General features: G+C 51.4%; 1 protein-coding gene across 2 annotated transcripts; it reads left to right on the top strand.

Moving 5' to 3' along the window:
* Positions 1–9,520: 9,520 nt before the first annotated feature.
* Positions 9,521–74,788, top strand: Mgat5b (alpha-1,6-mannosylglycoprotein 6-beta-N-acetylglucosaminyltransferase B). Of its 2 annotated transcripts, XM_038328255.1 has the most exons (18): positions 9,521–9,588; positions 12,999–13,111; positions 22,416–22,563; positions 34,463–34,578; positions 35,084–35,157; positions 36,063–36,233; positions 36,800–36,964; positions 37,675–37,844; positions 53,523–53,654; positions 54,925–55,058; positions 59,458–59,588; positions 60,344–60,349; positions 65,584–65,739; positions 67,047–67,193; positions 67,328–67,444; positions 72,887–72,961; positions 74,007–74,263; positions 74,590–74,788. In XM_038328255.1, exons 1-18 carry the CDS (start codon positions 9,521–9,523, stop codon positions 74,786–74,788), a joined length of 2,379 nt encoding a protein of 792 aa, XP_038184183.1. The 2 variants fall into 2 exon arrangements, with proteins under 2 accessions (XP_038184183.1, XP_038184184.1); XM_038328256.1 differs by lacking the exon at positions 60,344–60,349.
* Positions 74,789–130,317: the final 55,529 nt, after the last annotated feature.

Raw genomic sequence — 130,317 nt, 5'->3', positions numbered from 1 at the left:
ACACACACACACAGCTGCTACCTTCTCTCCCCTGCCTCCCCCCTCCCTCTCTCTCTCTCTCTCTCTCTCTCTCTCTCTCTCTCTCTCACACACACACACACACACACACACACACACACACACACTCATGTAAGCACACATACACAGCTGCTATCTTCTCTCCCCTGCCCCCCCCCACACACTCATGTAAGCACACACACGCAGCTGCTACCTTTCCAACAGAACTGCCGAGGTACAGCAGCTCTGTTCTCAGCTCCCACAAGCTGTGCAGCAGAATGGCTCTCTGGCATAAATAAAAATAAACCCCAGACGCTGCTTTTCAATCGGAGGATTAGCCTAAATGTTGCGAAACAGAAAGCATGAAATATGCATTGGAGAAGCGGCCCTCCCCGATTGGTGGCCTCCTGCGTAGCTCTGGGCTCAGGGTGTGGGGCTGGTTTTCCCGCCTGGCACGGCTGATGATTTGTGTGCGGTGTCGGTAAATGCTGTTATGACATTATTAATGTTCCGCACTCCAGCAAAGGACAATGGCCTATTGCCTCGTAATGTGCTGTCTGCTGCTGCATCGTGAGCACACGAAATGGGGATTTCAAACACGGTGAAGTGCTTGTTTCTTCCTGTCCCAGGTCTATGAGCCAGCCGCAGAGGCTTCTTGAAGCCTGGGGCAGGCGGGGTGGGGGGGTGGGAGTCAAGACTGATGGCCAAGGGGCCCTGAAGGAGCCCTTGGGGGAGGGGGCAGAAAGCTCCAGGGAACAGTTTACCCTTCTGCTCCCAGATCAAAGCCAGTGCTCCCCTTCCTTCCTGGGCAAGTAGCGGGGGTGGGGGGGTCCACATTTCTGGGCTTGATCTCAGGAAGCTGGGCTTGCTGAGCAGGTGGGACACAGACCCCATTCTGCCCCTGGAGAAGACACTCACAGAAAGCGGGCTGGCCATCAAGTGGCTTTTACTGGCCTTGCATGGCATTCTAAAAATATTGAGCCTACATTTTTAAATTATGCAACTTCACAGTAGAAGCTCAGATTTTTGGCTTCGTTTGAAGTCAGTAGCTGGGCCCGTGGCTGTGCAAAGTAGTGATTGCCTGTATAGTCCGCAGGGCACGCAGGCCCTCGGCCACCTCTAGCCACTCTGTCCTGTTTGATGAGGTCCTTGTGAAGGGCTGATCAGTGTCTGTTACAGTGGCATGTGCTACAGAAAAACAAATCACAACCTGGTTTAGAAAGAGCGTCTGTGCAGATGTCCTTAGATATAATGATGTCATCCCTGATCAGAGTGGGTACCACACACTAGGACAGGTGTCCTCGCACAAAGGGAACTTCGGTCATAGAAAGACATCATTCAGGTCACATGAAGACAGAGGAGAGTGGCGTAATGCAGCCGCGAGACCAGAAACAGCACACACCGTAGCAGCCACTAGCGTGCATCCGGGCAAGGGCTGGGACAGCGTCTCCATCAGAGCTCCCACAAGGACCCAGCCCCTCTGATAGCTCCAGTTCAGACTCCAGGCTTCCGGAGTCCAGAGGGTGTGTGGAAACTGTTCTTCCCACAGTGGTAGGCTATGGTAACCCAGGAAACCACTTCAGTGGTTTTACCCATTGAGTTCAAGACCCTGGGCGGGGGGCCTCCCTCACGCCCTAACCTTTTCCAGGGCTCCTCCTTCCCCTTCTTCAGCTGAGGAGCTCACTGCCACTCAGGCCGGCTGCTGGCTCTGGGTTTCTCCTGGCAGCTCCTGCAGAGGACACTAGGGAGAGGGAGGGGCTGCAGTAAGCTTAGCCAGCTCTCCCACAAACTCAGGCCGGGAATTCTCACAGGCCTGACACTCATCCTTAGATAGACCCTCCAGCAGGCCTGTCTCAGTTTCTACTACATGCTCCAAAATGGCTTATACTCCCTAGTAACATTTTTAAAAAGAAGACAGCATGGTGGTGCAACCTTTAATCCCCAGCACGCAGGCGGATCTCTGTGTGTTCGAGGTCAGCCTGGCCTACCTGGTGAATTTCAGGATAGCTAGAACTATAGAGAGACCTCTCTCTCTCTCTCTCTCTCTCTCTCTCTCTCTCTCTCTCTCTCTAATATATATGATGGGTGTGGTATTTTAGGGCTGTAATTCCAGTACCCAGGGGAGATAGTAGAGGCAGGAGGATCAGGAATTTAGAGTCAGCCCCAATATATTGCCAGTTTGAGGCTGGCCTGGCCTGGGTGTGGTGGTTTAAATGAGAATGGCCTCCATGGGCTCACATGTCTCCACGCTAGGTCTCCAGGTAGCGAACTGTTTGGAAAGGAGTAGGAAGTGCGGGCTCGTTGGAGGTGTGTCACTCACTGGGGGTGAGCTCCGAGGATTCAAGAGCACTGGCCAGGTCTGGTGTCTCCCTCTCTCCGACTGCAGCCTGCTTGCAGATCAGGGTGTAAAGCTCTTAGCTCCTTCTCCAGCACCATGCCCGCCTGTGGGTCACCATGCCCCCTGCCGAGGAGATGATAATGGACTAAACCTCTGAAACTGTAAGCCAGCCCCCAATTAAATCTTATAAATTGCTTGGGTCAAGGTTTCTCTTCTTAGCAATAGAACGGTAACAAAGACATTGGGCTACATGAGACCCTGCCTCAAAACAAAACAGTAAGAAAAAACCCAGATGAGGCTGGGCAGTGGTGGCGCACGCCTTCAATCCCAGCACTTGAGGGGCAGAGACAGGCGGATCTCTGGGTTTGAGGCCAACCTGGTCTACAAGAGCGAATTCCAAGACAGCCGGTGTTGTTATACAGAAAAAGCCTGTCTCAAAAAAAAAAAAAAAAAAAAAAAAACCCACCACAACAACAAAAACAAATAAAACCCAAAACCCCAGATGAGCCCCCAGTGTGATGTCAAGGACTTACTTAGAATAAGGTTTCTGTTTTGCTAAACCCCACAGTTGAGTCTGCTGTGGCCCAGGGGTGTTGACTCCGGTCCCCATGGCAAGGTTCTAGTTTAAGCATTGAGAGACAGGGACCCAAGTGCTGTAGTTTATCTGGAGCTGACCCAAGAACATTGACTGAAGAATGACAGATGACACAGGGCACAGAAGGCAGCCATTCCCCAGGCACAGGGCACCACAGAACAATGGTCCCCTCAGCAACCAGAGCAGTCTCATCAGGAGCTGTGGGGAAACGTGGCTCAGAATCACACCTCCTGCTGCAGGGTTTTTCTGGGGCACGGCAGCCTTTTCCCAGCACATCTTCCTGTCTCCACCCTCAGACAGAGTCGCAGGGGTGCATCGGTAGCCTGCATTTTAGTGTTTAGAGGTGAATGTGGAGAAGATCCGGGCAGACTACAGCAGACGGGAACAACGGCATGCAGCATGCATATCTACGGGCTCCATTCTCACAGCAACCTTGTGAGACCAGCGCTATAAATAGCCTGATTCACAGTGGGGGAACTGAGGCACAGGGCTGCTGCGTTCAAGTCTGCATAATACAAGATAGATAATTTCTGTCCTAACGTGTCCAGCAAAGGGGACATGCGCACTGAACTGGAATGGCTAGGCTGACAATAGGGAGGCTTCAAAGGAGCAGGTGGCCGGGCAGTCTGTCACATCAAATATCCCTTGCTCTTCTTCCTCTGCCTCTCTGCTGCCTCTGAGCCTGCTGCTCAACGGCAGAGGGGGCAATCCCTCTGCTACCTGTAGGGACAGATCCAACAGAGCCAGGTCCAGAGGAAGTGGGGAGCTACCTCTTTTTGAGAGCGTCTCATATAGCTTAGGCTGGACTCAAATTCACTATGTAGCCAAGGCTACATCTGAATTCTGGATCCGTCTACATCGACCTCCCAAGTGCCGGGATGCCGGACGTACATCATCACACCTAGCTTGGCGTGTCCTTTTCCACCTTGTCAATCCTGGTTGAGGGAAGGCCACCTCCCTAGATGGTACAGTGCAGTCATTCCTGCTAGGGAGATCCTGGTCGCTGTCCTAGGTAGGTATGAACAAGCAGTGGAGAAACCCCTTGAGCTTGGGGGGGAGAGGGGAAGCAGGGTGCCGGGTCAAAAAAGACATTCTTTTTGTTTTTGTTATTATTACATTATTTATTTATTTGGTATTTTTCCAGACAGAGTTTCACTGTATAACAGTCCTGGTTGTCCTGGAACTTTCTCTATAGTCTAGTGGAACTTATAGAGAGCCACCTGTTGTGAACTATTACTTTAACTAGGCCAAAATGTGTTATATTTGTTTCTGCTGCCTTTGGGTTTTTTTTTTGTTTGTTTGTTTGTTTTTTTGGTTTTTCGAGACAGGGTTTCCCTGGTAGTTTCTAGAGCCTGTCCTGGAACTAGCTCTTGTAGACCACGCCTGCCTCTGCCTCCCGAGTGCTGGGATTAAAGGCGTGTGCCACCACCGCCCGGCTTCTGCTGCCTTTGTTAACGAAGGAAAGATGGGTTACACTTACCTTGATTAAATAAAATTAACCTGGGCTCAGAGAGGCGGGATTAACAACTCGTTGACAGGAAGTAGCAGGGAGGAGCTTAGCCTGGGTTATTTTTAGTTGGGGTGGTGTGGAAGATTCCGGGGACTCCACAAAGAGAAAAAGTTGCCAGTTCTTATTCTAACTCTCTGAGCTTGTAGGTTTTCACCCCAGACTTGGAATCTCAATTTTTATTAGAATGATAGAGATTTAGTTAAACTACCCTTTATCATCATCAGCAGTTTCCCCCAGAGCCTTTGAGGGGGGGCTGGAGAAGAATTCCTCCCCCCAGGCTATGGAGTTTGTGGCCAGGCCCCTAGCAATTTAGAGACAATTACTGTAAGGAAGGTAAAGCAGCAGCATCTGCCCTAAGACACTCGAGGAAATGCTCAACAGCCTTAGTCATCAGAGAAATGCAAATCAAAACAACTCTGAGATTCTATCTTACACCCGTAAGAACGGCCAAGATCTGAGCAGCTAGGCTGTCAATTCCAGCGAGTCTGTCCACTGTCTGGAGATCTTCAGTTTAGATGGAAGGCAGTTTCGTTCAATGGTCAGCACTTGGTAATTGAAGCAAATTGCGGATGGATGTTGTTCTGTGCCCATCTGTCTTTTGTCTTCTTTGGAGGAAGTAGAATGCTGTTGCTAGGAACCAACCTGTCTCTTTTGTTATGAAATTTTTTTTAATAATTAAGCATTTAAATGCCACCATATTCCCCAGATCTCTGGGCAGTTGAGGGCTGCTTATCAGGTGTAACTACAGTATAGAATCTGCCTGGAGAGCTGGGTCTGAGCTGGACTGTACTGGCTCTTAACGGGTAAGATTTACACTCGTAAAAAGACAGAAAGAAGAAAAAACTGCTTGCAATAGAAGGTTAACGGCAGAACTGACAATAGGAGAGAGAACTGCTCAGGTCAAGGTAGGCTTTTCTTCCTACAGATTTCTTAGCCCACAGGATATTTTGGAGCCTGGCAGGTCCTGTGCTAAACAGCAAAAAGCAAATATGACCTTCAGTGACCATGAAGGACCCTAAGGAGTAGCTCTAGGTGCCAACCAAGTAAGTTTTTCAATCAAAAACTCCTCAAGTAAAATTTTATCCTTCTCAAAGATCTCTGATGCAGTTTGACAGCTGAGAGGTTTTGTCAGTTTAAAAGGACAACCTCACTAAACAAATTTCAACAAAATACAAATTATTAAGGTGTATACCTACAAGTTATAAAGGTGTGAGGACAAATACACACTATAAAATTTCTCTCTCATGCTGCTTTTCATAGCCTTAAAAATACTTTTAATTGTACAGAAACATCTGTCACAGTCGTTCTGACATAAACATGCTACTGTTTAGACACTGTATATTTCTAAAACTTATGTGTTCACAAACCCAAAGAATTCTTGTAAGTTCCAGGGAGTCGAACTGAAAAATCCACCTTAAACAGGTCAGATATACCCTTCTCAATTCCCTGGTCCTAAAAATTTTTCCCCCTAAACTTTTCTTCATTCTCTGTTCTGTCAATACCTTAAACAGGTGTAAGAGACACCAGACATTTCCATACCACAAACACTGGACAGGAGCAAAGAGACCAGCTACCCCAAGATGTGATCAGCACTCATCTTTCTCGGGTTCCTGTACAAGACAATGCCCACAAATAAGCAGGAAGCAGTCTTCAGAATCTGTTGTCCCAATTCCTTTAACCTGTTGTGCCTAACCTCCCACCTTTTTATAATAAAAAAAAGATGGGAATGTAAAAAAAATGGCCAAGATCAAAAACACTAATGACAACCTTTGCTGGAGAGGTTGTGAGGTAAAGGGAACACGCCTGCATTGCTGGTGGGAGTGCAAGCTGGTACAGCCCTTTTGGATGTCAGTGTGGTGATTTCTCAGAAAGTTAGGAAACAACCTTCCTCAAGACCCAATAATACCACTTTTTGGTATATATCCAAAGGATGCTCAATTGTGCCACAAGGACATGTGCTCAACTATGTTCATAGCAGCATTATTTGTCATAGCCAGAACCTGGAAACAACTTAAATGCCCCTCAACTGAAGAATGGATAAGAAAAATGTGGTATATTTACACAATAGAGTACTATTCAGCAGAAAAAAAATATCGACATCTTGAATTTTACAGGCAAATGGATGGAGCTAGAAAACATCATTCTGAGTGAGGTACCCAGACCCAGAAAGACAATTATCATATGTACTCACTCATAAGTGTTTTTAAGCATAAAGCAAAGAAAACCAGCCTACAAATCACAATCTCAGAGAACCTAGACAACAATGAGGACCCTAAGAGAGACATACATAGATATAATCTACATGGGAAGTAGAAAAAGACAAAATCTCCTGAGTAAATTATGAGCATGGGGACCTTGGGAGAGGGTTGAAGGGGAAGGGAGAGGCAGGGAGGAGTGCAGAGAAAAATGTAGAGCTCAATAAAAATCAAAAAAACAAACAAAAAACCAACCCAAACCTGTATCCTCCTGCCTCTGCCTCCCGAGTGCTGGGATTGAAGGCGTGCACCACCACTGCCCAGCACGTTTTGCTCATGTGCATGTGTACGGGCACAAGCATGCCATGACGCAGGAAGGTCAGATGAGAACTTGAGGGAGTCAGTTCTTTCTTTCTACCGCGTGGGTCCTGAGGATGGAACTCCGGTCATCAGGCTTGGTGGCAGATGCCTTCACCTGCAGAGCCACCTCCTGGGACCCCATTCAGATTCTTGACCTTGAAGAGCAAGTGGAGCCTGCGTGGCTTCTAGAGCGCACTCAAGCTGGATTGGCACTACCCAAGACCAGACCTCTACCATGTGCAGACATGACACCCTTGGGCACTGAGTACAAAGATGGTCTGTGAGGGGCACCTCCTCCCGAGCTCAGGAGAAAGCCCTGTGCCCTGGTGAGTTTTTTTTAATTTTTAATTTTTATTTATTTATTTTTTGATACAAGCTAGAGTTTTCTGGGTGAGGAAATGCCTATTGGCAAGCCTGTGGCATTTTCTTGATTAATAATATAGGTGGGTCCAACCCACTGTGATGGGGTCACCCCTGGGCAGATCCTGCGGTATAGAAAGCAGACCGAGCAAGCCTTGGAGAGCAAGCCAGTGAGCAACACTCCCCCAAGGCCTCGACTTCAGTTCCTGCCTCCAGGTTCCTCTTTTGAGGTTCTGCCCTGAATTCTCTTTGTGGGAGACAGTGATGTGAAAGTGTCAACCAAATAAAGCCTTTACTCCCAATGTGGTGTCTATCACAACGACAGAAACCTAGTTAGGGAACGCTGGTTCTCCTCCGTCTCAATTTAGTTCCATCCAACCGCGTGTCATCCCCAGCCAGGCTGCAGCCTGCCCTGCCCCTCTGGGAGCCTTTTCTCACCAGTGGTGACTCATGCTGCCTGCTTTTTCTGCTTCTTCACCAGCGTTCACCTGTCCCCGAGTCCCATTATCTCATTGCCTCACTCCCCACCAATGTGAAAACGAGTGATAAATTGGTGTTGGCGGTTGATGTGTTACCTCAGCTAGGTAACACATTTACATCCAACAAGGGCAAGCTGACCCGCATCTCGCGAAAAAGAGGCATGGTGGGAGGAAGTTTGGGCACACCAGCAGGCTGGCTAAGGAAATGTTTGAGGGCAGTGGGTCTCTGCTAGGCCTCTAAATCATGCCTCTTCTGGGTGCCTCCAGCTGCTACAAGCTTGGGTGTCATTCCCGGCTGTCAAGGCGAAAGCCACATCCACGCTAAGGAATAAAGTGACCGGTCAGGAGGTTAGACCGTAAATGAACCTGTCGTTAAGCCCGATAACCTGAGTTTGAGCCCTAGAATCCATCACAGATAAATTCAGGGAGGGTGTACACAGGGCTCAACAATGCTAAAATCCAAGTCTGTGGATTTGGGAGTTGAAAGGGCCTCGGTGAGCTTTTTGGTCACTAGTTGTACAGTTAGTAGAAAGTCCCGTTAACGCCAGCCCTTCACTATTACTCACTTGATAAAGAGTGTCCGAGGCTAGACCCCAAGCACACAGCTGACGATCCGATCTGGCTCCCGACATGAATGCCACAGACCCAGCTTATTATAGACCAGTGAGAAGTGGGAGGACTAGGGGAGCTTCTGAGGGTGGGTGGGTGTTACTGAGAGAATCAGCGGTACAGAAGCTCTTGGGGGTGGCTCGTGTCTAGCAGGACCCATAGCGGTCCCCTCTCCGCGTCCATCTTCCCTACGCTTTGCAGTTACCGGAGCTGCCTTGGCTCTCTGAGCTGCTGGATTCCCTAGGAAGTTACATGGCCTCGGGAGAGGCGCAGGGCCACGCACGGCCGGCGGCTCCCCCAACTCGCATCCCCCTCTTCCGCGCACAGCCCCGGGAGGGTGCGCGGTAGGACCGTGGCCACGAGGTGGCACCCACGCGCCGAGGAAGCGCGAGGCCGCTCCCGGGCCGCCTCCTCATTGGGAACAATGCGGCGCCTCCGGCTGTAGCGCCGCGCGGGACCCCGGAGCCCGGAGCCCGGAGCGCTGGCGGCCGAGAGAGGGAACGAGCTGGCGAGCAGGCGAGGGCAGACGTGAGCGCAGCCGTCCCTCCCCCGGAGCCATGGGCGCGGCGGGGCGCGCGGTTGCAGAGCGACGCGGCCGGGAGGTGCGGGGGGCGGGGGCGCGGGCCTGGGGCCGCCTCTAGCCCGCTCCGAGGGCGCGGGCCCCGGGGATGAGGGCGCCCGCCGCGGGAAGCCCGTCTGCGCGCCGCGGCGCCGTACCGCCCAGCCAGCGAGCCTGAGCAAGGCAGACGCGCGGCCGGCGATTTGGGGGCGCGCCGCTTCGCCGTCCCCAAAATGTGAAGCTGGGAGGGCGGAGACGCAGAGACCGCCCGGCCGGGAGCCCTCGCCGAACCCCCCTGCCCTACGCGTCCAGGCCGCGCCGTCACCCCCCCTCATCCGACCCCGCCGCGGCTGCAAAGCAGTGAAGCCACCGCGCCCCGCGCGCTCTGCGCGCCCTCGGCGCTGCGACCCCCTGGCTTCGGCCCGCAGCGGCTTCGCGTTTCCCGAGGCGGCCGGAACCGGGCCCAGGACGGTGCGTCCGGCCTCGCCCGCGGCTTCTCGCCCAGACAAGTTTGAACAATGATCACAGTCAACCCCGATGGGAAGATAATGGTCAGAAGATGCCTGGTCACCCTGAGACCCTTTCGGTAAAGTTCTCGACTGGTTGGCACTGGGAGGTCAAGACCTCCCCAATGGGGTGGATGGTGGAGCTGGGCGAGGTCCGTCCCTGCTGGAGTTGCAAGTCCAGGTGGCCGAGGAGGTTCACGAGTCGATTCTCGATGAGGACCATGGGAATGGGGAAAGAGATGGAGATGGGGTTGTGTGTGTGTGTGTGTGTGTGTGTGTGTGTGTGTGCGCGCGCGCGTGCGGGGGGGGATGCAAGTCTGGACCTGTCTTGAGTTGATCAAGATTGGGGAGATATAGGCATGGAGAGGTCAAAAATGGAGTCAGAAAACACCAAAATCAAGGAGGTCCTAGGCTCCAAAGTGGTCCTAGCCAGCAACTCTCTTTCCTGCCCCAACATCGGTCCTACCTGAGCTGCGAAGTTATTGTGGGGTGCCTCCTAGGCACCCCTGGTGTCCCGCCTGTCGCCTTCTAGGTCGACCCGCCCATCCTTTCTGCTTAGTCCATCCCCCTTTTCCCGCCCTTGTTGCTTTCCCATCCTTCTGGTTGGGTACGAGCCTGTGCCTGACAGGAGAATCCCCAAGATTGTGGCGAGGGCCCCTTCTGCTGGGGACTTCGCTCCCAAATGCGGGCTCCAACCGACTAGACAGGCGAGGCAGGAACGTGGAGCAATGACTTAGTTAGATACGTCTCCCTTTCCCCTACCATGGACAGTCCTAGCCAGATATGGGCGCAGTTTGTGAGGAACTCACTAGGACCTGTTGGTCCTCTGAAGGGACCCTGCTTCCTTCTCCCAGACTCCAGCAGAGCTAGGCCCGCAGGCCAGGCAGGGCAGAGGGTGGGGTGTGTGTGTGTGTGTGTGTGGTGTTTGTGTGTTGGGTGAGGGGAGAGTGCTGGAGGGAGAGGTGGACACCGTGGGATGGGGCTAGGCCACAGGTGGAGTCTGGTCATAAACCTTGAGACGTGCACAGGCTTTCTTCCTGGGCTCTGGACTGATCCCCGGTGCTTCCACACAGCCTTCTGTGCCCAGCTGGATTGGAGGTGGGGAGACATGGCCCACCTGGCTGCTCCATCAGCATGTTGGGCTGGCTTGGGGCTGAGATGGTAACCACTGGAGACAGTTGTCTGTGTGTCTATGTAAATGCAAAGGCCTGTAGAATTAGAGAGCTGCCAAGGCTGGCTTTCAGAGTGTTATTTGGAGAATGTCTCAGAAATCCCTGGCCTAAGGTGCCCTGGGGGAACCAGGTCACCAAGCAGGTGTCTCTGGAAAGACTCTGTCTCCTCCAGGGAGATCCTGGGCTCTGCCCTGCTGGGCATCATGAGAGGGTTCTTGCTGGTCTCAAATCCCAAGTCAGCTTTGTAGCTGGCAGGAAGCCCAGCTTCTGAAGGTTCCTGGTGTGATTCTAGTGTGAAGGTGGCAGGCGGCTGTCTCCAGCACCACGGACAGCGCCCTCACCCTTAAGCTAGGTTTCCCTCTGAGTGTCTTTACCTGAAGGCGGATTCCCGGTGCAGTCGCAACCCCCTTCCGGCCCTGCAACTTCACCTCCTGGTCTGCCTAAGATGGTAGGGACCCACAGCTAACCAGTCTCCTCCAGGTCTCCTGAGATCTTTAGATTAGAGACCAGGGGCAACCCACTGATTAAATCATCCTAACTTGATTTATCCTTAAAGGACGTCTGGGGATGTGGTTAGAGCAGAGCTCTGGGGAGAGAATGCCCCTGAGATGTCACTTGGATGGATATATGAATGGATGAGACCATTGAGCACACTATAAATGACCACCAACTACTTTTGGGGGACCCTGGGCCCCAGCTGTGGTAACTGGTACAGAAAGAAAGGCTAAGGCTGTAGATTAAGGCTTCAAAGCCCAGGCAGAAGGTGTAGACAGCTTTCTCATGGCAAGCATCCTATCTCCAGCCCTAAATACAATCCCATGGCTGAGAGAGAGACTGGAGCTAGGAAAGTCCTGTTTGTTCTCAGGATGGAAAGAGAGTAGTGCGGACCCCACGAGATATCCCCGGGTGTGCTCTGAACACCATTCTGGCTTTAGAGGGACTCAGGGAGGTCCCCCTGAAGTAAGGGAAGTGTGCCCTGTGCCACCTCTCCTATTATAGTTCATCATGCTCTCCCCACAAAGTCAGGAACATGGCTGCCCCTGTAGAAGCTACTGGGACCTCCAAGTATAGGTCCTTCCCCCCTCGCTGACTCCAACTCTAACTATTTCCTTTAAATATGAACTCAGAATTTGTTGTTTCTTCTTTTCTTTTACAATTATGTGTTTCCTTTAATGGGCCAAATTTTAATTAAAGACTCCACTGACAGTTTAAAATAATGGGGATTAAAATGTATAAAGCAAGCCTTACAGAAAGACACGCACAGGCACCAGGGTTGGAGACAGAGTGGAGGTGGGGCAGGTGGAAGCATCTGGCATGACTTTTGGTCTTCTTGGTCATCCTGGCCCTGTATCAGGTGGGGACAGGGAGCCCCTCCCTCTGACCTGGGGGAAGGGAGGGTCTCCTTTCAGCTCTGCCAGCTCTATGAGTCCTCTGATGAATTTGGGGTCTCAAGCCTCCTCTGCCTCTGCCATCCCCCAGCTCAGCCCTGTTTGTGCCCAGCATGGAGCGCTGGGTCTTGCTGAGCTTGAGGCAAGGACTCTGAGCCTCGACTCCTGCTGTCTTTTGGGTTACTCCAGTGTCTGGCACCTCTTAGATAATGAGTATGTATTGGAAGAATGAATGATGTCATGTTTTGGCCTGCTCTTCCTCCCTGCATGACTGCGGGCACATTTGTGTGACACTCCATGCCTGGGTGAGAAGATGGCCTGACTCACGGTGCTGCAGGTTGACAAGCCAGTGTGGGCATGACTGATAGAGAAGTATGTGTGTAGAGTGGGCACAGTGGGGGCGGAGGGGATGTGCCCTGCCGTGAGATATTACCACCCAAGAGTGATGGGGATGTGTGGCACCCTATGATGACACAGATAAGTGAGCTCGTGACAGATGGTGGAGGCCGTGTACACAGTGCCGAGTGTGGCCCAGGTGATTGAGGCTGGTCCCTTTTCAGATCCCTTCCTGTATGAACATTCTTTTTGTTTATGTTTTTTTTCTTCTCCATGTGCTCAGTTTCTTTGTCCTACTGAGGTGGGAGCCTCCTGGGCCTGGGATCTCCACCCTCAGCTCTGGTTCTTCCCTGAGTGCCCAAGCTCCCTTCTCTCAGTTACTGCTTCTTTGTTGTCTTGAGAGCTCATTTAGCTGATGGTGGACTGGAACTTGCCATGTAGCTGAGGATGACCTTGAACTCCTGAGCCTACTGCAACTACTTCACCTAGCCCATCCACTCATGCTTCAAGCACTTCTATGCCTTTCCTAGCAGGAGTCGGGTACTGGATTGCTGGTGTGCTCTGCTGACCCACCTTGTTCCACTCTCCCCACAGGCTTTTTGTCCTGGGCATCGGCTTCTTCACTCTCTGCTTCCTGATGACGTCTTTGGGGGGCCAGTTCTCTGCCCGGCGCCTGGGGGACTCGCCCTTCACCATCCGCACAGAAGGTATCTGGAGGGCAAGGAGAACCAACAAGAAGTCAGAGGGGAGATACCTCTGAGCTCAGCCCCTATAGCAGGCTTTCGGGGACCCTGGCTTCTGAATATGTAGATGTGTAAGGAGAGGGGCTGAGCCTGCAGTGCAACGTGCATGCTGCTTGGGCCCTGGCGCTGTCAGTGCTACGGGGATTCTCAGGCCTAGAAGGGGGGTCTCCCAGGTGTCAGAAGGGACCCCGTGTCATTTCTTTTCTTGGAGTGCCTGGGATGGTGTCTTTGAATACACCTGTCTCTTTGAGACTCATGTTTAGTAGGTGTGGTTTTCTGGCCTGCCAGCCTACTCCCAAATAACCACACAGAGACTTCTTAATTATAAATGCTACTAACTGGCTCTTACAACTTAACCCATATTTCTTATCTATGCTCTGCCACCTGGCAGTACCTTTTTTTAGCATGGCCTGATCATCTGCTTCCTCTGCATTTGGCTTGAGACCTCCCCCTCTGTGACTCTGCCCTTTTTCTTCCCCACATTCACAAGTCCCCCCAACCTCTATCTGCCTAGCTATTGGCCATTTATCCCTTTATTAAACCAAAGAGAACAAATACAATATACCAAAAGGTTGGTCCACAATGCATGTTCTGTGCCTTTGACCCCAGCAGAGCTGCGGTGGATACAGGCCTGCAAAGGGCTCATATGGTTCCTGTCTGAGCACTTGTGATATTGGTCTCACCTGGTCCTTCTCTGTCCCTGACCTGCACGATGCTGGCTAGGTGTGGAATGGAGATGCAGAATGTGGGCTTCTGGGACCAGACAGCTGGAGTCTGCATCCCTAGTTACTAGCTGTGTAGTGTTGCTGAGTTCTTAAGTCACAGGGAAGAGGAGAGAGGGGTTGAGGGAGTAAAGACCCTCTCAGGTGCCGGATTGATCGGGCTGGTGAGCAGAACCTCCCTGGCTCTGTGCTGCCATCACACAGCTTGAAGGTGACTAGTCCTTGGCCCTGCCCCTCCTCCTTCCACCACTCAGGGCTGCTGGGAGTGAGTAGATAAATAGATAAATGCCTGGGTTCTGCACAGAGCGCCACAGGGCCTCCTTGGGTCAGTAGTAGGAAGGAGGAGCATGGCGTGGTGCGGGGACTGAGGCAAGTGGGGCTCCTGGGGCTGTCGGTGTTGTGAGGAGCTTTCCGCCTGTCTAGAGAGTCTCTTGGAAATCACCTCCTCAAGCTTCTGGTTCCCGGCGATGAGCACTGTAGGCATCCTGAGTGGCGCGTGTTGTCAGCTCAAGTGGGCTCTGAGTGGCGCTTATTGTGCCATCTGGTAGCCATCCTCCAGCTTGTTCCTTGGCTTAGCACGAGGCTTTAAACTCGCAAACGCTCTCAGAAGGCCGCTCACACTTATCACCATCAGCCGTTCCAGTCAAGTATGGCACCCTGTCTCCGGCTTCCAGGGACCCCCTCAATATGTGAGCCTCGGCCCCCTTCTGGCAAGCAGGGTAGGTTACTGCCTCCCCAGGGTGGCCATGAGCCTGTGTTATAAGATGCTTGGGGAGGGGGTCCCGTGCAGTGATTGTGGGGTGAATTTTCCACGCACACGTAGTGTGCATGCTGTGTATGGGAGGGTGCTCCAGGGACGGGTGCTTAGGGGAACAAGGGGACCAAGGAGGTGTGTGGGTCTCCACACAGGAGATGCTTACGGGTTGAGGTTGGAGAAGGGGTGGCAGTGTGGAGGCTGGCTGGGAAGGAGACATAGGGGATAGATGGTTGGGGGCTCAGCCCTGAGAAGGAGGCTTTGGTTCCCTGGGGATGTCCTTAGAAGTTGGTATATCTGTCTGGGCTTCCAGAACCTAGACCCTCAGCAAGTTAGGAATCTGATGGGTGAGAATAAAGACGTTTCAGGAATGGGCTTTGTGCCTGGGCTCTGGTTCTGCTGCCCAGCCTGAAGGGCTGGAACCCAAGACAACAACACCATCTCATGGCCCCTGCCCTGCCCTGCCCTGCCCTGCCCTGTCCCGGCAGGGCTTTGGGAGGGGTCTGTCTCAAGCCCTAGATCTCGTACCAGGGAAGGGAGAGACCCTGCAGGTTACTCTTGAAGTTACACGTGTGTGTGCACGTGCACGTGCACGTGTGTGAGTGTGTGCACCTGCAGGTGCTTCACATTTCTGAAGTCTCGTAGACACAGAGCACATCCACAGTTTATGCAGCTGGACCCAGGAGCGGCACATTCAGCTTCTGGAACACTCATCATTGCTACTTCTAGTTTTTATAGTCCCTGGTGCGGCTGTGGGAGGCCCCTCCTCTGGGCCAGTTTACACTTCAGGACAATCAAGTGGTCTAGTTTGGGGGTGCAGTGTGAAACATCTCCTTCTGAGATTTGGACAAAAGTCGCTCGAATGGGGATTACTTGGAGAAGGTGGGACTTCTGGTTTGGTGAGGGAAGCACCTTTGGTGCCTCTCAGGTAGCAAGGTTCCAGCCTAGTTCCTCCTTTCCCTCCTCCTAAGAGGGTCCTTGCTTTCTCCCCCTAGAGTCAGACCTGAGCAGGTTACCTTGCAGATAAGAGCATGAGCTTCTCTAGGGAGCGTACAGGCTGGAGGTCCTGGCTCAGCTGCTTGTGTCTGCCCTCAGACGATCCCTCGTGTCCTGGTTCTGCTGAACCACGCAGGTCCCAGGATAGAGTAAATGGAGGGTCCTCCACGTTCTGGGGGTGGCTCTTGGAGACTAGACATGGATTTGGGGAGGCCGGAGTGACAGGTGGAAGAAGAGCTCCATTCGGCCTCCTGGGGCCTGCCCTGGTCTCTGCAGCCCAGAGCCCATACACCACGGCCTCAGCTGGACCTGCAGTGGCTGTCCAATACAGGAACCAACATATGCTCATTTTCCCAGCTGTCCAGACACCTAGTGTCAGTGTCTGCAAGTACCAGGGAGGGCTCTATTCTCTGGCAGCTGGGGGCTTGATCCAGGTAAAAGGGAGAAATGGGGACCCTAGAGAATGGGAGAAACAGCCACAGAGAGGGTGTCTGGGGAAGAGATAGAATAGTTGGCCTCAGGGGGTAATAAAAACACCGTCTCTCAATGTGGGGTCTATTCATATCTGCAGTATCCCAGCCTTCCTTATTTATATGGAAATCAGAGGGGAGCATCTATTAGCTCCCAGACTTACTGCTGGGGCCTCATAGTAAGTTCATTTCGATTCAGTCAGAGCCAAGAATGGGAAGTGACTCAGGGGAAGATGTGTCAGCTTGCTTTGCTGATAGTCCTGGGGCCAGTGGTGGCATCTGAGAGTGTGTCTCTTGGGGAGGGCTTGCCTCCTGGCCCGCTCCCCTCTTGGGCACCTATGTCTGGCTTTATCCTTAGGTATCTCTTCAGCAAAAACACAAGCTTCTCAGGCAGGGTGAAGCCATACCTTAGGGCTTTTACAAGAAGAGAGGGCAACTCCTGAACCCTGGGAACAGGGGAGCAATCTTACTGTCTTGGTTTAAGAACAGGAGAATGCCACAAGAGCTATCCAAACTGGGTCTGTCTCCTCAGCCAAAGCCATCATGAAACCTGGGCAGTGGCCTCTTGCTTGTCCCTACATCCCCTGGTTTTGGGGTCACACCTCCTGCTGACCCCTTATTAATTCCTGCAGTGAGGAGTAGACTCTGACCCCCAAATGCCTTCAGAGATTCTTGTGTGGGGGTGACCTACATTTCTCTGTTCATCTCTTCCTCTGATTTCTTGCTTCAGCAAAGGAACCAGCTCACGTCTCCTCTCCTCACTCCTCCAGCTTTCTGATCCTGTCTTGCTGGGAAGGGCACCCTGTTCTACACACAAAAACCTGTGTGTGTAGCCCGTCGCATGGGGGCAAGGAGAGTGGGTGCTGTGGGACAGGGGCTTCAAACCACTGCCACACACAGCAGACAGATTCAGACTCCTTCAATGGTGGCAGGGAGGCACCCCTCCACCCCCATCCCCCGCCCTGCCACACACACACACACACACACACACACACACTCACACACACACCATGATTTTCCCTGCTGTGTGTTTTCCCTGTGTCCTTTGGCCCTCGACTCTGTCTCTAGACCCCCTCTCTCCAGTCTTCCAGGCTGTTCCGGGAGACTGTCTTCCTGTGTGAGTGCACAGAGTCATTTATCTCTGTCTGCTCAGAGTCCCTGCTGTGCCCAGGCCCACCTAAGGGCCAGGAGGAACAATGTGAAATACTCTTTGAACAGTTCCAATGCCAGCTTTTATGGGATGCATTCCATTCCCCCATTTCTGCTTTCATGAGACCCATCCCTTCCCTTTCTATTTCCTCTCTCTTCCTCCTCCCTGCGTCCTTTCCTGGGACCCTGATTTCTATCAGTACCAAGGAGAAGATAAGAGGCTAGAACTACAAAACTCAACAACTTCAGATCTCCCCCCTCCCCATTTTACCCAAGGGGAAACTGAGGGCAAGAGAAGGAAGTGACCTGTTCCCATTAGGTCGGTGGCAGAGCAGGGCTGGAACCAAGGCTTTGGTTCCTCCTGCAGCCTGCCCCAGGCCCGCGTGTTACTCCCTGACTCCATTAAACTTGGTTTTTCCTCGTGGTCTCCCTGTGGGCCCTCGGCTGTTCTGCAGCCTGGACAGGAGAGCTGGAGCATGGAAGGATCTGTAATGGTGGGTGAAGGCAATGAGGAGGGGCAAGAAAGCCTGGGCAGGGCTAGGGGAGGGGCAGGGGGACTGGAGGGTCTCTCCAGGAAGCAAAGTCAAGACATGGATCTGTTCTGCTGTACTGCTAACCAGGCTGTGGGGGCCCTTCAGGCTTGAGTGCTCTGTCCAGTACATGGCTAAGCAGTCCCCAATTCTAGGGTGATTAGCTGTAGTTGATTTCTTCTTCTTCTTCTTCCTCCTCCTCCTCCTCCATTTCCTCCTCCTCTTCTTCTCCTTCTCCTCTTTCTTCTCCTTTTCCTTCTCCTCCTTCTTCTCCACCTTCTTTTCTTTTTCTTTTTTCTTTTTTGGTTTTTTGAGACAGGGTATCTCTATAGCTTTGGAGCCTATCTTGGAACTAGCTTTTGTAGACCAGGCTGATCTTGAACTCACAGAGATCCACCTGTCCCTGCCTCCCAAGTGCTGGGATTAAAGGCGTGCACCACTACTGCTCGGCTGATTTTTTCTTTTTCATCCTGCTCCTTTGGGGAAGGGACTACCACAGATGAAGCTAAGACCGTGGTCCACCAGATCTACCCAGGAAGCCTGAACAGGCTGTGTGCTACACAACTCAACACCCATCAGGCATCCATGATACAGATGGTACCCCTGGGGTTCTGCAGGGTTGTGCCTGTGTCAAAACTTGTAATCTCCCCTCTCTTGTGAGTTGATGTGATAGTCCCTGCCTTTACTTTCTCTTTGCTGCTCCAAGCACTAGCTGAATGCTGGGCATTGGGCTTAGAGAGGGTGGGTTCAATCAGGAAACAGAGTGATGGCTGCCCTAGTCTCTGTGAGGCTGGGACGGAGGTGCTGCTTCTGTCTTGTTGGAGAGACTAATTGACCGACTCACAGGTTGCGTGTGAGTGCAGGAGAATGGGCACAGTGACGGGGAGACTCAAGGTTGATTATCTGAGGCTGTTGTGAGATTTTCCAGGCTGAGTTGTCTTTAGAGAAACCCACTTGAGGACTGGACATGTAGCTCACTTGCCCAGTATGCCTGAGGCTCTGGGCTCAATCTCTCTCTCTCTCTCTCTCTCTCTCCTCTGAAATAGGTTTTCTCTGGGTAGCCTCAGCTGTCTTGGAACTCACTCTGTAGACCAGGCTGGCCTCAAACTCAGACATCTGCCTGCCTCTGCCTCCTGAGTGCTGGGATTAAAGGCATGAGCCACCACCACTCAGCTTGTGCTCGGTCTCTTAACACTACAAGAAAAAAACCCAAAATGATGGTCACTTTCTTGGCATGGAAAGGCCTTTTGCGTTTTCTCCTACTGAGGGGCAGGAGAAACCATATCCTCCCTCCCAACCCACTCCTTCTCTTCCTCCCTTTGTTTGCCCTGCCCCCGTCTCACGTGACTCCTGGACCATCTCCATTTCCTTCCTCTCCCACTCCTTTGTCCCTTCTCTTTCCACGGGTATCTCTTCAGACCCAGAGGCATGTCTCAAAAGGACACAAGTCCTCTGGCTCTGATGCTTGCTGAGTGACTGTCCTCCGAGCCAAGCAACTGTCGTCTTGTGGAGTTCAGCTGTGTCCCCTTGCAAAAGGATCGCCCCAGCTGGCCTTGTGGACTGTTTTCTTCCTTATGGAGGGCTGACGGGGGGGGGGGGGTCAGGAGCATCCAGCTGCTCCCTGACATCTGTTGTGTGTAACTCTGCCTGGGGGAATGCTAGGGTAGGTAGGGAGAGAAAAGAACGGGGGTGGGGTGGGGGTATCTATGCAGCTCCTGGGAAATCCTCACCCCTGTTGGGTAAAGGCTTTCCAGGGGTGGCCTGTGGGGGAGGAGCACCCACACCCTTGTAGGTAACCTCACCTGTGCTCTGTAAGGAAGCCCAATAAACTTCTTGGCCCCCCAAACCAGAGTAAACTTTGGTAGAGTTGTGCTCCAGTTTGTGATTGGGGGACCTCCAGAGAAAGGGTAGCTATTGTCGTAGCCTCCCTCTGGGAAGGGATTTTAGTCAGTAGTTCCCAGCTGAGGCTGTGAGAGATGCCTCCTGGCTTCTGTGGCCTCCCTCTGACTGCAGGCAGGCTCTGCTGCAGGGGAGCCCAGCCCAAGGGGGTCTGTGTCAGTGTGGGAATCAGGCAGTGTCTGAGCCTGGCAGAAAAAAAAAAACCGAGCAAGAGGGGGGATGATCCTGAATAGCCTGGACAGCCCTGAACAGTGGCAGAGGCGCTGCCGTGCCCCTCTTCCGCTGGTTCATCACCACCTAGCTGCCTCTCTTCCCCCTCCCTCCTCTGCCTCTTGTTCTCAGTGGCTCTTGTTGCCTGTGCACCATGCTGGGCTGCAGGCAGGCCATAGTATCCTTTTCCGAGTCAGGGATGTTGAGACCAAGAACGGAAGGATGATTTCCCCTTAGCCTACAAAGAGGGCTGGTCAGACTCCATTTGTCTCTTCCACAGTACTGCTTGTCCCATGGAGGCCACTGGGGTATTCTGGTACCTTCTTCCTGAGAGACAATTGCTGTTGGCTCCCCTACTCCTCAGCTCTTTGTTTTTTTTTTTTTTTGTTTTTTGTTTTTTGTTTTTTTTCGAGACAGGATTTCTCTGTGGCTTTGGAGCCTGTCCTGGAACTAGCTCTTGTAGACCAGGCTGGTCTTGAACTCACAGAGATCTGCCTGCCTCTGCCTCCCGAGTGCTGGGATTAAAGACGTGCGCCACCACCGCCCGGCTCCCTCCTCAGCTCTTTGTATTCTCATATGTGGGGTCAAACTTGCAACTGCAGCACCTGGGGCAGATGGAAAGTACCAGAATACGACCAGCACCCAGTAACTGATGGTGCATAAATGCCACAGCTGTGTTATGGAAGGTGGGATGACCCAGGACTGCTCCACACCTCTCTCTGGCTTCCCCAGTAGGGGAAGTAGTAGGATTAGCAGTGGGTTCCTTTCTGTCTCTTCTTCACTTCCATACTGGGCTCGCCTTCTCTCAAATCAGTTACCCAAACCTTCACCTTAGCTTTTGGAGAGTCCAACAGTTGGCACCCCTTGTGCAGGTAGCCTGGAAGCATGTGGTTAGCGTCTTACTGGGTTCTGCTTGTTTGCTGAGAACTTGACCCTGGATCTTTGAAGCCGAGCACCTTGTGGCCTGTGTGGCTGGCTGTCTAGAATGTGCAGAGATGCAGGTTGCAAAGGCAGGTGAGAGGAGAAAGATCACAGACCCAAACCATCATGGCCAAATTTACCAAAGCAAGCAATTAAATAATTAAGCTTATTTTTACTTGTGTACACGGACTGCCTCCCCCTAAGGTGGGGTTTGAGAGGAAGACAAGGTTTTTATATCTCAGGGGTAAGGGGTTTCTAAATGGGGAATTTGGTGGACAAAAGAGACAGGCTTACTGGAGCAGAAAGTAAGTCATAACCTCCCGAAACAGACATGGTTGCAAGGTGGGCATAACAGGGTAGTCATAGCAACAGGTGGTCATAGCAAGGTGGCCATAGGTGGTCAAAATATCATTTTGAAACAAAGATGGGGTTGCCAGATGGTTATTATACTTTTTTTAAATATTTATTTATTTTATTATGTATACAATATTCTGTTTGTGTGTCTGCCTGCAGGCTAGAAGAGGGCACCAGACCCCATTACAGATGGTTGTGAGCCACCATGTGGTTGCTGGGAATTGAACTCAGGACCTTTGGAAGAACAGGCAATGCTCTTAACCTCTGAGCCATCTCTCCAGCCCCCGTTATTATACTTTTTGAAACAAAGACATGGTTGCTCTTTCCTGGACCAGGCAGCACAAAATGAACCATTTGTCGTTAAAATTACGGGTGGGGCGTAGCCTGATCCCTAAGCAACAGATTTAATCCTAAGCAGGGATGAGTCTGGTTTGTCTGTACTGTAAGGTGGCTGCTAAGCCTGAGGTGGAGACTGGAAGTTCGTCACTAGGCAGTGAGAGTCTCACACAGGGCAGGCACAGCTGACGGTGGAAGGATAAGAAAGGAGACACCAGGGAAATTTGGGAGTTGTGGGGATCTTAGTGGATGTATCCCACTTTCTCTCAGTTTATTCTTCACAGTCTGCCTGGCGGGGGTGAAGGACTCACCCTGGAGGAACCTGAGGCTCAGGACAAGAACACTGTCATTCAAGGAAAGGGGATGGGAAAGGAGAAGTAGGGCTTCAAGCTGGGCATGGGTGGGACAAGGAATCTCACACTGGACCCCAGAGCACAGGATGACCCACTGTCGGAATCATACAGGAAATAAGCCCAGAGAAGGTTCCAGAACCCCAGGTGTAGGCGGAGGTTGACACCTAAGCCCAGAACCTCAATCAGTGGGTAATGCCATACTTACAGATATCTGACTGGGGAGTCCTTGTTCATGCAAGGCAGGTGCGGTCCAGGCCTTCCCTCCTACAGGGGCCTTCCTGGCTCTCACAGATCCCTGGTGCCCAGAGCACTCCACAGGCTACACCTCGAGTTTCATGGAACAGTCCACAAACCAGAAGCCAGAGAAATGGCAGAAGTCCCTCAGGTTACCCAGCAGGGAGGGGGCAGGTTAGCCCGATAGAATGATCGTCTTCACGAATACGGTAAAGGGGTTCCTCCAGGGTGAATGGGTAGGCGGCACACTCTGCTGACCCCTCCCCTGAGGTGGCCTGGGAAGATGGAGCTAGGGCTGGGAGTGTGACCTCCCCTGACCGTGCCCACATTCTGCCCACAGTGCCAGGTGGCTCCGAATCCCGTGGCGCCCTCCGCAAGATGAGTGACCTGCTGGAGCTGATGGTGAAGCGGATGGACATGCTGGCCAGGCTGGAGAACAGCAGCGAGCTGCACCGCACTGCCAGTGTGGCACACTTAGCTGAAGACAGGTGAGGGGAGGGGACGGGGCAGGACACAGGGTGAGGGGTGGGTGCCCCTGGGCTCCTGGGGGTCCAGCATAGCCTCAAATGTATCTTTAGAGCTCAGCCTAGGTCCCCTTTCTGGTAAACTGGATAAACTTTAAGACTGCAAGACACAGGGCTGGGGAGATGGCTCCGTGTGTAAAAATGCTTGCTGCTCAAGCATGAGGGCTTGAGTTCAAATCCCAGGACCGACATAAAAACCTGGGCATAGGTGTGCACTGTGGGAGACCAGGAGGACCACTGGGCTCCAGCCTAACTCCAGATTCAGTGGGAGGGAGACCCTGTCTCCCGGGAATAAGTGGAGCATGGTAGGACAGGATGCGGGGCTTCTGGCTCTGCCTATGCACACAGCATTCTGGCATTTGAGTCCTCACCCTCTCCCGCCACCCCACAAAAATGTGAGGAAAAAAAACACATCGAGAACACAGCTTCCCCCTCCCACACTCAACAGCCATTAACGTTTTGTCTCATCTGAGGATTGTCTTTTGTCCTTGTTAAATAAAACACTGCAGGTGAAAACTGAAGGGCCCTATTGCTTCTCCCTGGAGACAAGCAGGTGACACTTAGCGCTAAGCTTTCCCATTCTATCTTTTACACACACTTACCATGCTCATTAGGAATGCACAGTGTGTGTGCATGCGCGTGTGTGCATATCCGCGTGTGTGCATGTGTGCATGTGTGTATTGATGAACTCTCTCTCTCTCTCTCTCTCTCTCTCTCTCTCTCTCTCTCTGTGTGTGTGTGTGTGTGTGTGTGTGTGTGTGATGAGCTATCTGGCCCAGGGTGGCCTTGAACCTACAATCTTTCTTCTTCAGCCTACTGAGGGCTGAGGCAAGGGCTGAGTTGTTAGTGGATCACCCATGATTGACATATGAGCAGAGGTTTTTCTGTCCTGCCCGGTCCCACAGCCACTTTTAAATAATCATTCAGAGGCTTACTATTAATTACAAAATATGCTTGACCAAACAGCTCAGGCTTATTACTAACTAGCTCTTACCTTCAGATTAGCCTGTTTCTATTAATTTATGTTCTGCCATATGGCTTTCGCTGTGTTCTAATCTTGTTCCTCTAGCAGCTGACTGGCATCGTCCTGAATCTGCCTTTCTCCTCTCTGTGTCTCCGTTTGTTTTTCCTGCCTAGCTGTATTCTGCCTGGCTATAGGCCAATTCAGCTTTTATTATCAACCAATGAGAGCAACATATAGTCACAGCATACAGAGGGGTTATCCCACGACAGTGAAGTGGGACACAGTGTGCTTCTTTGGATTGGTGTGGCGTTCCTTGCCATTTCCCTTTCCTGTTCTAGATCGCTGGTAATGGGCCACCCCTAAACTGGCCTGGCCAATTGAGTAGATGCCCAGAGCATCCAGATGGACACCATTGGGGTATCCATGATAAGGGGACATTTAACTATCCAACACTGAACATATGGTGTCCTTCTCATGGAATCACCTCTAGCGCAATCACACTTCAACCCAACAAGTACTGCACAGGGTGTGTTAGTCTCTGCAGAGGGGGAAACGGAGGCACAGATATTCAGAAGCAGTCAAAGTTGTACAGCTAGGAGGCACTAGGCCTGACCCCATGGCTTACCTTCAGAACCATGATGTTCACCCCTTATGTGGTCCGCTACGTGTGACTCAGGTTTGGTTTGCTGGTGGCACTGGAGGTTGAATATTTTACTTATTTATCATGTGAGTGTGCACGAATGCAGGCCATGGCACACATGTGGAGGTCAGAGGGCAACTTGTAGGAGTCAGTCAGTTCCCTTCTTCTACCATGTGGGTCTTGGGATCCAACTCTGGTCATTAAACATGTCAGCAGGTGGCTCTACCCATTGAGCTGTCTTTCCCCCTTTGTGGGACTTTCCATATTTGTGGATTTACAAACCAGGCAAAAAAAATCTTTTGTTAGTTTGTGCTCTGTTTTGAGAGCTCTCTCTCTCTCTCTCTCTCTCTCCCTCCCTCCCTCCCTCCCTCCCTCCCTCCTTCCTTATCCCTCTCTCCCTCCTTCCCTCCCCCTTCCCCCCTTCCCGGTCTCATGTAGCCCAGGCAAGCATTAAACTCATTCTGTAGTTAAGGATGACCCTGAACTTCTACGATCCTTCTGCCTCTGCCTCCTGAGTGCTGGGATTAGAGACCTGCACCACAACACCTGGTTTATATGGAGCTGGGGGTGGAACCCAGGGCTTTGTGCATGTACCAGCGGAGCCGCTCCCTGGCCCCTGTGTTCTGGCTCAGAAATGTCTATGTTAACATTACAGTGCTGGAACCAGGGCTTCAGGAAGGCATCCGTGCAGTGCCTGCTACAGAGCTGTGCTCCCAGAGGAAGCTCTTCCCTCCTCCCCCACTGCAGGGAGCTCTGCACCCTTGGTACTGGTTCCCCACTTAGAGCTGATGCCACTTAGAGTTTAGCATCAAATGGAAAAAGGAGAGAGCTGGGTATTGGGACTACCAAGAGCCAAAGTAATGAGCTACATAAAGCCCTGTGTGGGGAGGTTGGCAATACCCCTTAAAGAGCACACGAGATCATCTCAGACACTGGCACAGGCTCCAAAGAATCGGTGGGTGGGTGAGTCAGAGGTGCTCTTCACACAGGTGATGAGGGGGGCAGCCATGAGGAGAGAGTAGAGGTACTGAGTGCAGGGGTGCAAAGGCCCTGGGGTTGGTGTGTTGAAGGAGACAGGCCATATGGACGCTGATATGGTAGAGTGCTGGGCAGGGGGAGGGCTAAAGGGGCAGGTCCTGTAGGGCCATGTCAGCCGTAGGACACTGTTCTGAGAGGCACGCGTAGCTGCTCAGTTTATTTGCTTACTTATTAATGTATTTTGCTTTGATTTTTGCTTGTATGTGTGGTATGTATACATGTGTACATGCGTGTACGGGTGCATGAGTGTGTGAGTACATGTGGAGGTCTGAATGTGCCTCTTGTGGTTGCTTTCTGCCTTATTCACTGAGGCAGGGTCTCTCACTGAACCTGGAGGTTACCGGTTCCTCTAGTCTACCTAGGCAGCTTGCCTCAGGCACCCCACGGCTGTGCAGCAGGTGCTTTAGTTTGGGTGCTTGAGAAAGGGTCTCGCATAGTCCAGTGTAGTCTTGAACTTGCCATGGCCCTGAGGCTCACCTTGAATTTCTGATCCCCCTGTCTCTGCCTCCTGAGTTCGGGGACTATGGGGATGTACCACCACACCTGCCTGGATTTACTCATTTTTCCTTTTTTAAATTTATTTTTATTTTTAATTTATTTGTGTGTGTGGTGTGCTGAGATGCAGGGTTGAATGGATACATTTAAAAATATATCTCTGGCTGCTGTGTAAAACATGGATTATTCATTGGCAAGAGCAGAAGCAGAGAGGTTTCTGAGAAAGAGAAGGTGAGGGGGCTAAGGTGTCCAACTTCCTGGGGTAAACATGAGACTGTTTTCTCGTCTGTGTGGACTGCCATCACCCTGTGTCCCCGCAGGCCTAATCCCGGTCCCTGCTTGGTGACTCAACTCCACCCTCCATCCAGGCCCAAGGCCACAGGTGTGTTTTTCAGGGAACAGAGCACCCCTCCTCCCCGTGGCCCCTGCTCAATGAACTGCACTGTTAAGGGTCCAGGGACCCAGCTTGGTAGAAGACGGCAACTTCACTGACTCCCGCTTCTCCCACGGCTGACCTGCCCCTCCCTCCACTCCTTGCCCTTCATCTGCTCCCGGAGGAGGGAGCCCTGCGGGTGGGGGAGCACGTGCCACCTCCAGGCTCTATCTGGGGAAATGGCAGCCATCCATCATGACCAGCGGAGCCTATCAAACTCCACAGGCAGAGCTATAAATTGCAGGGACACTGTGGCTTTGGGACACAGGAAGAGAGGTGGGGGTGTGCCGGGGCTCATGGGAGTCTGGGCGCCTACTCACACCAGCCCCATCCTGCCCCAGCCACCCTGGGGTTAACCGTGATTAACCAGCCAGAGTCACAGGAAGCCCTCCCACCTAGGCTATCTCCCCCACTTCAGAATTATCTGGGGCTGTCCTCCTCCTGTCCTTTTGGAAGCTTCTGAGCTGCCTTGCTTTCCACTGTGGCTGGTGTGTCCTTGGGGGAAAGCAAATTTGCTATTTTAGCCTAGGAAAACATAATTAGGCAGGCAGCTTTGAGGCAAACACCACTGTATTATGCATCCTACAGCCAAATAGCTATGATCTTTGAATTTCCCGTCAGGCTCCTTTGCAGCGGCAACAGCTCTGATGTTGGCGGCCAGCCGCCACGGTCAAGTACATCTGTCTGTTGTTAGGGTCTGCAGAGTCTGGACTGGGGACTCCAGGGTGGGGGATGGGGACACGAGGAGCTGGGAGTTGGTACAGACAGACCATCTCAGCAGCCACACACTCAGTGCCTGGCCCGTGGGCGGTGGGGGCGGGGCGCCTGAGCCCAAGCCAGCGGCTCACCTGAGAGGATTCTGTGGGAAGGAGCTACTTGGTTGGCGCTCGGAAAGGATGGTTTCAAGGGTTGTGGGTATGTGCCAGCATGTCCACCCCTAAATGCTGGGCTCTGAGTGTTAAGTGGGGAAGCAGGTTCTGAGTGTATAAATAGAGCCATAGCGTAAGCAGGGAGTAGGTGCATCGACTTTTTTCTTTCTTCCTTCCTGCCTTCCTTCCTTCCTCTCTCTCTCTCTCTCTCTCTCTCTCTCTCTCCTCTCTCTCTCCTCTCTCTCTCTCTCTCTCTTTCTTTCTTTTTGAGACAGGGTTTTTCTCTGTAATAGCCTTGGCTGTCCTGGAACTTAGTTCATAGATAAGGTTGGCCTTGTGATCACAGATATACCTGGGCTTAAAGGCATGAGCCACCATGCCTAGCTACATAAACATCCCTTTTTAAATTTAATTTAAATTTAATTTTTTAAAACATTTTTTGAGACAGGGTTTCTCTGTGTAGCCCTGGCCAGCCTTGAACTCAGAGATCTGCCTGCCTCTGCCTCCTGAGTACTGGGATTAAAGGCGTGCGCCATCATCGCCTGCATGGCTTACACCAACATTCTTGTTTGGAGAAAACAAAGCTTAGTTTTACAACTCTGTGTTGGCTGCTGTGCTGGGGCTGTGGTTGAGGGGCCGCAGCCCCAGGGAGATCAGCTTCCTGGGGTCTGTGGGTGAGTGCAAGTTGGGGAATGATTCTCTCTGAGGATGACATCAATCTCAATATGGGTTCCATTTTTCTCAAGTCCTGTCCTGGGCCCAGCTCTGGGTTTGACTCAAGGCTGGCTGACAGGGAGACGTTTTGGTAAATTACCCACAGCTGGTCTTTCTTAGGGCTGGAGAGGGGCCAGGCTGTCAGGAAGGGATTACGGGAGAGCAGTGGCCAGCTTGATCACCTGAGGACCAGGCCCTCAGGGGGTCAGGGAGAGAAGAGGGCTTGTTCAAAATAGTCTGCAAGGAGCCAAAGTCAGGGGAGGGCCAGGGGAGAGAGCAGGGCCATAGCCAAGGCCCTGGGGGAGCCAAAGTCAGGGAAGGGCCAGGGGAGAGAGCAGGGCCATAGCCAAGGCCCTGGGGGAGCCAAAGTCAGGGAAGGGCCAGGGGAGAGAGCAGGGCCATAGCCAAGGCCCTGGGGCCAGTGGGCAGCTGAAGAGGGGTTGGGGCAGGAGGCCCAGCCAGCCCTGGGTCCGTCCTGCTGTGTCTTCCAGGCTGTGTTCAGGCAGCGCCTCGAGCCTCTCAGGAAGTATGCAGAGCAGAATGGCCCTGACAGTGGTCAGCCATCATCTGGTATATAAATGTCTCATCACTGTGACAGATCTCACCACAAAGGTCACTTCAGGAACGGAGGGCATATTTGGCCCACAGTTCATGGAGGAAAATGCGTGGTCTCAGCAGGGCAAGGCTGCTGGTCACGTTGAGTCCACCATCGAGAGGGAGAGAGATCGATGCCGGCACTCTGCTTGCGGTCTGCCTTTTACTCAGTGAGGACCTCAGCCCGTGTAGTGGTGCCACCTACATCAGGGTGGGTCTTTCACCTCAGCTAACCCAATCTAAAAACTCCCTCTGGGGCGCGCCTGGAAGTTCGTCTCCTAGGTGACTCTGGAGCCTGTCAAGCTGATGAGCTCATTTGAGGCATCCGGGTGAACCGTCCTTTCTCTGCCCAATGAGGAAGGGGCAGGACAACCTCATCCCATCAGAGGATGGGGCTGGGGTGAGTGGAGACAGAAGAGGCCAGGAGGGAAGGTCACGCTACACAGGCATGCCCCACGTCCTGCATAGTGTGTGAGATACCGGGAGGCACAGCACACATCTGTTTCCAACAGTGTGTGTTTGCATGTGTGTGTTGCTGTATAGTTTTGCAGGCACCCAGATACGTGGGTTTCTGTGTTTTAAAAGCACGTTGTTTCATGATACAACTATTCCCAGTGAGCTTGCTGGCCAGCTGCAGGGAAATCAATGTTCCTCTTAATTGACTGTAACCCTCGTCAATCACAGAGGAACTCGGAATTTAGCCTTCTTCTCTAGGCAGCTTAGACAGCCACTGCTGGGGCAGGGGGATTGGTAATGGCCTTGTGGAACTGAGCCTTTGGGGGCTTTCTTGGGGACAGGCCTGGAAGGAGCCGAGGTCTGATAGGAAGCAGATGTCAGAATTCTCTGCTGGGTCCTGTCCTGCCCCTAAGTCTGGAAGTTGTAGAGAATGGTACACCCTGGGCTGGGGTATCCCCAGAGCGCCTCGAGGTAAGGGGCCTTTGATGTTGCCTGCTTCTCTGTTGGGGTACCTGAGAACAGTTTCCAGCATGAACTTTGTTGATCAGGGAGGCTGGTGTCTGAGGCCTAGTTCCCCTTTTTCTATTTCCTGAACCAAAACTGTTTGGTGTTGGGACCAGCATGTATGGTAGGAGCTGAGGAAGGTGTTGCAGGCCTTGATCTCCACTACATCTGACAGATGCGGAGAGGTGCAGCCAGCACAGGCCCAGGGCGTCATCCTCCTGACTCCCCCATCCCTAGCCTGCTGTGTGAACCCGGGAAAGTCCCTTGATCAGCTTTGGGCCATTCCCCAGTCCAAGCTATAAAATAGAGGGACAGTATGGAGATTTGGGGGGTTCTGTTCTAGGTTTTGGACCCTGAGCAGTCTCTTGAGGTCCCTCTGCTCACAGAGGAACTCTGCGACAGGTTTGGACATCCATATCACTATGGGAATCCGTGATCCTCTCTCTGTACCGCTTCTCAGAGCTGTTGTCTCAGGTCCACCACCAGGCACTGTCACTAGAAGTCTGGGGGTGTCTAGCATTTTCCAGCCAGGATCACATGCAAGGTGGCCCTGGGTCCTGGTAGCAAGCTGTGGACTCAGTGGACTTTGGTTTAGAGCCAATAAAAGTGAGGGGTAATGATTATGTGTGTGCATATGGACAAGGTCACCCCTCCCAGAACCGACAATGACAATGTGCAGGCTACAGATGAGGACCTGGGCTCTTAAAGAGCAAGGACCGCTCCTGATCACAGGGCTGAAGGGGCCTAGCGAGGCTGGCTTTGCCTGCACAGGAGAGCCAGTGAGGTCCTCTAACTGCCACATTTGTTGGGGGTGGGGGTGAAGAAGGACCTGCGATCCCACCAGGGTGACTTTGGAGGTCTCCGGCCCTTTCCCCTCATACCTGTCCAGGCTGGTGAGGGCTCACACTTTGATCTCTTCCCATGCAAACACCTAAAGAGGGAAAGAGGAGAAGATGAAATACACCACTGTTAGGCTCAAAGGGCTCCCCGTCACTGATCCAGCTGGAGGAAGCCCTGCTGATGGCCCTGTGGGGACAGCATGGTTGTTGCCAAGGAAACCCTTCAGAACAGTTTTGGCTTTTGCTGCCTGCCTTGGGGGTGGTCGCACCTCAAGGGCTTCAGTCTGTACCAGCCTGACCTTTTCTTCAGTCCTGGCCTTACTGAATGTGGTCCCTCCTGAGTGACAGGGTACACTCCTGCCTGTCTCAGATCTACTTTGTGGCACCTCCTCCTTGGAGGTGTGAGGACACTCACTGTCTCTCTGTCTTTCTCTCTGTCTCATTTCTCCCAGGCCTTCAACTATCTGTATAGTTGAGGATGACTTTGAACTTCTGATCCTCCTGCCTCCACCTCCCAAGCGTTAGAGTTACAGGCTTTTCCCTGTGCCCACTTTATGTGGTCCTGGGGGTCAAACCCTGGGCTCTGTGTATATGAGGCGAGCACTCCATTGATTATGCCTCAGCCTCCCCCCCTTTTTTTTTCTTTTCTACCTGGGCATTTCCCAAGTCCCGGGTCTGGGCTCTGAGGCCCGAGATTCTGCTTTTACTGCCGTTTGTGGAAAAGTGCCTCAGCGTGAGACGCCTAATCGTCTATTACTTGGAAATAGAAAGCACTGTGTGAAGGGCAAGTCCAGTGTAATAATAGTGACGCCGATGGTTTTGTTTTGAACGGCTTGAACTTGTTAAGTCCAGCAGATGCCGCGGCACTATTTAAAGCAGAAACGACTTATTGTAGGAGAATTGCTGAATCCTTCGAAAAGTTCAGCTTTTCTCAGCTGAGCCTTCGCTGTTCCCTCTTAGGGGTAGGGTGTCTGCTTAAATAGGGAGGACAAGCACACCAGCAGAACTGGAGAGGTAGCACAGTGGTAGAGCACTCGCCTACGATGTGCGAGGCCACAGGTTCCATCCTCAGTAGGTTCCCACTCCATATCAGCTTGAATCCTTGAGGTAACTTTGCTTTGATACCCGAGTTCCTGGTGACACTTCCTAACCGATGGAACCTGACATGCTGGAGGAATGAAAACGACTTTCTTTGTCCAGTGGATGGTAGTTGGCTTATGTCACTGGGCCACAAGATGAAGTGGCTCCAATATGGCAGGAAATAACCAGCATTCCATTTACTTCCTCCCAGTTCTAGGAGCCGACGTCTGAAGCTGGGGTGCACTCCATGGGCCCTGGCTAGGTCCTAGCTTAAAAGGAAAGTGCTGGCCTTGGCCTGCATCACCTTAGGCCCACCTGCCCCTTGGCTTTTGCTGGGAGACACACAGAAGCACCCATTTCACCCAGAGAGAGCACCTACAGACCAAATAAGTCCATCCAAGTCCAGTATGGATCTGCATATAGGAGAAACAAGGGTGACTCCGGCAGCTGTCACTGAAAAGGCCCATGTCAGCATGGGTGACAGCTCACAAAAACTATATCCCTGGAGTCCCCATCCAAGTCAACCTTCCCCCTCCTCTATGCTCTTGCACCCCTAAAGCCATGTCCGTTTGTCAGGGTCAGGAGCAAGTGAATGGCTGGAGTCTCGGGTGAGGGTCGGATGACACCTCTCTTACAAGCAAATGTTAAAGCGGTGCTGTGTGAGGGTGTTGTGCTGTTGGTCACACATGGCTCTTATTTCAAGACAGCAGCGCTTCATTGAACCTTGTCTATCCTCATGTGGCTCCCCCCCGCACTGTCACATGACCTCTTGACAAGGACCCCAGTTATTGGATTTAGTGTTACCCCTAATCCAGCATGACCTCATCTCTAATCTCAAAGACCCCACTCCCAAGTGGAGCACATTTCAAGTTTGTAGGAGGACGTGAGTTTGGGGCGATGCTACTCAGGGTACAGTGAGATGTCCCTGGGCACACACCCACGCTGGCAGCATTGGGCTCTGTGTGTAAAGGCTATCCTGCCCTGAGGACTCAGGACTCTGCTGGGGATCCCAGGCAGGCCCTGAAACCTAGGAAATGATGGGGTCCTGGGGGGGGGGGGCAGGCAGATGGAGAGATGCCTACAGGAAGGTGGCTCTGTGGGGGTGAGGTGGGGTTAGTTTCACACCTGCCGGAAGGCTGGCTCCCCCGTGAGCTGTTTGGCCCTTTTCCAATCCCCGTTAACTCCCAGTCCTGACAGGAGTCAGGAGCATAGACTCAGCGGCCCCGTGGGTCAGCAACCTGACCTGGCAGCCATGGGGGCACCACAGCCTTGTGTGCTGGGGCACCTCTTCCGGTCACTTCAGTCCTGGGTTAGATCCCCAGCATCCTATAAACCAGACATGGCGACCCATGCCTGCCATCCCAGCATTTGGGAGGGGAATGCAAGGCAGCATCCATCTGGCAGAGGTACTGTCCTGTCCCTTGTCCGTGCAGAGGACAGGCCCAGTTTGCCTGTGGAACTTCCTTAGTGTTTGTCACTCTCAGCAGGTGAGGGGAAGAAGGGCAGGTGGTCGGACATGGCTGTTTGCTACCTACGTCTGCTATGGTTCCCTCTCTGGTAGGCAGGTCACCCAGCCTGTGAGAGGTGAGTTTGCGTGCCCAGGTTGGGAAGACCCGTCAGACCAAGTACCTGAATAGGAATAAACAGAGTGTAAGCAGCAGCGTGTGTGTGTGTGTGTGTGTGTGTGTGTAAGCCAGAAGGTGAAGTGAGAATCGAAGCAAGTGAATTGAAAGTATTGAGAGCCAGCAGCTTCCTAGAGAAGGCCCCGGGCCGTGCTTGACAGGCAGATAAGGCCAGCAGAGTGGGATCTGTCTCAATAGCAGCTTGCACAATGAGATAAATGCTGCATAGAACAACTAATACTATTCCCAGAGCCCTGGCCAGCAATCAACGAGGAAATAAATCCTCCGAAAATCAAAGCAGGCCCCATACTGATGGAGGAAAATAGAAGGCTTAGCATCCACGGCTAAAACTCTTTGAAGATCAGGGGAGGTGGGCTGTAGACGTGGATCAGTGGGCAGAATGCCCGCCAAGCCCCGAGCTCCAACCCCAACACTGCATGGACCTGACTTGGCTGTGCATGTCTGTAATCCCAGCGTTTGGGAGGGGAAGGCAGGAGGGTCAGAAGTACAAGGTCATTCTCCACAACTTAGTAAGTTTGAGTCTAACCTGGGCTACATGAGACTGTCTCAGAAGAAGGGAAGGGAGTCGGGGGAAGGAGACTGAAGAGATGGCACCGTGGTAAAGATCACTCGCTGCTCCACCATGAGGACTAACTGAGGTCTGACCTTTGCACCCAGGCTGGGCTGCTCACAAATACCAGTCACTCCAGTTCCAGGGAGCTAATGCCTCTGGTCTCTGCAGGTACCTGCACACATATGTGTGCATACACTCAAACAGACATGTACACACATGGTCTCACTCTGTAGTCCTGGCTAACCTGGAACGCACTGTGTTAGACCAGGCTGGCCTTGGACTCACAGTGATCTGCCTGCCTCTGCCTTCTGAGTAAGTGTTGGGATGAAAGGCATGTGCCACCACACCAGCAAATAAAACAAATCTTTAAAAAATCGGTAAAGGGGGTGGGGCTAGAAGGATGGCCCAGCCATGAAGAGCCTTGCTGTTCCTGCACCTATGTGAAAAGCTCAACATACTGTCACGTGCCTATTATGCCAGCCCTGACAAGAGGATCCCTATACCTTGCTTCCCAGTCTGTCTACCCAATCAGGAAGCTGCAGGTTCAGTGAGCAACACTTCCTCAAATTATAAACTGGAAAGCAGTAGAGGAAGACACCAATCGACTACGCCCCGCCCCCAGCACCCCCCAAGAATGTGTCCTTAGGAAGCCAGCGTTAGTTCACTGGCGGATGCCCAGGTTGCTGGGTGTGAATGTGTCTTGACGTGATGAACAGACTCTGGGGAGCTGGCTGTGCCTAGGAAGAGGCCTCTGTCACCTGGGGGGTCCTGGGCTCACCTGTTCACCGTCTTGGCAGGAAGACAGAAGTCTATTTGTCTTCTTCAGTCCCAGGTGCGGTGTCTTACATACTCAGCACTCTGTAAACCCGCCGGGCCCCTGCAGAGGTGGGCTTCCCTGCTGTGTGCAAGGTGTGCATTGATGGAGGCAAGCTCCGCTCCACCTCGGCTGATTTCCGTTGTGGCCTCTGCCGATTGTCCTAGGCCATGGGAAAGCCATATGGCCACTCATGGGCTCACCTCCGGCTCTCCTCTCCCCTCTAGGCTCACCCCTGGGGCTGGCCTCATTGAGAGGATCCAGGCCATTGCCCAGAATGTGTCTGACATCGCTGTGAAGGTGGACCAGATCCTGCGCCACAGCCTGATTCTGCACAGCAAGGGTGCGTCATGGCCAGGACACTGCCCTGTGTCCCCAGAGGCCAGTGCCCTGCTGGGTAGGGCGAGCCTCCAGGAGGTCCCATTCCTCTGGTAATGCTTGCCTGGTTCTTGGGGGCCCTACTTGAGGCTTTCATCAGGTGGACCTGGTCGAGCCCACCTTGGCCTGCCTGAGGGTGTAGAGGACCAAGTGGGTCCCTGCAGTTCCAAGAGTAAGGGCCACCATTCCTTTGGGTTTGGGGAAAGCTGGAGGCTTCTGCCCAACTGCCGTCATTGGGAAAAGCAAAGGTTTATTTGGTGGGGAGCCTGGGGTGGGGCTGTCCAGGGAACTGCCCTGTAGTTATTTTAGAGAGCTCACCATACTGAGCCTGGGTTGTGGGGTTGGAGACACCTAAGTGGAGGGGGCAGGGGCAGCTACTCTTCTGTCCCACTACAGACCACACCCTGCTCTGTCTGTGTGGCCGCTTTCGGGCCCCAGTGCCTCAGTAAGCTGCCCTCTTTTTTTTGCAGTATCTGAAGGTCGGAGGGACCAGTGTGAAGCACCCAGTGACCCCAAGTTTCCTGACTGCTCAGGGAAAGTGGAGGTGAGGCCTAGAGCTCCCCCCTGAGGCAGGGTGCAGACAAATGGAGGCTCCTCCTCAGGGCTCTTCCCAGTCCAGCTCAGCTCTGGATTTCTGCCCCCAGCTGAGCCTTTTATTGACCAGGTCCCTAGCTCAGCACAAGCTGATAGCACCTGGACTCAGAAAAATGCTTTCTCCGCTGAGTCTATAATCTGATCACCAACCCGAAGCCCTTTGGGGCCAGTCACCCTCAGAGGGGCTTTGGCACTTTCTTACAGCCATCTAGAACAGCATTCTGACACCATTCAGTCACTCTGTCCTTGGTCCTCCTTGCCCGACTCATGGCTGTTGGACCGAGGGCCCCTCCTCCCTACCTCCAGGGGCCACTTCTGACTGCACAGTGTCCCTGTATACAGAGAGCCAATCCATAGCCCTAAAACCAACGCCCCTTGAGCTCTGAACCTGAAGGGGGTGCTGTGGAGCAACAAACTCCATCCTTAGAGAGCTTGTGGGACCCCTGTGGAAAGAACTTCCCTGGCCCTGCTCTCCATGGAGGATGCTTGATGGTCCTGGTCTCTTAGTGACAAAGACAAGGGGGACATGGGCTATGGCTGCTGAACCTCCTGGATCTTTGCACTGGTGCTTGGCCCCTTGATGTCCAAGACTTGGGTCTCAGGCCCTCTTCTGCAAGACCTTGGAGAAGGTGACCCACCTCTTTTTCTGGTCCTCAGTCACAAAGGGCTGATCTCGGACCAGGTTCCCTGGTCCAGTTGTAGATTTCTACTCTGCTGCAGTATCTTTAGGTTGGGGCACACCTCACAGCTCCTGCACAGCCTGGAAGATCTTGGGGTGCTTGCGGCTGTGGGAGTCTATGAGGTGATCTGTGGGTGGGTTGCTGGCTGCCTGCTCAGTCCTGACCTTCTTCACAGTGGATGCGTGCTCGCTGGACCTCAGACCCCTGCTATGCCTTCTTTGGAGTGGATGGCACTGAATGCTCCTTCCTCATCTACCTCAGTGAGGTTGAGTGGTTCTGCCCCCTGCTGCCCTGGAGGAACCAGACAGCTTCCAGGAGAGCCCCCAAGGCCCTTCCCAAAGTCCAGGTAGGCCTTGGAAGTGGATATCCTCAGGGGCAGTGGGAGGGAACCTCAGTCCTGCCACCTGCTCCGTCCCCATGGAATGGGGCTCCCAGTTCCGTCAGCTGAGAGTCCCCAGATCACCTTCTATGGAATCCTTTCTGGGGAACTTGCCGGAGTCCTGGAGTTGTCCCTTAATGGGTTAGAATAACAGTAATCTGAGCTGTCATGTACTGAGTGCTTCCTGCCTTAGGGCCACTTTGTTTGGCCTTCTGTGGATCTGATTAATGGGAGAAACTCGCAGGCCTGGAGAGTTAACAGGTTCAAGGCATCGTTGATGTGGTACCATTGAAAAGCAGCCTGGTCCCTGGTTACTCAGAGCTGACCAGCTCCCCAGAAGGACACGGGGAATGTGGTTGATGGGAGCTGGGCTGGGGTGTGAGCACTGGAAGGAGAGCGCAGATCTCCTGCCCTGATGCTGGAACAGGCACCCACCTTATGGTCGGTACCAGTCTCCATTCTAGGAGAGCAAGGGACAGGATGGTGAAGGTATGGTTGGGGATTGAGAGGGCTGGCATGTGGCTCCATCCCAGGCAGTGTTCCGGAGCAATCTGTCACACCTCCTGGAGCTGATGGGCAGTGGGAAAGAGTCCCTCATCTTCATGAAGAAGCGAACCAGGCGGTTCACTGCCCAGTGGACCAAGGCTGCCAAGCACCTGGCACAGAAGCTGGGGGACACCCGGAGGGACCAGAAACAGGTATGTCATCCTCTCAGGGAATGCTTGGATGAAGTGCTCGCATCCCTGAGGTTCCAGGTGGCTATAGGCATGATGTTTCAAGTAGATACAGAATTCTGAGTGGGAATGAGTGTGGGGTACAGGGTTCAAGGGGATCACAGGTAGACCAGGGTTCTGACTGGGCATGGTGGATGTTCTCCAACCAGTGCCATTAGATCCAGACAGAGGATTTGATGGAGACAGGGAGCCTCTGGCCCTTCTCCAGGCTGGGGCAGGATGCTCAGTCCCTGGAGGTCCTGCATCCTCAGGACATTTATATCAGGGCAGGCAGAAAGGTTATAGGAGTCTGGGAATAACAGACTGAGGAGGGCTCGTTGGCCTATCTGTCCATCCGTCTGTCCATCTGCCCACCCATCTATCTATTCATGTAGTAGGAAATTGCATGCTGTCACCTCCCTCTCCATTTCCTTCAAAGTCCTTGCATTTCATAAAACTCCGTCTTGCCTGTGTGTACCATTGTCAACCTCTTCCATCTGCAAAGTGAGCTCTGAGGCAATCGCACAGCTGCCTCTTTGACTACAGCCCCAGTGTTCTGTGTCTAAAAGCGGCCAACCAGGCCTGGCCTGGAGGCCCTTTGTGCTGTGGATGGTCTCCTGGGGTGTTCCTGGGGGCGTGGTGGGCAGACCTAAGAGCTGCTGCAGCTGCTGACCCTCTATGTCCTGCTCTCCTAGATCCTTGTCCATATCGGCTTCCTGACAGAGGAATCTGGGGACGTGTTCAGCCCGCGGGTGCTGAAGGGTGGGCCTCTGGGGGAGATGGTGCAGTGGGCCGACATTCTGGCCGCTCTCTATGTGCTGGGCCACAGTCTGCGGATCACAGTCTCCCTGAAGGAGCTGCAGAGGTGAGTGCCCAGAGAGCCATTCACATCCCGGTGGGGTGGGGGTGGGGAAAGAAGGAGAGCCCAGCCCACCAGCTGATACTCCAGCTGCAAGGTCCACAACCTGGCTGTGGCCTCTGTCAGATGCTGACCGTCCCTGGTTCCCTCCTCCACCTGCTTGTCTACTTCCTACTCCCTGACCCCTGCAGACGTCTGTGTGTATGTATGTATGTATGTATGTATGTATTTATAGTTTTTTGAGACAGGGTTTCTCTGTAGCTTTTGAGCTTGTCCTGGAACTAGCTCTTGTAGACCAGGCTGGCCCCGAACTCAGAGATCCACCTGCCTCTGCCTCCTGAGTGCTGGGATTAAAGGCGTGCGCCACCACCGCCTGGCTTGGCCTCCTGTGTGTATTTAGAATGCATAGAAGAAGTATGCTTGTTTAACGCTGGTCCTCAGGCTCCTGACCTCTGTTGAGACTGACACTAGGGTCTGGTTTGTGCTCAGAGGATAATGCCTAGTGTTTTGCTTGAGAGAGGAGCTTCATGTGCTCATGGGATCTCCTCCATCTGCCTTCCTTGTGGTTTTGGTATAGTCTTCAGGGCATCTCTTCTGGAGCTGGGCTCATTGGCGGGTCTATGAGGGTGCTATGATTGACTGGTAATGCTGACTTTCTCAGTGCTGGGCTGGTCAGGGTCCTTCTAGCATGGTGGAACATAGATGCACCCCACCCCGGGCCTGTTGGGGAAGAGGTTCTAAAAGATTGTTTGACTGTGAGAATTTGGGGGGGATACAGGGAGTAGGGGTAAGTGGGATACCAAGGGATTGGAGAGAGAGAGAATCAGATAGACAGACAGACAGAGGGATACTGGAGGGTGGGAGCTGATGTGTGTGTCTTTGCTGTTTGTGTGTGTCTTGTCTGATATCTTGTTGGGGGTCATTTTTTTGCCATTCTTATGTTGGATGCATATATATAGGTATTATATATATTTATATATGCTTTTTCTGGCTTTATTTTTTGTATTTCTGTGTAGCATTGGATACATACATAGGTACCTCTAAAATGTGTACTAATGAAGTTATGATACACAGGAATCAAATAACCCACAGTGCTGTGCCCATCCACCTAAGACAGAAAATAACACCAAGGACACATTGCAACTGGACCTCCCTCCGCCACCCTCTGCCTATTCCACAGGAAACCTGTAGCTTGAATTCTGTCTCACGTATGAATCAGTGGTGTGAGGAGGCGGGGACTTGACTGTACTGTTGAGAGGGGCACTAAGATGAGCCAGTGGTTTGAGGGTGTTCATCCCCATGGCCTGAAAGTCATTCTTTATGGCAATGCTCTATCTCCAGTGGAGACAGTGAACGTGACAAAGTGTCTCCAGAGTGACAGGGACAGCGGAAAGCATGACAAGTAGGCCATGTGTAGGGTAGAAAGGTGTTGGGGACCAGGGTGGTGCCCATATATGTACGGTAGTGCTAGGACACACCAGTGTGTGGGCTGCTGCCCGCTGAGAAATAACCTTCTGCCTCCAATAGCCAAAGAGCTGCGGGAACTCAGAGGGCCCAGAGGGGAGCTGTCCCGGAGTCCTGGTGCTGAACTCACAGACAATTCCTGGCCGTGGGGCGTCAGCCCGCAGTCTTTGGGCATCTGTGGGCAGCTCTGTGCGTTCAGTTGCACAGCCGCCTCCATGCTGAGACATGCCTGCTCACCAGCACCTTCTGCCTGCACCATGCCCACCTTGCTCATTCAGGCAGAGCTCGGAGGTGGGCTGACAGGATGCCTCGATGACAGCTTTTGCAGATAATGAGGTGACTTTCTCTGGCTAGGAGGCTTCCGGCAGGAAAGTCACGTGGTTCATGGAAATAGGAGGAGGACCAGTGGGTGACCCAGGGCCAGAGTCTCAGGTCAAGTGGCATCAACAATCTGGTGGAAATTCACACACCCAGGATTGCAATGGGACAAATACTGACGGTGACCAGGGACTCTTATCCCAGGATCTGACCTCCAAAGACCCTTGGGAGCAGGGACAGCCTGTTAGGTTCACCCACACTTCACCCTGCTCAGGAATCACCCTAACCACATAAGGCACTCAGCTTGAGTCTTCTTTTCTGACTCACCGGGATCTGTGCCAGAGAAGTGAGCTGACCTAACTCTACTCCCTGAAGGACGGGAACATTTCTTCCACACACCTGGCACAAAACCATCAGTACACAATCCTGCTGGAGAGGAGCAGAGACTCTGCAGGTCTTCCAGGGAGTCAGGGATGTAGTTCAGTTGCTCTGTTCCAGCCCATGCCAGAGCTCTCTTCCCTCAGCCCCCACTCTGAGTCCTTCCCTGCCCAGAGCACTGCCACCTCCTCTGTCCACTTCAGGAACGGGTGCTGAGCCTGAGGCTGGTGTCCATTGACCATCCGTGGCCAGAGCAATGACTGTGGGGTCCTGGACTTGGGAGACACTGATAAAAAGTAACATGGCTGAGTGATGCTCACCTGTAGCCATTCCTTTGCTACTTACATGTACTTTCCTGTGTATATACACACACAGTGCTCCTACATGAATATATATATATACACACTATATATATATATATATATATATATATATAAAATTCACATGCAGGCATATCATGAACGTATGCATATAATCCACACAGACGCACACATGAATTTATACATATAACACACACTCGCACATATGAACTTATGTAACACCCACATACATATACTTACATGAACAGGCATATAACACACATGCACACACATGAATCAATACATGTGAGTGTGTGAATGTGTAGCGTCTACATACATTCACATGTGTGAATATGTGCATGTAACATCCACATTTACACACATGAACTTATGTAATACCCACGTGCATAAACATGACCATTCCTGCGTACACAGTACACATTATTCACAGGCATGCATATGTATACCGCTGCATGAAGACACATGCATATCCATTAATGTGGGGATGTATATGCTCACACCTACTCACATACATGTGCACACATATAGCCTCTGCTCTCATATATACATATATGTTATGTACCTATGCAAACATGCATGCTCACATGTACACTTGTATGCTTATGCATGTGCAACACACACACACACACGTACCCTCCTAACACCTCACCAGAAACTCAGTCTTTTCCCCGAGGCTTCACTTCCTGCCAGGCGTCTGTGGATCTCAACTGCAGCAGGGGCCTTAGCAGTCACCCCATCTCAGAATTGCTGCCCAGAAAATTGGTAGGCTTGGCTGTGCCTGAATGCCCTGGCCTTGGTCCCTGAGGGATGTAAGTGTGAACGAGCATCTTGCTCTGACAGGGTAGCTGGGTGTAAACAGCCCACCCCTCCTGGGATATCCTCACGATTGAAAAACAAAACTGCCTTCCCTGGGGGATCGCCACTACAAGGTTAGCAGCCATGTTGGGCTAGCGCTCAGGGCTGCGGCTCCAGCTTTGGCTGCAGCAGGTGCCTGCTTGATTGAGCACATACCAGCACAAGGTCTCCACTCTCGGCATCCCGGTTCTGTGGCTCTTAGCCACACCTGTGAATGTCAAGGTAAAGACACTGCGAAGCTCAGAGCCGTGGCTTTTCCCAGTGGCCTCCCTCAGTGCAGTCCCAGGGCTGGGAGGCTAGGAAACCATAGAATGGGGCTGGCTTTGCCAGACTTGTGCCAAAGGGGTGTCCTCGGTGTACCTAGGACAGGGCCAGAGGATGGGTTAGGGCCTGGGGTAGAGCTTAGCCTTGATGGATTTGTAGGAATGTGAGGGTTCCTCATGAGCCTGGAAGCTGTTAGGATCCCCTTGGCTGTAAGGGCTGAGACATTAAGGATGAGGCCCGGGATGGGAGATGAGACTGAAGAGAAACCCATTGAGCTGGTTAGATTTGTCAGTTTGATACAACCTATAGTCAGTCACCTGGGAAGACGGAACCTCAACTGAGGAGTTACCCAGATTGGCTTCCCTCAGTGATGGAGGGTGACCTGAAAGAAGAAGATGAAATAAACCCTTTTCTTTCCCAAGTTGCTTTTGGCCATGGTGTAAATCACAGCAACAGAAAAAGTAACTAGACCTCGCTGGAGGTGACCCGGGTAAGGAGGCCTCTGGTGTCCTTCCCAGAATACCAGGAAGAGACCTGCTGGCTCAAAACGTGTGGCCCCACACTTTGTTAGATATACGGACTTTTTTTCTTTTCTACTGTAATTTGAGAGAAATTGACAGGTGTAAAACCAGACAGATGCTGAGTGTGGTCCACAGTACTCGCTCTGTCCCTCTGACACCATGGAAACACAGGCCTTTCACGGTCAAGGACAGTTGAGTGCAGTGTGGGGTGTGCTGGGTTTCTCTAGGGTTGTGGCAGCAGAGTTATAATGGCTTGGTGTCTTCAACAAGAGGGCCTTCCTCATGGCTCTGTAGACCGGAAGTCTGAGCTCTGCTTATTGCAGGCTGAATCCTTCAGAGCCCTCAAGGAAGGGTTTATTACGGGGCTACTTCTGGAACCAGGTTGCTTGGCTCAGCATTGGCATGTCTTCCTCTGCTTGGCCTCTTTCATGTGTGGGTGTCACTATCCAAACTTCCCCCATTACAAGGACTCAGTCCTAGCTGCATGCGGGAGTTTACATCTGTAATCCCAGCACTCAGGAGCCTGAAGCAGGGAATCGTCCTGAGTTTGAGGTCAGCCTAGGCCACAGAATATGACGCTGTGATAGTTTTAATTATCAACTGATATAACCTAGAATCTCAATGAGGTGTTGTCCAAATACGCTTGGCTTGTAGGTATGTCTGTGGGAGGTTGCTTTAAATGATGTGAGAAGACCCAGCCCACTGTAGGCGACACCGTTTCTTAGCAAGGAGTCCCGGACTGGGTGAGACTAGAGAGAGCACGCTGAGAACGAAGCATCTGTACACTCGTTCTTTCTGCTCTTGACTGTGTGGACAGCTGCTTCAGGTTCCTGCCTCGTCTTCCCCACAATGGTGGACTAGCGCTGGAATGGCAGGCAAACAGACCCTTTCTCCCTGAGCTGCTCTCTGTCAGGATATTTTTATCAGAGCAACGGAAGTGAGACTAGGGAAGACCCTGAGTCAAAATTTAGAAACATGTCACAGCTGCATGAGGGAGGACCCAGCCTACTGATCTAAGTTTCTTTAAAGAAAGGAGGGAAGGAAGGAAGGAAGGAAGGAAGGAAGGAAGGAAGGAAGGAAGGAAGGAAGGAAGGAAGGAAGGAAAGAAGGAAGGAAGGAAAAAAAAAGCCTTTTTTTTCCAAATGTGTGTAGGAATTTTGCCAGAACGTGTGTCGATACACCACATGTGTACCTGGTGCCTGTGAAGGCCCGAAGAGAGCACTGGATTCCTCTGGAACTAGAGTTACAGTTGGTTGTGAGCCGCCGTATAGGTGCTGGGAATTGGGCGTGGGTTCTCTGTAAGAACAATCGTAACCACAGGGCCATCTCTCCAGCCCTCACTTTGCCCTTTTTGTAAGGACACTGTCTCCAAATAAGGCTGCATGCTGAGAAACTGCGGGGAGGGGGGGAGGTGGTCAGTAAGCAACACGTGAACTTTGTGGAGGGAACAAGGCAGCCTGTAACAGTACAGCCAGGACTGGCCCAGGGCAGAAACCACAGGAGGATGGGGTAGGAGGCATGGTCGCCCCTGTTAGCTGGTGGCTGCAGCTGGTGATGGGGAGGCTGCCATTGCGTTCTGAAAGCTCCCTTGGCTGCTCTAGGCCCTGTGTGGGGCCGGCATCGGGACAAAGACATGGCTTGTACACTGGTCGTATATCATTCACAGATGTTCCTGCCAGGTGTCTCCTCTGCTGACTACCCAGAAGTCTGGATGGATGAGCCAGCTTTTCCCCCTTCCCCGTGTTTTGGTGTTTTAATTAACTGGCTCATTGGAGGGATGTCTAGGGCAGTGTGCAGAATCCGCATTTGGCTCTGGTGCGCCGAGTTATTTCTAAATGAGGGAGGTGGTGTGTGAGAACAATGGTGTGTGATAAGTACGCGGTGAGGTGGCGCCAGACCCCACCCCTTGCTCCCAGGGAGCGTGCACAGGGAAGGAGCTGTGGAGCAGGGGACTCTGTCTCCTGATGCATCCTGAGTCTCCACAGTGCGCGTTTGAAAGGGAAGCCTTGCCCTTCCTCCCTGTGGTGAACTGGCAGTGCTCATCAATTTTATTTGCATAATTTCAAGCATTAATAGTACGTGGCATGAGGAAAAACGATGGGGCTCTTCCTCCATCCATGAGTGAAATTGGGTTTAGGAGAAAATTAGTTGACTTAACTGGCAAATGATGGGAACTTGAGGGGCGCATTTAAACAAGGAGGCTGAGGAGGGAGGGCTCGTGGCTGTCAGCATGCAGCCAGGCAGGGAGTCGGACTCCAACCCAGGGCATTTGTGCACAGGGCCCTGGGAACGTCAGAAGCAGGGACCACGTCTTGTTCATCCTGGGCAGCCTGGCTTGGCCAGCTGTGCCTGTCAGACTTCTCTTTACCATGACAAATACTTGAGAGCGGCACTTTAAAAGTGAGGATGATTTATTTTTAGCCTATGATGTATGAGGATTCAGTCCAGGGTCCACTGGATCCATTGATTTGGAGGTGAGGTTTGGCAGAGAGAACGGCGTGGTGGCAGTGCCTAGCCAAGGCTGGGGCATGAGGTGAGGCAGAGATGAGAGCACATAGACGAGGCTGCCTACATCAAGGCTCCTGGGGAGCAGAAAGCAAGACAGGAAGGAAGGGGTTGGGGAGGCAGCTTGGTGGGTGAAGTACTCCTTGCAGCGTAACTGTGAGGACCAGAGTTGGAGCCTGAGAGCCCAGAGCCAGGGAGCCTGCCTGTATGTAATCCAAGTGCTCAGGAGGTAATGGCACAGTTCCTGGGGCTAGGCTGGCTATGAGGATGAGCTCCAGCCTCAACGAGAAACTCTGCCTCCATATATAAAGTGGAGAATATGCCAGGCATTGTGGCCCACCCTTTAACCCCAGCACTCAGGAGGCAGAGGCAGGTTTATCGCTGTGAGTTCAAGGTCAGCCTGGTCTACAGAGTGAGTTCCAGAACAGACAGAGTGATACAGAGAAACCCTGTCTCAAAAAACAAAAATATAAAGTAAAAAATAAGTGGAAGGTAGCGAAGGGAGACACCTAATATCAACTTACTGGCTCGCTCCTCATGGCTTGCTCAGCCTGCTTTCTTATAGAACCCAGGACCACCAGCCCAGAGATGGCATCTCCCACAGTGGGCTGGGCCCTCTCCCATCAATCACTAATTAACAAAATGTCCTACAGGCTTGCCTATAGCCTGATCTTACGGAGGCATTTTCTCTATGGAGGTTCTCTCCTCTCGGATGACTTTAGCTTGTGTCAAGTTGACATAAAACTGTTCAACATACACAGACACCAAATAAAAAACATGTAAGAAGGAGACAAAGAGGTGTACAAGGAATTTGGTGGCGTGGATGCCATTGCCAACTGTAGAATGCGATACTTTGGTTGAGTCATGAGCACAGAGACTATAGAATGAGAAGATGGTTGGGTAACAGCGACTGGGTAGCTTGGCTCTATCAGGGGTTAAAGAAGTGGGCGGTGCCACGATGAGAAAGGGATGAAGTAGGGAGTGATGAATCAAAACGCCACCAACTGGATCCTCAAAGAGCAGTAAAATGCTGCTCGTAGTTCTGAAGGCTGGAATCGGAGGGGCTTAGGTCCTCAGAGCTGGTCCAGCCCCTGCTGTGAGAGCCTCGGTGCTCCTGACTGACGGGTGACCCGTTCCTTGGCCTCCTCATCCTCTTCCCTCAGAGTGTGTCTCTGTGTATCTTCCTTCCTTTGCCAGGAACATCAGTTGTGCTAGGTTAGGGTTCCACTCTGACCCCATCTTAGCACTGATCCCATCTGCCAAGACCCCTTTTCCAAATACCATCGTAACCATGGGAACGGAGGTGAGGCCTCGCACCTTCTGCTGAGACAGGCTCTGTCAGAAAGTGTGCAAGGCGGGACAGTTTCACTGTGTGTTAACGCTGTTGTGAAGGAGCCCTCCGAGGGAGGATATTGAAGACCTAGGACTGAGGGTAACCCTAGGGGACCGCCCAAGAGGTTCAGCCCTCCGCACTAACAGGAGAGAAAAGAGAGGGACCTCGGATTGGGAGTGATGTGTGCACACAGGTCCAGGGAGGGGACCAGGGAACTGAGCATCACCTGTGGTGACTCCGGCTTTGCTTTGAGACAGGATGGGAGAGGGTTTGTGGAAGGAGGTGGAGGGCTGGGAGACGCAAGGAGGACAGAGGAGACTACGCTGGCAGCCCATCACCGCACTCGTAGTACGTTATTCTATGAAACAAAATAATTAAGCCAAACACGGTCGATATGAGGTGGGAGCCAGGCTGGGTAGTGGAGGTGCAGTATTCATGAACTCATTATATTATTTTCTGTAATTATCTGGGTGCTTTAAATATTTTCTAATACATAAGTACACGGAGCAGGAAAAGGAAGGGATAAGCCTGCTTGGACTTGAGAATTCCTCTCTACACAGTGCCCCACCCCCAAAAGGAGGCATGGCTGTCTCTGAGTGAGCTAGTGGAGCTTCTCACTCTCCATCTCGCTTCCCTTCCTCATGGCTTAGGTTCTTTCCTGAACCTCTAGTGATGGGCGGGGCCTGCCAGGTGCCTGGTTGGTGCTGCCCACTCTCTCTGCCTGGGGACTGTGGTGAGACATTCCCCTGTGTCACCTATCCAAGATTTTGCATCAACAAGTGAGCATTGGATCTCACCCACTAGACCCACTTAGTCTCTCCCTAGGAGTTGGGATCGGGCTGTGCTGGTCCCAACTCTTAATCTTCCTCCTCACCTAGGACAGAAGCATCCTTATGCAGTCATCTCCCTTCCCTTCCTTGATGTTCAGAGCCTTGGAGGCTCTCTCTCATAGAGAGGTCCCACAACACACAGGGCGGGCAGGGAGTTCTGTCTGGTGGTGGCTGGGAAGGAGGAGGAAGGGTATGGACCAAGAGCTCTTAGGAAGGTAGAAGAGTGCTACCCATAGAAAAGGCCCAAGTCTGCTTCTTTGGCCTCCACGGAGAGCCAGGGCCAGCCTGGTGGGGCTGATGGTAGTAGTACTGGATAGCAGGAATAACCCCTAGCATCCGCCTCAACTTCTCAACTTAGAAGATGATAGCAACATTGTTCCCCGGGGAGCCAGGGCTGTGTTTTCCCCGACTCTTCAGGAGAAGAGTCCAAAAGCCCCTTGGCTGGTCCCACAGGGAATGCTCTCAGGCCACTGCTTTCAGCCCACATCTCATATAGGAAGTCTTGATCTGGGGTTGGAACAAGAGCCACGCCATCTTTGTGTGTCCCAAGACCTACAGACTGATCCTCAGAGAGGCTTTGTGGAGCAGCACAGGCTCCTGAGAACCCCTGGAATGTGATGCTCACTTGAGAGAGGGCCCCAGGGGCCTTCTGAGCGTCAACAGCTGAAATGGGTCACCCTTGAGGATAATGACCACTGAAGGCCGCTGAGAAAGTCCATCCTGGTTCTTGGCAACAGGGTGTGGGTGAGAGTCTGATCGTGCCTGACATCAGCACCGCTAGGTTATATAAACCTGCCACTCCTCACTCCTTCTTCCCAGAGCAGTGGCAGCTTGCTAGCTGGAGGGGTGAGCATTGGTTTCCTGCACTCTCCCGGGAGAGCCACAGCCCTATTATTAGCCGTAAGCTTGCTTACCAGCAAAGAACATGGGGGAGGAAGGTTAGCCTTAGAAAACCCACTCACGTGTCTGCCCAGTACAAACGGATGTTGTTACTCAGTTTCCCTTTTGTATCCCTTGGCCCATGGCCAGTAGCAAAGGGGCAGCTAGGTAGCTCTAAACCCGACTCTGTGCTTCGTTTCCTCTGAGCCACTCGTTCTGTGGGAACCTGGTCATTCTTGACTGTAGTCCGGGACTCTCTGAGAGCACCTGTGTGTGCTGGAAGGTATCCAAGGACACCTGCCTTTCCAGGAGGCAGGAACTGAGGGTGAGCTCATCGGGATGGCATCAGCAGCCCTGTATTGGACAAAGGATGGTCAGTCCTGCTGGCAGGAGATTATAATTCTCCATTAGCAATCTCCTTGCTTCCTAAGAAGCTCGATAGATGCCCAGTTAGGTCTCTGTGTTCCTTCTTTATGCCCCCTGATGCTCTGGGACGGAGACAGTGACCTGCAGTAGCGATGGATCATTTAAGAGGGAAGGGCAATGCCAATTGATGCTGAAGTGATGGGCACAGTCCACAGGAGAGACAGAGGTTCGAGGCTGCCTGGTCAGATGTTCCCAGCAGTGTAGCACATCTGGAGAAGCCAAGGATCACTGGAGTCAAAGGTATTTGAGCACTTTGTAGGAAATTGTTTTAATTAGGTCCCTCCTACACACATGCACACACACACACACACACACACACACAGAGAGAGAGAGAGAGAGAGAGAGAGAGAGAGAGAGAGAGAGAGAGAGAGAGAGAGAGAGAAGAAAATAGTACCTGAAGAGATTATTGGAGAGAAATTAGAGTGGATGGTTTTTAGCTTAGGAGAGGCAGCAGAGAGTCGTCTGAGCAACATAGTACGGCAGCGGAGGCAGACAGCAAGGGGATGCAGGGTCTTGTGTGTGCATGGTCGCCCAGCAGCCTTGTGTGAGGAGCTCGCGTCCACAGAGATTTTTCATTGTGCCAGAATCCAGCATATTGCTTCCTACTCTGTCCCCTCCTACTCTGATCTTTTGTCAGAAAGTGAAGGAGCTGATTTTTTGCCCTGTGCTATCTGCAACCAGCTGGGACTCCCAGACAGGATGACACCCCAGTGCTTCTGAGAGGCAGAATGCTGGGAACCAAACATATGGAGGAGGTGGTTGTTTTAATTATTGTAAAATGCACATCACATAAAATGTGCTGTCTTAACCATTTTACAAGGTACAGTCTGATGGCTTCAAATCTTCTTGCAAAATTAAGACTGTCTCTAGTATACTGTAGGTCTGTTTCCCCTTTCCCCCAGAAGCCGGCATTGTATGTGCATATGCACGTGTGTTTGTGATTACCTGCATGCATGTGTGTATGCATGCTAGTCCACGTGTGTATGTTCAGTGTTTGCCTCTATCATCATGCTACTTTATTTTATAAAGATATTTATTTTTATTATGCTTAGTTATATGTATGTGTGGATGTGAACCTGGGTGCTTACAGAGGCCAGAGGCACGGGATCCCCTGGAGCTGGAGTTACAGGCTGTTGGGAGCCATCCAATGTGGGTGCTGGGAGCCAAACTCAGGTTCTATACAAAAGTAGGACATGCCCTTCACTGCTGAGCCATCTCTCTAGCCCCCACCACCACCTTACTTTTTGAGACGAGGTCTCTTGATTTACCTAGAGCTCCTGGAATCCTCCTACCTCCACCCTCAAGAGCTGGGGTTTCAGGCTTGGGCTGCCATATTCAACTTTTCAAAAAAGATTTATTTATTTTTATCTTACATTTATGAGTGGTTTGCATGTGTATCTGAGCACCACATGTGTGCCTGGTACCCATAGAAACCAGAAGAAAGCATCCTATCTCCTAGAGCTGGAGTTACAGTTGTGAGCCACCTGGTGGGTGCTGGGGACTGAACACAAGTCCTCTGAAAGAGCAACAGTGCTCTTAACCACTGAGCCATTTCCCTAGGCCCCATGCGAAGCTTTTTTCTAGGTTCTGGGGTTACATGTTCAGGTCCTCATATTTGCTCGCCAAGCATGTTAGCCACTGAGCCACCTCTCAAGCCTGTACCTTGTTTTTTGAGAAGGTATCTCTCACTGGGACTTGGAGCTAGCTGGCTAGGCTGGGCTGTCTGGCTACAGAACCTAAGAGATCAGCCTCTCTCACCTCACCAACACTGAGATTATGTACGTGCCCTGCCGTATGTAGGTTTTTACGTGGCGGCTGGGAAACAGACTCAGTTCCTCGTGCTGGCAAGGTTTCCAGTAGCCATCTCTGTAGCCCCGGATGCTGCTTTTCTGGGTGGATTGATTTGTATTGAGCAAAGAGGTGGAGGGACCCAGGTGACCTATGAGAGTGTTCCATGTCCTTGGGCAACCACCCTATCCACTCCCTACCCCTGTGTTACATTGTGTGTGTGTGTGTGTGTGTGTGTGTGTAAGTCAGAGGACAACTTGCTCAAGTCAGTATTCTACTACAATGTGGGTTCTGAGAATCAAATTCAACCCATCAGCCTTGGCACCGGGTGCGTTTACCTGCAGAGCCATCTCACTGGCCCTTCTGCATGTGTAGATTCCACCCAGGTGGTCGATCCAAGGGACATCTCTCCGGCCACTGGATTCGGCAGTTCTAAAAACTTCCAGTGCAGTGACCCTTCCTCGGCAAGCACCGACATCTTATTCTGTGACTCTGGGTCCGTGGAACAAGAGCTGGTACTAATGATACTGAGGCATGAGGCGAGTCCCCTGGCTGGGACTGTGTGCAGCCTCCTGAGCCACCTCTGGCTGGAGACTGTCAGGCTGGCGTTTTCTCAAATCAAGCAGCAGCTCCAGCCAACCACTTAGTGTAAAATCGCCCATAAAAGCACACTTGAATTACAGGCCATAAACCTACAACCCCTGTGAGTAGCTGACCTTTCTGCTCCCTGGAACTCAGGTGCCTTTGGGAGCCATGAAGCTCTGCCTGCCTCCCCTCGTGGAATCAGCAGAAGGCGAAATGCAGTCCTTCTTCAGGCAAGGAGGCTGCAGCTTCTCGTTCCCTCCTCCCTGAAAAAGGCACACGGGGCCCAGTCTGCTCCTTCTCCCAGGCCTTCTGCAGTGCTTCTCCTGCTGTCCGCAGGGCCCTGGTGTTCAAGGGCTGAGGGGCTTCCAGTCGCCTCAGAAGCGTGGGCAAATCTTACCGAATGCTGTTTAGAACTGCTGTTGTCAGAGTGCTCGCGTTTACATAGAGCAAGCTCGAGGACCTACGTTCAGATCCCGGCGCCCTTGTAAAAAGCAATACTTGGCATACTACCAGAGATGTGTTTCCGTGGTGGCTGTAAATCCAGCCAAGGTGACAATCAAGACTAACCAAGGAAGTCAGGTGTGGTGTCACGTGACTTTTAAAACCAGCTCGGGGAAGGCAGAGGCAGGTGGATCTCTGCGGATTCAAGTCTGGTCTGGTTTACACAGGGAATTCCAGGCCGACCAGGGCTACGTAGTGAGACCCTGTCTCAGATGAAACAAAATCAAGAAAATCCAGGAATAGGGTGGCACATGTTGCCTGGAAGCGACCGGAAAGATGCGAGGAGACCTGTCATTTCCTAGGTGTAGGTACCAGTGCCCAGACCCGCCATGATCCATATTTTACCCAGATTCCCATTGGGAGGAGAATAGCTACCCTCCTTCCTCACATCTGCAAGAAGAGGACCAGAACGAGGGTCCTTGGGTTCTTTAGTCTGTAGCTCTTAGTCAGGTGAGGCCAAGAGAAGGGCCGGTGCTGCCTCCTGCTCACCAGGTGCTCTGGGGAGCTGCAGCTGTGAGCTCCTTTGTGGGTGCTGGCTTTGCTACAGGAATTTGGGAGTGAAGAGAAGGGCACAGCAGAGAACGCCCCACACAGTAGAGATGGTGGTTCAGCATTGATAACCACCAAATATTTCATAGAGTCTCCGCCTGGGAACTGCTTTAGGGTGCTATAGCTCATGAGTTCTCCGCCCATTCCACATCACTGATTGGCTCAGGAGATCCTTGCCTTAGAAGCCTGTGTTCTGTGATACCTGGGGATTGTGGGAAAGTAGTCCCCACAGGAGAGGACAGGGCAGAGGCTGTGTGGCCAGGTTAAAGGTTTTATATATAAGGAATGAGGATGCTAGGGTCTTGCTTTCCTGCCTCCACAGCACAGTCTCTGGCATTAGGTAACATGCAGTTGAGGAACAGCTCAGCAAGGCAAGTTGCTCTCCCCACCCCTTCTGCTATCATGCCCTGTAGGGACAGACCCAGCCCTGATGCCACCATATCCATCAGTATCCCCAACCCTGGAATCTTGTCTTTGCAGTCTTGCAGGCAGGTGCCATCTACATCACCGGAAAGGGGCCCCTGTGGATGGTTTGTCCAGAGGGTGGTGTGCACCAGCCCCTCCCCCAGCCTGGGCTGGGAATGTGCTGAGCGTGCACAGACAGCGCTGTGCATTCTGGGCTGGTACTTTTCCACCTGAGTTACTTCAGAGAGCCTGAGACACAACCAGGCAATGGATCAGTCATGGTCCCTGTCTTTAATGAATCTGTCCTTGTCAGAACCCATCACCTCCCTGGCCCAAGGTTGCTTATGGTTTGGGCTCCCAGGAGGCCTTGGGGCTTCTTCCAGCATCCTAGCATCCCGTTCCTGCTGGCAGTCAATGGCCTGGCAGAGGCAAAGGGTGGGGCATCCACCTTGTTAAACGGCCACTTTGCACCCCTAGGAGTTGAGATGGGAAGATGCGTTTTGCATCCTTGGCCTATTTAGACATGGTCTTCCTTGCTCTCAACACCCAATCAGCTCCCAGCAGCTGGACCTGATTGATGCCTGCTCTGTCTGCTCGCATTCCCATCCCTCCCCAGGCACTCACTCTTCCTGGGACTCTCATTATCCAAGGACCAAAAGTCTCATGGGGCGCAGGGCTTGGCACCTTGTAATAGCCTACAAGATGCGTGTTAAATGGGAGGGTGATACATGTGTCAAACAGGAACAGCACCAAGTTTGGTGCTATTTCAGCCCAGGGCTCTACTCTGGCCCAGTATAAGGTAAAGGTGGAGGGGGCCATGGGCAGCAGTCTCTCACTGGGGCTCAGTGCAGGCTCACTGAATGCGAGAGCAGGCCCACAGGGGAGAAGCCAGGGGGCTTCCCAGTCAGTTCCACAGGGGTCCGAGTGGGAGGTGATAGTTTTACAGAGAGCTGAGTGCTTAACCATGCTGAAATCGGCAGTTGTGGTGGCTGTGCCAAGGCTTAGAGCCTTCTCCAGGGGTACCACTGGGCAGATGGTTGTTCTGGAAGAAGCCACAAGGTCATAGCCACGTCCTTCAGGCTTCAGTGAGATGAAATGACTGACACCTAGCTCCTGCCAGACAACAGAGGGTCACCATTCCTTTTTGAGCCAACCATAGCTTCTGGGTCATTGGAAGCAGCCCTGTCCCAGGCAAACACTATTGTGTTTGTAAAGTGCCGTGCACAGGCAGGCCCCTGGTCCTGGGGAACTCGGTGCTATGGCTGGCTGGAGCAGGGAGAGTCACCGAGGCCTACAGGAGCTGTGTCAGCCATGATAGTTGGAATCATTGGCACTGAGTGAGCACGGAAGGGACCCTGAGGACTCTGGCTCACGTTCATGGCACTTTGAAACAGCAGAGCTGTTCTCTGAGCAAAGTCAGCCCCCTGGATTTACAGAAACCCCCTTCCTCCTGGCAGGTGAATGAGGCCAGGCCCACTGCTTGGCAAAGTAGCCAGGGGAGATTTCCGTGTGTGTGAGTGAGTGTGTGTGTGTGTGTGTGTGTGTGTGTCCCACTCCTAGGTAGAGGCCCATGTGCACTGAAAAGTTCATACTGCTGTATGGGGCCACCTGTCTGATGAATCTCTGAGTGTGTGCTCTTGCTTTCCCTGCCCTTGGGCCATCTCCCTTCACCTCCCATCCTGGGCTGTAGGAACGAGGTAGGTGCAGGGCTGGGGAGAAGGTGGGTTTCTTGGGGTTCAGGCTCTAATGGGCTCTTCTCTCAGTAACTTAGGCGTGCCGCCAGGCCGGGGGAACTGCCCACTCACCGTACCTCTGCCCTTTGACCTCATCTACACGGACTATCATGGCCTTCAGCAGATGAAACAGCACATGGGCCTGTCCTTCAAGAAGTACCGGTGAGAGGCCAGAGACCGCAGCCCTTCACCATGCCTTCCCTCCTGCCAGAGCAGAGCACTACAGGACCGCCCCCCCCCGCCCCCTCCCGCCCCCTCCTGCCCCCCCCCCGTCCTGCGCTGCCTTCCTGTCTCAGCATTCACCTTCCCACTCCAACCAGATCACTGACAGCCCTCAAGAGCTGTCCATCCCTCTGCGGGATGGGGCTGGAGCCTGGTAGGATGGGAAGTGACCTAGATGGAGGGTCCGAGGCATCCCAAGGGGTGAGGGTGAGGAGGGTGGGAAAGAGAGCCCCTGATGTGGGAGAGTCAGTCAGTGCCCTTTCCTCGGTGGCCCCAGGAGCTAAGGCAAGTCGCCGCAGCCAGCAGAAGTGGGTTCATTTAGCACCAAGAGCCCCACTGTTCATTCCCGTGCTCTAATGCCATCAATACCCGGTGTGATTTTTATTAGAGGAAGGTGACAGCCAGCGTTATTGCTTTTATTATTAATGCGGGCTGTCTGTGCATTGCCATCTTGCCCGCCCCGCCAGCTCTCCCCGGGAATCAGGAATCCTGCCGACCTCAGCAGTCTGCAAGATTCTGGGTCACCCGGAAGAACGCTGATCGCTGGCAGCTTTGTGTGGGGGTGTCTAAATGTTAGCGCCTTTCTTGAGTAGCCACTTGGGGTAGGATGGGCGGGTGGGGTTTCTGGAGCCTCCGAGATGACCTGGCCTTAGGTTAGCTGATCCTATAGGAGTTCTGGGCTTTAGACTAGAAGAAGCTTTTGGGGCTGGGGGATAACAGTAGAGGAGGGAAGCCAGAGTCAGAACCTCTTTGAAGCCTAGCAGAGGCCACCCTTGCAGAGGAAGCTTGGGGCAGTCTCCCAAGCCCAGGTCCCCAGGACCCAGCTCATGGGCACTGTTCTTCCCAATAAAGCATAACTTATAAATGACTGTAGGCAATGAGGGGATGCCTACCCCCTTCAGATACCACCTCATTTCCTAGCCTTCCTCCAGTGGAGGTGATGGTTTGGCTTCTGGGTACCAACCAGGGGCCAGGAATTAAGAGTGACCAAGCGACCCTGAGGCAGCTGACTGCTATTCCTGTCAGGAAAGCTGGCACGGAGAGGGTGAAGCTCTTGCTGTGGTCACACGGTGAGGCAGCCCCTACGTGAAGCCCCTGCCGAATACTGTACTTCCGTGACCTAGCCACAACATCGCCACAGAGACACCCCTAATCCAGGGACGTGCAGAAAGGTGTGATCTCAATCCTTGTTCCCTCTGGGGGAGGACAGGTGCAGAATTCGTGTCATCGATACTTTTGGGACCGAGCCAGCATACAACCACGAGGAGTATGCCACACTACACGGCTACCGGACCAACTGGGGTTACTGGAACCTTAACCCCAAGCAGTTCATGACCATGTTCCGTGAGTGATACCGGGAGAGAAGGTACAGGGGTGGGTCTCCCCATATGTGCAGGGGCTTGTCTTACCCCACCCCATGTGTGCAGGGGTGGGTGCCCCTTTCTTCTGGGCCAGTGGGATGGACTCAGCAAGCACCTGCCATCCCCGTGGATAAAGAGAAGCAGAAATCAGAGACTGCATGAGTTGTGCCCAGGGCTGGTGGCTGACCCAAGGTTGGGAGTTCTGAGAAGCACATAGCTCAGAGCAGGGGACCCAGTGGCCTTCCAGAAGCTTCCCAAGCCAACCAGAGAAGCTGGGAGGGGCTTCTCTGCACAAAGGGGTGGTAATGAAGCAGGTGGATGAGCTGGAAGGCTGTGAAGAACAGGGAAACTCCTTCAGGCTCCAGATGGGTGAGCCTGGAGGCAGGGAGTGCAGGCAGCTAAGGAAGGTCAGCCTTAGGAGCCCAGCATCAGCCATTTGCTTTCTTTGTTTGGTTGACTGATTTTTGGTTTTTCGAGTTACTATGTGTAGTCCTGGCTGTCCTGGTGTTCGCTCTGTAGACCAGGCTGGCCTCAAACTCAAAGATCTGCTCTGCCTGCCTCTGCCTCCCGAGTGCTGGGATTAACGGTGTGTACCATCACTGCCTGGCTGAGTGTTGGCCATTTATATCTTGTTGTGTCCCCCCCTCCGCTTCCGGTGCTGAGGGTCACACATGGGGCCTGTGCATGTTAGGCCGGCTACACCACCAGTTTCCCCGCTTTCAAGACTTTGAGGTGTGATCTCAGTATGGCTTCAATATGTACTCCTGTCTGCCTTTGAACTCCTGCCTCAGCTTCCCAAGTGCTGGGATTTTAGTCCTGTGTGGTTCTTGCTTAAGAGTCTATCTGGTGTCGCTTAAAATATCTTCTTTTATTTATTAATTTGTGCACATGGAGGCCGTGGCAGTGGAGCCATGCAAGAGTGTGGAGGTCAGAGGACAACCTGCAGGAATCTGTCCTTTCCTTCCGTCCCTGGGATCGAGTTCAGGTTGTCAGGCTTGGCAACAGGCTCCTCCTCCATCCCCGAGCCATCTTTCTGGCCCTTGGCTGTCGCTCTTAATTGTAGTCCTCTGCTGCCACGAGCGGAGTGGCATCGTAAGCATCTAATTTGTGACACTTCAGAGGCTCTGGGCCAGAAAGCCAGATAAGCCGCCTCGTTAGGAAGGTGTCTAAATCAAGAGCAGAGTGGGTTCCGTGCAGTTCCCAGGGACACAAAGAGGATGTGATCTTTATTCAAAGCGGCAAACTCGTGGCATTTCTGTCAGCAGCTTAGGTTCAGGCTGCACTGGGCAGACGTGAGAGACCATGGTCAGTGAGTAATGACTACATTAGCTCCCAGAAGAGTAGCACATTCCTGCAGCCCCTGCAGTCTCTCGATGAGGAAACTGAGGCCCAGAGAGGTATTGCGACTTATCTGGGGACACACCGCTCTATGGAGACCCCTCTTTGCTGGGAGTCCATTTGGAAGTTCTGTGGGTCCCAGAGGAGAGTGCAATTCCAGTATAACGCGGAATGAAGTCCAGAGGGAAAGGATATGAAGTGGAGGGCAGGGGCCCCTGAGTAGGGAAAGATGTGGGATTTGAGTGTCCGGTGGTGATCCACTCAGAAGTTATAAAGGTGGTATGGAAGCCTGGGGCACCAGGGAAGTGCCACTGTGTTCTGCAGGCACAGTGTGCTGACCTACTGCAGACAGACAAAGGGGCAGAGGTCAGTGTGGGGGCAGAAGATGGCTAAGAGGCTTCTGCAAGAACCTAACAAGGGCCAGCAAGATGGCTCACCAAGTACAGGTGCTGGCCACCAAGTGTGATGGTCTGAGTTGAATCCCTGGGACCCACACTGTGGAAGGAGAGAACACACTCCCACTAACTGTCCTCTGACCTCCACACAGGCACCACAACACACAAGTGCACACACAGATGCATACATGCAATTAATCAATTAATAGTTCTGTAAAATGTTTTAAAAGAATCTGCACGAGAAAATGAAGACTGTCCCAGGGTAAAGCTCTTTGAATTTGGAGTTCTAGACTTGCAAACTCCTATTCATCTTCCTGAACCCCAAGTCAAATGTTTCTAATTTTCCCCATTGCTTATGACCCCCCTCAGCTTCTGTTCCAAACATTGTATGCTTCCTCACCTTATAATTATTCTGTTCTTCTTAGAATTTTGAGACGGGGTCTTGAATAGCCCAGGCTGGCTCTTTCCCTCTCCTGGCCAAACCTTTAACTGCCCTTAGAGTTCTTTGTTTAATTGTCCCTGCTATTTTTATTGGTCACCATGCTTCCTTGTCCATTCACACTGACGGATTCAGCTAATTATATTCTAAATCTGTCCCTTCTGGTGGAATTGGTCGGTGCAGGGCAGTCCTGATGTGTCCTCAACTGCTCAGCTGAGGGAGGCCACCAGAACAGGAAGGCCACCAGTCCAGCTGGAGGCAGAGGGAAGGAAGGCAGCCAGGCATCCATCCATCCATCCATCTATCCATCCATCCATGAGGGTCTGAGAGAGTCTGGCTGCCTGTCTGGGGAGGGGATACTTCTAACTTTGAGGAGAACCTAGCTAACAGCAGAACTGTCCCCTGTTCTGGTTACCCACACAGAGAGCTCTGGGCCTCCGGGCAGGGCTCCTCCTCATGTCCTAAAGTCAAGAAGAGGCCTGGGTCTAGTCTGTAACCAGCCAAGGGGCATGAGCTTTCCCAGGCATTGTGGTAGGAAGCACCAGGGTCTGGGCATATGGCTCAGTTGGCAGAAGGCTCGCCTAGCATGCACAGGACCCTGGGTTTTCTCTCCAGTGCCATATTATAAGCAGGGCATATCAGCATACACCTATAACCCCATAAGTTAGGAGGCGGAAGCAGGAGACTCAAAGGGTCAGGGTAATCCCAGTTACACAGGGGAGGTAAAAGACAACCTAAGATCACCTGTGGAACTCCCCATGACCACACTGTCTAATTAGCAACCTCTCCCTGCCAAGGGAGGCTAGGGTACGGATCATAAGCATCTGGAGTAGGAAACGGAGTGACAGGTGTTTGGGGTGTCCAGGAGGCTGAGCATGCCTTGCTGACAGCCAGCACTCACCAGGGTCTGTCCATGCGGGAAGGCAGTGGGCTCTGGAGACACGGGATTCCAGGTCCTAGCACCTCCCAGGATGGCTACCAGAGCTGGCCAGACCCATGGGAGGGAACAAGAGAGAAGACCTGGTGACTGGTTCTTAAGACGGCTGGTTTACCCACATCTGATCTTAGAACCTCAGCTGTGCTCAGTACCGCGGACTGTTGCAGGAGAAGGAATTTTTTCATCAAGTTAAGCATTACTTAAATAAGGAGAGAACCCTTTTGATTATATAATGTGTTGGTCAAATTGTATGTATTGGGTAATCTTTGAACAATAATGTAATAATGATTTTTTCTGAAAAATCTAAGCAAATAATACATTATTTAAAAGAGATAAAACTCACTTGGCCCCTGAGGGACAGTGAGGAAGCCAGACCCTGCCTGGGGCTCTGGTTCTGGAAGAGAATTAGGAGATCTTTGTCTTAATTCTCTGTTGTGTTCTCAACGGGAAACAAGCCAGGGGACCCCAAGGGAGGCTGGTGGACCCTAGAGAGGCTCATGGGGGCAGGAGGGGAAGGGGAGGTGTGGAGCAGCGGGGAGGAGGGGCGGAGGGAAGGGGGGGGATCCTATCAGAAAAGGGAGGGGCTTAGGCCAGGCAGAACAAAGGCTGGAGGTGTGACCATGGCGGTGCTTTGACTGGGGACACTGAGGTGAGCTGGGGACACAGATGAGCTGACACCGCTGTAGCCTGACCTTATTCTGGCAAGAATAACTGAGTGGTGTGTATTAGAACTTCCGGTCAGGGAGTGTCAGGTCAAAGACTAGGCCCCCAGGGCAGAGTGGGTGGAGCCTGGAGATTGGGAGAGGGAGCTTGGCCCCTGGGATTGTGGGCAAGTCTAGGAACCTGATGGGACCTGAGTCAGAAAGGATTGTTCTAGAGAAAAGAACTTTGGAGACAGGGAGACAGCTGTCAGTGTGCCTGAGGGCAAGGGGAGGGGATAAGTGGAGGGGAAAGCCCTGCGGTGCCATGTGTGGGGTGGGAGAAAAGAGCCCAGATGGGATAGTGCCCTAGACAAGGGACTGAGCAGAGAGGGTAGTCCTGGCTACCCAGAGTCAAGTCAATCATCCTAAAACAAGTTGGGAGCCAGGTGGCCCTGTAGGTTCTCTGCTCTGAGCTTTGTGACAGTCTCTAGTCCAGGCCAGACCACCCATGGGTGCTGTCCCCACGCGCTAGGTAGGACCTCCTGGGAGAGGCCATCCAGGGAGGCCAGGGCTGCTGCTTGGATGTCTGTTTGATAACCTCGTCTTCCCCCACCTCTGCGGCCGGGCTGTAGCTCACACCCCAGACAACTCCTTCATGGGCTTCGTGTCCGAGGAGCTCAATGAGACCGAGAAGCAGCTCATCAAAGACAGCAAGGCCAGCAACATGGCGGTGGTGTATGGCAAGGAGGCGAGTATCTGGAAGGTGAGCCCCGGCAGGTCCACTGCCCTGCCGACCGTACCATGTCTGCTGCAGAACGGCGCTTGCCCGAGTGCAGGTCACACCCGTGCCCGTGCTGGACGTACCCACTGAACGCGCTGTGCCTTTACAAGTGCATGTCACACCCATTCTGGCACAAGCCACGTCCACTGCGCTAAGTGCCTGCCACAGCCACACAGGTCATGTCCGTGCCAGTGCTGGCCATGCCACTGTACCTGGTTCCAGCGCAGATCACATCCACAGTGTGATGGCTCCGGCCACACAATTCCAGGATTTGCCCAGCCCTGTCTCTGCAAAGCCCATGTGATTGCAGTCCTCACCTGAAGCCCAAGGCATGGCTGCAGAGAATCCAGAATGCTGCAGCTCCATCTACAGCTCTGCACCTACAGCTCTGCACCCCGGAGGACAGACTATATGTCTTCCTAATGGTCAGGATAGTCCCCAATGAGATGATGACAGTCCCCCTCACCCCTGGGCTGTTTCCAGAGATCTGCATGGCTGCTTTGCAGAGGAAACCCTCTACCCCCACCTTAGGAACTGATGAATGCCACAAGTCCCACGGGCAGACTTAGGCAAGAGTGGAACTTGGTGGGGTGAGCGGTGGGGGTGGGGCTTAGAAATTAGAACCCTACCTTCCAGTTTAGGTCCCCCATCTTGGATACTTGTGAGGGCTGATGCCTGCCTGTTTCTGGTCACTAACCTGTTTTCTCTGTCCCCTGTGCTCCGTGGTGATGAGGCAGCTCCAGGTATGGAACGGAAGCCCCTAGGTGCATGCCTTTGCCTGAATCCCGTGGTAACTGCACTGTGGGGTCCCTGAGGATGTGCCCTGGACTCTGACACTAGCTCCACGGATGTCCTAGGGTGGGGAGGAGTGAGTGGGGACAGCAGGGTCTAAGGAGCAGTCTTCCCTGGGTCCCTGTGAGGACAGGCAAGTTCCTGGGCACAGCTACACACAAGGCTGAGGGTATGAGGGACAGAAGACAGGCAGGGGGCAGACTGTGAAGTCAGGGTTGGGCCGGGAAATGTGGCTCCGTTGGTAGAGTGCTTGCCTGGAGTGTACAAAGCCCAGGGTTCGGACCCTAGGACCCATAAGCAGCATGGTTGGAACAAACCTGTAACCTCAAGATTTGGGAGGTAGAGACCAGAAAGATGACAATGTCAAGGTCATCCCAGGGTGCATAACTCATGTCCTGCTTCAAGCTGTGATACAGTTGTCTCGTTTGAGAATTCTCGGGCCCGATTGGGTAGGTAGCCTTAGGTCAGCTGTCACAGGTTGATCATGGTCCAACATGATGGGTGTCTCTCACAATTTCAGGGGGTGGCCAGGCAGAGCCACATGGCCCCTTGGTAACACATTTAGTCCTCACCCTAAGTCTGTCACAGACTGGGGATCAAACATCTCGTCCTCAAAGACAAACTCCAGTCAATGAGAGGAGGGGCGAGCAAGGCTGTTTCCTGTATCGCCCAGTGACTGGGTCTCCATCACATGGCTCCACCCAGTTTGAAGGAACACCACGGAGTGGTTTCATTCCAAGCCACCGTGTGTCCACCTCATGTCTGGGTTCTTGCTGAGGAAGGTGCCGGGTGGTGTCTCATCGAGCACACCAACATGATAACAGAGGCTGGTGTTTTTGTCAATGCCAAGCAATGAAGAGGGCTGGCAAGTGCCTTCTTCCTATCTCTTCTCCTGGGTGGTGATGATGGCATTGTGCCCATTTTACACATGGGGAAAGTGGGGGCTCAGCAGGCTATAGCGTGAGTCAGTGGCCAAGAGGGTGTTACAACCACATTCATCTGAGCCCAGAGCTGCCCTGCTGAACTCTGGCTCTGCACAGCCTTCCCAGAATAATGGCGGTTTGTGGCGTGGCTGGGGATACCGGAGGTCCAAGATCCTGCTGAGATGTCTGGGGACAGAGAGAAGGCCTCAGGGGCAGAACTTGCTGAGGCTACCAGGGAAGGGGCACAAGTGGGGAGAACACCTGGCCAACAGAGAGTGGGGGAGGGAAGTGTGGGCAGATGAAAGTCCAGCTTTGGAGACAGCCCAGATCAACCCTATTCAATCAGAAACCTCAAAGAAACTGCATCTGCCCATTGTCTATAACTGGAAAGTGGCAGAGATGGCCGGATGAGAGCCGAAGGCCCTGTCCTAGACAGGTGTCATGGAGAGCCTGTGGGAAGACGGAGGGTGGAGGCCCTTTATCTCCTGTGTCTTGTACAGAGGTATCTGGGGTTTCATGTGTGTGCGTGTGTGTGTGTGTGTGTGTGTGTGTGCGCGTGCGTGCGTGTGCGTGCGTGCGTGTGTGTGTGTGTGTGTGTGTGTGTGTGTGTGTGTGTGTGTGTGAAGCAGGTCTTCCTTGTCTCAGTTTGCAGAAAACAGCTGGAGGCTATGGCTTTGGGACTGTTGATAGTAGAGCTTAGCAGGGGCTGGGGGACAGAGTTCAGGGTGCAGCGGGCTAAGGACAGGTATCCAGCAGGCCCCAGGGGAAGTGTGCCTCTACAGCAGACAACCCAGACAGTCACTGACAGGAGACAAATGGTGACCTGAACCTAGAGCCATCATAGCCCGTTGAGAGCAGAGAATAACTGTGACCGCTGACAGAGACAGATGGAGGAGCATGAATACACAATAGATACCTATTTCTGCAGCCTTTGTGTGATCATGCCTCTGTGTGTGTGTGTGCGCGCGTGTGCGTGAGCGTGCGTGAGCGTGCGTGAGCATGAATACACAATAGATACCTATTTCTGCAGCCTTTGTGTGATCATACCTCTGTGTGTGTGTGCACGCATGTGTGTGCGCGCGTGCGTGAGCATGAATACATAATAGATACCTATTTCTGCAGCCTTTGTGTGATCATACCTCTGTGTGTGTGCACGCATGTGTGTGCGCGCGTGCGTGAGCATGAATACACAATAGATACCTATTTCTGCAGTTTTTGTGTGATCATGCCTCTGTGTGTGTGCACGTGTTTGTGTGTGCGTGTGCGTGCGTGCATGTGTACGTGCAGAGGTCAGAGGACAGCTTTCAGGAATCAGGTCTCTCCTTCCGCTCTGTGGGTCCCAGGAATTGAACTCACGTCACTGGCTTGATGGCAACGCTTTTACCCACTAAGCAGTCTTGCTGGCCCAACGTTGATCTGTATTTTAACACCTCCCTCCGGTTAGCCACTGGTCTTCTCTGTCCTTCACCCGTGGCCCCAGAGAGAGCAGCTGGCATCTTACTGAGGACCATATGAGCAAATACTTTCCCTTTGTCCTGGGTACTAGGACACCCAAATCCTGCTTTAATTTCACCTGGCTCCTGTCCGCTGTTTTATGCCTGCCACACACCCAGCTGTTAGGACTGTTTTACACAGAGGTGAGTTCACGGAAATGTACCACACATCTCTCCTTACCTCATCCCAGGCCCTTTGTCTCCGATTTTTTCTGGAATACCCGGCCCCCTTTTAATTTTTTTTTCTTTTTGCATTGGCTTCCTTATTTTGTGTGTGCCAGAGAGCACTCCTGGAGGCCAGAGGACAATTTGTTGGAGCTGGTTCTCTCCGTCCACCATATGGTCTCTGAACTTGAACTCAGATCACCTTGGGTCATCAGGCTTGGTGGCAAGTGCCTCTGCCTGCTGGGCTAAGTCGCCAGCCCTCGCCTGTGTTCCCGAAGGGCGTGTTCGGCAGTGCACAGGATCCCATTTTTTTCTGAAGACAGGGTCTTGCTGTGTAACCCAAGAGCCCTTGAATTTACTATGTAACTCAGGCCATTCGGTGGCAATTCTCCTGCCTCAGCCTTCCAAGTATTGGGATTACAGGTGTGCACACCACGCCTGGCTAAACCTTGACTTTAAGAGAAATCAAATGCTGTCTTTTGTGGCCAAGCAGCCTTTGTTTATCCCTGTTGTGGTCTTGTTGCTGCTGCCCGTTGGGCGATCCCTGTTTCCTGGGAGGCTGGGGGTGAGAAGATACAGAGGCAACGACACAGAGAGATTTCAGTGTAAAGGCTTTTCTTTACTGTAAAAGGGTGGGGTGGGGTCTTTATTGGGTTAGGGAAATTAAGCTGCCACAGAAACGTATTTTTGGTTGGTTCTTTTGGAACTGGCGGTCACTGCTGGCGTGTTGTGATTGGCTAGGCGTGCGCGTCATTAATTGCTGTGCTTTTGGACCCCTGAGAGGTTGTTTTGGCCAATTTTGCTTATTCACTGTGAGTTTGCATGCGCTTTCTTGCGCTTGCGCTATTGCCCTGCCTCATGTCCCAAAGCCACCGCTCTTTTCGTCTTCCCTCTGTCAGTTTCATGGCTTTACCTTTTGCCTTTGAGTCTATGCTCCATTTTGAGGTAACTTTGCCATGTGGTGGGATATACAGATTCAAATTCTTCCAATTCCTAGTTAACCACACTGGGAGCCGGGTTTGGACCCCTTCTCTCTTTCTTCGCATGTGGATGGCAAATGCCCTGGATCACTTGTTCACAATGCCTTCACCCTCCTCAGAAACACCCTCCCTATTCAGCAATGAGGCTGTTGTGGGTGTGAGATATCTGCCTGGACTCAGATGTCTCATCTCCTTCACCTTTGTGTCATCCTGATGCTGGTACCATGCTGTCCCCACTCCTCCTGCTGCACATAGACCTGGGGTCAGCTGCTCTGTGTAACGAGTCTTTCTTTGGGCCACCAAGTCCCAAATAATGACACGGTGACTTCTTACTAAGTATAAAAGCTTGGCCTTAACTTAGGCTTGTTCCCAACTAGCTCTTGTAATTTAAATTAACCCATTTATATTAATCTATATTCTGCCAAGTGGCTCATTATGTTTTCTCAGAACTGTGTGTCTCATTTCCTCTGTGTCTGTCTGGTGAATCCCGCCTCTCCCCAGATTTTCTATCTCTTCCTGCCTATCCTTTCCTGCCTAGCTATTGGTCGTTCAGCTCTTTGTTGAACCAATCAGAAGGTGCCTTGGCAGAGATGCGTCTTTACAGTGCACAAGAAGATCCAACAATAGCTCCTTCTGCTGATATTCTTTTCCAAAGTTATTCCACCCATTTTAAGTGCCCAGAATTTCCAAATGGGGTTTAGCTCACCCTGTTCATTTCTGTTGCAAAGCCTTCTGGGCTTTCCGTTAGATTTTTTTTGGTTGCCTTGAATTTTTTATATGTTCTGGAAATGAATATGAAAAAAATCGTAAGAATAATTTGAAGTCAAAGCTGATACCATCTTCTTCCAGAGAGGAATCTTTGATTCCTAGCTTGTTGCTGGGGCCCTAACAGTCCCAGGTCATTCCAATAATTTATATCAATTGAAACAATTCAAGTCAGAAGTGGCACCTGTGGGGGCCACTCGGGTTCACTTCTTTCAGCTAATACCCTACTTCTCCAATCTAGAACTTCCACTTCCTTCTTCCTTCCTAGATGAAAGGAGGTATATGCGGATGAGTGGATGGAAGGACAGATGGACAGGGGATGGACGGATGGATGGACGGATGGAGACATGGATGGATGAGTGGGGTGGCTGTGTGGATGTATGGGTGAAAAGGTGGATGGCTGGCTGGCTGGCTGGCTGGCTGGATGGATGGATGGATGGATGGATGGGTGGGTGGGTGGATGGACAAGGTGGGTGTAAATAGGTCAATGGTTGGTTTGACAGACAGGTGAGTGGATAGGTGAATGTGTGAGGAAGTTCCAGAGAGTTCCACAGGTCCTCAGGGCATTTAGACTTACAGATACATTTAAGTACTGGGTCTCCTTGGGCGTCTTTGGAAACCAGTCAGTTCCATGGCTAGAACCAACTCTAATGCCTCTGGTTTAGCTCAAGCCCTGCACTTCACAGATGAAAAACTTGAGCGCCAGAGAGGAGAGGGACCTTGCCCGTGTCTCCACAGCAAGTTAACAATCACCCCACAATGAGCCCCTGTCTTCTGACCCCGGAGCCGGGGTGCCCGATGTACCAGCTCTGCCTTATGAGTGTGAGGGAGGCTCCATCGTCTCCCCCTCCTCGTGCAGGGCAAGGAGAAGTTCCTGGCCATCCTGAACAAGTACATGGAGATCCATGGCACCGTGTACTATGAGAGCCAGCGGCCCCCCGAGGTCCCTGCCTTTGTGAAGAACCATGGCCTCCTGCCACAGCCTGAGTTCCAGCAGCTGCTGCGTAAGGCCAAGGTGAGGCTCTGGGACCTCTGGCCACTGTCCCACCCCTGCAGGCCACAGCCACGGATGACGGGCATCCACCAAGCTGGACATTTCCATGTGTTCTGCCGCCCGGAATCCTGGCAGACACGCAGGTATCAGCAGCCTGGGCCCTCCATTGGGAGGGACTTGGGGAGTGAGAGCTGTACTGTCCAGCTCTCCCCTCTCCGTCCCAGAGCTGGGCAAACTGTAAAAGCTGCGGAGGGGCAGTCACGCAGGCTGAGGAGACCCTGGCTGGGTCTCCATTGGGCCATTGGTTCTGGAGGGCTGCTTCTACGAGCTCCCAGAGTTGGATCTCTGCAGCTACAATTGGTTCACTGGGGATGGCCCTGGAGTATCCTCTGAGGCCAAAAAGTCTCCCACGAGCATCCAGTCCCTCCTGGTCTTTCCTTAGATCTCTCCGATATGTATGTGTCGGGAGCAGGAAGGATGAGGTAACCTTACACAGCGGCTCAGGTCTCAGAATTACTTATCAAGCTCCTTCCTGGAGCCGGTATAGTCAGTTACAGGATGAATATTTTAACACCTTCTTTCAAAGGTCCTTTCAGAGCCTGGGATAGCCGGGGGGGGGGGGGGGGGGGGGCGGGGGGGACACACACACACTGCCGCCTCCTTCCCCACCAAAAGTATAGCTTGATGGAGCAAGAAGAGGCCATTTATAAAGCCAGACTGCTCGTTCCATAATGGGGAAACTGAGGCCCAGGGAAAGGAAAGGTGTGTTTATAGCCCACAGCGACCCGTCTATACTGCCCCTGCAGTTTCCTATGAACGCTGAGACCATCCCTGCCTCTCTGGTTTCTGGAGTCCCGGGTTGATGTGGCCCAACCTCCCTGACCACTGACTCACCCCACCCAGTTTTTGTTTTAACATTTATTTACTTTGGTGGGGAATTGGGGTCAGGCGTGTACTACAAGGTCAGAGAACAGTTTCTGGGAGTCGGTTCTCTCCTTCCATCATCAGGGGTGGTATAAGTGGGTCTGGGGTCCCAAGAAAATGACCGCACAGTGCAGAGTATTTCATGAAAGTCGAGTAGTTTTACTTCTGCAGAGGGAGCACAGCCGTGTAAGGAGCGCGCTGGGTTTGTATTTTGAGTGCAGAGGGGTCCTGCGCCTCAGTCGAGCCGGTCTGAGCACAGCGTCGCTCTTAGACGCAAAACGCAACCTTGGAGAGCAGGACGCAATCCTCGACACATCCTTTTATCGAGTTTGAGCCCAGGTCCTCAGGTTTGGCAGCATGTGCCTTTACCCGTGGAGCCATTTTTGCCTGCGCTCCGCTTCCAGCTCTTTATAGGGTTCGGATTCCCCTACGAGGGCCCGGCTCCCCTGGAGGCCATCGCCAACGGCTGCATCTTCCTTCAGTCTCGCTTCAGCCCGCCCCACAGCTCCCTCAACCACGAATTCTTCCGGGGCAAGCCCACCTCCAGGGAGGTGAGCAGAAGGGCCAGATCTGGGAACTTGAGAAGGGGGACCGAGCGTTGGGTGCGGAGAGGGAAGGGATCAGGGTGGGTGCGTGAGCCAAGGCCAACTGCAGGCTGAAGCAGCCACGGGTTGGTCGCGGGCAGGTGTTCTCCCAGCATCCCTACGCAGAGAACTTCATCGGCAAGCCTCACGTGTGGACTGTCGACTATAACAACTCGGAGGAGTTTGAAGCGGCTGTCAAGGCCATCGTGAACACCCAGGTGAGATTCTGTGACCGCGGCTCTTCCCCGCAACTGGAAAAAGGAACTTCCTAGGGAACTTGCCTAGGCTTGCAGGGCTAACCTTGGAAAGTACTCCAGCCGTTCCTGCTTAGCACAATCCTGAATCGGACCTCATGGACTAGAAAGGGAGGAGGCGTGAGTCCCCACTCCCAAACTTGGTGTGTGGGTAAGGGGAGAGAGTGACTCTCTGCCGTGAGCAGCCTGCACACCCTTATCTGGCAACTGTGGGTCAGAAATCATTTCCTGAGCACCAGAGGGCCAGGCCCTGCAAACAGTCTTGGCATGAGTTAGGAACGTAGCAGGTGTTCTCCAGGGTGAGCCCTACCATAGGTGTGGGGAGGGCTGTGCCCTTCAAGCAGCTGTCAGTAATTGTAACTGTATACAGCTGTCCTGGAGATGCTGGCTCTCTTGCAAGTTCAGCTCAGCAAGCCTGGCGGGGGCTAGGCCATGTGTCGTACAGGTAGGTATGTCCCCGGGACTGGCTCAGAGACTGGCTATTGAATACTCAGAGCAGAGCACTGGGGCCCCTTTAGCGAGTGTGGGAGGCCTGGTGTGTGTGCATATGAGAGATGAGGGGAGAGAAGGCCGTACATACGTATCACAGCTTCCAGTCACTCCTTGGGCTTGTTATGCCCAGATCCGTGAAGTCCCCCAAAAAACCAACAAGGAGACCGAGTCCCGTATATAAAAGCAAAGAGCCTTTATTTTATGTAAGTTTGCAAACTCAGTCTCTCCACGTGTCCAACGTATTGGAATAATCAGAGAGCCACGAGCTCAGCTGGAGTTGGGTTTTTATAGTAGTAAAGGTGGGGATGAGGGGTTTCTAGGGTTCAGGACCCCTGATTGGCTGACATTTGTCTAGAGGTGTCCTGGTAGTATGTGCTGGCAGGTGATCCTATCTACAACGGTTAGAACATTAGGAATTTCCTTTGGATGGTTTGTTCTTGGGTGATGCTCAGGTAATCTTAGTTTATGGTCCTTCCTGCAACCAGGTATTGCTTCAGGGTAAACTACTGAGACACAGGCCTCCATTAAGCTTATTATAGCTAGGCCCAACACTGGCAGGTGATAATGGTTGGAAGAACTTTCTTTGAGTGGTCGGTTTCTGTTTAGCTTCTCATGGGTGGCTCCTACAGGCTTAGCACTTTATTCCGAGAAAACTTATTTCTTTTTTTAAAAACGTATTTATTTTATTATCTCTATTTATAAGTGTGTGTGTGTGTGTGTGTGTGTGTACACCCACATGCACATGCACATTAGTGTGAGCACTCTCAGATGCCAAAAGAGGGTGTCAGATCCTGTGGAGCTGGATTATAGGCAGTTATCAGCCATTGTTGTGGGTGCTGGGAACCAAACTTAGGTTCTCTGTAAGAGCCTCAAACACTTTTTAAAATTATGTATTTCTTTTTATTTTATGTGTATCACTATTTTGCCTGCATGTATGGTTGTGTACCAGGTGTGTGTCTGGTGCCCACAGGGATCCATCCCCTGGAACTAGAGTTACAGACAGTTGTGAACCTCTTGCAAGAATACCCAATACTCTTAACCGCTGAGCCATCTCTCCAGCTTCCCCAAGAAAACTTATTTTAAAATGTTTTGGGCTGAGTGTTTCAGAGGTTTCCATCCATCTTGGTGGGGAGGGCATGGCAGATCACGCGATGGACAGAAAGCGTGGGAATATCCACCCGCGCTGGCTGGCGCCTCCCTTGTCTCCCTTTCATTCCATCTGGGCCCCACCCATCTGGTGACTCTGCCCCTTAACTGTCTCTGGAAGCATCTCAGATACACTCAGAGATGTGTTGCCTTGGCTTAGGAGCAGGTGATTGTGGGAGGACCCAGCATAGGGAGTCACTTTGCTGGTGGCTTCTAAGCGATAGGCGGTGTCAATGGAAGAGAGTGTCTCATTATTTACCCTTTGAGGCTTATTTTGTCTTAGAAAACCAAAACAAAATCCTGAGCATCTGTTCAATTTTGTTAGTTAATCTAAGAATTAAAATAAGAACAAAAGACAAAGGAATCCAATAGGTATTCTCCATCTCAGAGGGACCTCAAATCAGCCCCCTGTAGACTAGAGGGGCTTAAATATTACAAAGACAGGAGGGTTGGTGGTGCCAGAGCATCCTGGTCTGTATAGCCTCAGACAAGAGGATTGGGATTTCCAGGGTACCCTGGGCTGCATAGTGTCAGACAGGAGGATTGGGATTTCCAGGGCACCCTGGGCTGCATAGCCTCAGACAAGAGGATTGGGGGTTCCAGGGCACCCTGGGCTGCATAGCCTCAGACAAGAGGATTGGGGATTCCGGGGCACCTGGGATACATAGCCTCAGGAAGGTTGGGAGTTCCAGGGCACCCTGGGCTGCATAGTGTCAGACAGGAGGGTTGGGGGTTCCAGGGCACCCTAGGCTGCATAGCGTCAGACAGGAGGGTTGGGGGTTCCAGGGCACCCTAGGCTGCATAGCCTCAGCAGGTTGGGAACTTACAGCTCAGAGCCTGTGCCAGCCACCTAGGCTGATTTCTTAGAACCAGCCGTGGCCTCGAAGTCTGTGTGTCAAACAGGCACTCTGGTTAACTGACTTGTCGATAAGTTTCTGAACAGCTGGCTGGGTCTCCAGGGAATGTAGCCACCATAAACAAATGGCCAGACTTGTTCTACAAGTCTTCACTTCTTCAGGGAGGGAGGAAGGAGGAACCAGGAGGCTGGTAAAGGAAACCAAAGCCTCCCAGGCCAGCACTCCCCACCCTGCAGAAAAAGCAGGGCTTGGGCTGTGGCTCCTGCCTGTGAATACACGGTCCAGATGGGGATGTTTCAGGTGGGAGGACGGGAGGTGACATGCCACCTCTGCGTGACCTCCCACATCGCCCATTTTCCGCGGGACTAGTCCTTGTCACTGTCAGAAGATGACAGCCTCTTCTGCAGTTTGACCCAGTGGGGTCATCTCCAGCCGCTGCTCCTGGTCTGGCTGGAAATGCCCCTCACACAGGAGACCTTTGAGTTGCCTGTGACAGGAGCTACTTGCTGTCACTCTGGAGCCCAGGAGCCTCCTGTGGAGAGGAATCCTCCTCCCTAGGCTAGTTGTTTATAGTTGTTTCTAAACCTTCCCCCACAGCCCTGAGAGGCATCCCAGATCAGAGCTCAGGGGCTCCTTGAACTCTGTTCTCAGTGTGGGGGTTCCGGCCTGGACAGCAGCTGGCTGCAGGTCGTCCCAAGCCGTCAGCTCAGAAACCAGACAATGTGTGACAGGGCTGAGTCTGGGAAGGTAGTGCAGGTTTCTGGAGCAACACGGCTGCTGGATGTGGGCCCTGGAGGATCTCTGAGCCTCAGCCTCAGGAGGAGGAAATCTACCCATAATGTCTGGCAGTCATCCCTGGGACAATCAGAACAGCAAGCAGCATACTGCTTTTTGAGGGTCAGAGGCAGCAGGACCTGAGTCAGAACGAGCAGTGGCTGTCCCCTCTTGGGGACGCTTGGCTAATGTTGACATAAAACATGACTCTCACCTCAAAGAGATTGCTTATTCTGATGCGTGATCTTGACTCAAGAACACAGATTCAGGTTACCCCCAATACTGTGTTCCAAGGTGGTAATAGTTTCATGGAGTTTTGTTTAAATACACAGAAAATCATGCCTCAACATACTTCAGATGCATTGGTGGAACTCTTAGCTGGGCAGGTCTTGGAAAAGCAGGGATCTGTAGATGGTCTTGGGTGCTAGCGGATGCTATTCTTAGCTTTGGGGCTTGAGGCTGGTAAAAATTAGGGATCTGAGGGCTGAAGAGATGGTTCAGTGGTTAAGAGCATTGCCTGCTCTTCCAAAGGTCCTGAGTTCAATTCCTAGCAACCACATGGTGGTTTACAACCATCCGTAATGAGGTCTGGTGCCTTCTGGCCTGTAGACACACATGTAGACAGAATATTGTATACATAATAAATAAATACTTTTTAAAAAGAATTAGGGGTCTGTTTGGAGGTCTGCACACCAAAAGCAGTCATGCCATAGTCACAAGGACATTAGGTCAGACACGGAGGTGATTGACGAGTGGCTTTTAAGGGGACAAGATAGCTCAAGGTCTGCATCTGTGCCATTCCAGCTCTCCGTAACTGTGGAGGTTCGAATTAGTCAGCCTGGTTGGGATCCTTAAGGTTCTTGTGCTGGGATTAAAGGTGTGCGCCACCACTGCCAGGCTGTTTTGTGTGTTTTGTGTATATATTTTGTGGGTTGTATGTGTGAGTTGTATAGTATGTGTATACGTGTGCAGGTGCATGTGAGGTCCAGGATCAACATCAGGCATCTTTCCTCTCTTAATCTCCACCTTCATTTTTTAGAATAAAATCACCTCTCTGCTTGTTTTTATGTTTGTTTATTTTATGTGCATGAGTATACTACCTGCATTTGTACATGTGTGTCACATGCATGCCTGGTTCCTGCAGAAGTCAGAAGAGGGTGTTGGCTCCCTTGGAACTGTAATTAGGGATGGTCGCAAGTGACCATGTGGGTACTGGGAATCTAGCCTAGGCCCTGTGCAAGAGCCTTCATTTTTTGAGTCAGGGTCTCTCGCTAAATCTGAAGCTCATCCATTTGGCCAGGCTGTCTGGCCAGTGAGCTCCAGGGATCCCCTCTCTCCTGGTCCACACTGAAGCTGGGTTTACAGGAGCCTGCCGCCATGCCTGACTTTTTTGCAAGCTTTCTGTGCCCTACCTACTCCACTGATCTGCTTAGACTAGGTTGCTGTACCACTTCTAGATGTTTGCACAGATGCCACGGGGCCTCTCTTTGGGGTGTGCATCTTATGTAGCCACGTGCCCAGGCAGGAGGTGTGACAAGATCCATCTTGTTCTTTCTAACTGGGATTTGGTGTGAATGCACTGTACCTTGCGTGGGATGCAGGATGAGGGCGGATGCTTCTGCATCTGTGACCGTCTGCCGACAGACCCCCTGTGGCACCAGCGGGGCTGGGTGCTCAAGCCACAGTCCCCACCTTCAGTGGCTTTGCAGGCTCATGCAGGAGATGGGGAATGGGCAGGAAACGGTGACTCGGGAGCTAGCCTGTGCTAGGGGAGGACCGCTAGGGTGCTGACAGCCACTGAGAACACATTTATTCCTCATCCAAGGACGGGCAGGCTCAGGATGGCTCAGGGGTAGGTGATGCCTGAGAGGGGATGAAGTGCTGGGCTTTGCAAAGAGGAGAAGAGTGGTACAGCAGGGATGGATGAGGCCTGGGGAAGGTGGAGCCGGAGGTCTGGACTGTACGAATCCTAAGCTGGCACCCCTGAGCGTATCCCTGGGAACAGGCAGTGTGAGCTAGTGGAGGGGCCAGGTGGATGGTTGGCTGGCTTTCCGAGCTGAGAGTGTCAGTCTGGTCTCTGCTGCTGCCCATGGGTATGGCCCCAGCAGCCAGGTCCCTCTGCTCATCTCTTCCACAGGTAGACCCTTATCTGCCCTATGAATATACGTGTACAGGGATGCTGGAACGGATCCATGCCTACATCCAACACCAGGTGGGTCACCCTGCTTCCTCTCTCCAGGGACTTGAGGTTGTCACTCCAAAGCCTATGCATTTAAAGTTGGGGCCATGTTGATGCTGAGGTCTCTGTAGACTTCAGTCATAGGCAAGCCATTCATCCAGCTCCTCATTCCACCGTGGGGACTCAAGATGGGATCCAACCGTCACGGATATCAGTCCCCACCCTGCCCCACAGGCCGGGTTTTCAAAATATCATTTCTCGGTTTAATAACTGAGCGAATGGAATAGACAGAAGTCCCTGCTCACCATCCTCAAGGGAATCAGTGAGATGGGGCCTGGAGTAGGGGTCTGTCCTGAGAAATGGGGGACACCCCACTCTTGTGTCAGCTCAGCCCTGCCATGCAGCCCCAGAGAGCAAGTAGCAGGCAGGCAGCTATCTTCTCCTTGGCAAGTTCAGAATGCAGAGAAGCCAGCCAGGGAACTGCAGGTCAGGGGACCTGCCTGGACCTGAGGAGCTGAGCTGTCATAAGCTGCAGATGGCCTGAGAGAAAACCAGGAGATGCAGACCTGTGGGGCTTGGGATCCTGGGGACAGCGGCTGTGACTGCTAGATTTAGGCAGATGCCGTGTGTATCTGCACTTTGACCAGCCACGGTGTGAGCATCAGGACCTGAAGACCGGTTCTGAACTGTCCCTCTATAGATAAGAATCTGAGATCCCCGAGAAAAGCCTCAGACACTAGCACAGGGTTCTATCCCCGGGCTGAGCAGGGCTCATGGGCCTCAGGCTAAAGCCCTGTGGCTGACCCCAGAAGTGAGGTCATGTAGGGTAGACAGCTCCCTATCAGGTGAGAGTTCAGAGCCCACTTCTGCCATCCAGTCTTGAGTCCCTGGCGTACGTCCCCTCCTCTTCGTGCAATAATTAGCATCCACTCTCTGGGCTACTTGGTATTATGGGAATAACACTTGAGGCTGCTTAGCATTCAGTAAGTGCCCAGTAGTGGCTCTTACTGAAATTGTAGTGCTGGGCACTCTAGAGAAAAATCCATTCCCTTCCCTAATACCTCTTTCTTCCTGACAGGACTTCTGTGCGGGTCCAAGCCCGGTTCCACCCAGAGCCCACACCTCCCAGAGTCCCTTTGTCTTAGCTCCTAACGCCACTCATCTCGAGTGGGCCCAGAATATCAGCTCAGTTGCAGGAGCCTGGCCCCCTACCCACTCTCTACGGGCCTGGCTGGCGGCCCCTGGGAGGGCCTGCACGGACGCCTGCCTGGACCATGGGCTGGTCTGCGAGCCTTCGTTCTTCCCCTATCTCAACAGCCAAGATGCATTCCTCAAGTGAGTCTGAGGCCCCGCCTGTGTCCCCACCTTACCACCTTCCTGGTTTCCCTGTAGTTGGGAGTTTAATGCTTTTGAATCAGCCAAGAAAAATCCACAGAGGACGTCCCTTCTGGTCTTGCCCTTTTCCACCTCCTTTGGTCCCTGCCCAGCCATCTCTGCTGGTCACCAAGACTCCAGGCTCATAGGTTCTCTGAGCTCTGACAGATGGATTTAAAATTGCGACTTGTGTTTCCTTTGGTCCAGGGAAGGGGTGGGTCATGCTAAGCTGGGGCCAGCTGTCACCCACTCACCGAAGAGTAATGCTGCTGGTGGCACTTTTACAGGCTGCAGGTGCCCTGTGACAGCACAGAGTGGGAGATGCATCACTTGTACCCCGCCTTTGCCCAACCCGGCCAAGAGTGCTACCTACAGAAAGAGCCGTTGCTCTTCAGCTGTGCCGGCGCCAGCACCAAGTACCAGAGGCTCTGCCCGTGCCGTGACTTCCTCAAGGGCCAGGTGGCCTTGTGCCAAGGCTGCCTGTGAGGTCGGAGGCCACCTGCCCAGCATCTGCCCACCCCCGGTTGGCAAGCACCAGCACTTTCTGAGCTGCAGCCAATGCTCATGGCGCGTCTCCTGGCTGCAGCCTTTTTCCCTGGCCAAGAGCAGGAAGAGGGGGCTGAGGAGGCAGCAGCTCCATCCTAGGAGGCTCCTTGCCCTCATGACAGGACTCATGGCTAAGCAGATGGGCTGACCTACCTGTCTGGTGTGCCTAGGAGTACGTGAATAGAGACCCCTTGCTTTCTGAGGTCTGGATCAGCTGGAGACATGACCCTAACCACTCTTGGGCCCAGAATAGGCTTTCTGATCCCCAAGAACATGGCCGTGTTGCCCCCTAGTTCACCGGAGGTATCAAGAAATGGAGAACAGGCCGCAGCCACGCTTGTGGTGAGGACCACATCCTCCTCTTCTGATGCAACAATTCATGCAGGGCCAGTGTGTCTGTCTATAGCTGTTCGATGTGGACAAAGGGCAGAGAACTCGGGGAGCCTGGGGGAGGGACCCTGCCCTCCTCCTGGTCTTTCCTCCCTGTCCCTCACCCCTGCTTCCTCCAGTGGGCTTCACTTTGGGCCTCTTCTGAGACCCAGTTCTGGCATGATCTGTGACTGGTCCACAGCCTCCCCCTCTGCCCCTCCGGGAGCCATCTCCACTACAGTCTCTGACAACAAACAGGCCCAGACCCCGCCAAGGCATCCTCTGCAGTCTCTGATGCCACTCCCAGCCTCCCGGTATCTCCTGCTGGGATGAAGTTTCACCGTGGTCCCCTTTGGCTGGTTCTGGTTGCACATGTCTAGCCGACCTCATGGCTCCCACCCATCCAGGCCCCACCTTCGTCATTCCCTCCTGCTTCCCGCAGCCTCAGGCCCTATCCAGACTTCAGTACCCATCTCTAAGTGGCATGCCCACCTCCAGTCCAGGGTCACCCTTCCCTCTCCTACCCCCAGGGCCTGCCAAGTCCAGCCAGGCCTCCAGGAACACTGCCATTGCTCATGTATGGCCCGCCCCCAGCCTCGTGAAGGCAGCTCCCTGGGCCCAGACAGTTATAGGGAGGACCAGCCTGTGTGGGACTTGCGGGTGCCCCCTTGGCCTGGTTAGCCCCCGTGGCAGCGGAACCCAGGGCAGCAAGAGACCTGTGATTCCGAGGATTTGACCGTCAGAGGAAAGCAATAGAGACATTCTTCTCTCTTTTTTTTAAAGATTTATTTCTTGAAATAAATATTTTATTGGGATGTGAGATGATAAAGAAGAAACATGCTGGTGCTGGTTTGTTTTTTGTTTGTTTGTTTGTTTTCCTGGAAGCTCCAGGGCTCGCCCAGCAGAGGGGGACTGGCTAGGGTCCCCCAATGCTGCTCTGTGTTGATGGAACATGGCACTAGGGGCTTGGCTGGAAAATGAGGTGCTGCCTGCACCCAGAAGAAGTCCTTCCAGCTCTGTGGCCACAGGATCCTCCTGTCCGTGTTCCCTCTGTACCCACCCACCTCAGCTGGTCTCTCAGCGGAACGTGGGGGTGTGAGGCCAAAGAGCATCAGCCCACTGTGGAAGAGTTTTAGGTCACCCACCAGAGACGTGCTGGTGTTTTGGGGGTTCACTGTGTAGGACTCCGGGCTGGGAGTGTGATATCCGAGTTCAGCCACCCTATCAGATGTACGCCGCCCCACTCCTGTTACAGGGGGGCAAACCCTAGGTGGGGACCATATCCGAGTTCTCACTGCCAGCTCAGGTGTCCTGTCAGATGGTGTCATTCTCTCAGGTCTGTGCCTCCCAGCTCCTGTGTTACAGGTGAGCAAACAGGCCACACGGCTTGTGACATCAGGACCATTTCAGAGCTGCCATGGGGACCTGGGTCTGGGTGTTTGCATGTGGCTTAAATACACAGGGACATCTAAAGTCAGGGAACCTCCTTCCAGCCAGGGATTCTCCATGGTAGGGGCGGGGGGCAGTTTTAGTCCCTGAGAGTGTCCAGGCATGTTATGTCCTGAATTGGGGAATGGCCAGTTACCTGGCAGCCTGGTGTAATTGGGCGATACAGGTTAGGTCAGCATCCTGCAACTCACAAGACCCATGTCACCATTTATCCCCACCCCCACACAGAGAACACTCTGGCCCCCAGCACCAGCAGCACCATGGTGAACCGGCCCTTCTCTAAGGCAGTGGTTCTCAGATGGGGCGTGTCTCAGTCACCAGCATCCCTAAGCTGGTCACCAGCATCCCTAAACTCTTCTGACAGGTCTGAGTGGCGGGAGGCGCTTTGGTCTTTGATGAGCTCCCAGAAGCGGCAGCAGCTGCTGCTGCCGCTGCCCAGCCATGGCTTGAGTCTCGAGAATCACTGGTCTAGACCTAGTGGGCACTGGAGATCTTTCCAACCTGTTTCCAGGATGCTAATGATTATCATACTTATTTATTATATATATGTATATATATATTTTTTTTTTCAGATGGGGTCTTACGTAGCCCAGGCTAGCTTCAGACTCCCTATGTAGCAAAGGAAGAACATGAAGTTCTGAGTGTGAGGTTCTGGTCCTCCTGCCTCTGCCTCCTGACAGGACCCCAGGTGTGTGGCACTGTCCTCACTTTCATTCAGTGCTGGGGCTCAAGCCCAGGCAGGCAGGCTTCACACGAGCCTGGCAGGCAGGCTTCACACGAGCCGGGCAGGCATTCCACTGGGCATAGCCACATCCCCAGCCCGATCAGAGTCTCCTGTGGGCTCAGGGAGATGGGATGTGAGATTTGGAGGAATTTTGCAAGCCGTTTGTTAGACAGCCAGCATCTTCACAGTGGCCACGATGGACAGTGTATAGCATGCAAGCTGCAGGCTCCTCGGTCTTCTTTGCAGTTCTCTTTGCCTTGGCCACGCCTAGTCCAGGCCCATGGCCAGCCTCACGGGAATCTACATGCATCAAGCATGACCTCAAGCGTCAGAGTCGAATGTTTGTCCCTTGACAGCATTGTAAGTGCTCAGGCCTGAGCAGGGCCCTGCTTCCCGCTTGCTTTGGCTCAGGGAAATAATTAATAATAATGAATAAAAAACTGAATTTATTGAGAACCGTTTACTACAAAAGGCTTCCGGGCACATTGCACTCTGGTGTAATTAGAAGTGGCATCTTTTAAGCTTTGGTTTGGAGTGGAAGCCAATGGAAGCCAGCTCTGCTCCCCGGCAGCTCCTCTGACCTCTCTGCCTCCAGCTTTGTGGAGGAACCTGGGATTGGGGAAAGGACCTGCCCTGGAGGGTAAGGAAGGGTCTGGTGGAGAGGCCCAAGGTCAGGACGGACCTCTGAGTCTGAGGTGCCACAGCTGAGCCCACAGCTGGAAACTGGAAAGGCCAGAGGCAGGGACCAAAGCCAATGCGCCAAACTCAGACCCTGACCTTGACCCTTGAGGAATAGGGTGGGCAGCTATCACTGGGCCTATCCTCAGCTTGTGAGAACTCCGTGTTAATCCAAGTGGAAAGGCGTGTAGGTGACTGACGGGCACAGAAGAGGGTCCACAGAGTTCCTGCACTCTGAGACCCACTCTCCAGGGGAGGGATGAGGTGAGCAGGTCACGTGTTGGCGAGAAGCCCTGTTGGGGCAGAGAAAACTGCAGAGGGGTCCAGATGGTGTGGGCACCTGCTTGAAGCTGCGGATCCTGCTGCTGTTTCCTGGGTCTCTTTGAAAAGACTGAGGAAAGGAAGGCCTCATGGGGTGACGTGGAGGACTCACGACTGGGACTACTTGGGGACCTACACCTTCAAGAGCAAGCCCTAGCTGTCTACACAGGGGCCAGGCTGATTGCTACAACCTTAGCTTCTGCTTCCCTGTCCAGATCCATCAGCCCCCTACAGGGTTCAGAGGGTTCTGATGACCCACTTTTGGGACCTGGAGGGATGGCTCAGTGGTTAGGAACACCAGAGGACCCAGGTTCAATTCTCAGCACCCACATGGCAGCTCACAGCCATCAGTAACTCCAGTTCCAGGGAATCCATCTGATGTCCTCTTCTGGCCTCAGTGGATCCACAGACACTCAGGTATACACATATATAATATATATATATATATAATAAAGAAGTAAACAAATTAATTAAAAACACTTTTGGGGACTGAAGAGATGGTTTGGTGTTTAAGAACACTACTCTTTGTTTTTTTTGTTTTTTGTTTTTCGAGACAGGGTTTCCCTGTAGTTTCAACTAGCTCTTGTAGACCAGGCTGGCCTCGAACTCAGAGATCCGCCTGCCTCTGCCTCCTGAGTGCTGGGATTAAAGGCGTGCGCCACCACAGCCTGGCTAGAACACTACTCTTAAAATGGCCCAAGTTCATTACCAGGTAGTGGTGGTGCACGCCTCTAATCCCAGCAGAGACAGAGGCAGGTGGATAGCTGAGTTCGAGGCCAGCCTGGTCTACAGAGTGAGTTCCAGGACAGCCAGAGCTGTTACACAGAGAAACCCTGTCTCAAAAAACAAACAAACAAAACAACAACAGCAATTTAAAAAAAAAAAAAAAAGCTCCATTCTCAGCACCCACATTGGGCTGCTCGTCATGCCTGTCACTCCAGGTCCAGGGAATCGATACGATACCTTCTTCTAGTCTCGGCAGGTATTCCCGGCTCTCACGCGCGTGGCCACACAGACACATAATCTAAAATAAAATACATATTTTTAAAAAGGTATTCTAGCTGGGCATGGTGGCACACACCTTTGATCCCAGCACTCGGGAGACAGAGGCAGGCGGATCTCTGTGAGTTCAAAGCCACCTTTTGGATAAAGCTGGAAGACAGCAAGTAACCTCTGGTGGCAGGTGGCCTGGAGGGGCGGGAAATAAGAGATCAGATGCTTAAGGCTGTTATCTAAGCTTCTAGAGTCCCAACAGATCCCATTTCATTTTAATAAAAGGCACACACTGAACCCATGATAGGGTGTGTGGCCCTTGCCTGTGACCCCAGCACTCAGCAAGCAGAGGCCGGAGGGTTAGGAGTTCAAGGTTATCCTTGACTAAGGTAGCAGATTTGAAGCCAGCATGGACTATGTGAGGATCTACCTCCCAAACCAAAAGGCTGACATCGTTGCAGCCCAGAGGAGAATGGAGTCAGCTCTAATTCTGGAAACTTCCAAACAGCTGTCTTGGCCTTTGAAAGTGCTGTTTCTGTCTGCCCATTCATTCATCCGTTCATCAATTAAAAAGCAATTTCCGAGCACATAGCCCAGCTGGCCCCGTGTTGAAGCTGGAGATGAGCTCTCAGCCCCTCCACCCCGGGAGCGGAGGCCTTACTCCGGTACTCAGTGCTCTGGTGAGGTCAGCTGTGGAAGAAGAAAATGCATACAGTAATGATGAAAATATTAATTTCCTGTTTCAATTATTCAGTAGAAATTAATGAGACTATAAAGAGGAATCTCTGAGGTGGGGTGAATAGTCAAAGTAGGGGACAGGAAGGAGCAGAATACTGGGCCCAGCCCCTCCCTAGTCCAGGTGTGGCAGGTTTCCAGGAGATGGAAACACGCCAGTCTGTATCAGGAGCCATGCTGATGCTGGGGAGGTGGCAGGACCCAGTGCTGCTCTTAGAAAACTCACAGCCCCCAGGAGACAGACCTCACCCCACTGAAGGATAAAGCCATGGGGGACGGGGTGGGGTTCTCAGACTGCAGCTTGATGGAGGTTTGGGCATAGGAGAAAGAAAGGCTCCCCCAAAGTGTTCAAGTCTCGTCCTGATGCTATGACAAATACCAGTGGTGGTGGCACACACCTTTAATCTCAGCACTCAGGAAGCAGATCCCCGTGAGTTCGAGGCCAGCCTGGTCTTCAGAGCGAGTTCCAGGATAGCTAGGGCTACACAAAGAAAGCCTGTCTCAGAATAAACAAATGAACAAACAAATACCACAAGCAAAAGCAGCTTAGAGGAGAAAGGGTTTATGAGGACTTCCAGGTCACAGCCCATGACCAAGGGGAGTCAGCAGGACTGGAGCAGGAACGTGAAGGCTGGCCTGTTCGCACAGCGCCGCCTCTGACCAACCAAGAGGATGGATGTGAGCATGGTGGTGCTCCATCTATCAGCACCCAGCAGCTGGGCCCACAGCTGTCTGCAGATTCATCTCAGCACGTTTGCAAATCCCTTTGACATCCCCAGCTGACGACATGCCTGTTTCTAGAATTCTCCTTTGAGCGCTGGGCTCCAACATCTTGTCGGTTCCCTCAAGTGTCACAGAGTCTCATAAGACCTCTGATGCACGTTCACTTTCTATTGGAGAGAACCATGATTTCAACTTTATAAAAACGACTCTTCGGTGGTGTCTTCCGGTCCCCAGGACGGGCACTCACAAGACCCGCTCGTGTTGCAGAGCAAGAACCCATGATAGGGTGTGGTGCCCTTGCCTGTGACCCCAGCACTCAGCAAGTAGAGGTCAAGGAGTTGGCACCAAATCACCCAGCCAGGCATGGCAGGGCCGGGGTTTGAAGTCTGGGATCTTAAGTGTGCTGACCTTGCCCGGCCTCTGCGAAGGAGATGTGTGACCCCTGTCATCTCAGTCAGGCCCAAGCCCACCCTGTAAATTAGACACGTTAATGACAGGTGAGACGAGGAGGGGTCAGAAAAGAGAAAAGGCTGGCGGCTTGGAGGAAGAAGCTGGCATGAGCCAACCCTTCAGAAGGAGCTTTCTTAGGACAAAGTCACATGACCTCAGGCAGTCCCAATGGGTCCAAGAGGTGAGAGAGACTGGAAGAAATGACCATCGTGTCTACACAGAAGAGACCCTGAAGGGAGACGCAGGCTTTTTAGTTCCAGAGAACAAAGAGATTTGGATTCTTTCTCAGGGAGGTGGGCAAGCTCCATAGCAGGTGTCCTGGTTAGTTTCTTTCTCAGCCTGACAGAAGCTAGAGCCATCTGAGAAGAGGAACCGCAATAGAGAAAATCCCTCCATAAGGCTGGCCTGTAGACAAGTCTGTAGGACATTTTCTTGTATGAGAGGGCCCAGCCCCCGCGGACGGTACCACCCCTGGGCAGGTGGTTCTGTGTTAGAGAACAAACGGAGCAAGCCTTGGGCGAGCAAGCCTGTAAGCAGCACTCCTCTGTGGCCTCTGCCTCAGTTCCTGCCTTCAGGTTTCTGCCTTGAATTCCTGCCCTGACTTCCCTCAGTGAAGGGCTTTCCTCCCCAACTTGCTTTGGTCACCATGTTTATTACAGCAATAGAAAGCGAAGTAAGATGCCATGCGACCTAGCCTGGCCTAGCCTGGCCTAGCCTGGCCTAGCCTGGCCTAGCCTGGCCTAGCCTGGCCTAGCCTGGCCTAGCCTGGCCTAACCTACAGAGGCAGATACTAAGTCAGAACCATAAGCCTATGTGGTAGCCCCTAAAGGGAGGGACTGCAGGGCCAGAGTGAATGGCTTCACCTCCCCCTCTGTCTGCAGGGGGTGGGAGGGGCATGGTCTGATTTCTAGGAGACCGAAGGGCGACTAGAAGCTCTGAGCCTAACAGGAGACCCAGCAAGGTCGAACAACTGACCCAAGCTCACAGTGTGCACTAGCGGCTGTTTGTATAACAGCTTAACTGTGTAGGGAGATGGTGGCACTGTGGGCATCAGAGCTGGGAGAGGTACTGAGAGAAAGTTAGCAGGTCTGGTGAGGGGCTTTCTTTTCAAACATTTTACTTTATTTATTTATTTAGTGCGCATGTCTGCTGTGCTGTGCATGTGGAGGTCAGAGAACAACTTTCAGGAGTCAGTTTTCTCCTTCTATCGTTGGGTCCTGGGATGGAACTCAGGTCATTAGGCTAGGCAGTAAATACCTTACCCGCGGAGCGCTGGTCTGTCTGCCCTTCCTTCCTTCCTTTCTTCCTTCCTTCCTTCCTTCCTTCCTCCCTCCCTTCCTTCCTTCCTTCCTCCTTTCCTTTCTCTTTCATTTACAGAGTCTCATATATCCTAGGCTGGCCTTGAACTCACTATGTATCTGAAGAAGTCCTTGAATTTCTGATTCTCCTGGCTTCATCTTCCAAGGGTTAAGACAGCAGGCAGGTGTCACCATGCCAGGGGATTCAGTGTGGCTGATGGAGCCCAGCCACATCCCCTGCCTAGACTGAGCCCTAAGAGTCATACAGGGAGGCAAGTGTGTAACCATCCTTCACCCCTCCCGACAGCCCTCCAAGGTCAATGCTGTCACTGTCCCCTATCACATGGGAGACTGGGCGTGCAGAGGCTTCACCGGGACTTTCTTCCTCTGTCTTATTTGGAGTCTGGCTCGATAGGCCCATGTAGCACAAATCCTAGTTGGTCTTAATAATAAAAACCCGGAGTCAGATTTTAGGGGTGAAAGCTGAGGGATCAGAGAAGCAGAGAGGCCAGGCACTAAGTCTTAACTCTACTTAATCCTCAGCCTGAATGGGGTGTCCTGTCTCTACAAGTCTTCAGACTGAATGCCATCTCTCTGAAGCCTCAGACTGAATCCTGAGCTCCTGTCTCTTCCCGCCTCATATTCCTCTCTCTGCCCAGCCATATCACTGTCTCCACCTCCCTAGTGCTGGGACTAAAGGCGTGTGAGACAACACAGCTTGGCTTTGTTTCTCTTTTAGACAGATTCAGTCTCACGGGGTCCAGGGTGGCTTGAACTCACAGAGATCCATCTGCCTCTGCCTCCCAAGTGCTGGGATTAAAGGCGTGTGCCACCACTGCCTGGCCTCTATGGCTAACTAGTGTGGCTAGCTCCGCACTCTGATCTTCGGGAAAACTTTCTTAAAGCACAAGCAAAACATCACCTCAGGCCCAGGCACCTTCACCAGGCCCTACTGGGGGTTTCCTTAAAGCCAGGGCTGGGTGTGACCCTGGGTGTCCCAACACCAGCTGCTGCCTCCGTCCTCCCCTGACTTGGGAAGGCTGTGGTGGTAGCCATAGCTGGACCTGCAGGCCTCCCCGCTCTCTGGTGTGGACTCTGGGGCACCAGAGTGGAAAATCTGCTCCTGACCAGTGGGAATGGGGTCCTGTCTTCCCAGGTTTCAGCAGGACTCTGTGTGGGGTTGGGGAACCAGGGTTCAGAGGGGCCCACCCAGTCTTATCTGCTTCTGGGTACCCTCTGGGTACCGTCAGGCTAATTGAAATGTGCCCAGTGGCTGCTGGGGGCTGCCAGCCTACTGCTGTGCTGATGAGGAGTTAGCCGAGAGCTGCAGGGCAACCGCCTCATTTGCAAGGGAAATCACTCAAAGGCCTCATTTGCAATCTCTGGGCCGGAGGTTTTGATTAGCTGTGGAGGAAAAGGTCTCTCTGTTTTATGCATGAGGCTTGGAGCCTGGGCACCTCCTTCCAAATGCGTCCCCATCCCTGCCAGCTCTTCTCTCAGGTGGGATGACGGTGGAGAGGGGTCTAGGCGAGGGTGCCCAGAGGCGAGGGTCCCCAGAGGGCTGGCTTGATCTTGAAGCTCAAGGTCACCCCCTTGTGGTGAGAATAGAAAATCCTTTTTTTGTGGTGGAGGGGATGGAACCCACGACCTCATGCATGCTGGGTGAGCTTTCTACCACTGAGCTACGTTCCTGACCTGAGAACATTAATTTTTGCAAGATCGCCCCCTTCTTAGTCATACAGTGGGGCCCCGAGTCCCTTCTGAAGATCGTGAGAATCTGAAGAAGCTCAGCGTGCAGGGCATCCTTAGCAGGGAGCTTTTCTTGCTCCAGCCTCTGCCCAGGGCTCCACACACACCCGGAGACCGACCTACTGGACACCGCCCCTCCTGTGGCACTCTAACCCGAACACACTGCCTTCCTTCTACAGTGCAGACTCCTACCTGGCAGGAGACGCAGAGTTAGATGCCTCTGTCACGCTCCTGCCCCCGAGAGGTGCCCCATCCGTGAAGGAGGTCCTCCTGCGGCTTCCACGGCTGGAGACATATCACTTGGTACGCCTTAACCTTAAGCGAGGCTCAGTCACCAATATGGCAAGAAGGATGGAGGCCTGGGGAGACAGCGTCATTGAAAAGGCGCTTGCCTTGCAAGCTGAAGAACCTACATTTGATCTCCTGAATCCACATTTTAAAAAGGGATAGGGACCAGTCCTGGAGAGATGGCTCAGCAGTTAAGAGCCCTGACTGTTCTTCCAGAGGACCCGGGGTTCAGTTCTCAGCACCCACAAGGCAGCTCACAACTGTCTGCAACTCCAGTTCCGGGTGATCTGACTTCCTCACACAGACATACATGCAGCCAAAATACCAAGTACATAAAGTAAAATATAGACTTTTTAAAAAACTCCCAGTGCTGGGGAGGAGGCAGACAGGTTTCTAACTCACTGGCTTATCGGCCTAGACTGACCCCAGGACAACAAGAGATCCAGTCCTTCTTTTTAAAAAAATATTTACTTAGTATACAATATTCTGTCTGTGTGTGTGTCTGCAGGCCAGAAAAGGGCACCAAACCTCATTACAGATGGTTGTGAGCCACCATGTGGTTGCTGGGAATTGAACTCATGACCTTTGGAAGAGCAGGTGATGCTCTTAACCACTGAGCCATCTCTCCAGCCCAAGAGATCCAGTCTTAAAAGAGAAAGTGGAGTACTCTCCACCTTCAGGTACAGCACCTGACGCTGTCCTCTGGCAAGTATGCACATGTGTGTGAGTCCACTCTGTCCCCTGTAGGGATTGGGCCCACCCAGATGGCTCCCTAGTCGCCCTTCAGGGAGGCCTGGGGTCCCCTGAAGGAAACCTGGAGTCACAAATGAGGTGAGACTCGGAAAGCCAGGCCAGGGCCAGCAGGGACAACTTTGGCTGTGGACCTTGTTGACTTCTGAGGGCTGAGGCTATGGTGGTTTTGGAGGCCACTGAACACTGCTGGGTGGATTTCATGTCAAATAAGTGGGACTTAGAACTCGCATCTGAATTAACTAGCTATGTGGCGTGGAGCAAGTTTCTTATAAAAATGGGTGCAATAAGGCTGAGAAGCAAATGAAGTCAAGCGAACGACAGACAGGTCCTGTCTTGGTCTGAGCATCAGTAAATGTCCAGTCTTATCTGCCACCAGGGCCTCCATGCCTGCCAAGTTCACTTTACTCTTGGGGTGACACTTCCTTCTGAGGTCTGTGCAGAGGAGGCGGGCTGGAGAACTGGCTCAGTGGTTACAAGCACTGCTGCTTTTACGGAGGACCCAGGCTCAGTTCCCAGCCCCCACAGAGGTCTCAGAACTGTCTGTAACCCCAGTCCAGGGGATCCTGAAGCCTCTTCTGGCCCCTGTGGGTACTACACATACATTCAGGCAAACACTCGTTACACACACATTTTAATTTTATTTTAAAAAAGAATATATCAGCCAGGTGGTGGTAGCGCACACCTTTAATCCCAGCACTTGAGAGGCAGAAAGAGGCAGGCAAATCTCTGTGAATTCAAGACCAGGACAACCAGGGCTGTTACACAAAAGAAACCCTGTTTCAAAAAACAAAACAAGACAAACAAAAAGGAGTAAACTATGGGGTTGGCACCTCTATTCAGATGCTTGCCAATCTAATTTCTAGGGAAATGATGTGGAGGGGAGGGGCCTTTAGGTCATGAAGGTTCTGCACTGTAAATGAGTTAAGGTTCTTATCAGGGGAATGGGTTAGTGACCATGGGAATGAGTTACTAGTAAAAGAATAAGTTCAGCCACACCTCCATCCGTCTACTCTCTGTGTGTGTGTTTCTCTTGTCTCTTCTATCTCTCCTCTCCTCTTGCTCTGTGTATATGTGTGTGTCTTGTCTGTGTATGTCTCTGTGTGTGTCTGTCTCTCTCTCCTCCCCGTGGTGCAGACCTTGACTTCCCTGCTTCCAGACTGAGCACTAAATAAGCATCTATTGTTTATGATTTATCTGTGCTGTTCCATTATAGAAGCCCAAACAAGATGAAGAGGGTATCTTCCAAGTTCCCACTAAAGCAAACAGCTTTGTACATAGGAAGAACCCTCCCAAGGCTTGAAAATGGTGCTGGGGAGGTGAATTCACTCATCCCTGGAAGAGAGGCCAGGATGCAAGGTGCTGGGCTGCACAGGGGAGAGCCCTCCATGGAACTGTAGAGAGTGGTGAGCAGCCAGCCAGAACCACCAGGACTCTGGGCGCAGGGAGGGAGACCCTGCAGAGCACATGGGATTGGCGAGCACAGGGGGACTCACGAAAGGAGTGTTTCTGAAGCAAGGGGTGGTGTGCCTTTGTGGTGTGCCTCCCCATCCCCAGCTGCGCCCTGGCACTTCTTAGAAAAGGGAACCTCCGTTGTCCCTAGGTCTGTGAGCTACAATACATGTGTCCGGCGTGGCAGGCACCTGAGGAGCTTTGCTGGAAACCACTGTTGGTGAAGCCAAGACCTTTAAACTGCAACACACCTGTCTGGCATGACGGACACCTGAGGAGCTCTCTGGTGGTCGTGTTCTGGGGAGACCGGGGGGCTCCCTGATGGAGGTGGGCCACTGGCACGGGTCCTTGATGGTGAACCATGCCTGCTTTTGACCCAAGTTTTGTACATCTTCATGCATCAAGACGTGAAGGCGTTTTCCTGCCTCCACAAATAAGGTTGCAGTGCAGTGTGTGTCCTCCGCACTGTGAGCCCAGCGACTCCCTTCTCTCTGAAATGGCTTCTGTCAGGGATTTGGTCACTGAAATGGCTTCTGTCAGGGATTTGGTCACTGAAATGGCTTCTGTCAGGGATTTGGTCACTGAGGAAACCTTTAGAAATTTGGCAGTGCCAGAGAGAGTGATGGTTTTGCCAAGGAAAGAGTGGGCAGGCACACATCCTGCCCTATCAGAGAAGCCCTGCCAGAAGTTGATGCCGCTTGAAAGGAAGGGTTTCATGGGTTGGAGTGAAATAAGGATACGAACAACAACCTGGCAATGGGAACTCACGGAGCTGAGGAAGAGGCAGAGCAGGGTGGGAGGGAGACCAAGGGAGGTCAACCCTCAGGGTTCCCAGTGTGAAGCCAATAGCTTTCAGCTACAATTGAAAAAGTAGGGATACAGGGCTTTATCTAGAATTTCTGGATAACGACCAGATAGACAAAATTCAGAAGTGGTTGAAAGGGGTTCCCTGCAGGGGGTGAGTGGGACACGGGGAGGGCGAGTCAGGAGATGCTGCTCTTCCTCCGCCTAAGTGCGCCATCCAGTTTCATTTGCGCCAGGCACATTATCTCCGCAAAGGCAGAGATTCAAAGCCAACAGGAGGAAGACAACGCACCCTCCAGAGGCCTTCTCAGAGGAGCCCTGCGGTGGTAATGGCTGCACTTAGGCCTGCTTTTAAGGAAGGGAAAAGCAAAGGCTGCCCTGCCAGCTGGGTTCAGCAGGCCTGTCCTGCAGTGTGAAGATCTCTTGGGAAGGGAGCAAGAACCATGCATATATAAATATATATTTATAATATATAAATAGATATATTTATGATATATATCATATATATTAATATATATGGGCTGGAGAGACGGCTCAGCAGTTAAGAGCATGTTCTCCTGTTGCAGAGGAGCAGTTTCCAGCACCATACAGAGCATCTCACAACCACTGTAAACTCCAGTTCCGGGGATCTGATTCCTTCTTCACACACACACACACACACACACACACACACACACACACACCTAATTAAAAAGAAGGGTTATGTTAAAAAGAAAATTAATTATTATTTCCCATGGTCTTGAGGATGGAACCAACAGCCTTGCACACGCTAGATGTGATGGTTAATTCTGAGTGTCAACTTGACTGGACCTAGACTGAGAGACAAGTCTCTGGGCACCCCGTGAGGGATCAGGTTTTCTTGATCAGGTTATCTGAAGACACAACGTAACCAAGGGCTGCACTTTCCAGGGAGGGCCTGATATAAGGAGGTCCTGGGAAATGCTTCTGCTTTTGGCTTGCTTGCCATTGCACGTCACCTCGAGAATCCACTGGCCCGTTGATATCAGTGTGTTGCCACCATCCTTTGCCGAGATCAGAAGCAGCTTCAAAAGCCTTCCAACATGGATAGAAGACCAGTAGCTGTCCAGAAATCCTCCCTGAGGCACTGAGGTTCTCAGCCTTTTCAGTGTTAACCAAAACTGCTGTTTAAGCATAAGGTGGGATCTGATGCCCTCTTCTGGCTTCTAATAGAATTGCATACACATGGTGCACAGACTTGCACGCAGACACTCATATACATTAAAAAAAAATCTCAGAAATAAGAATCTGATCTAAATGAGACTCACACATCACAAATGACTGTATTTTAACTTTGTGCATATGAAGGAGATGGAAAGATGGGGAGAGTGGTTGTGGTATATGTCCCTGTTAGTGTACCCATGTATACACGTGTGTGCAGGTGCCTTTCTGTTGGAGGCCAGAGATTGATACTACCTGTCTTTCTTCAATTACTTGCCATCTTTCTTTCTTTCTTTCTTTCTTTCTTTCTTTCTTCCTTCCTTCCTTCCTTCTTCCCTCCTTCCCTCCCTCCCTCCCTTCCTCCCTCCCTTCCTTCCTTCATTCCTTTATTTATGTGTGTCTGTGGTGTGTGCAGACATGTACTCAGGTATGGTGCCCGAGCGTGGAGATTAGAAGAAAACAAGCGTCCCACTCTACACACATGTCCCACACTGGTATAAGTGTTCTGTTCTACCACTCTCCCCCACCTTCTTCCTTTGAGGCAGGGGCTCTCATATCTCACAATGCATTGGTCTTCCTTTGAGGCAGGGGCTCTCACATCCCACAATGCATTGGTCTAAAAGCCATCATCAGGGTTCTGTGAAGGCAAAGGGAGAGTGCTCAACTGAGCCATTCCCCCCCCCCCCCCGTCCCTTCCTTGTGAGACAGGGTCTCTCACTCAATCAGAGGCTCATTAGCTCAGCTAGGCTGGCTGGCTAATGAACTTTAGGGCTCTGCCTATCTTTAAAGTTCCCATACCCCTCAACACTGGGGTTGTCTCCATCCCCCCAACCCCTCAGCTCTGGGGTTCTGGGCACACACCACACTAGACTTATTGTCAGTGCTGGAGATTCAAACTCATGCTTGCATGGCAGGGAATTTAATAACTCATCATCTTACTGGCCTCTTAAGTCTCTTTTAATCTGTGCACTTTGTCTCTATCCTTTTTATTTCTTGGTTGATTTATTGAACAAAAACAGGCTTTGTCTGGGGGAATGTATTACCTGATTTTGAACTGTTGGGTTTTTGTTTGTTTTTCTGACTGCACCACTATGCGTAGTTTAAGTCTTGTTAAATACATTTGTCAGAGAGGGATTTCTAGGCTCACACAGAGAGAACTGTAGACAAAAGTTTCTGTCCCTCTTGGTCCCACAGATGTTCAGTCCCAAAGAAACACACAGAGGCTTATATTAATTATAAAGTGTTTGGCCTATTAGCTCAGGCTTATTATTAACTAGCTCTTACAACTTAAATTAACCCATAATTTTTTCTATGTTTAGCCACATGGCTTGGTGCCTCTTCTCAGTAGGGCATTCTCATCTTGATTCCTCTGCATCTGACTGATGACCGTATCTCTACTTTTCCTCTTCCCATAATTCTCCCAGTCTGGTTGCCCTGCCTATACTTCCTGCCTGGCTACTGGCCAATAGAGTTTTATTAAACCAGTACAAGTGACAGATCTTTATAGTATACAAAAGCAGTATCCCAAAGCAGAGAATAAAGTTGATCCTCAAATATGAGAGATACTCCCTGGGGGCTGAGGGACCTGAACATCCTTACTCACATTCTGGTCTTGTTGCCATTTGGATGTAGGTGAGTAAAATCTCTCACAGAAGATGGACATTCTGTTCCCCTTTGTTTTCTTATTGTCTTGTAGATTTGTCATGTGAACCACCTACATACCCAGTTGACATATTCCTGCTGGTGTCTTTCCCTCTCCTGTTGCAGGTGTTGTGGAATATTTAACTACATAAAGATATGTATATCATTTGTTTATGTTGCAGACTATTACTTTAACTATGTGAAGGTGTGTTACATTTGTTTATGCTGCCTTTGTTTAATTGTGTAAGGATGAGTTGAATTTGTTTCACTTTGCCTGCCTAAGGCATCTGATTGATTTAATAAAAAACTGACCACCCAATAGCTAGGAAGGAGAGGGACAGGCAGGGCTTGGGGGCAGAGAAATAAGTAGGAGGAGAAGTCTACATTGGAGAGAGAGAAGGAGGAGAGAAGGAGGGAAAAAGAAAGGGACATGCCTGGGTCAGAAGTCAGGCAGCCACTCGTCAGCCAGACACAAGAATTAGTGGGAGTAATATATACAAAAGAAAGAAAGGTTAAAAAAAAAAAACCCTGAGGCAAAACATAGATAAAGAGAAACAGATTATAAGGACTAATGGGACAAACATAAGATAAGGCCAAGCATTCATAACTAATAAGAAGTCTCCGTGTCCTGATTTGGGAGCTGGTTGATAGCCTAAAAGAAGGTCTGTTATAGGCAGGTCTCCATTTTTGGGGACCCTCAAATAGAGGGGTCATCTGTCAGCAGAGAAACAAAAGACAGGTAGGTGGGCCAGATGACAGGTTCCTCCAAAGGCCTGGGCTTCAAAAGACTTCAATGGCGTATAGTCTCCAAGAATAGAAAAAAATGGAAGCATGATCATGGAACCCACCCCTAACTAGCCAGAGTCATCTGTAATGACTTTCCCGGCACCCACAGACAGCTTGCCACCTCCTCTGAGTCCTTCTCAGGAGTCCTGACGCCCTCTTCTGGCCTCCTCGGATACCTGCACTCACGTGGGTATACCCAACCTTACACACACATACACACACACACACACACACACACAATTAAAAATTTTAAACACTACATAGATCCCACCTCAAAAAAATTAAGCAAAATTTGCATAAATATGACAAAAACCAGGTCTGTTACGCTTTATTCTATATCCACACTAACGTCCGGCTCTCCCTCCTCTGGTCCCCTCTACCCATGATTCATCTTTAAGCAGCCCCAGGATTTGAGCAAACACAGCATCTTCCGGAGCCAGAGCACATAAACATTAAATCCCACTCTTCCCTGTATCTGACTGCTCTCTTTTATTGAAACGAATAAAATCTCATGAGCAGAAATAGAAAATTCTGCAAAAATATATGCCCATTAATATAATAGTCAAAATCCCCAGGGCTTTATAAATAGGAGGAGGATGTCTGTCTTGGGGACTCTGCCTCAGGATGGCTGGCTGGGAAAATGGAAGCAGCCTCTACCTCCTAAGAGGACCTTCTAAGAGTGGGTGCAATCAGCCAGCATGGGGAGGGGGTCTCAGAAACCTGGGGGGGGTCTCTAAACTGAAATCCCTCTCCAGTTACTGCTAGCTCTGTGCTTTAAAAGGAAGCTTCAGGTGTTGCAGGAAGTCATTATAATACAAATAAGTTCCCCCCACCATTCTTTTGATGATCAGATTCACTTTCCCCTGCTCTGGGAAGCCTGTGGGAGGTCCCTCACTGGGAACTACCACCTTCAAAGCCAGCTATGGCTCCAGGTTTACTGTTGGATCCACAGGGACTTGTAGAGACTGAGGTCCCCTTTGCATTCATGCAGAAGTGCTGCCAGGGCTTTGAGACCTCCTGACCCCCCAGCTCGGGGACTAGCTGGTTACTTTACAGAAGTGACCTCACTAGGTCGAACAGAGTCCTCTTTTCTCTGTCCCCACCTAGTCCCTTCCCTTCTTCTACCAACCAAGAGTGCCCCTCCCCCAACACAGCCACCCTGTAAAACTCAGGCCTACCATTAGATCACGGCAGAGGGACATCTGGGTCCCACTGAGTGAGGACCAAACCCTGCTCTCAAGATACTAGCAATGGGGGGCTGGAGAGATGGCTCAGTGGTTAAGAGCATTGCCTGTTCTTCCAAAGGTCCTGAGTTCAATTCCCAGCAACTATATATATATATATATATATATATATATATATATATATATATATATATATAGTATATATATATATATGTATATATATATAACTATATATATATATAGATGGCTCACAACCATCTATAATGAGGTCTGGTGCCCTCTTCTGGCCTGCAGGCATACATATAGACAGAATATTGTATACATAATAAATATTTCTTAAAAAAGAAGAAGATACTAGCAATGAAGTACGTGTCTGCAGGGGGATTTTCCGGACCAAACAGCCGGTGACAATGTCCTTAACACAAGGACTCTGACCAGGAAAACCAAAGGGTTGTTAGTGGGTAAACTGAAGCCTAAATTCAGGATCCCTCAAGCTGGAAACCCCTTTAATCCACCCTGCCCCACATAAGTCAACGACCTCTGGCAAGGACATCTGGTTCTCAGTTAATCAGAACGGCTCCTGTCAACTCAAAGACTTCCCTCTTGCTGACGGTCAGAAAGCTTGGTTGCTTTTCTGCCATTTTCCCCACCCTCCATAGCCTCGGTAGCGGTCCCATTCCATAGTTTTGCTGTGCCCTCGTTTACGCTCCTAATGTCCAGTCATAGTCCAGAAGGCCTCACAGAACCAGCTTCCACGGGAGGCCAGATGCAAACGCCTCCCCCCATGCCTTTGGGCATGGCAGCATTTCCTCTTTCCTGCCCCTTCCCCCCCAGAATCCTGTGATTAGATGGGGTGAGGTCCTGAATGGTGTCACGTGTGCAGCATCCCTCTGTAGCCATAGGCGGTGTGTTCACAGGGACTGAGGTGTGGGTTTCTTCAGGGTTGATATCCCCACCCACTCACCTCCACTGTCACCATGCCCTAGACCTGGTACCCAGTGACTTTCCTGACCCTGGAGTGAATTTGATTTGGGATTTGTTGGTTCTGGAGAAGATGGCTGTGCCCCCCTGGTATGCTGGCACACTGAGCCCCAAGCAGCTGGCATGGCTGGAGGGGTATATTAAACTGTGAAGCATGAAGTTAAGGTCACAGTTCTCAGTGACACACAGGATCAGTGAAGTGGCAGACTGCCTAAGGTGACGGGAGGTTGTCGCTGGCTAGACTCTGGGGTGTCTGGGCAAGGGCTCCATCCTGAATTGCTCTCCTCTTCTCCCCGAAGTCTTATCTTCCTGCACCTGCCTGAATTAAAGTGTGGAACGCAGATGCTGGCCATCCTTCCCACCGGGATGCTGGTGAGGCAGACCAGACCCTCACCTTTGATCTCAATTTCCTGCTCTGTTCTGGGTGACTTCCTGGACTGCCACCTAGGTTGTGCATGGTTCTGCTGCACCAAAGCCAAGGGCGGAAGGCTTAGTGCTGGACCAATCCAGGCCAGGCTCTGGTCTCCCATCGGGAGCCTGCTCACAGGGCCGTGACTGCCCAGAGAAGGTGCCCTTTTCAAATCTGCCCTAGATACCCCAGAGCTGAAGGCTACCCTGACACCCTCCATGTGAGAAACAAGGAAGCCAGAAAGATTAAGTAACAAATTCAAGATTATACGGCTGTTCAGCAAGAATCAGGATTCACATTAGGACCCTCCAGCTCATACCACTGCCTAGAGAAAAAATCCTTTTTATTAAACACCCAGACAAGGGACGTGTGTCTGGCTGCCGGTGATCTCATCTGATTGAACCTTTGGCGATATGAACCACGACTCCACGGAAAGTCACACATTGAAATCCAAGGCCAGTGTCTGGATCGTTGTGGGTCACTCCCCCTGGCTGTCTAGCACTGGCAGATAGTTCACATCTCCCAGCCTCAGTTCCCCCCCCCCCCATGTCAGAAACAGAAGTGTTAGCCCTGAGTGTGTAGGCTGCTGCAGAAGTGAGAAGTAGGTGGAGCCTGCGCGGCACTCAGCCACGGAAGGGTCAGTTTGGAAGGCACCCAAGAAAACCAGGAGAGCAAAGTGCGCCAGAGTCGGGCGCAGGAGAGGGCTCTCTGCCTGGGTCTTCTGCTCAGAGGCCCAGCCTGCTCCCAGGCCTGTTGGCCTCAGTTTTGCAGGTCAGCAGAACAGTGGATCTGGGGCTCTGCCTGCTCCTCTCACCTGTCTCGGTGCCTCTTGCCACAGGAGAGGGCCTCCCAACGCTCACCCTTCCAGTCCACCTTGAGTTGCTTCCTTCGCCAGGAGACTTCTGATTTGTTAATAGTATTCCATTATGATTAAATTTTTCTTTGAGAGTCTCATGTACCCCTAGCTAAGTTGGCCTCAGACTCGAGGTGGAGTCCAAGAATGACCATGAACACCTGGTCCTCCTGCCTCTGTCTTCCAAGTGCTGGGATTGCAGGCGTGTGCTGCCTTACATGGGTTATGTGATGCTGAGGGTTGAGCCCAGGGCTCCGTGCACACTAGACCAGCGTTCTACAACTGAGCAATTGGCTTAAATGAGGTTTAACCCTCAGGAGAGCATGGGACCCAGACTCTTCTTGCAAACTATATCAAGAGGAGACTGAGCAGGGGCTTGGAGGGGGGTAGGGTCTGGGTAACACTCACTACAGAAGCTCTCTCATCTTCCATTTAAATGTGAGAGACAATGGTTACTGCAGCCTCGGACTTCCTGCCGGGGGTCAATGACATTTGTCATTGTTCTTGTACAAATTAATAGTGTGGGCCATCCCTGGTCACTATGACAACGGCCCTCCCCCTCCCCTGTGCTTTTGTGAGCATGAAAGGGAATTGATCGGAAACGCTTCCTCGTGAACTCCAGATAAGCGGACCAGAGAGAGAAATTACCAGAATCCCAGCGCCTCTGAGCCGGTCTTTGTTTTTAGAAGGGTTCAGTCAGTCCCATGAGAGACCCAGAAGCCACCACGGAAAAAGACAGAGCTAATTAAGGAAGGCTGCAGAAGTCACCCTGGCACAGCGGATCCCACACGCAGCCCCTGACACTGTGATCAACCCATAGCTTTCCAGAAATGTCAAAAACAATGAGGTTTTCTTTCCCCTGCTCTCCCGCTGTCTCCTACTTCCCACTCAAACTACCTTTCTGCAGCCTCTCGAAGAGAGCAGAACAGGTCCAGCCCCAAAGAAGCAAACCCAGGACTCCCCAAACTGGAGGCTGCTGTCCGAGAGGCTCAGGAGGGTTCAGGGCGGACAGGGACATGGAGAACCAGGTGTCCCCAGCTCGGAGCAGAGTGAGTGGACCCCCACTATGTAGGAAAGCTTGCTTTGTGTTCCAGTCAGCACCATTCCTGCCAAAACAGAACAGAACAAAATAAAAATAACGTATACTTTTTCCCAATTACATAAGTAACTCAGATTTAGAAACTGTACAAAGTTTGATGTGGCTGTTGTACTAAAAACCTCATGGCAGCTGACCTCCACGGGGAGGGGAGCTGCAAGAGGTCCTACCCTCCCCGAGGGACTATTGGAAGTTAAGAGTTGTTGGGAGGTGGTCACTTTCTTGAGTGGTGTAGCACTGAGTCGTTGCCCTTGCTACACTGAGTAACCTCCCACCCACTCGCTGGCAAGAAAAATTCTGGGTCCCACATAGAAGGAGACAAGGTGTGAGGGTTGGGCGTCAAGAACAAAGGTTCTAGTGGGGGAGGGAGGGAAGGGGTGGGGGATGACAAAATTCATTATATAAACCTATGAAAACCATCAAACAATTTAGAAAAATAAAAAATAAAATCCCAGGGAACACAATAAAGCCAATTACAATCCTGTGCTCACTCCAAATTGTCGTTACTTTGGGGGCACATTAGTCCATTTGTGTTACTAAAACGAACGGCCTACTGCTGTATAAAACAAATTTTGGAGGCTATAAGTAAGCAGCATGGCAGGCGGGAATGGCTGGCAAGGGCGAGTGCCCTATGGGACAGGTTTGAAGTGTAGACTCTGGAAATGGTCTCAGGCTGGAACGCCCACATCCCAAGCCAGCAGGACAAGTCCCTGAGAACCACCGTTAGGCTCTCAGAGGCTCTAGGCTACTTCCTCATATTACCCCAGGGTCAAGCTTCAAACAGAAGAAACTGAGATGCACACACAGAAAGCAAAGCCAAACTGCCGTGGGCACAGGCTCTCCACCCCGCTCCTTCGTGGAACTTGCCCTGGTGGCTCCTGTCCTGTCCGCTACACCGCACCGCTTTGATTTTTGACTTGGAATCTCATGGTCCGGGAATTAGAGCGGATGTAGATCCCCACCTGAAGAGGGTTCAGGTGTAATTTTACAGCGAGATATGCGAGAGAAACCACTTGGGTCTTTTCTGGGGCTTGCAATACTTAGTTTGAGGTCTCTCTGGGTGCCATAGCAACCATAGACACCCACCCCCCCAGGTCCCAGCCAGCCATGCCAACCACGTGACCACAAGAGGCAACAACTGTATCCCAGCCCTGTTCCGCTCCGAGTGTTCCGCTCACGGTCGACACGGGCGAACATTAACTGTAACTTAACAGAACCTAGATCACTCAGGAGGCATTTGGGCATCCCCGTGGGGGATTATTCCAATTCTATTACCTGGCCTGGGAAGATCCATCTTAACTGTAGGCGTGACCATTCCCTGGGATCCCGGACCGACGGTACAACAGTGAGCTGAGCCCCAGCGTCCATTGCTGTCTGCTTCCTAATTGTCAGTGTGATGTGACCGCCTGCCTCAAGCTCTGTAGCAGTGATCTCCCACCATGACGGGCTGTACCTCGAACTGTGAGCTGGAGCAGACTCTTCGCCCTCACATTTCTTCTGTCAGAGCATTTTTATCACGGAGACAAGGGAAGAAACTTAGCTGGTATTTTCGGTTTACCATGGTTCCCTGGGACTCAACTCCATCGTGAGTGAAGGAATCCTACACAGGGAAGAATCTGAGGTCTGTATTAATTACTCTTCTCATGGCTATGGTAAAATACCAAACCAAACCAAAGCTACTGAAGAGTTGCTCACGGTCCATCATGGTGGAGGTGAGAAAGCAGGAAGTGAGCTGGCTGCTGGTCGTATCACATCCTCAGGCAGGAAGCAGAGCTGGATGCTGGTTCTCTCTCTCTCTCTCTCTCTCTCTCTCTCTCTCTCTCTCTCTCTCTCTCTCTCTCTCTCTCTCTCTCTCTCTCTCTCTTTCTCTCTCTCTCTCTCTCGGGGTTGTTTGTTTGGGATAGGGTTTCTCTGCAGCTTTGGAGACTGTCCTGGAACTCATTCTGTAGACCAGGCTGGTCTCAAACTCACAGAGATCTGCTTGTCTCTGCCTCCCGAGTGCTAGGATTAAAGGTGTGCGCCACCACCTCCCAGCCTGTTCCTCTTTTTTATTCAGCCCAGGGCATGGTGCCATCCTTGCTTAGGCTGTGTCTTCCCTCTGCCTCTCACCCTCCCTGGAGACCCTCACAGGGTTCAGAGGTTGTTGGGGACCAGCCTCGGCAAAATTACCCTGGAGACACCCTCACAGGGTTCAGAGGTTGTTGGGGACCAGCCTCGGCAAAATTATGCCTTGCCAGGGTAGGGGTATGGGGGAAATATAAGTAAAGAGTACAAAGACATGATAATAATAAAATGGAAACAGAATAGTACCAGGAGGGAGTTCTAGTGAATACTGAAATCACCCACGTTCTACAGGCAAACCACTCCCTGGGTGGAATCCAATGTTATCTCCTTAAGGGAACTGGAACCTTAGTTGGATCCTTAGACTTTTGTTTGAGGTAGAAACAGATCTACTTCTCTTTTCCTGAAATACAAGATCTGGCTCTCAGCCTCACCTGTTGACAATAACCTTGAGAGAGCAGAACTCTCCACCTGAATCTAGGTGGGATCTTTGTTTGAGGTAGACACACAATAACCTTGAAGGAGTAGAGGTAAGTTCCAACTCTCTGACCTTTGGTCAAGGGGGAAATAGGCTCTCATTTTTGGGCCTCCACAAGAGGTGAGCTTCACTAACGGCCGAGGTAGATCTGAATCCAGTCAAACTGTCAGTCAAAATCAACCATCACGATGACTTATATAGGCAGGGAGGTTCAGCCCTAACCTAGCAACAGTGCAGAACCCCTAACATTGGTGGTCACCTACAGAGTCCCCCCTGAGCCCCTTCCTACAGCAGCATTCTCTTCAGCGCAGCTGAGCCTGTGCTTCACACACTCGAGGGACTCCGGTGTCGTCTCTTTCTGTAGTGCACCCCAGTTTGGCCGACTATGAGAACAGACACACCCAGACAACAGACCACCTGCCTGTCACTGTACCTTAGAACTTCCTAGGTGCCATGCGTTCTGTATAGAGTCACTCTCACGTCTTGGGACATGTCCCCATTGGTGAGAGGACAGTTGTGACTGCATATGGGGCTCCCCTTTCTTTTTTCCCATGGGATCATGAGTATGGAGAGAACATGACCCAGGGAGCCTAGGAGCCCTGGTTTCTAGACACATGAGTGTGAGCCAGCATAGTGAGAATCAGTGTGTGAGAATGGGTGTGCACATGTGTGTAGTTGCATGTGTGTATGTGTGTGTTGTGTGTGTGTGTAGGACAGAGGTTGGCTTTGAGTCAATCATCCTCCATCTTATTGTTTGAGATAAGGTCTTTCTCTAGACCCTGGGGTTTGCTGTTATGTCTGAGCTGGCTAGCTCCCCCAGTGCTGAAGTTATGACCACATACCTCTACCTGACTGAAGATCCAAACTCAGGTACTAACTTAACCATCTCCCCAACCCCAAAAAGCTTTGTTTTACAAAAATTAATTGTATTTATGTGTAGGGGTGTTTTGCCTGCATGTAAGTCTCTGTACCCTCTATGTACTTGGTGCCCTTGGTGACCAGTTTCCCATGAAACTGAAGTTACAAATGGTTATGAGCCACCATGTAGGTGCTGGGAGTCAAACCTGGGTCCTCTGGAAAAGCACAGACTGTTCTTAACCACTGAGCCATCTCTCCAGCCCCAAGCTTTGCTTTTTTACATTCTCAAATGATTTGCTTTTCCTAACCAGTAGATTTCACCCTCATCCACCCCAAGTGTGTCAATCACAACACGAAGAATTAAAATGTGAGTCATAGGCTAGGCTGGGCTCCTAGAACACAACAAAGACCACCCGATAGATTGTGACTGTGGGAAGCAGCCTGGATCCCCTTCTTTTGCCCCTCCCTAACAGAACCCCCTCATCATGAAGTTCCCAGCTAGGAGCCGAAATCCCATCTGGGTTCAATGGCTGGAGACCACAATGATGGGATGGTGGGATGCTGGGCAGGCTGGGGAGCTGCAATCACCCGAATTTACATATAGATTTCCCAGGGCGGAGCTGCCTGCTCTCCCTGCTGGGGTGAAACCATTCTTGATTTTTTTCTGATTACCCAGTCATTGCCTTGAAGAGGCAGTGCTGCTCACTAGTTTTCTGAGTTGGGGGTGGGGCTGGGTAAGGACTTAGCTAGCAGCAGAAGGAGCTGCATTTATGGGGATCCCTTCCAAAAGCCAGGCTGCAGTCAACACAAACCTTCCAGAATGGGAAGAGAGCAGCGGTCCATTTCCTTCCGGCCGCTGGCTCAGAGTCTCCAATTTCTGTCCGCTCACCCCCCTCGCTTTCATTTCCCTCCTAGTTCTGCCCTTCTGGCTAATTTTGCATTTCTTGTGGAGGCCAGGCTGGGCTGGCGGCTTAATGAGCCTCCTCGACTTGCCAGCAGATAAATGGTGTGCCATTAGCCGCCTGTTTAACAGCCATATTTCTTCCTCGGGATGAGGGCTCAATATCTCTCGCATGAAATACGGCCTGAGGAGCCCCTAGTCCCCAACGTGAAGTACCGAGCGATTACTCAGCGGTGGTTCCAGAGCTTGGCAGCTCGTGACAGCTGCATCTTCCAGCTCATCTCTTTGGGTTGGATGGAAATGGGAACCAGGCAGGCTTCCGTTTCCCCAAGACTGATGTCTTCTCTCTGGCTCCCTTCCCCCTCTCCTGCACTTTGGTTTTAGCTCAGCATCTTCATTCTGTCCTTGTCTGTAGTCCTTGGTCCTTCACTTCTGAGAGGCAAGGAAGGTCCTCAGGCTGGTGGCCTCCCTAGGCCGACCATGTTGTGACTGGTGCTTCTCAGGACTGGAAGAGGTAAGTGGGTTGTATCCAAGGTGTGGCTCTCTGGGCCACCTCCTAAATCACACCCCACTTCAAGCTGCCAACGAAAGCAGGTTATTCTCTGATCTCACACCGGATCTCAGGAAACCCATCCTGGAGGTCACCCTGAAAACCGCTCAGCAGAGATTCCTCCCTTCATCGGCCAGCCAGCCTCTCCGCCATGAGTCCTGCTTCACTCCCGGCCTGCTCTTCACAAGGGTTCTGTATTTGTGTTGCACAGTTGAGCACCAGGGAAGGAGAAGGAGCCCACCCAGATGGTGACTGAAGGAACCAGCAACTCAATACAGTGGGCTCGAATCTTACAGTACACACAGCCAGGCAAGCAGCAGAGAGGTGGGGAAATGGGGATTTGTTACTAGCAGTAGGGAGAACACTGGGGTTAACTTCAGAGCTGTGCCATCTTTGAGAAAAGGAAGTGTAGGGATTTATCTAGGGATTCCCCCCCACACCCACATAGGAAAGCCGTTTAGGAAGCGGCATATTCCCGAGCATGCTCAGTTTAAGATGTGTGTCACTGAGCATGCTCAGTTCCCGAAGGGAAGATGGCGGATACGTGTGTGATGCGGGAGTCAAAGAGGACGTGTCTAAAGGTTAAAATGGAGAAGAACACTTCCTGACACACTTCTCTTGTAAAGATGGAAGTGAATGCTTCTAGAAATATTTAGTCTCATTTGCCAAAAAATGGTTTTAATTGCAGCCAAAGGAAAGGATGCCTGGAAGTTGCCTTAATACAACTGTTTGTTCCGTAAGGGGCTCTGACGGACCTAGGCTTTCTTCATCTCTCTTCAAAGATGAACAAATCAAAACACAACATTCAGACATAATAGTCACACTCCAAAGAAAGAAAAGAGTCAGGTATGGTGGTGTATGCTGAGGCAGGAGGATTGCCCTTCTTCACTGGCACTCAACTGTCTTAACACAAATATAGAGAATTTTCAAAGAAGCCTTATGAAGAGCAGGCCAAGAGTGATGCAGGACTCACAGGGGAGAGCTGGATGATCAGGGAGGAATCCTCAGGACCAGCCTGGGCTATGCAGAGAGAGGGGGAAGAGGAGGAGGAGGAGGAGAAAGATGAGGAGGAAAAGAAAAAGGAGGAGGAGGAAGAGAAAGAGGAAGAGGACGAGGAGGAGGAGAAAGAGGAGGAAGAAGCGGAGAGGAGGAAGAAAAAGAGAAAGGAGGAGAGAAAGATCAAAACCTTGGTCCTGTGCCAAAATAGAGCCAGGGCACAGTGTGATTTTCCACGCCTGGAGAGGTTGAGAAGGTGAACCATGAAGGCTACATGAAACTGGTCCAGAGCCATTTATCCTCCTGAGCCTTGGCAGGAGCAGATATGAAATTGCTCTACAGAGACAGTTTTACAAACACAGACATGCTGCACTCTTGCAGGGCAGGGGCAAACGCTTTTAATATAGACTCCCAACCAGAAATACAACAGATGTGCCCATCCATAAACCACTGTGAAAGACGAGGCGGGAGAAATAACGAAAGGAAAACCAGGCTCCTAGTAATTGAAACTAACAGAACATCCAAGCATGACTTTACATTCGTGTATTTGTGTGTGTGTTCCCAATTATGACAAGCTTGCTGGTGGGGCTCAGAGGACAAACTTGTGGGAGCTGCTTCTCTTCCTTCCACTCTGGCTGTCAAACTTGGTGGCAAGCAACTAACAGGCTGAGTCATCACACCAGCCGCCAAGCATGGCTTGAAAGGGTACCTAAAATGATGTGGAAGTCAAGGAAGGACCTGGAGCCATGAAGAAAGAACAGAACGCTTTGAAAAGAGAAAAACGAACTGAAAAACAAACACAAAACCCAACGGCAACCTAATAGTTGGTGTGATGGTGAGTTAAGCCGGATTGTCCAGCCAGGTTGGCTGTGGGTGTGTCTGTGGCGGCTGTCTTGATTCTGAAAGTGGGGGGCACAGCCTAAATGTGGGCTGAGGCACTTATGAGCCCAGAATGAAGAAAGGAGAAAGCAAGCCGAGCTGAAGCATGCATGCATTCGTTCTCTCTGCTTTTGACTGTGGCTGTGACAGCTGCATCCTTGCCTGGACTTCCCCACAGTGCTGGACTGGAACCTGAGACCCTGAGCCTGAGCTGCATTGGTCAGGCGGTTTATCCCAACAGGACAAGAGACCAGGACAGTCCCAGAGGTAAAAAGTCTTCATTTAGTGGGGAATGTGACTCACACCTGTAGGCAGGGTTTTTCTTCAGGCCGCTGGCTTCCCAATAACCACATAGAGACTTATTAACTGTAAATGCTCATCTGATAGCTTAGACTTATTACCAACCAGCTCTTTCGACTTAAATTGACCCCTAATTCTTATCTACACTCTACCATGTGGCAGTACCTTTTGTCTGCACAGCACATCCATCTCCTGCTCCCTCTGTGTCTGTCCGGTGTCTCTACCCTTCATCTCCCCTGCATTCTCCTTTTGCCCACAAGTCCCGCCTAACCCTCTACCTGCCTAGCCATCGGCCATTTAACCCTTTATTAAATCAATAAGAGCAACAAATATTCATAGCGTGCAAAAAGATTGTTCCATGGCACACACCTGTAAACCCCAGCATATTTTGGAGGTGGAGGCAGGAGGATTGGAAATTCAAGGTCATTCTTGGCCACTAAGCGAATTTCAATCAGTGAAATCTCATAAAAAAACTACTGAAATGATAAATTAAGTTTATGAGACATCAGAAGATTAGAGAAATAGGAGAAATCATCCAAAATGCAGCATAGAGACAAAAAGATGAGCAATATGAGGCTGGAGAGAGATGGCTCAGTGGTTAAGAGCACTGGCTCTTTAGAGGACCTGGGTGCAGTTCCTGGCACACACACGGTGGCTCACAACTGTCTGTAACTTCAGTTTCAGGGGACCTAGAGCCTTCTTCTGGCCTCTGTGGGAACCAGGCATGAATGCGGTGCACAGACATACATGCATCCAAAACATTGTACACATAAGCATTTTTAATGGTATATGCAAATATGTAAGTATGATAAAGAAATCTAGAAGACTGGTTAAGTAGTTTGAACATACATAGATTTAGCAAAGAATAAAGACAGTGAGGGTTGGTGAGGTGCTGCCAAGTCTGATGGTCTAAGTCTGGGGACCACATGATGAGGGAAGAACTGACTCCGGGAAGTTGTCCTCTAACCTCCACATATGTGCTCTGGCATGTGTATGTACAACCACACACCTTAATTAGATCATTAAAGACAAGAAAGGCAAATTCAACCTGTAAATATGACCTGAGTTTTCTATAATTGAAGAAACGAGTCATCAGAGTGAAGGCACTATATTATCCAAACATGAGAAATAAAAGAACAAATGCACATCTGGACATTAGAGAAATCTCTAAAGTCACCAAGATCTTAAATGTAACTGAAGAACTAAAGGTCCTTAAAGAAGTGACAAATTGATTGGCAGAATTCCTGGCATCACCAATGGCTCCCAAAAGGCCATGCTTCGAATTACTGAGGGAGTGTATCTGTTAGCCCAGAGTTTTATACCTAACTAAACTATTATCCGGAATCTAGTGTTGTGATAGAGACATTTCAGATAGAGACTGAAGGTTTCCTACTCATGAATCCTCACTGGGAGGACATAAGAGATTTCCTAGGGTTGTAGTAGAAATCAATCCTGGAAGTCCATAAATAACTATAATAAAATATTTATTATGGTAATTATAAATATTGAAAATGATGATGAATCAGAGCAGTTAAAATAATTAGAATTCTAGCCAACAATAACCTGCAATATGAGAGAAAGAAATTATTAAAAACCAATAAGAATGCATCATATACAATTCCAAATATGCCAGTGAAGTCCAAATGTAGCAGTAATTCATGTCATTGTAAATGTCCTAAGCTTATCTATTAATTGTCAGAGTCTGAGTAGAAAAAGATATATGACCTAGTTTGTTGTTGTTGTTTTGTTTTTGTTTTTGTTTCTGAGACAGGGTTTCTCTGTAGCCCCGGCTGTCCTAGAACTCCCTCTATAGGCCAGACTAGCCTTGAACTCAGAGATTTGCCTGCCTCTGCCTCCCAAGTGCTGGGATTAAATGTATGTGCCCTCACTGCCCTGTGCCTAGTTTGGTTTCTGTTGATGTGATAAATACCATGGCCAAAAGCAACCCAGGAAGAAAGGGGTTTATTTGACTTACAGGTTATAATCCATCATTAAAAAAGGGAGCCAGGGCAGGAGCTCAAGTCAGGAACCTGGTGGGCAGAGACTGAAGCAGAGACCATGAGGGAACACTGCTTATTGGCTTGTTTCCAGCGACCTTCTTATACAGCCCAGGCCCACTGGCCTAGGGATGGTATCACGCTAGGGTTTGGTCCTCCTGTATCAGTCAATAATTGAGAAAATGCTCCACAGATAAGTTCATAGTCCAGTCTGATGAGGAGGGTCCTCCGTGAGGTTCCTCTTCTCAGGGGTGTCAAGTCGACAGCTAAAGTTGAGTCAGTGACACAGAAAAGCTATGTTGGAAAGATATTCCCAGGCCAGATGCCACAGGATATCAAGACCAGACAAAGGGGTTATTGAGGTAAAGGTGGGCCTGGCAAGACGGTTTAGTGACCCCCTAAAGTCATGAACTAAATCAACTGTTTCTCCTCATAGTCAGGTGTTTGCTCTGGTGACTCAGCCTACAGAGGGAGTCTCACTAAACACCAGAGAATTCTCCTGGTGAAGACTCCCTCCTCCAGCCTGAATAATAAAGCAAGAAATCCACACACTTGGAAGCCTAAACAAGTACCTCTAAGCAATTCAGAAGATGAATCATAATCTTAAAAACGTCAAATATTTTGAAGTAAAGTGACAGTAAGCAAAAATGCATATCAAACACGGGATAAAACTAACAGCGATCTCAGAATGTGAACTCTCGCTGGTCAGGCATGGCGGCACGTGGCTTTAGTCCTCGAACTCAGGAAGCAAGCTCTACGACATTAAGGACCGCCTTGTCTACACGGAGAGTCCCAGGCCAGCCAAGGCTAGACAGTTAGGCCCTATCCCAAAAATAAAATAAATTGAGAAACAAAAGCAAAAACTCACTCACTGTACTGGCTGGTTTTGTGCGTGAACTTGACACAAGGCAGAGTCATCAGAGAGGAGGGAGCCTCCATTGAGAAAATGTATCCATGAGATTCAGCTGTAAAGCATTTTCTCAATGGCAGAGGGCCTAGCCCATGGTGGATGGTGTCATCCCTGGACTGGTGGTCCTGGGTTCTATAAGAAAGCAGGTTGAGCAAGCCAGGGGAAGCAAATCAGTAAGCAGCACCCCACATGGCCTCTGCATCAACTCCAGGATCCTGCCCTGTTTAAGTTCTTGTCCTGACTTCCTTCAGTGATGAACAGCAACGTGGAAGTGGGAGCCAAATAAACCCTTTCATTCCCAATTTGCTTTTTGGTCATGATGTTTTGTCATAGTAATAGAAATCTTAACTAAGACAAATTAGTACCAGGAGTGGGGTATTGCTGTGGCAGACAGGATGATGTTTGGGAAGGAGTGTGGAAAGACTTTGGAACTTCGGGCTAGAAGAGCCGTTGTTATGAGCTCAGTGGGATGCTCTGTGGGAACCTGGCAGATAAGACCATCGAGAGCAGTGCGGAGGAGGGAGGCTTGGACTGACGGAGTTTCAGAGGGAAGTTTAAAGACTCTGGTGGGGTCATTTGTTATTCTGAGTTAAGATTCTGTGGTTTTGGTTATTTGGGACTGAAGAATCAGCTGTGATTAACAAGACCCAGAACTGCTGAAGCCAAATTTGCTCTGCTGCGATACTCCATGCTGGTCGGCTGGAGCTAAGAGATCACCAGTAATGAAAAAGAGAGCCGCACCGCTGAGGTGAAATCTTCTGGGCAGTGTTTTCTGAGAGCACAGAGAAGCTGTGTTCCAGAGTGGCCAAGGTTGTACCTAGTGCTGGCAGCCAGAGTTGGTAAAGTGAGAGTCATCCAGGTGGTGCTGGTTTTGAAGGCGTGAAGGTGTCATGGAGAGCAGCTGAGGCTTGGCACTGTGAGGGGCCAGGAACGGCCACTGGTGCAGGTGCAGCCCCACCATAGAGCAAGAGTGAGAGATTTCATCCCAGAAGCTCTGCGACTCTAGAGAACCCGGACAACAGCCAGGTGTGGTGGTGCATGATATTGATCCCAGCACTCAGGAGACAGAGGCAGGAGGATCTCTGTGAGTTCAAGACCAGCCTGGTCTACATTGTGAGTTCCAGGACAACCAGAAATACACTGAGAAATCCTGTCTCAAAAAAAAAAAAAAAAAAAAAGCAAAACAAAACAAAAGGAGAGAGAGGGAGAAAAAACCCTGACTAATACACTCACTAACAAGCAATATCGAAAATAAGTAAAACTCTCGTCACTGGAAATGAGGGGAAACAGAAATGCAGCAATAATAGAAGGAAAGAAATGATATACTAAGGAGAGAAATGAATGAAACAGAAAACAACCAAGAATAGAGAGATGGCGGGAAAGCCTTTAATCCCAGCACTCAGGGAAATAAAGATTATGTGGGGAGGGGACCATGAGTGAGCATTATCAAAGAGATATAACTATGCGGGATTTTCCCACAGTACTCAGGAGTTGCACTCACCAGGCAAGCGCTGTGCCTCTGAGCTGCGTCCCCGGCCTCTCATAGTAGGATTCTTCGGAAGAACATCAAAAGCACTGTGAGCACCGTGACATAAAACGTTTTATAGTTGAAATGGCCAAATGTATACAAAACAGAAATGATCAAAAATCTCAGATGGAGAGTGAGCTCAGTGGGCAAGCTGTTTACCTGAATCCAATCCTAAAACCCAAGATTAAGAACAAAAAATGCCAACCTGTTGGTGTGTGCTTGTAACCCCAGGTCTGGGGAGGTGGAGACAGGTGGTTCCCTTGGGAGTGTCTGGTCAGCCAGCCTGCTCAGTGAGCTCCAGGCCAGTGAGAGACCCTGCCTCAGTAAATAAGATGGGCAAGTTGTCCTCCGGTTCCCACATGCACAGGTATATATGTTCACATGTACTTGTGCACACATATGAGCACACACAAAAGTTGACAAAGGCTTTTCCACAAGTCATAGAACATTAAAAGCATTCATTTGTTAACACAAATCGGTCAACTCTCAAGACATGGGATGCTCCAGGCCGGGCAGTAATAACCAAAGACAATCTTACCCAGCCCCAAGAGCCCAGCACCTCACCAGGTGTTGAGCAAACTGTGCCATCAAAGTTTCCTGGGGAGTAGGGGGTTCCCCAACTCTAATATAAGGGTGGCATAACTTAAGTGCCAAATGCAGGCAAGAACAGTATGTACCCAAGAGGGGAATATGAGAACAAAGGCACAGCTCCTGAATCAAAACGAACAAGCCACGCCCACCAAGTCTCTATGGAAACGATTTATCACAAATCCAAAGATAACTCCGAAATGTAAAATCTGCTGCAGTAATTCACCACAGGAAAGCATCAAAGCAAGCCAAGCGGTGTGGCACAATCACTGGGGAGTGGGGAGGTTGAGGTAGGAGGATTTCAAGTTCCGGGACAAATTGTTATGTTTCGAAATTTTATTCCCCTCCGGCTCCCTGAGTGATAGTTTATTATCTCAACTGTCAACTGGATGAGTTCTAGAATCTCTTGGGAGATGGGCCCCGGCCATGCCTGTTGGGAATTATCTTGATTACGTTTAACTGAGGAAAGAACTCTACCCACTGTGGCGGTGCTGTCCTCTGGGCTTGACGTCACTACTGTGGGCGGCACCAACCAGTGGGCTTGACGTCACCACTGTGGGCGGCACCAACCTCTGGGCTTGATGTCACCACTGTGGACAGCGCCATCCTCTGGGCTTGGATCCTGGACTGTATAAAAAGGAGGAAGTGGAGGCTGGCAAGATGGTTCAGTGGTTAGGAGCACTGACTGCTCTTCCAGAGGACAGGGTTCAATTCCCAGCAACTACATGGCAGCTCACAGCTGTCTGTAACTCCAGTTCCAGAGAATCTGACATCATTATACCAATGTACATGAAATAAAGTTAAAGTTTTTTTGTTTTTTTTTTTTAAAAAAAGGAGGAAGAGAGCCGCTCACAAACGGCTGGATTCCTGACCACCTCAAGCTCCTGCTTCCTTGCTTTCCCTGCTCTGAGGGCTGAGAGCCCAGACACACACTTCCTTCCATAAACTGACTTTGTCAGCGGGCTTTGTTTCCTGACTCTTTTAGACTTGGGAACAGTGACTAAGAAGCTGCCAGTGCAATGGTCTGGGGCAGCTGGCTGTGGGAAATTGGCTAGTAGGATGTAACATTCAGGTGAATTAAAGGTCTTGGGGCTCAGTTGGTAGGTTCCTTGCGTAGCATGTATGAAGCCCTGGGATGGACCCCAGCATCCCATGAAGCAGGCACGGTGACCCAAACCTATAATATCAACAGGAGGATCAGAGGTCCAAGGTCATCCTCAGCTAGTAGTCAAGTTCAAGGTCAGCCTCAGCTATGTGAGGTTCTCCCTTAGGCATAAGTAAACAGGGGCTAGAGAGATGGCTCAGAGGTAAAGGGCACTCAGTGTTCTCATAGAGGACCTGGGTTCAGTCCCAGCATCCACATACCTGCTCATAAATGCCTCTAACTCCAGTTCTAGGGGGTCTAATCCCCTCTTCTTGCTGCTGAGAGCTACTGCATTCTGTGGTACCGGGACACAGATACACCCACGAAACCAAATAAAATAAATACACAAGAAAAGGCAAAAATTTTAAAAAGCATTTAAAAACTTTTCAGAAGATGTATGAGACTCAAGTCACACTAACATAGAGAATTAAGATTCAGAAACCACACATTATACAGAAATGAGATAAATCTAGCTTACCCACGGAAACCAAAGAGGCAGCGTAATGAAGAAAGCAGACAAACTGCACTTGGTGAGATCTTTCAAAACCGCTACATGGTCCAGAGAGAGAGCTGAGCAAGGACAGCAAGCAGCACTGCCACCAAGCCCGACGCTCGAGTTAGACCCATGGAGCTCATATGGCAGAGGAGAGAACCAACCCTCACTTTTTTTTTTAAACTAAATCTCAATCATTTGATTTTGCCAATAAATATTCGGGTGCCAGATGCTGGGGTGAAAGCCTGCTAGCTCAGAGAGGCAGAGAGAGCACTCAAATGGCCTTCCTCATCCGCCTATGTCCCAGCAAAAAACTCAAACTGGATGTCCCTCCCTTCTACTTCCTGTGCGCTCTCTCTCTCTCTCTCTCTCTCTCTCTCTCTCTCTCTCTCTCTCTCTCTCTCTCTCTCTCTCTCCCTCTGTACTTTTGACTCTTTATATCTTACACAGTTCTGGTCAACTAGTTACCTGCTCCGCCTCTTGGCCTATGGTTGACTTTATTTAATCCTGTTTATAGTCTTCAAGCAGAAAGTTCTTGGATTAAAGGTGTGGGCTAGGGTTGAGCCACACCACAACTAGAAACAGGTTTTTCCAGTATGTAACACAATCTTGGGGTCCACACTGTGATCAAATCTCCTGCAACTCTCACAAGCTGTCCTTTGACTGCTACAGTTGGACATCTTCTCCCACAATCAAGGATATTAAAAGTCAAGCTGTGTGTGGTGATGCACCCCTTTAACTCCAGTATGTGGCAGGGGGCAGAGGCAAGTGGATCTCCGAGTTCAAGGCTAGCCTGGTCTACAGAGTGAGTGTCCTGGCTCCAGGACAGCCAGGGCTACACAGAGAGACCCTGTTTCGATGAATCAATCAATCAATCAATCTTCAATCAATCCCCAGCATATTGTTCAGTACCCATTGGGAGAGTGGGCAGTGATGGCTGAGAAGGAGGATAGTAGGTATGAGGAAAAGAAAATAGGTGAAGGGAGGCATGAACGGGTGGATGAGAATCAATGGGAGACCGAGGGGTAGGTGGGGGTAGATGGATAGGTGGGTGCATAGATTGGTGGATGGATGGGAAATTAGTGGGCAGGCAGAAGGTAGATGAATGGTAGGTGGGCAGGTGGATGTATGTCAGGATGGATGGGAGGATGGATGGATATATGGATAGATAGATAGATAGATAGACAGACAGACAGAGATAGATAGATAGACAGACAGACAGACAGACAGACAGACAGGTAGGTAGATGTTGAGTGGGTGGATGGATGGGAGGATGGATGATGTATGGATAGAAAGATAAATATACAGACAGACAGAAAGATAGATGTTGAGTGGGTGGATGGATGGATGGATGGATGGCTACAATGGATAAAAAGAAAGGAACTAAGTTTACTTTTTGCCTGTCCTGTAGACGGGGAAAGACTGAATGTTTGTCACTGCTATAAGTGATACATTAACATAAAATTTGAACTCAGAACCCACCTGACCCCAAGCCTGGTACTCAGTTTATAGAGTGGGAGCAAACCCACCATGGGGTAGGAGTGGGGTCACTAGGCAGGTGTAGAAGAGAGAATTACAAACAAATGCTTTGATTGGGGTTTCTGAAGGAATGATGGCTAAAGCCAGGGGAATGGAGGCTTAAACTAGTGATCTAAACCACTTCTCTGTGTGCTGGGGCATCATGGTGACCTGGCCACCCCAGTTGTCCAGTTCCTAGCCCCGGGGTGGCTAGGGCAGGGTAGATTGTGATCCAATCTGGGCTGTGAGTTCAGGGGAGGATGTGGGTGAGGCACAGGCTCGGCTTCAGTTGTTCATAGTTAGGAATCATGCCCTAGGAGAAGGGCTCCCTTCAGGTTGGGAGAGCGTGTATGCGTGTGTGTGTGTGTGTGTGTGTGTGTGTGTGTGTGGAGTGCTTGTATGTATGTGTATGTGCATGGAAAAAGAGGGAGGCAGAAGGCCACTGTAAAGTGAGCTAAGCAATAACATTGTTCTCCATAACAAGGCTGGGTCTGGTATTTGCAGCCACAGGGCAGATGTTAAAGCATCCAGTTTGCAGACCCCAGACATGTGCTTGATCCAATTACACTGCGGTGTCCCCTCACCCCCCTTCTTGTTTTAATTACCCTTTCTTGGTGAACAGCTGCTCCTTCTGGAACCTTGGGAGACAGATGAAATTAAAGTGCCAGAAGCAAGAGTTTATTTTTTGTGTGTACCCTACTTTTAGTACCCAAGGTCCATCAGAGACTCTCTCTGAGCCCTGAGTTTTTAGCTATCACCTGCTTTGTCAGAAGGACGAGGCTGGAAGAGGGACCGATCATGCACACACTTGGCAAGCATTCTCCCTCTGAGCTGCAGTCCTGCTCCGCAGAGTAGTCTCGAAGCCATGGCTTTGGGCTATTCAAACACCAGCCCAGCTGTTTTATTCTCCACCAGGAGAGGAGCGCTGAGCTGGATGCTCACTGGATGCCCACAGCACACATCCCCGGAGCTGCTGTGTGAGGAGCCGCCTCGAGCCAGCGGGTGCCTTCTCCAAACTTTGAATCAGGAAGAGCTCCACCCCCACCTAGGTTTCAATCTCCCCAGGACTGGGACCCAGCCTCCGTTGCTGGGGAAACACTAGGCTGTGTAGAGGAACCAAGCTCTGGTGCTCAGCAGGCACTTTTAGAGATCCCAGCTTTAACTGAATGGAGTCCCTGTTGCCTGACTGTGTGTTGTTCTGTCCCCAGCAGATAAGGCTGTTTTGAAGGTGGTTGACATTTTAGGAAGTGGGGCTAGGGGCATTGAAGATTATACATTTGTGACATCTCTGGCTCCTGTCTCCCTTGAGACATGCAGCCTTTGTCACATGCTCCCAGGTTGTGTGGTTTCCCTGAGGAGATGTGTTGTGTGGTTTCCCAGGGGAGATGTGAACAAGGGTCTATTCAACATCAACAGACCAACGCAATCATTCCTGCGGGATTGAGGATATCCAGGCTTGGACCAGCCTGTCAGGTGATGTCTCTGAGTCCAAGAAGTCAGGCCAGTTGTCTTTGGGCCAGAGGACTGCTGGGTGACTAGACCGAGGGAAAGCTCTGGCTATGGAAGCTAGAGAGCTTGCTGGTGCTTTGGTCCTTTGGTGGGGGAAGCAGGGGTTTCTTTGAACCCCAAGACACAGGCTGCTCCTTTGAACTGGAATTAAACTGGCAGTCTGAGGATGGGCCACAGATGGGTACCTTCCTCTGAGAGGAGCATGGAAGGAGGCTTTTAAAGCCAAGCCTGACCATTGGGAGCCATTACAGAGCGTGACTGCTCCAAGGCCTTCGAGACATTGATTCAGACCTGGGCTCACTCACACGGCACTGCTTACTTACAGGGCTGCACAGTGACCCGACCGTTCTTATCCTTTGGCTCGCATTTTCTCCAATTCCACCCCCCTTTTCCTCCCCATGCTTCCTCCCTCCCTCTCACCTACCCTTCCTTGCCTGTATTTGCACTAGCTTGTAGTTCCTGTGTTTGGTGAAGAATGAGGTGCCCTCTAGTGGATGGCTAACCACAAACTGCACATGGCTGCCTGGAGGCTTTCAGAGTTCAGATGCCAGCTCACGGTACAGATGAATCGAGGATTCCTACTAGGAAGCCTCCACGTGCCGAGAAACCACGTTCTGTTTCTCACAGGAGCTGCTGTCTGGGCACTAGCTGGTTAAAGTAGTCCCAGGCCAGTCCCTGCCTGGGGCACCACATGTCCTGATGTCATTGCATATTCTTTTCTGGGATGAACGTTCTGGAAAACGTAGACAGAGCTCAGAAAAAAGAATTCAACCAAACCGGAGCCCAAGCTAAGCAAATTCTGATAGTGTGGTAAAAGGATTTAAAAAATTAAAATATGAGCTGAGGGCACAGCTCAGCAGACAAGGAGCTGCCTAGCATGCACGAGGCCGTGGGTTCAATTCCCGTGGCATAACCAGGTGGGATGGTATACACCTATAATTAATTCCTGTGCTCAGAGGTGGAGGCAGGAGGATCAGAAGATCAAGGTCATTCTTAGCTCATTGGGAAATTGAGGCTAGCCTGGGCTACATGAGAACCCCCCCTTACACACACATACACACACACACACACACACACACACACACAAAATCTAAATATGTTGACAATGAGTAAACACAGAGTTGTTTATATAAAATAATTTCTATTAGACCCTTATTTTCATGCCAGGCATTTGCAGCTACCAGTGTGACTTATTTTTAAAGTATGTGAATGTGTATCATCCTAAATCACGAGAGTCTAAAGTACGGTAAAGGCACTGCGCAATCAATGCTAATTAGGTTCTTATCTTGGTTAATGAAAATAAATATCGAATTTATGGGAGAAGTCTGGAGATGCGTGCTGCATGCAGGCAACGCTGAGCCTGAGCTGTGACCTGCCTTGTGGATGACTTCCAAGTTGACTCCTGTTTCAACATCCACGGCCTCACCTCCTGTGCCCTTTGAGGTTGGTTCCCTATGCTTAGGCCCACTGATGTGCAGAGGAGACCAGCCACCCGACCTGGGTCCGAGGTTGGCCCTATTCTACCTCCCCACAGGCCCTGTGCTCTGGGCACTGAGCCTGGTCTGCCCTGGATGAACCCACTTTTGAGCTCAATGTCCTACACTAGAGGAGCAAGGTCCTCTCCAGCCGCATGCCAGAGCCTCTGGCAGGAACAAGGGGCTGGAGTAGCCACGGCACAGTCCCACAGACTAGGTGGTGAGACGCACCAGAAAGGTATGTTCTCAATCTGGAGGCCAGACATCCGAATCAGAGTCCTGGCGGATTCAGATGGTGAGAGCCAGACTCACAGACGGCCACTCCTTCCACATCTTCACGGGGCTAAAGGGGCATCAGGGCCTCACTGGAGCCTCTTTATACGGATGCTCATTCCATTCACGGAGTTCTGCCCTTTGCCCTACTCGCCCCCCAAAGTCTTGTGTCCCAACTCCATCCTCTTGGATCTTGGTTCCGCCATACTGAGGGCCTAGTGTGTTAAGTTGGCGAATGCTCATGTGGGGCAAAGTGATTACAGTGTTGAATCCCAAAGGGCAGAAGCCAACACCCCCTCACATGGTTGAGGTTTTCTACCACTAACGCCTAAGCTGGCTGATCCAGGGTGCGCTGCGGTGACTCCGATAGACAGAATGACAGACTTTACAACAACCCACCGGAGCACTGGCTCATGAAGGCCATGTGTCCCCTCTGCTTCGGGCAGCCCAGACCAGCACTGGAGACTAGGCCCTGTGTAGGCTCGAGCTCCATCTGTCTCTCTGAGGATGGCACCTTCAGACTGCTGCCGCTTGACAAGACATCCAGATGTCCTTAGGAGGCCTGGGAACCTGAGGCAGTGGGATGCCTCAGGCTCAGACTGTGGCTTTGCCCTTGGATCAGCCGGGAGGCCTGGTCCATTCACCCTGCGCGAAGACGCCTCTGAAGAGGCCAGAGTGACACTTCTCGACAGACAAAACAAACGTCAGTGTGTGTCCCCAGCTAAAGCCTCTGGGCAGGAGCCATGACGACTCTGTTCCCTGTGTGCTCCCTACTGGGGCTCCGGCGGGCACAGCACCGCCGGTGGGGTGAATGCAGGCTAAGAAGCGAAGAAGGCAGTACGAGCGGATGAGTGGGGCCGCGTTAATAAGTGATGAGGAATGAATAATGAACGAGGCTAACAATCATCCAGGTACAGCTTTCCTGGGGCCAGGAACCGCGCCAAGACATTTACCATTTATTTATTTATCATATATATTTTAAAGATTTATTTTAGGATTTTTATTTATGTGTCTATGCACAAAGTGCCTGTGGAGATCAGAAGAGGGCATCGTATCCGTAGAGACAGAGTTACAGGCGAATGAGCCACCCAACCGGAGTGCCGGGAACTGAACTTGGGTCTCGTAGAAGAGCAGCAAGTGCTCTTAACTGATAAGCCATCTCGACAGCCCGCTGTTATATATTTTATCCAGACAGGGTCGCACATAGCCCAGGCTGGCCTTGAACTCACTCTGTGGCCAAGGATGACTTATATCTCTGGCTTTCCTGCCTCTACTTCCTGAGATCACAGATGTGTGCCACCAGGCCTGGTCTGTGCCGTGCTGGGTGTAGAGCCCAGAGCTCGGTGCATGCGAGGCAGGCAGTCCGCCAAATGAACCCCGCCGCCAGGTCTGAAATTCACCGTATCGATCCCACAGATGTTTACAGTCACCGTGTGAGGCAAGCCCTGTGCGACACACACTTTGCAGATGGGGAAACTGAGGCCCCAGGCAGCTTTTCAAGGTTCCATAGCCCAAGGGGAGCAGAAGCCAGAACCTACCCTAAGCTGTCAGCTCAGGGCTATTAATTAGCATATTCTTTAACTCTTGAGCTTTTGGACCAAACCCCATCTCTTCACAAACCGAGGGGGGAAATTGGGGATTGAGGTGCTGGAGAGGAGAGGAGGGCCATCAGGGGGGGTTATCCACCGAGCACCGAAGGGACTCAGAGCCCTCTCACCTAGAAGTAAAGTGTAAGGGAGATGTCACTATGCTCCTTGGCATCTGGAGTCCCCGACAGTTCACAGGGGACAGGGTGAAATGAAGACAGACAGCCAAGCTTGGGGACAATAATCATTAGCCATTAGTCTGCTTTCCATTGAGTCTACACCTAGAGAGGGGACAGCACCCTCCTATGGGCTCTCCAGGGGGTCTCCCAAGCAGGAACCAGGGCCAGCAGGTGGTCTCCATAATCGACTCTAAATTAGATTAATTGGGGCCGAGCTCTGTCTTCCTAAGGCAAAAGATTGGATTCCAGACTGTTGACTGGCTAAAAGAGCTTTAAAATGGCACACAGGCCCCAGACAATGAGGCAGGGTCTATCTAGTCTAATGCCTTCCACTTCTAGAATGAATAGAAGGGGACCGTTTGCAATCAGACTTCCCATCACGTGTAGACAGAGACTGCCCATTCGTTCCCGGATGCCCAGACCTGAATAACCACACAGAAACTATATTAATTACAACACGGCTTGGCCTATTATCACAGGCTTCTTATTAACTAACTCTTACATCTTAAATTAACCCATTTCTATTATTTTATATTTTACCATGAGGCTTGTGGTTACCTCTTGCTTCTTGGGCAACTACATGGCGTCTCTTTGAATCTGCCTACTTTCTCTTTATATCTCTGTTTGGATTTCCTACCTGGCTTTGCTCTGCTAAGCCATTGGCCAAAACAAACCAATAAAAGCAACACATATACAGAAGGACACCCCACATCAATTATGTGTGAATGCAGCCCTTGGGGAGGTGACAGGGGAGTCAATGCTTATTCTCCACCAGCCTGAGCCCAAACAAGTCTGTCGTCTTCCCAACCACACCTCATGATCCAGGCCTGACTTCACTTCCCACTCCCCTGTGCAATTGCCTCTCCTTTGAAGCCACAGAGTTCATGACAACAGCAGTCTCTACCTGGGAGCTCACACTGCCTCAAGGGAGTAGGAACTGCAGTTCCCTTCACTGAGCAGTTCCCATTCCCAGCACCCGGGCACACCAGCTCTGTGCAGATAACAAATAGGCTTTTAGGGTTCAGACTATGGAGATGGCTCAGTGGGTGGAACCCCTGCAGCTTAAACTCCAGGGCCTGAGTTTGGGTCTTCAGCACCTAAGTGGAAATCGTGTACCTGTGACCTCACCCCTGAGTGATGGGCAGAGACGGGAGACTTCCGGCCTCACTGGCCAACCAGGCTAAAATGAAGAGTTCCAGGTTCAACGAGAGACTCTGTCTCAGAAAAGATGGAGAAACAACTGGGGAAGGTACCGGATATCAACCTCTGGCCTCCATAGGTACACACATCCCCACACTTTCAAACACATGTACCACAGGGACATTTCTTACTCCCCTAGACACACATGCGTGTGCACACATACACACACACACAGAGAGCTGTGTACCTCAGTACTAGCTATAAACCAGTGAGAGTCAGGGATGCCCTCAGAACCACTGTGACTCCATAACACACGCCAAGTGTCATGCCAAGGTCTCCACAGTCGCTGTAATGGGATAGGACAACCTCATCGCTGTTTTGGAGATGGCAGTTCTACTGTGTTTGCAACTGAAGGGAACAATAGATGTCAGGTAGAAATTGGTAAAGGAGCTACCTCCCCCGCCCCCACCCCATCTACATTCAGGGAATTCCTAAACTCTATCCATAAAAAAGCCTCGGTGTGGATGCTGCTTTTGATCTGTTGGATTGGGCAAGAGGGAAAGGGCACAGGCAAGGCTGCAGACCACACCCTCGGGCACACGTCCAGGGCGGCACAGGAGCAGCTGGGTCATCGGATAGTGTCCACGTAGGGCCATTGGCTTGATGGAGGGGTTTTGCAGCGTGTCTGCAGCTATAACTACACAGCTCTCAGGAATAATAAATTATGGGTAGTTTCAGTGGTACAGGGAAAAACATAGATGATAAAATGTTGGGAAGAACATACAGGGGCTGGAGAGATGGCTTTGTGGTGAAAAGCACCAGTTACTTTTGCGGAGGATCTGGATCTCGTTCCCACACCCAGATGGCAGCTTATAACCACCTGTAACTCCAGTTCCAGGGGACCCAACCCCCTCCTCTGGCTTCCGTGGGTACTGCACACACATGGTGCACATAAACTCACACAGATATATAGATAGAAAAACAATAAATAAAAATAGAAATTTAAAATCCGGGCATGGTGATATGTGTTTTTCATCCCAGCATTTGGGAGGCAGAGGCAGTTAGATCTCTATGAGTCTGAAGCCAGTCTGGTCTATATAGTGAGTTACAGGCCAGTCATAGCTACATGGTGAAATTCTGTCTCACACAAAGCATAAACATCTGGAGGACCAGTTAAATAAATAGCAGCTGTTCCTACAGTGGAATTCTAAAAGGCTCTTTAGGGATGTGCCGGGGGAAACAGCAGGAGCGGGCATGTTTGTAAACTTCATTTGTGTGTATTCAGGCAAGAAGGAAAACACACACACACACACACACACACACACACACGCGAGAGAGAGAGAGAGAGAGAGAGAGAGAGAGAGAGAGAGAGAGAGAGAGAGCATCCTAGAAAAGCATTCAGGAGATAGGGGGGTTGAGGCCTCCAGGAAACCCCAGTGAGCCTCTTCCCAACATCTCACCCTGTGCACTCCTTACCCTTGTCGTGGGATTGGTGGGCTTCCAGCAGCCCTAGCAACGAATGGAGGCCAAGTCACAAAAACACTGTGTGTTCCTGTGATACCTCTCTCTCTCTCTCTCTCTCTCTCTCTCTCTCTCTCTCTCTCTCTCTCTCTCTCTCTCTCTCTCTATCTCTATCTCTCTGTTAGTGAAGCCAGTCATCTGCCATGGAACTCCTTCACAAAGTCTGCACACTAGAAGTCCGAGGCCCCTGCCGACAGCCCATTGAGGGAAGCACCACAGTGGATACTCTAGCTCACTAACGCCCCCAGACCACTGATCCCTGAGGCCCAAGCAGCTAGAGGATTGCTGCGCCACGGAAGGAAGGCTTCACTGTGACTGACCGCGTTCCTCCAGATCTGGTTTGGTCATACTGGCAGCCATGAAGACTGATGTGCCTTGGTACACCTGTGCCTGTGTGCATCCATGCTAACCGCCAGGGGCCCAGAGCCCAAGGAACAGGTGAGCTGCTGCCTGCTACCCACAGTGGCCCAGTCCTCCTCAGCAGCCTCCCAAGGCAGCCTCAGCCCTGCTCAGCTGTGTCTCAAGGGAAGGTGTGGGTGATTCACAAAGCAGAGTAGGCTTTCAGGGATAGCGATGTACACTTGCCTGCCCTCATTGCTGGTCTTGGAGGCTGACACGGGAACATTGCTAGGTGACCGTATTTTCAAAGCTCAAATTGAGACAGATGGTCTGCCCAAAGATGTTTTCTCAATTTAGCCATTTGCTTATATAAAAAGCGCAGTAAGGGGTGTATGTCAGTTCCTGCTGGATTGTCCATTAACGAGCCCCTTTAAGACGGGGAGTGAGCGCTGGGGATGTGACTCAGTGCTTGCCTTGCATGTATGAGGCCCTGGGATCAATCCCAGCACCACAGAAACTGGATGTGGTGGAGGAGAAGTATTCCTATAACTCCAGCACTAGAGAGGCGGAGGATGATACGCCCACGGACAGCCATAGCTACACAGCGACTCGAAGGCCAACCTGCACTACAGGAGCTCTGCCTGGGGAGGAGGTGGGGAGCAGAGCTAAGCCTCTGCCCCCTGGGGATGCCACCAGCTGGATGAAGGGATAGGTTGACAGGGAGCCCCTTGGGGATCTCCAGAGGGATGCTGTCCCCTCCAGAGCAGAACATCCCTGCAAGACTGATTGAGGCTACTCAAGAATCGAATAGCTCCAGCTAGCAAAGATGAAGTTCACCCTGGAAGAAACTGAAACTCAGCAGCTGGCTCTTTACCCCAAGCTATTGCCCTCTGAGGGAAGATCTGAGGGGAAATGCGGCTCACCCTAGAGTTCAAGGGGGGCACCCCCACACACGAGGCCCTGCCGTGGCTGGCACAGGGCCTCTCGTCTCTGCCACGGTGCTGCACAGAGGCAGTGGTAGCAGTGAGCTTTCCCACAAGGCATCAGTAAGATGTGACCACTATGTCCTGGGTCGTTAGTACAAGGCCAGAGGTTTCCAACATTTCCTATTTCCACTGCCACAGACCTGACAGCAATGCGCTCTCTCTCTCTCTCTCTCTCTCTCTCTCTCTCTCTCTCTCTCTCTCTCTCTCTCTCTCTCGTAAATTTTTAATTATCTTATGTGTATGCGTGTTTGCTTTCATGTACATATATATGCAGTGTGTTTATGTGCCAGTGCTCACCTCTGAGCTGCCTCTCTACCTCTGCATCCTACATTCATGGTTCCCTCCGAGGAGGGTCAGGAACTGCCACGGTAACCCTGGATTTTGCACACAAACACAAAGAAAAGACATCTTGGTCAAGGCCATGCAGCTTAGGAGCAGTGGCAGCAGGACTCACACCCAGGCCCACGGGGCTCGGCGCTGGTCCGTGTACACTCACCTCCCTGCTTTGCCGAGGCCTCTGCCGACGTCTGCATCTGTCTTTGCTGTGGGACGACTCTTTTCCCACAGTCCCACTGCTGCCCTCGGGTCATGTGCCACCATCTTGGATTACCACGTCACTTCCCAACTGGTCTCTTCTTTCTCGGTGATGTGGGAATACCGTGGGACCCTCCTGTCTCCACCCCCAGGGCTAGAACTATAGGCACCATGCCCGGCTCTTTCTGTGCATGTTGGGGATCAGGTTCAAGTTACAGACTGAACCGTGTCTCTGGCCCCTCCTCTCTTTTATTCTCACTGACCACCCCACCACACGTGATCACAGAGAGCTACCCTCCGTAAGGGGCTCCTGTTAGGGCTCTCCAGGGGCTAAGAGTCTGTCCTGCAGGCTCTGCACAGCCCAGTCTGTTATTTCCGTACTCCTGCTCCCCTCACCCAGGTTCCCTCAGCTCCCCTCAGCTACGCAATCCTACCTTGCTCTTGCCTCATGGCCCTTGTGAGGGCCAAGGGCTGAGGACCCTCAGCTTTGGGCCCCTTCTCAGCCTTTTCTGCCGCCTACTTCTGCTCCATCTTCTCTCTAATGCCTGCACATCCCAGGATCCTCCCTGCCTCACGCTGCCTACATGCTATGGTGTTGTGGAGCACCTGAGTCACCTATGAAGAGAGAAGACTTAGTGTCTCCCTGAGAAGTGCTGACAGGACCCTTAAGCCCACATTCGCAAATGCCCTGCAGGCTATGTGAGGTTGTCCCCATCCACAGGAGACTCTTCATACTCCTAAACTCCCTTTACATATGATAAAGCAGAGACTCAGAGAGGCTCAGCACCTAGCTGAGGTCACACAGCGAGGAAAGACAGACTGGGGATAGGACTAGGCTCCTCCTCCTGAGAGAGGCCGCTCCATACTCTGGTGGGGCAGAACGGTGAGGAAATGGTCCTACCTCTCTGGCCATCCCTGTCTAACATAGTGGAGCAGAGTCTCTTCATGCCATCCGTGCCTCCTCTTTGCTCTGACTTGCTTTGGCAAGGGTTGTGGTAAGATCAGGGCAGAGGCAGGCCAGTTTAAGCCTCAACATCTGCTTTCTCTTTGGATGCTGTTCCTCACATTGATGGCAAGAGCAGGCTGGGCAAGGGGAGGATGACAGAGGCGTGGAGCCCTGGACCAGTCATCCCTCCCCACCTCTTGCCACCTGAAAACACAAGAATGCAAGAACTCAACTGAGCCTTGCCAGGGCCTCCCTGGCAACAAAAGATGTTCATAATTTAGAGCTGCTGAGGACTTCGAGGTTAGGTGGTGTTTCAGCGGTAATAGCTATCCAACACAGCTGGACAAGAACCTGCATCTATCCAGGGAGTTGGCAGTCCACCTGCAGTGGGTATCAGGGAAGTCTGTGGTGAGCCAGAGCTGGGAGGAGACTCTGGCTCCCCCGGGGCAGCTGGGACCCTGGAAGGAATTGCTTCACCCTGGTTTGCCCAGTGTCCCGCTTAGACATGGCTTCTCCACACCAAGCCACACGATGCAGGTGTCATAGAGTGGACTGTGTGTCCTTTGTTTCTGTTCTCCAGATCTGGCAAGGGAGTGTCAAGCCAGTCAATGCCTGCCTTTCTCCTTCCGTTGATGCTTTAGAAGTGGTTGTAGACACGGAGAGCTCATTGCAGGGTAACATCGGAGCAGGAGGCAAGGAGACTAAGGATATGTTAGGAGCCTGAGGCATACCCTCATGGAATTGGAAGACACCATGCCCAGCTTTGGGGCCCTAGGGTCCATTTGGGAAGCTGGCACCTCTGCAGTTCATGCTCTGAGCAGAGCATCAAGCAGTAAACATGGACCCCTGATGCCAGAGGCCGTTGAGTAGCCGTTGCCACTCCTCAGGTCCCGCCCACCCCTCCAGCCCTCTCCCACTCCAGACATGCCAGGCCTCCACTCCTTAGTCCTATCCTTCTCTCTCCACAAGACTCAACTCCTATGTGAAAGCTGCTTCAACCTTCCACCCCTTCCCTGGAGCCCTGAAGCCCTTTGCACCACCGTCTGTTATAGGAACAAGAGCCACACAGTGGGCACATACCGTGTCCCGAGTGAAAGAACAGCAGATCACATATGTGACCCTTTTACCACCCTGGCATTCTGAAGTGGGTGCAGGGGGTTCAGCGTTGCTTAGACCAGGATCCCATGGCCAAGACCTTCACAAGCTGCACCTTTATGGGTGTGGGTCCCTCTCTGCTGCATATTGTATTCTGGGTGGCCCAGCTGCCACCAGGACCCAAGTACAACACGACACCCTCAGGGGCCACACTTCACTCCATCACGGGGACAGATGGAGCGGGCTGCAAAGCTTCCCGGCAAGCAAGATCCCTCCGGCAGCCAAGCGCCAGCAAAAATAGCCATCTCATTTGCATGGAGTTGCAGCAGGGAGGAAGAAGCAAGAACTCAACTTCAGACAAAAGAAAAATTTCAAATTAAATAAAAGAAATAAGAAGAAAAAAGGCAATGAGCAGCCAAGCCCCCACAGAACGCTGCTTCAGCCCGGCAATTTGGCACGCTTAGCTGGAGACGCTGCCCCAGTCAATACAATAGCGGGCACATTATCAGTATTGCCACAAACCGTTATTCATTATCTCTGGGGCTTGCTGCACCATTGAGCCTTCCCCTGCACTCAGCTGTATTTTAATCAGTGGCGTTATGGGGAGGGGGAGGGAAATGTCCCCTGAAGGAAACCGTGGTGTCATTCCGTGTGCCAGCCAGCTTTCAGATAGGAATAGGGATGTTCTGAGGTGCCATGATGTCACGTGACATCGTTCTAGTTAATCTGCAGAGAAATTAAACATCCAGAGAAACTGAGCGAGGGAGCTGAGTGGGGGGCTGGCTTGGTTTCCGACGCTCCTGAGACGGCCTTGGGGTACGGATTCCACAGGCGCCGTTTGCCAGGATTCACGGTGGCATAGCCTTCCACAAAGGACTCAGAACTCCAGCCAGAGCCGCAGATCACAAAGTCTGATTGGATGACAGGAGTCTACAAGGGGTGGGGGGGAGGGCCGGAAGGAGAGGGGAGCAGCATCTTCCTCATCTCCACACATTTCCCGAGCCTTTTCCACAGTGGTCTTGATCGTGAAGGAAAGAAGGGCAGGTACCCCAGGCTGGGGAGATGGCTCAGGTAGTAAAGTCCTTCCCGCACAATCTCTAGGGCCTGGGTTTGGATCCCCAGGGTCCATGTTATAAAGCAGGCATGATGGCATGTGTCTGTCATCCCAGCACTGGGGAGGTGGAGATGGGAATCCCTGGAGCTCATTGGCCAGTTAGTCCAGCCAACTGGGCCAGTTCATGTTCAGTGAGAGGCTGTCTCGGGAGATAGGATTGAGAGCAATTGAGGCAGGCATACTGCCCTCACTCACCCACCCACATTCTTTCCACTAGGGAATGTATGGTCGCTTGTTGCCAGTGGTAGCTCGTACCTGTAGTCTCTACTCTCAGGATGCTGAGGCAGAAGGATCATAAGTTTGAGTTTAGCCTTGGCTACATAGTAGAAGCCTGTCTCAAAAATCCAAGAGCCACCAGTGTGGCACATGCCTTTAATCCTGGGACTCAGAAGAAAGAGGCAGACAGATCTCTGAGTTCAAGGTCTGCCTGGTCTATGGAGCAAGTTCCAGAACAGCCAGGACTACACAGAGAAACCCTGTCTCAAAAAAATAAATAAATAAAAAGAAGGAGGAGGAGGAGGAGGAGGAGGAGGAGGAGAAGAGGAAGAGGAAGAGGAAGAGGAAGAGGAAGAGGAAGGAAAGGAAAGGAAAGGAAAGGAAAGGAAAGGAAAGGAAAGGAAAGGAAAAGATACTGAAAGATACTGTTTTATTTTCTACTTCACTTCTTGCTTGCTTCTTGGTTTTGCCTCAGTCTGGGATGTCCTTCTACACCCGTCTTGGTTTAAAAATCTTTCAAGACCTCAGCAGGGTCCTCGTTTCCAGCCTCTAGAAAGACATTATCTCTGATACTCCATTCCGGGAGAGAGCATCATGGTGAATGTGTGGCAGGGAAGGGGCTGTGGGTTGTCTGTGTGCCAGGGCAGAGGGCGTTTATCCTCACCTCCTCCCACTCCTTGAGGTCTGTCCTGGAGACCTCTCTAGGTCACTCGCTCGCTATTTGTGTCTCCTTCCCAGTTACACTGTCCCCCAGCGCCCAGACAGTTAGCCAGTGAGTAAGAAAACTACATGGGATTCCATGATCTGGAATTTAAACAGCTACCACCGCCTCCCTGAAAACACTGTGTTTTGTAAGTCGCCAGCCCTTATTTTAATTTCAGTCTCTCTGTTCTCCCCAGCTTTTATCACGCACCAGAGATTTCTGTGCAAACACAAGTACATCTCTGACGCGTCTTTGACAGGCTCGACAATCCCTCTGCTTCCTTGCCGGGTGCTGATGGAGGCCTTCCTTATCCCTGTCCCCTCAGGAGTCTATAAATAGACACACACACACACACACACACACACACACACACAAGTTTCGGTGCTGCAAACCAGCTCAACTTAAAGGAGCCGTGGGTGTATTTTCCCAGACTTCAGGGTTCCTTTGCCCCTGTGGCAGCTGGCAGGTGCTGGCTTCTGTCAATTACTTCCTCCCACCCTCAGTGCCCATGCAGGGCTGCCAGGACAAAAGCAGCTCCCACCCGTGCAAACTCAGCTCCGAGGTGCACACTCTATTTCAGCTTCCCCTTCTGTGGATGCTTCTTAGACCACTCAAGCTGGAATATAGGCCATCTCTCAGGAGTTGGGGTGTGAATAGTTAAACCATCCTTCACCAAATATTGGTGTGCACACTGTGAGAAGTCTACCAGAGGGAAGCTCGACTTTGGGCCTGTGGAAACAGAGTGGGCAGGGGGCTGAGTGCACTCCGGGACTGGGTACAGCCTCTTGCAGATTGGCCTGCCATAGAGAACAGGGTGTTCACCTGAGCAGCTGTGGGCCCAGTGAGGAGCAGGCCTGGACTCCACCTACAGTTTGAGGGTTGCTCCAGAGAATTTGCCTTCAGAGAGGATTCCACAACTCCCTCCGGCCCAGATATGTGATTGAGAAATAAATGTTCATTGTATGTGAGCCTTGATTGGGTTTTGGAGTTGCTTGTCGAGTGGCGACCACAGTGTGCTCGTTAGTTGTTTTGTTTTGTTTTGTTTTGTTTTTTTTGTCAGATTGACACCAAGTAAGTTCATCTGGGAAGAGGAAACCTCAGTTGAGAAAAAAAAAGTTTCTATCAGATGGGCCTATAGGGAAGTCTGTGGGGTATTTTCTTGATAATGATTGATGTGGAAGGGCCCAGCCCACTGTGGGCGGTGCCATCCCTGGAAGGTGGTGCTGGGCGGTGTAAGAGCTGAGCAAGCCATGGGGAGCAAGCCAGTAAGCTGCACCCCTCCCTGGCCTCTGCATCAGCTCCTGTCTCAAGTTCCCTTCATGACAGACTGCAAACTGTAAGAATGGAATAAACCCTTTCCTCCCCAAGTGGCTTTTTGGTCGTGGTCTTTATCACAGCAGTAGAAAGCAAACAAGTTTGATTGGCTAATTCAAAGGGGGTAGGCTTCTAGACTTCCTCATTCTCCTGAGCTGTTCTTTGACTACAAAACTAGCAGACGAGGGCACTGCCAGGAGTGGGCACTGCCAGGAGTGGGCACTGCCAGGAGTGGGCACTGCCAACCCTAAAGACCGTGAACTCGGAGTAGCTTCCCAGGAGTGAGAACTGTTTCACGACTTTCCCCAGGATCCCCAACAAATAAGCACCTTTATCACCCATCAATCTGTCAGTAAAGGGCTGAGTACACAGCTTGGTTAGTAGAGTACTTGTCTACCAAGCACAAGGCCCTGGGCTCCATCTCCAGCCCCGGGTACAATAGGTGCAATAATGCATGCCTGCATCTCCACTTAGGAAGTGGAGGCCAGAGGGTCAGAACTTCAAGGTCATTCTCGATTATCATAGCAATTCTAGGTCTGTTGAGGACACACAAGACCCCACGTCCTGGTTTTGTTTTTGTTTTTCTCTGTAGCTTCGAAGCTCATCCTGGAACTAGCTTTCGTAGACCAGGCTGGCCTTGAAGTCCTGGTTAGCTTTTATAGTCAACTTGACCCAAGCTAGAGTCACCTAGGAAGAGAGACCCTCAATTAAATAATTGCCTCAATCAGATTGGCCCTGTCTGAGAGAGAGTGTCTTGACTGACAGCTGATATGGAGGTCCAGCCTACTGTAGGCAGCAGCATCCCTGGGCAGACGGGTCTGGGCTGTGTAAGAAAGACAGCTGAGCATTGAGTCTGTGAGGGAACTGGTGGGCAGGGCTCCTGCCTGGCTCCTGCTTCAGCTCCTGCTGACTTCCCTCTATGACGGACTGTGACGGGCTAGTGTAAGTTGAGATAAACCCTCTAGGTTGCTTTTGGTCATGGTGTTTAATCATGGCAACAGAAAGCTAACTAGAACATCCTGTGTCAATAGAGTGTGGCTAGCCCAGCTGCTGAAGTCAACTGGTCAGTGACAGGCTCAAGGCCGAGGCATAGCCTACTGCTGGCAAGGGAGACCATCCCAGCACCCTAGGAGAAAATGACACAGAGACCCATCCCAGCACTCTAGGGGAAGGTGACTTACAGAACCACCCCAGCACCTTAGGGAACTGAGGATGACCTACAGACCCACCCTCAGAAACCTGGGCCTCAGAGTCACTGTCCAGCTGCAGAGCAGCTGAATCAAGACTGGTTTTGAAAGCGGAGCTAGCATCCTGAGAACCAGGGACTCCCAGAGGATATACGGAAATATATATATCCATCTAGTGAGCTGAATCCTCAAATCACCCAGATAATCAATATTCAACTACCGTGCTCCAGAGCAAGGCATCGACTCGCTGCCAGCCATCACTAGGCAACCAGAAACTTACACACCATCGTCATCCAAGACAACAGGGCGGCCCCATGGGCTCGGTCCTGAAGGACTGGTGGCATGTGGAGCCAGGGAACCATGAGACACAGGAATGTGCTGTTCTCAAGCCTCCGGGGTGCTTTACCCAACACACTAACTTGAAGCAAACTGCTTGATTAAAAATCCTTTTTATTGTAGACAGTTTCACATCAATACACACAGAGATGTTATGACGAGTACCCGTGGACTCATTCTCTCTCGTAAGTATCGACGCTTAGGGATTAGGCTCCATCCTACACCCTGGGTGCTGCCCATGGGCCAGGTCATATCAGGCAGATCTCCACTCCAGCCGTGGGTGCTTCAGTATGCACAATGGTCAGCCGGCAGTCGGCTGGATTAGACTGGGGAGGGCTGAGATTAGTAGGATGTGCCTGTGAGGGTATTTTGAGGGGCAATTTAACTGAAGGAGGGACCTGCCCTGGATGTGGGTGACACCACTCAATAAATTGGGGACCTGAATGGAACAAAAGGAGGGGGGAAAGCCTGGTAGTAGAGATGTCTTAGTTACTGCTCTGTCGCTGTGGAGAGAAACCAGGACCCAGGCAGTTTGTAACACAAAGCGTGTCACTGAGGGCTTGCCTACAGTTTCGGAGGGTGAATCCATGACCACCATGGGGGAAGTCGCAGGCTAGCAGGCATGGTGCTGGAGCAGTAGCTGAGAGCTCACATCTGATGCACAAGCAGGAGAGAGAGAGAGAGAGAGGGAGGGAGGGAGGGAGGGAGGGGTAGAGGGAGAGGGAGAGGGAGAGGGACAGGGACAGGGACAGGGACAGGGACAGGGAGAGGGAGCGCCTTTGGAAACCTCAAAGCCCACCCCAAGTGGCACGCCTCCTCTAATGAGACCATGCCTCCTAATCCTTTGCAAAGAGTTCCACCAATAGGGATCAAACATTCACAGAGATGAGCCTGTGGGGCTGTCCTCACTCAGGCCACCACAATAGGTGTGTTCTCTCTTGTCATGAGGTGAACATCCTTGCTTTGCACAGCCTTACGCTGATGCTTGCCTCACGGCGACTCAGCAATGATGAGGCCAGCTAGCTGTGGGCTGAGCCTCTGAAACCACAAGCTGAAATAGACGGTCCCTCCTTGTACGTTTTTCTTCTTGCAGCTTGGGGTCAAGAATGGACTCTGGGTGTCTTCTTTGCTCCCACCTTGGTTTTGAGCCAGAGCTCTCTCACTGAACCTGGAGCTCACCGTTCGACCAGCTGGCTGACCATCGAGCCCCAGGGGTCTTCATTGTCCACTTCCACAGTTCTGGGATCACTGAGGTGGAATCCCTCGTTTTTCACGTGCACACTGAGTATCTGAACTTGGGTCTTCATGCTTGTGTGGCAAGACTGAACCATTTCTCAGCCCAGCGGTGTGGTTGGAAGGGCTAGTCCTTGAGAGGCTCCCGCAGCCTGGACCTCATGACTGCAGCGTAGTTCTCCATCCGGCCTGTTGCTATGGACTGGGAGGAGATCAGGCAGCTTGTCCAGATGCTGGTCCACATTTAGTACAATCCTTCTCAGCTCGCCTCCCATAAGCCTGCCATGCCTGACTGTCTCTTTCTTTTCTAATCTGCTGTTGATGACCGTGAACTAGGGGTTGGCAGCCAGGGAGGGAGAATACAAGCAAACACGGATTGACAGAGGCGTCGTTTCTGGGTGACGTTACAGCAGGGACCCAGACCACTCACACATATTGTTGTGACTAGCCACTTTTTCTGTGTATTCTTTTTTTCCTGTTAATTTAGTTTTTATTTTTATTTATGTGTGTATGTCACATATGGACAGATGCTCTTGGAAACCAAAAAAGAGCATCAGCTCTACTGGAGCTGGAGTTACAGGCAGTTGTGAGCGGCCTGACAATGGCTCTGGGAAGTAAACTCAGGCCCTCTGGAAGAGCAGTAAGTGCTCTTGACCCCAGCGTCATCTCCCTAGCCCTGGACTACTGATTTTTGCTTGTTTAGTTTGAGTTCTCATTGCTGTTTTGTTGGTTTTTATTTGCCTGTATGGCTTATTGGCGTGTGTGTGTGTGTTTTTTAATTGTTGTTGTTTTGTTTGCTTTTGAGACAGGGTTTCAGTATATAGCCCAGGACTAGAACTCACTCTGTAGCCCAGGATGGTCTTGAACTTGCAACCCTCATCTCCCTGCCCACCTCCAATTCTGGGTTATAGGTGATCACCATCACTCTGTCACCAAACCACTGGTGATACGTTTTTAAATGAAGATGTATTTTATTTTTCTTATTTATATCCTTGTATGCATGCCATGTGTGTGCAGGTACCTATGGGGGCCAGAAGATGGCATCAGACTCACTGGGGCATGAGGTACAGGCCGTGTGAGCTTTCCCACATCAGTGATGGAACCAAACTCAGGTCTTCTGGAAGAGCAACAGGTGATCTTAACCACTAGCCAGCTCTCCAGACCATCACGCCCTTGTTGCTATGGTTTCTTCTTCCTCCTCCTCCTCTTCCTCCTCTGTAATCAGAGGTTTCTCTGTCCCGCCCCATCCTGTAGCAGCTTCTAAATAATCACTCAGAGGCTTACTGTTAATTACAGAATTTTTGACTTATTGTTTAGGTTTATTAATAACTAGCTCTTATACTTTAACTCATTTCAATTCATCTATGTGTTGCTACGTGGCCGTGGCTTTTTCCAGTCTGGTCTGCTGACATCCTGCTTCTTGGGTGGCTGGCTCACATTTCTCCAGACTCTGCCTTTCTGTCTCCCTCTATTAAGTTTGTTTTTCCCACCTAGCTATTTTCTGCCTTGCTATAGGCCAAACATATCTTCACAGCTTAAAGAAGGGTTATCCCACGACATTTCTTCTCCTCCTCTGACAGGGTCTCCTGGAACCTGGGATAGACTTGAGTTTACTATGTAGCCAAGGATTGATTCCCTTGGACTCCTGAGCCTCCTGTCAAATGAGTTAT

Source organism: Arvicola amphibius, chromosome 4 (assembly GCF_903992535.2).
Source record: "Arvicola amphibius chromosome 4, mArvAmp1.2, whole genome shotgun sequence".
NCBI classification, from domain to species: Eukaryota; Metazoa; Chordata; class Mammalia; order Rodentia; family Cricetidae; genus Arvicola; species Arvicola amphibius.
The sequence above is the reverse complement of the archived record's forward strand: the minus strand, read 5'-3'. Positions and strand labels throughout refer to the sequence as shown.

Excerpts from the sequence above, each read along its gene's own strand:
- Mgat5b (XM_038328255.1), top strand. The coding sequence starts at position 9,521 with ATGATCACAGTCAACCCCGATGGGAAGATAATGGTCAGAAGATGCCTG. Across the intron at positions 55,059-59,457 it reads GCAGTTCATGACCATGTTCC|CTCACACCCCAGACAACTCC; the intron begins GTGAGTGATACC and ends GCCGGGCTGTAG. Across the intron at positions 65,740-67,046 it reads AGCTGCTGCGTAAGGCCAAG|CTCTTTATAGGGTTCGGATT; the intron begins GTGAGGCTCTGG and ends CTCCGCTTCCAG.